At 38.2% G+C, this 143,534-nt stretch overlaps 3 protein-coding genes and 1 long non-coding RNA gene across 12 annotated transcripts; 1 reads left to right on the top strand and 3 right to left on the bottom strand.

Annotated features, from left to right (window-relative positions):
* Positions 1-29,467: 29,467 nt before the first annotated feature.
* YIPF7 (Yip1 domain family member 7) lies at positions 29,468-45,480 on the bottom strand. Of its 3 annotated transcripts, XM_069012179.1 has the most exons (7): positions 45,398-45,462; positions 43,378-43,486; positions 41,773-41,889; positions 40,870-41,036; positions 39,021-39,166; positions 33,953-34,134; positions 29,468-29,928 (listed from the first exon to the last, which is right to left on the bottom strand). In XM_069012179.1, exons 3-7 carry the CDS (start codon positions 41,886-41,888, stop codon positions 29,766-29,768), a joined length of 774 nt encoding a protein of 257 aa, XP_068868280.1. In that variant the 5' UTR covers position 41,889; positions 43,378-43,486; positions 45,398-45,462; the 3' UTR covers positions 29,468-29,765. The 3 variants fall into 3 exon arrangements, with proteins under 3 accessions (XP_068868280.1, XP_068868281.1, XP_068868282.1); XM_069012180.1 differs by lacking the exon at positions 43,378-43,486 and having other exon boundaries at positions 45,398-45,480; XM_069012181.1 differs by lacking the exons at positions 41,773-41,889; positions 43,378-43,486; positions 45,398-45,462 and adding an exon at positions 41,658-41,733.
* A 16,057-nt stretch (positions 45,481-61,537) lies between these two features.
* On the top strand, positions 61,538-82,455 carry GUF1 (GTP binding elongation factor GUF1). 4 transcript variants are annotated; one of them, XM_069014193.1, is made up of 17 exons: positions 61,538-62,050; positions 63,657-63,768; positions 64,650-64,798; positions 65,006-65,086; positions 66,497-66,574; positions 67,371-67,469; positions 67,923-67,987; positions 69,781-69,984; positions 71,503-71,642; positions 72,849-72,972; positions 73,348-73,480; positions 74,903-75,046; positions 75,966-76,099; positions 77,942-78,043; positions 80,033-80,152; positions 81,060-81,096; positions 82,122-82,455. In XM_069014193.1, exons 1-17 carry the CDS (start codon positions 61,913-61,915, stop codon positions 82,257-82,259), a joined length of 1,998 nt encoding a protein of 665 aa, XP_068870294.1. In that variant the 5' UTR covers positions 61,538-61,912; the 3' UTR covers positions 82,260-82,455. The 4 variants fall into 4 exon arrangements, with proteins under 4 accessions (XP_068870294.1, XP_068870296.1, XP_068870297.1 ...); XM_069014195.1 differs by having other exon boundaries at positions 61,539-62,050; positions 67,386-67,469; XM_069014196.1 differs by lacking the exon at positions 61,538-62,050 and adding an exon at positions 62,128-62,373.
* A 3,189-nt stretch (positions 82,456-85,644) lies between these two features.
* GNPDA2 (glucosamine-6-phosphate deaminase 2) lies at positions 85,645-93,131 on the bottom strand. 3 transcript variants are annotated; one of them, XM_069014191.1, is made up of 6 exons: positions 92,988-93,131; positions 91,411-91,574; positions 90,347-90,529; positions 89,851-90,035; positions 89,582-89,756; positions 85,645-86,679 (listed from the first exon to the last, which is right to left on the bottom strand). In XM_069014191.1, the coding sequence occupies exons 2-6, from the start codon at positions 91,532-91,534 to the stop codon at positions 86,621-86,623; spliced, it is 726 nt and encodes a 241-aa protein (XP_068870292.1). In that variant the 5' UTR covers positions 91,535-91,574; positions 92,988-93,131; the 3' UTR covers positions 85,645-86,620. The 3 variants fall into 3 exon arrangements, with proteins under 3 accessions (XP_068870292.1, XP_068870291.1, XP_068870293.1); XM_069014190.1 differs by lacking the exon at positions 92,988-93,131 and adding an exon at positions 92,619-92,945; XM_069014192.1 differs by lacking the exons at positions 91,411-91,574; positions 92,988-93,131 and adding an exon at positions 91,000-91,160.
* Positions 93,132-97,801: 4,670 nt separating this feature from the next.
* On the bottom strand, positions 97,802-113,288 carry LOC138109082 (uncharacterized). Of its 2 annotated transcripts, XR_011150253.1 has the most exons (4): positions 113,086-113,288; positions 112,703-112,912; positions 98,791-98,886; positions 97,802-98,528 (listed from the first exon to the last, which is right to left on the bottom strand). It is a non-coding gene; the product is annotated as an uncharacterized lncRNA (long non-coding RNA). The 2 variants fall into 2 exon arrangements; XR_011150254.1 differs by lacking the exons at positions 97,802-98,528; positions 98,791-98,886 and adding an exon at positions 111,939-112,586.
* Positions 113,289-143,534: the final 30,246 nt, after the last annotated feature.

The following is a 143,534-nucleotide window of genomic DNA, read 5'->3' as shown; positions in this document are numbered from 1 at the left end:
ACAACACAAGACATCTAAAACAACAGGATGTCACTAAGAAGTGGGGATATTTTATACAGGTCCAAAGGCTATTAAATGAAAATAAAGTACTGTACTTCCTGGGGTACTTAACTTCAAAGTCCTAACTGACCCAGGTTTCCTGATCTCCTTTTACAACACCATTTGCAAAAAAATTAAAATAAAAAAGAAGAAAAAGCACACCAAGTCAATCCACAGGTGCTTCTTCAAAGTGGAAGTGCAACACACAAACAGAAAAATTGCCTGTTTCAGTCCAACTTATTTAGCACATCTCATTAAATGAAGAGCTAGAAAATCAGATAGAAAAATACATTATAGGGTCCATCTTCCTTATTCTTGTTATATAAACCAATGTTATGGCGAACTAGGAGGCAAAACTGTCTTCTCTATATTTAGATATTATTGTACTTTCACCACAATTTCCTGCATTTTGGAAGATTTTCAGATATTCCAGGAAAAGGATTTCATAAAAACTAAAACCTGAATTTAATTATTGTCTAGGGAGTTGCCAACAATCATGGACCAGATATTCCAATGGGAGGACTGCTACTGTAGAAGTTTGCAAGAGATTTCCTTTGTTTTGTGTGCATCATAATATTTTGGCATGGGGTTTAATATCTGGTAATAAATCTGTATTTTAGATAAAATTTGTCTTCCAGGTTTGCTGATTAAATCATTTTATGTTTTCTCTTTCTGACCATTTCTTTTCTTTTTTTCATTTTTCCTAGTGTAGAATACCGTTTTCCATAAGCACTTAAAAATTAAAAGTTCAATTATTGTACATGTGTTGTACTGCACAAAAGAGTTGGCAAACCAATTAAAATCCAAATATGTCACCTAAAGATAATAATATGAACTGAATATATTTTGTCCAAAGAGCAGATCCTGCATGCATTCTTAATATATTGATAAAGTAAATATCAATTTTCAATCAAGTTCAAATATAAAATTCATCAATCAAGTGATGAATGAATGGTGTAAGATGCTAAGACAACAGGAGGATGTGTGAAATAATGCGCAAGAAGATTCTTTTTGCGTTTCCTCTGGTATCTCCCTTACCTGTTCTCCCATTCTGCAACTTTGCTGTCACTCTTTGTCTTCCCCCTGTCTTCTCTTCTTTAAGTTTCAGGAACCTCCCACTTTTCTATGGAAGTGTCAGAAGACATTCTTTAGAAGCAGGAGGTGAAAATGCTTTGTCTTGCTTCTTTGCTTAAAAAATCGGAGCAAGTTGTAAGAGAGGCAAATCCTTCCTCTGTTTCCTCATTTCCTTTTGCACCTGCATGGAAAGGACAATTGTCCCAGGAGAAGAAAATAACTTTCTCTTTTCTTAGCACAGACTGATAACTTCATGACATATGCTCAGGAAGTCTGAAAAGCCAAAAGTCTTTTCAGATACCTTTTAATGCTCTTTGGGATTACGTTGTCTGGTATTTCACCAAAGAGTGAGGCATGCAAAATTTCGTGGAAGGAGTGGGGAGTTTCTTCTTGCTTTGTTGCTTGGAGCATTTTGGTCTCTTCTGAGTTCTTTGACTTCAACAGTCAGATGGTTCACCAGTACAAGACAGAAGTCTGGTAGGAATTAATGAAGTGCCATTGCCCACGCTGTCAAACTTTCACGACTTCTTGTAATGTGCTTTTCATGCATTCTGCTCTTGTGCAGCTGCAGAAGAATGTCACATTCAGACAAAATAAGGTAATGTTTGCATGCCAGAGATCTGTTTAAATGAGATTCATATACCTCCAATAACTACAAATCACATCCAAAGGATAGCTTGATCCACATGGATTTTTGGTATGGAGACTTATAGTCAGCATGGTTTTGAAAAATGGACAGCACTAAGATAGTATGTCTAAAGTGCTTATGTTATTTTCCTTCATGTTATATCATAAGGTCATGGCAGTCAACAGCAAAAGTTCAGGCATCTGTCTTTCAGACAATTTAAACCCTTTGCTATAACTGTCACTTTTAGCCTCTCCAATCACAATTTTGTTTTCATTCCAAATCAGAGTTAAGTCTGGGTACTTGTTTTAATTTGTGCAGCTCTCATTAAAGGATAAATTTTTTTCTTGCAGCGTGCTTCCCAGTGTGCTTTTCTTTTTACTACAGTTACTAAGAAAGTAATATTCTAAAACACTTTTTTAATTTCAGTTTTGCCCCATCTTCCTGTTCCTGCAGTACCCCCTGCACATTCTGCATTCCTGGAGCTGCCTCCACTGTTCAATGTGGGACTCCTGGAGCTGAACATGGCTGAAGAACATGTGGGGAAGCACCTCCAGATTCGAGTAGCTCTGATGAACAGCCTGGAAGTGCAAGGGAAACATTTAAATGGAGGAGAACATTATTTACCCTTCTTCCTAGATTTCTGCAATCATATTACATTACAAAAGGGTTCAGGACTCAGGAACAGATGCTGACCTGTGAGAAGGCACAGACTGTATATGCATTTGCAAGTGTGTTGCAAAGGATCAGAGGGTAAAAGCAAGTTTAATCTTTTTCGTTAATTAATCATCTGCAAATCTGTTTTTTATAAGTGTGTAAGGATTCTATTATCTGCTCTCTAGGCATCAGCTTCCTATTGGTATTAATGAGAATTATGTAAACGTAGTTGAGATGACATTAATTTAGTTATAGGAAAACATTGTTCCAAGTAATCTAACTGTAGCTTTCTAGCACATACATGTAACCTTTTTCATCACTAGATATGCTTGTGGTTTATAGAAACACTAGCTAATACAATATAGTACTTATTTCAACATACAACATGGATAATCCTTTTTTCCTTAGTATTTTCATCACGTGGAACAACTTAATTCTGATTATGTGATATACCTGTACCTCATTGAAATGTTCTCATATTGAAAATTTCCTCCTATAGAAAACAGAACTACAGATGCAAAGTGGTTTTCTTCAGTGACTCATCTATTGCTACTGATTTCTAAAACTGTCCATTTGTTATTATCTGGAGTTATAATTCCTTATACCTATAACCACACCTTATACCTATGTTGTCCTAAAGTTCTGCTGATTTAGAATCTTCATTTCTGCTGTAGATTGATAACTGTGCAAAATGTGCAGCAGGCTCAGATAAATTTCTGTTATTACCAGCATAGTAATGGTATAGGAGAACTTGGGATTGCACCAAATCCTAACCATTCAAGTTTTTCTTGCTTATTTAGTGCAGAAAATAACATCCTCATGAAATTCATTCTGTACCCACTGCCAGATGATATTTCTCTGGCCCATGGAGGAAAGTACAGCTCTTATGTTCCCTCTTTTATACAGGCACATGTATGGCAATCTTCCAGCTTGTTCTTCATCAGAGGAAAATTCAGGCAAAAAATTGCAAGACTAATTATCTATTTAATCACTACTGCAGTGATTAAAAGGTGAAGTTATAGTTGACGGTACTTTGTTGGTTTTGAGGAAGGTTGTTACAGCAGCAAAAACACATACACCTATATATCATAGAGCAGTGCCACATCTAGCAAAAAAGGGCTTGATGCTGCCAGTTTCCTGGTAAAAATCCCTTTTAAATCACAATAAAAGACTAAATCCCTAGCATAATACTTTCTGAAAAGAAAAATACAGCCTGCCAGTATCCTGCCTTAGCTGGGAGGTAGGAAAGATTTCATTCACTGTTTATCAGTGTTTACGTCCGTGCCCTTTCTGTACAGATGGAAATGTAGTGAAGCAGAAGTTATTTGGGAAATAGAAGCAGGCTGGCAAAGACTTACAGCAAGATATGAAAATAAAAGGCTCAGTACTATATGTTAGAAATGGCAATGCAAACTAGCTCCATGTCTGGAATGAATGCTTCCCTTTTACAAGTGCTGTTAGCTTGTTGGTTGGTTGTGTTTTTTTCCACAGTTTCTAGTCTTGAATACTTATATTAATAAGTGTTAATCAAATGGCTGGTTTATATTTAAATTAAATAGGAATGGACCAAGGAGGAAGAAAACTAAGGTGCCAAATTACTTTTTCTGAAGGTTTGTTGAACTTTTTAAAAAACTGTTTCATGTGCCACTGTCAGTGCTCTCTTCTAGCATGTATTCTTCTGGCTCCTGTACTAATAAATGAGCTTGAATGTCTCCTGAGGGATTGACACAGTATGACCTTGGACAAGAGGGAATATTTTGTTTTCTATTAAATATAGGATATATCTGCAGTCTTTCAGAAATATCTGTTTCAAAATATTGGAAACAATAATTGAAGTAATTAAATACTCATACCCAAAAATACATAGATACTTTTTCTTGAAAGCTAAACAAACCATGGATCCATAACATAAGGGCAAGAAGAAAACCCTCAGACTCCTCTCTGCAGGTCAAGTCTTGAAGTCAGTGCTTAGAAAAGGCAGCTAAGGTTGACAGGAAAGAAAGAAATGAAATAAAATATATAGACATGCTCCAGTCCCCAAGGTATTAACTTCTCTGCCCTTCCTCCACCTTACCTGTACTGCCTGAAGGCTTACCCTTGAGCACTGCACTATAGTGCTGATCCAGGACTCACACTGCTTTTTTCCAGAGGAAAGCCTACTTAAGAGAGGCTGCCTTTGCCCCTTGCACAGAAACTCTTCTCATCGCTTAGAAAAATTGAAGGGTTAAGCTGAAGTAGTTAAAGCAGTCATCTTAATTTAAAAGAAGATGAAAAGCAAAAATGAACAGAGAGTGAAGCATTTGTTTTAGAATAGATTATCTCTGGAGTCTTTTAAGCCCTTCACACTTAAAACATCATGACAGATTTTAGTATTTTAGGATGTCTCCCTTTCTCTTACTACTTCCAGAAAAACCTTGATGTTCAATATCAGGAAAAGTTTATAGGTAGTCTAGTCTGTCCCATGCCAGAATTAGGTTCACTGGTATTATGCCAGTTTTCTAGCCACCTCCAGAGCAGCAGCTTGTTTTTTCTCTTAGTCAAGGATAGTGTTTTACTGGCAAGAATAGTATGAAAAAAAATACTGCAGTACTTTCTGTGGAGGCCAGCCAGAAAACAAAAACAAAACGAAACAAAAGATTGGATTAAGAGAAAGAAATGGAGAGGAGACACAGTGGAGAAAATAATGAAATAGAAAAGAAGGAAAGAAATACAGCAACAGCACAGGAGAATAAATAAGACGTTAAGAAGCAAACAGAAAATTAGCAGGGACTATAGCAAATATCCAAACCCAAAATTCTTGGTATTTTCTTGCCCTGTACCAATTAAATTTTTTGCCACACCTTTTTTTCCCCCCCTTGAATAACTTATTTTTTTACTTTTTAGCCAAGTATCTTAAGCATTATTTTTCTAGATTATTGGGGCATCCTCTGAATTCTATTTTTTTGCTGTGTTGCATCAACCTTCACTATGCATCGGTGCAGGGTTTTATTCATAATACAATGGCCACAGTTTCTGGCTATCTATTAAGATCATCAGTTTTAATACATCTCTTTTAAGTGATTTCTTCTTCCTGATCAAATATATGGAAAGTAATATCAGAGAATCAAAATACGAAAAATAATTGCAATCTGTATTTCAAATGAAATGGCAAATACTAGTAACACACTTACTTTTGCATATCTGAAACTATAACACAGTTTTCATTAACCTGGGAATATGAGGACAGCCAAGGATGAGCCACGATTCTGAATCAAACCTTTTCTATAAAAGTATTAATTATTTCAGGAGAGAATAGCTTAATCCAACTTTGTCAGTATATACAAAGACATTACTAGGAACAGTAAATATGTGGACCTTTGCCAAGATATTCAAGAGTAAATTTCCAAATCTCATTTCTTTTAGCTATCTTTAAGTACTCTCTGCTTTGTAGAAATATATTTTTATGTGTAATCCTATACACAAGAGTTACACTGAGGCCATGAAAATTTTGGTCATTTTTTTTCTCTCAGAAAACTTTGAAGAAACTAGATTGTATTCAGAAATGTATGTGTACATCTGTACTGTCCTTTACAGTATATGCAGAAACTAAGAATTTGTGTCTTAAAGGCTAAAACAGAAACCAGAGTGTCCCAGAGTCATATAGGGACTTGGAATTTTTCAGGTGAAAATTTCCAGGACATCAATTACAGTTGCTTGCTGGTACAGACAAACACATCACAGCAAGTCTTTTAAAGTCCTCTCATAGATAAATCTTCCACTTCTTTTTCACAACAACAATACATTGTCATCTTATCTGGTGGCATGCAATGAGTTATTTAATATGAAAACAATTACTACTACTCCTCTTTCATTTTCAACAGAAAAGCCCACTGCTTGTATAAGAAATTCTTGCTTTAAGCCACTAAGTTCATGCCCTCACCTTTAATATTGTAAATTTTCAGGCTTGCTTTAGCCTAAGGCCAGGTTTTGAATATGATATTCCAGTACTTCTCTAAACTGAAAATAGCCACATCTGATGTCCCCACATTTTGTGGCAAAAATTGTGGAAGTACTATCAAAGTTGGAATGCAATCAGTATGACTTTTCTAATATAAATGAGATCTACAAATGGGGAAATTTTATTGCTGCTTGCTTAATTGCTGCAGGGTTTTTATTCTCTTCAAAAACAGTGGCAACTGAATTCAACAACAGAAACAGTCACACATCAGGCTGATAGTTCTTTTCAAGGCTTCTTTCAAAAATTTTCCCTGTTTTATTTATCAAAATTGGTAAAACTTCAAGATGGGTCATCCAAATAACTTTCTCACAATATATGGCTTGCTGAAAGTGCTCATTTTTTCCTACATAACCATTTTATGTGAGAAAGCCCAATCTGCCATGGTACTGAGGACCACACTGTCTCAGGTTTTGGTGGGGAATGGGTACAAATAAACAGAAATTCTGAGAAGACTTCCTAGAAACACTGACCTACAGGTGAAAAAATACAGCAAATCTTTGAAATATATAAAGTAATTCAAATAATGTCCTAATCTCTCAAAACTTATTAGCCTTTTTTGAATATCGGAAAAGTAAATCCTGCTAAATCTCACATATGCCTGCAACCACATGCAGAGACTATAATAAAGTATAACACTGATTTTTCTTTTTTTTTTTTTTTTCCTGAGTTATTTTGCTTCTAGTATTATCTTTCTCCTAGCATTTCTTTAGGTTAGCATGCTGGGGTAGTTTCTTTGGTGGTAACAACAAGGAGAGTGCTGTCCCAAGGTGGAAATAGTAGCCATTCAAATAACACACTGCTTACAGCTGCTTAGCACAAACTCAGGTAAGATAACATAGTGGTTAAATTCCCCATAGCTGTTACAACTTGCCTACATTTATGCCCCATTCTAAATACTGAATAGAGTCCTCAGGACAAAGCTGAAATATTCGGTCTGTTGCTTAGATACTACTTTCACAGGCTTCATATGAAAAAGCTGTGTATGCAGGCAAATAAACAGATAAGTTACTAGGCTGAACCCGCAATGGAAAAACATTAATCACTTATTTTGTACTACCTGCTGTACCATATTTGAGATGGGGAGAAACAGGTGTGGAATACATAGAACACGAACACAATGCAAAATGCAATTATCTATGCTTTGCTGGGATGCCTCCTCCATGCATAGATATTTGGGTCCACTCTACCCTAAATGAAACAAGTTACATGAATCTGCATTCATTTCGGTCACTTGATTTATCTTTGTGTATTCTTGTATATAGGATACAGAAATGAATATCCTGTTTGTTTACTTATACAGGAGTCACTTATAATTTGTGACATTGCAACAACAGATCAAAACCAAGATCATATCCTAAAGTTAGGAAATCACCTTGGTCACATACACTCTGGGCTTTATTCCATAACCCAGAGGAGTTAAATTTGCAGTGGTTCAAACATTTTGTTCAGAATGCCCAAATTATATCTAGTGAAAACTGCTTTACTAAAAATAGATGCTGTTCTGCATAAGTATTAGATTGGTTCCTGCTATGCCTTTTTCTCAGTAGAAGAAAAAAACAAAAAGAAAAAGGAAAAAAACAATTTTGGTATGTCTTCTGCTCTGCTAATATTAAAAAATTAATTTGTTAATTATTTTTAGCACCAATAATTTATGAGTTGGAGCAATATGCTCAACAAACTGGGGGTTATGTAAAAGCTGACAGTTCCAACATCACAATACAACAGCATTACCTATTGTGTAGTTACAGTGATACAATATTACTCTTGTGAAACACACCACAAATTATAAAGGATTTTGGAGCAAATCCATTCTGTGCTTCTCAGCAAAACGAAATGGCTACACAAATTACTGTGTTTTGCCTTTTGTTATATTTTTTTGTTAATCCCCTGCAAGACAAGTGTGTACTTTCATAGGCTTTGCATTAAGAAACAATTGTGAAAGCAATAGAAACAGAGCAGAATTCAATACCCAGATTCAATGCCCAGTACCTCTTTGCTGGAGGGGAGAATAGATAGCAAAATCAGTCTGAATTAAAAAACAGTTATTTCTTGCAAACACATTTTCACTCGTTGAACTAGATTTGTTTCTTTCGTTCCACTGTAAGCATTATTTTTTATATCAGTTTGTCATTTAGTTCATATACTTACTGCAAAGATTAAAAAAAAGCAGTCAAGAAATTTAAAATGAAAAGTCAAACTTTCCACATGAAATGTACTTTCTGTCAATTTCCACTACAAAAGAGTATAAACAGTTGCAATGTACCACTTCTCTTGCAAATTCAAGATTAATAATTATGTATATATACCATTTTTTGTATTTCTGAACCTGAATTTTTATCTGGCAGGGACATAGTAACTACTGAGAGAATTAGTGATCTTTAAAATTCTTCTGTAAAGAGCCATTGTAACAATAATGACATTCCTTACATTATATACTGTCTACGAAATTATCCTACTATCCTACAGCAGATTATAATTTTCCAGGCATGGGTTTTGGAGAGAGAGACTGATTTTTAATGATTAGTTTCTATGTTTGCTTTTATGAAATGAGCCATGCTCAAATATTATCAGTATAAATATGCTTATTAAAAAAAAAAGAACTTAATCTTCTCACCAAGAATCATGTCTCAGGAGAGGTGATCAGTTGTTTGGGTCCATTTTTCTTTAAAAGAATATTATTAAATACTGTATTTTTATTAAATACTATGCTTGGTTTTTTTCTCAACTTTTCCCTAAAAAAATGAAGTTTTTACAAGTTTTTTTGTCTACAGAAATCAGTGGTTACTCAACCTATATTGTCCAATAAAAACCAAGGAAAAAAATTGTTTAAATCAAGAAAATAAAGAGACGTAAGCATTTAATCAAATCTTTTAATAATTTACAATTAAAAAAATTGAAGTCATATTATAACTTTCCTTCTGTGAACCAGGTAACATTCTTTAGTTCCTTGCACCTGCATGACACAGTATCTTCCATCCTTTTGCATCCCAGCAGTTCCTTACATTGTGCCAGCTGACAAAGGGATGAAGGAATGTTTGTACAGAAAACCAATTCAACTATTTGATACCTATAGGCTTTCCAGAATAGAGAGGAGTCATTTATGTACCTAAATTCCTTACTGGAAGGGAGCACAGAAATGGGAGGGAAATGTCTAGTCAGCCTTCAGGTCAGATAATGTGCCTGATGAGATGTGCCACTGAGATCCCTGATGGTTTGGGTGAGGTACTTACCAAGGCAATTGGCAGCAGAAATCATGGTATTCAAATGCAGGGAACGTGTCTCATCCTCAGGTCTCATCCTGGCATGGAGTCAGAAATCCTGGAGGTCACCTCTGACAGCAAGAGGGCTGGGCAAGGTTCCCATACCACACAATGCAGCTATAGCCTGAGGCACCTACTTGAGTCTCCCTTCTTCTGAACGTCTCTTTTCAACCACGGGCTGGATCTTGTTACACTATAAAAGCATATATTTCATGATAAAAAGTGATGAGAAGTAAAATAATCCTTATGGAAGTTAATCTGATATTTAGAGTACCACAGCGAGAGGGAGCAAGCTCATTACAGCATGCCCTCCCACTGCAGGAAGAGCCAGCATGGAGAAGAGGCCTTTGCAGAGGAATGCATCATGACTTTATGCCCCTCGATACACTGTTTTAGTGATGGTGTAGAGGTACAGGTGGATAGAGCTTTTGAGTGTTTGAAAGGATTATATCATATATAAGACTATGGTTCACTTTACTGTTAATTAAAGTAGTTTGATGCCTCCGGGCTAGATGGTTCCTTTCTGGTTTTACTATAAATGATGCCATACATAATACTGGAACTACCATAAATACAAGTACTTCAATTCATAACTTATAATCAGAATAACTCTACTTTTATTCATAAAAGTAGCTGTCCTTCAAGAGCTCATGAAATGGCCATGTAGACATAATGAGAGGGACTGTAGATTGTTCTTTTATTTGAAGATTTATTCATTCATCTGTTCATTTACTTATTCCTTCATGATTTTATTCTTATGATTCTTGCACTCATCATGATTAATATAGTTACAGAAAGCTGCAGTTCAGCAGAAGTATGTCAACATTTAAGCATATGAGTTGTCGCTTGGAAGTCACGTACATTATTGGTCAAACCACAAAGTAGTACAAGTGGTCTCAGGAGAGCTTCACCACTGGTAGAGTTTGCTTGAAATGACTGGGTAGATCTTTCAGTCAGCCCTTTTGTTGCAGGACAATAAAAAGCTGGCATGACATGTTTGATATAGTTTCTTTTGGCAAATAATGAAAACTATTTGAAAATTAATTTTTTTCTATTGTCATGAACAATCTGTTCAGAAACTCTCTGTTCTTGAAGACAAGAATCTAAAGAATTCACCATCTGGGCTGAATTACCTGGATTCATGTGGAATAATTCAAACCATTTACATTAGTGATCTGCTACAGAAAAATATGCATGTGCGTATGACAGAGATATATATATATTTTACCAGTGGAGCTAGGCATCAGGACTGCTTCTGAAGGGAATTCCAGAATTCAGGGAATATGTTTTAGGGTGACAGAGTCTCAAGGCTTGAATGAATGCAAGCATAAAATGGTGAGGAGCCATAGCCAGCAGCAGTAATTTCCCAAGGTGAGACAGTTCAATGAGGATGGAGACAGCTGCTAGTATTTTTCTATTATTTATGTTTGTTTGTTTGTTTGTTTATTAAAAACCTAAAAAACAACAACAAAAAAAAAACCAAAACCAAAACAACGGCAACAACAAAAAAAACAAATAAAAACCCCAAAACCATGCCCAAAAAAGAAAGAAACAAAAAAAACCCAAAATACCAACCAACCAACCAAACAAACAAAAACAAAACAAGAAAAAAACACAAGGAAACAAGAAACTCATTATTTGCAACCAAACACAGGTTCTAGCTAATTTTTATTACTTCCCCAAACCAATCTAAGAGATTTTTGGTCATTTTGGAGAAATCTGGAGGAGATTAAGAAACAAAGTCAATGAGCCTTTAAATATGATCTTCTGCTATATATGATTTAGTCCTCTGCCTCCATATGGAAGATCAACTTAATGTTAACTTAATTTCAATGTAACATTCCAACTTGTCATGATATAACCTTCTTGTCTCAATCAGAAGCTTCCTGATAATGTGTGCACTGGCATCTCCTGTCTGTGAGTCGGTATGGAGTAAATATTCCTGGTGTGCTGACCAAGACTGAGAGATAATAACTCTGTTCATGCACTAGGGATTAATCTTGCACTGCAGTAAGGAATGCATCTAAATTGTACAAGATCCATCGTGCAGACCAGCCTAGAACTTGTAAGAGTATGCATGCAGGTGGGCAGCCCTGGCATGCAGGTACACTAACAAAACAACACAAGAAATTATAAGAGTTCTACAAAGAGCAAAAGGGGGGTAATGCATATGTAGACCTCTGATCCTTACAAGGCTCATTAATAAGATACAGAGTAGTAGAAATGAGAACTATAATTGATAACAGAAGGGGGGCACTACCTTAAAGGAATTAAGTAGAAATTACCAGTGTGAACATATCAGAAATGCTGAAGTGGTATAAAAATTAGGGACAGCCGGAAAGAGTAAATACAAAAAGCCTGTTTATTTGGGAATGGATGAGAGTGGTAAAGGGAAAAAAATTGAGAAGCTGAAAAGGGAGAAAAGGGGAATGTAAGCAGAAGTGTGTCTGTGTGTAAGTAGCAGTTTAGCAGTATCTGTTGGGTAGTCGTCTGTTGATCCCATTTGGTGAAGGCAAATAGATCTGTTATTATTCTGATCATATGTGTCTGACTTTTTTCCATGGTGAGTGGAGGTACTTGAGTTTTCTCTAAAACTGGTGAGGGAATACATGAAGGGAATGGACCAATCCTAGTAGCTGTGGTATTGAACTTTTAGCAGAATCAGTATTTAGAGTTAGGCAAGCAATCTCAAAATAAATAGACTTACAAAGGCCAGCAAGGCAAATGATGTGTTTCTAAATGCTGAGAAACACTCAGTCCCTTATACTAAGCTAAATTCAGTATTCAGAATGACTGTTAGCTGCCAAAACTGCTTACTGCTTTTCTCTGTTAGCATGGAAGTAGTGAAGGCACATATTTACCCAATCCTGTAATTGTTATGTGGGACAGGGAGACTCAGATTCAGTTCTGTTCCTTACCTGAATTAGACGCACATCTTCCCCAGCATAGTAAGAAGTTATATCACGTGGCAGTCTCCTGGTCTCTTTTGGGATATTTTCTGCAAAATACTTCTGGATCAGAATTGATGTTTACCAGTCTTCTATTTATGCCTAGAGACTTAGATAGCCTCACCAGGGTTATAAGGAAATCTGGAGTTGATAAGATCTGAATGTGCAAGCGCCATTGTCAAACCTCAAGCACATCTGTGATTTTGTATGTGTTCTAGTTGTAATGTCAAAGACCCCAGATACCTTGTCTTGAGTACAGATAACTTTTGGGTTGGGTTCATTATTTTTTGGAATCTGCAGGAATTTTGCAGTAATTTTATACTTTGCTGATTACAGCTGAATGTCTTACAATCATTTTCTGAAACAGAAGACAATATACAACACAGAATTTGCTGTATAACACAGAAGATCAGCATATGCTGTTTACAGTTTTACATTACCTTCAGTATCATAAGGCTCCAGCAACTGATATGTGCTTTAGAAGCACTGAGAATTTCTACAACTTCATGGTTTTAAGTGGTCTATGATGGTCCTGCTGTGAAATTATAGAAAAAGCATACTATGTAGCTAGTTCTGTTTTAAGTTTTCCCCCTTCCACTTGTAAAAGGAACCAAATAACACTTCATTTATTGTCTACTAAATTAAACAGTTGCAGAATTACTATAATGTTCCCAGTGGCTTCCATGTTGCTGTCTACAAACTGATAAAACTGAAATCTTCTCATAATGTCCTGCTGGGACAGAGGCTTGGGTTTTGTGTTGATCTGAACATTCTCTATATCTGCTATAATTTCTCTCTTGCTTTTTATTCTACCAACAATCTTTTGTGCTGCATGACCACTTCCCATAAGAAAAGCAGACAATCTAATTTTAAGTGTTCACTAAAATGTGGTAATGCTAGACTCATTAAATTAGACTTCTTCAGATATTTCAGTGTACCGTACAGGCCTTGATGTTAAACTCTTATGTCTCAGATATTCGCTTTACTCAAGTAAGTGGCAGTTTTGCCAAAAAAAAAAAAAAATCACAACAAATTGTTGAGAATTATCCTGACGTTAGAAAACAGAAGATGTATTTTTAGGCCTACAGTATATGTATCATGAAGAGAAGTTGAGTCAGCGTAGTCTCACAAAGAGAAGGCTAAGGAGCAACCTAATAGTAGCTTACAGCTTTCTGAAGAACAGATACAAAAACGCAGAGACAATCTCTCCTCAGCTCTGGCAGATGGCACAAGCAGCAATAGCCAGGTTGGACACCGGGAGAATCTTCACAAAGAGCTTGGTGCAACACTGGAACAGGTTGCCCATGGATGATGTGGACATTCTAGGGAGTTTTCAAGACCTGATTAGACAAACTAATGGCTGACATAGCTCAGTGCTGGGGATAGTAATGCTTTGATGGGGAGGCTGCACAACGTGCCCCTCTGATGTTCCTTCCAAACAACATTTCTCTAACTCTGTGATGTAATTCTGTCATTCTCCTTTCTTAATTTAGTGGAAATGCATGTGGAAAATTTTTGTGGATTTTTTTTAAAAAATGGAAGAATATGCTAAAATAGTTTAACATAGCTACATTTTTTTTGTACAGAAAATAAGCACATACACAAAGAGCAACACGGCCTCATAGTACAGTAAAGCTTCAATCAATTCCTTCCTTTTTCCTGTGAAAAACACAGTGATGATGGAAAGTCAGAGACCGTAAATTACCTACATGGAGCCTAGGTTCTACAGGGGATCTGGACTGCAACTCTTAAAGTCTTGGACATTTATGAGAGATGTTTTATTCCCTACCCAACTCTTTTGCTTCTTATCCTTCCATTATTCAAGGAGCATGACTGAATTATTTGCCAACGATTATAATTCCTTTCTTATCTAATACTGAAATCTTTATGCCCGCTATTAAAGAGTGCAGAGAGACAATACCAGTAAAGGAGCATTCAATGATATCCTTTTGTGCACATTCACACCCAATAAAAACTACTGCAGCAGACAGAATACTACCATGCAAATGTCTTCTCCCTCCTTTCTTGCATCCACTTCCTTCAGCCATATAAGGTAATATTTCATTGTTGGCATAGAAGAGCTACCTGCAACAATGCAACCAGGTATCCTAGCACTTAATGGCCAGTCTCTGAGCCCGCATTGATGGCAGCAGTGTATGTTTGCTGCTGTCTGTGTTGTACAGAGGAGGTGTGCATATGATGCATTATTTTTAAGATTCATGTGAAAAATGAAATAAAACCTATGGGAAGAAATCAAGTCTAGCATTTACCAATACGGCAAAAATTATCAGGTTGAATAATTAATTTTTCATTGGACTAAATCTATGTAGTTTGTGCATTAAACATTGCTTGGGAGCATGATTTTACAGGCATGATTTATGGGATCAGTAAACAGAGATGCTTGTCAATCTCTGCATTGCACTGATAGTTTACAAAAATAGCTTTGATAGTAAATAAGGGTACACTTCATGATTCCCTTAAGAATATGTGTGGACTTGCGATAGGGTGAACATCTCTAAGAGACCTTTTAGAGCTTTAGCAAGGAAAAGCTTTTGGATCCCAGCGGAGTTCTTCAGTGCATAAGTCTGCTGTGCTAAATATGCATCTCATGAAGAGAAAGTTAGGTACTGAATAATGAATTCTGCCCAAGCCTCAAGCTTTGCTGGACTTCCCCCTATAAATTTCTGATGAATTGGTAATGCTGCACTAAAGAAATAGATTAGAAACTGACTGATCCCCTTCACAACAGTGACCTCAATTTTGTAGATGCTAAGAATCACAAACTAATCAAACAGTCTCCTCATTTTCATTAGAGACAAGCATTTTATTTTACTTCTAATTCGTATTTATTTTTTTCCAAGGACCTTTTTAGATTCTATCAACATGTAAGACCATTTTCCCTAAGGTATTTCATGATTTCTCAGCTTCTGAAGCAAAAAAGTATAGAGGAGGCTATAGCATGAGTTAATTTATTTACAAGTACCTGCCTCTACGGATTAATATTTGTCTGAACCAGAAGGAATCTGCTTTCAAATTTTGTCATTAAAAATGTGAAAGAAATTCTGCTAATACAAACTTTTCTTTCTCAGCCATGTCACAGCTATTTTACAGTCCACAGAAAGTAGCAAACTGTCTATTTTTCTGTCCTTAAAAGTAACCCCTGCTGTTGACCATCACTATGATGTTGGCCAGACATTTCAGGTCTTCATATTCCTACAATCTGCCCATTGATATTTGCTAATGATCTTACTTCAAGTTTCCTCTGGTGCATCTCAGAGTAAAAGCCTATCATTTTTTTGCAATAGTTTCCTATCCTGAACACTAGAATGATCATCCTTGGATTTGTAGGCAAGAGTAATTTCCCTTACTGCAAGAACTTGTGGACAAAATTGTACATTCTACATCAACTTGGAGGACAGCCTACTTAATCAATGCTCCTCATTACTCTAAAATGTAAAAAAATATTTAATTTCCTTTGCATTCAGCAGAATCTGGTGGTTTCAACTCTAGCATGCCCACCTCCCCATTAGTTTACCAGAAACAATGCCAAGGTGAAGCCAACTTCAGTTTAGATGGTTGAAGATATTCAGTATTGACAGAAAGCTGTGAGGAAGTCTATAGCAGAGTCATAAGGAAAAACAGAAACATAAAAAATCCTGAAGGAAACACAAGGTGTTGGAGGACAGCAGCTGGAGACTGACTGTCCAGAAGTGCCCAGAAGAAACTCATTGAGTGTCTCCTTGATATAGTCCAGCAGCTCGCTGAAGCCCTTAGATACTTCTTATATCTGTTAGACAATAAAGGACTGCTTTATACTTTGAAACTAGATATATTTTGACCACAGCATCTCTTTATGCATGCCTAATTGTGCCTGAACAGTGTGACAGAGTTATGAGAGCATCATGAATCATCACCAGTATAAAAATGCTAAGGACTGGTCCCAGCCTATCTACCAACCAGACTGATTCACAAGTGAGACACAAAAGGAGAGATAAATCTCCCTTTGTCCCTTGTATGCTTTTCTAAAACTTTTAGTAATATCAGGATATGTGCTGATATCTGTTATACTCTATTTGATGTACAATTTGTGAACAGTTGAAATGGTATCCACCATCACTATCAAGAACTTATACATTCTCAGTTTTCATAGCGAACAATAAAAGCTCTACCCTAATGCCAGTGAATCTAGTGAAAGGATTTCTATTGACTTGGATGGGGAATGGAGCAGTATTCAAATGAGACAGAAAATTATTTTCTTTGTTTGTTGTTTATTAGAAATTAATCTGAAGAACAGCTGACTTCAAAAGTAAAAAATGAAAATAGTTCATTCAGTCTAATTGCTCTGATGATATAGAAATATTCATCTAGGATCCAACTAATTAGCATGAAAGAAATATTTTGGACTGACTGAAAATCTTCTTTCCTTCTCCTTACCATTAAATTTCAGTTCACATTCCTTAATAATGTAATGTAACTTTAGAAAATGCCCACTTCATGAGAAAAGGGATAAGTAAAACAATACAAGCACCTCTGAGATTAAGGCACTGACCGAGTTCTCTGTGTATGCATTCAAAAGTATAGAGAATAGTGCAATTTCCTCTTCTCCGTATTTCTAACTAACAGTAAGCTATGCAATGCTCTTTCAGTGATCCAAGTTTACTGAAATCTGAGGCAAAATCAGCTTTGTATTCCTGAAATTGAAAATAGCCCACCCTTGTCATTTGATTCTTTCTGTACATCTTACGTACTTGTGCCTATGCCTTCACCAAATTTTTATTTCTCCAGTTATTTGTTTGTAAATGTGGTCCAGTTAAGCACATCCTAGGACATACTAAGGTAAAACAGCAAAACGATTTTTACTTCTTCAAAAGTTTTATGACTGTTGAGATCTAATTCTCCCTCAAATTTCCAGCACTAGGGTTTTATTGCTGTTCATTCAGATGGAATGGGAATCTGTATTTCTGTTTTGAACAAATATGCAGACTTGTCAAAAAAAACTTATCTCGGATGAAAACCTTACACCAGATCTACAAAAAAATAAATCACTTGTGCATCTATTTGCTAAAATGGAGCATGGCCTATCAAGGACAAAGATACTCTAGATAGTCAGTAATAAACAGAATATCAAGAGGATATGATGGATTGTAAAGAGTTACTGCTGACATGCACATTGTCTTGTCACACTGGACTGCACAATATAGTGTTAGTGGAGTTTACTGCAAAAATATTTCTGGAATGCATTGCACTGCAGTAAGAGATTGACCAACAGAGTTAAAGATATTTCATTATTTAAAATATCACAGGCTACTTATAAATAAAGCCTTTCGTTGAGTTAGCTCACAACTAATGGACTAATACCTTGTTGAGGTCAAATAAGCAATTTACTGAGCTCCATTTAATTTTAATCTAGTTCTGCCAGCCAGGCTGATTCTGCATAGCTGTCCCCCATTGCTGTGGACAGTGATTGTGAATTGAAAAGTCAGAAAACATGCAGAACATACTGATTTTTTTTCAAGAAACAAGGACCCAACACATATTGAGGATACTGAAGGTCTGGGTAAGAATCACTCTGTAGCCCAGACTGGGAGTCTGGATTTCAGCAGTATTGATTTTTGGCAGAGTCCTTTTCCTAACAGTTTTTGTGGGACAGAGGAGCTAGATCTTCCTGAAATTCATCCTATCTGACAGTACACTGGCCAATATACACAGGTGTGAGTGCAGGGTTTAGATCTGGCTCAAGGACCTCTACTGCTCTGAGCTGCCTCACATGGGATGCATCCCTCATGTCAAGAAACAATGTAATTGTTTCCTGGTCCTGCTGTATTTTATGTCTCTCATATTTTAAAACTGACACTCCTAAGCAAGGAATGGGAGTTGTCACATTTGTTCATACCCATCTTGGCCTTAGGACATCTGTGTTTTCCACTCCTCTGGTTGCTCCCTGGAGGTTTTAATGAGGATCATCAAAGGAAGACAGATACTCTGCCTGAGGTCTTTTTTTTGCCCTCCCCACGCTAGGGAGATGTGCTCACTGGGAAGATGTGACATGTTGTACAATGACATGGAAAAGGCAGAGGAGGAGAACATGGCAAGCAGGAGAGCATCTTGCTGGCCGGAGGCTGCCCACGTAGCTCCACCAGATTTTGTCATATTCTATCTTTTGTCATTAGGGCCACTCCATCTGATACAAAGTCCACTGTGTTTAAAAACTGGGGGACATGCATGTGGAGAGTTTGTATCCCAGTGAAAAGAAAACTTGCTAATTTACGAAAGGAGATTTCACCTGACTATTTTGTGAGAATTCACTTTAGGCTCCATCACCTAAGTGCCTGAATTTTTAAGAAAATTTTTAAGAAACCAACCTCTCCTCCGAGCATGCGTATGAAATGGGAAAGTATCATTATCCAAGCTGAGAAGTCTCTGGGCCAGATGCTGAGAGATGCCTGTATCTAAAGGAAATCAGTGGGATATGTCACTAAGCACCTTTAGGATTCAAAGCCCAAATGACTGGCCAGGGTCGGATAGGAAATCCAACATAGTGCCTGAGTTGAACTGATGAGGACTAAGCCTCAACCCAGTGTATTACCACAATTCCATTTTTTAACAGAAAAACTCCTTATCCCCTTAACTCTTTGAACTGCTTGAAAAATTTTGGTAAACATATGTAAACAATTTATGTAACAACTGATGCTGTAGCTTCACATTGTCCAGTTCATTCACATCTGAACACATGACATTGCATACAAACGGATTTGTAGGCACAAAGGATATTATTACTGTTGCCCCGCATTGTATTTGCATTGTGGTTTTCCCTAAATGTGCAGCATTGTTTTGTTAAGCAATCAGAATGCAAATACCACTGGCACAGCTAGAAAACATTCAAGTGCCCAAGTACACAAAGAATGCAAACTGTGCAGTAAAGCACACAAAGCCCAACAAGCTCATTAGTACCATACTGCAGTGATTACAGAGCAAAGTGCCTTCTGAGGTGCAGTAGTCAGGCTGTACAGAGGGAAAGCTTTGCAGTGTTCTAATGCAATGATATTTTTAATGCAATTGTGTGCTGCCACAGTAGTCATATTTCACCAGCATAAGCTGCTCTGGGAAAGAGGCACTATTCTCTGCTTGTTCCTTGCCTAGGTATCATTCTTGATTAGCCATTAGGCACTGCATAATAGTCATGAGATGAGGATAATAATTCTAAGGATAAGAACGATGGTCTTTAGTCAGACCAAATCCCCATCTAGCTCTGCATCTTTTCTGACAGAAATCAGAAATATATTTTAAGCAAAAAACATGAGAAAACAGGCATGTAGAGGGTGACTCTTTCCCTGGTATGGCCTTAGAGTTTCCAGCAATCAGCAGTAAGGATTTGAAAACTGGAGCTAGGCTCCGTGGGGATCCTCTAGTGGTTTGATTTGCATCGTGGTCTCTGTTGTAACTGAACGACTCAAAACCAGATAACCAACTGTCTATTGCCAGGGCACCTGCCTTCACCATCCCTGCCAGTACATACATATACACATACACACAGTCCTGTATGTGCCATGTACCACTAAAAGAAGGTGCAGGTCTTCATTATAGTGATTTGAAACATCTACTGAGAGAAAGGTTAAAGTTTGAAAGGAGAGTCACTGCGTGACTCTCATGGTGCCAGAAACCATGTCAACTCTTCTTTGAGACTGAGGGTGGACTAAATGTCCTCTTAGTGTTCTTTCCTGCACTGATTTCTTTCATGAATCTATGATTATTCAGCTGCTGTAACAGCTAGAAAGTTCAGTTTTAATTAGTCTGAAAGAGGAAAATGTCTTTCATTCTGCTTAAAAATGTAACACACATAATATTTCATCTGGTGGAACCAGAGGGAAACCTGAAAAAGCTGTGGTCATGTAGGGACCATAGCTCTTCAATAAGCCCTACCCATAGCCTAGGAGCTGAACAGCCATACATACATCTTCTGGCCAAGAGCAGTACAGAGAGGTATGATTTATCTTAGCAAAAATGTCTCTACATTATTCAACGAACAAAGGTTGTGGGTCCAGTGGACACTTTTGTGGAGATTCTTTCTGCACTTTGGGGTATTCTTAACAACTGACCTTAGCAACTGATCTGAGCTTCCTCCTTTGCAGCAGGACCCAAGCAATAAATCAGACTGATGTGCTGGAAAGAGAGAATATAAGTATATAGGCAGGGATGGTGGTGAAGCAAACTGCAAAGTGCTCCATTAAACGTATCACCTCAATGTCTGCCCTCAGAAATTGAAGTCTCCAGGGTGATCTTCTCTTTTGAGAAGTGGTCCCTTTTATAAGGCAGGAAGCATTAGATATGCTCATATCTCAGTCAAAGAGTTTCCTACGCAGTGCCAACAGTTATTCAGCAGTACTCATTATGCAGGTGAGCTACATCACAGTGCTGCTACTCTGCAACACTCTGCAGATCTCTATGCACCATGTGCACAATGTCTGAAATATAAGCAAATTTATGCTGCACTCATCCTTTTTGTGGTTATTAGTGTCACTTAGTATCATCTTCCTCCAGCAAATTGACTCACCAAGCAAAATGCACAAGTGCACTTTAAAGTGGATCACATTATCACGCCTACTTCTTCGGGAGAGCCAAGTGTCATTACTACTTTTCACAAGGAATAACTGCCTAAACTGTTCCACATTCTGCAGTGCATCAACAGTGCTCTTCCTCCACTCAGTTTGCAGTTCAGAAGAGTGATGGAACAGTAATGCATGTCCATCTCATCGTTCTACATGGAGAGATAAAATCTAGTGCTCACTTTATGCCTCTTTAAATGTTAGGGTAGTTGTTTCTGGAGTTTTTTCATCAAGATATGCACTAGTATATCACCTCTAAGGCCCTGATCATATTTCAGGTGTCAACAACGTACTTGCATTAAAATTACTATGTTTACCCAAAAAGCATATTAGAGGTTTCTCTCTCAACACTACTGACTAGATGACATATCCTAACTGCACAGTTAATTTCACAGTCGAGTGTAGACAAAAAGGACTAATGATGGCCAAGTGCTGATAGGATTTTACTTCCAAAATATTTTCACATTATTCACTAGCACTCTTTCTTCCTCTGTGTGTATCTTCTAGAAGGTAAATGGAGTATCAAAGAAATACAAGGGTGCATACTGTTAAATGGTAAGATTATGACTAAAACCATGAACTTGGAACCAGAAACCAGGAAATAAAATATCAGAAAGAAGAATTTTGGCTAAGAAACAGAGTGAGAAGAAGTGCCAAGGGTCAGAATTGAGAACAACCAGCAATTTATGAAGCTGAATAACAAAGCCAGAGCCTAGTAAAACTCCATATCATATATTTAGAGCTGAGATGCTGCTAGTGCTTGAGCTAGACAAACTATGGCCACTCAATGTCCAGAGATGAGGGTTAAATAAACTAGAAAATAACCAAAGGAATAAAGTTTTAGCCAGGGATTACATTATGCAACCACACATTGAGAGAGCTTCGTATGCCTGATTGCTAGAGCTGTGTCTACCCAGAATTTTATGTGGGTCACCAGCCTTCTGGGGACACTGCCTGTAGTAGCCTGGTGGCTTTTTGCACTTTGATTGCTCAGGAGTGCTTGTCAAGAGGCTGTCAGGAAAACCACTGAAGTAGACACTTGAGCTCAGATCTCAGTGACTTCTGATGGGACTGACTGACCTTTGTGCTTTTGAAAATCAATCCCTTGTTCTCTGCAAAGTGGTGGCTTCCCATGTGGTCTGTTATGCTTACAACTATGAGTATTTGGTGTTTTGTGACCTCTTTTCACTCATCATCACTTCACTTAATGTCATGGCAAAAGAAGGGTAATGTCTCTTTTTTTTGCAATTGTAACTAAAATGCTACCAGAGCAGAGGGTACGTGTTGGCCAAGGTCTTTTGTTACGCAACTGTATGCAGATCATCGTGAATTGCATCGTCCATCTAGTTCAGTGATGCAGCACCAAGGTCACTGGGCAGTTTTAAGCTAATGATATGGCCATAAGTCTAATAAATGTGCTTGGTAATCACAGCAAGCATATTGTCATTGTTGCAGATGTTATTCTTTCAAAAGAACTTGGCAAACAACTAAAACACAACCCTTGTGTTTGCTTTGACCTCTCCTAAGAACGCACCATCAGGAACATTGAGGAGATGAGATTGTTTTAGAAGACAAGTCATGGCCTACAGCTACAGAATTGGTACTCCTCATAGCACTCCTGCAGTTTGCTTAGAAAAAACAGGCCAGAGGCTAACTGAACATGAATCAGTGAAATTTTGACAGAGAGTAGATTTTGGAAAGGAACATATCCATGAGTGATACCAACACTCATTGTAGAGATCAATTTCTTATTACAATGATCTAGGCAGGTTGACATTAATTATGCAGTTGATTTTCTAGCCATTCTGCTACAGTAACTCATTAGGTGCTGATCCAGTAGCCTTTTGTTATCTTTCAGGAAACACATTAACCAGTAAATGCATTGTGTCACCATAAACTTTGTCATTATGTGCAGTGATTCCCCGCAGGGCTTATCAGCTGCTGCAATTGATGTTTCTTTGGAAGGATATACATCATTTCCTAGGCTAGGTCAACAGATTGTTGATGTTAAGCCCTGAAAAAGTGGCAATCTAGTGTTCAGAACTTGTTGCAGCTCTAGTGTCTTGCAACCTATCATATATATGGATATCTCTATTTTTACATAGGTATATCATATATTCTTATGTACATCATATATTCTTCTCTGTCAGGCATGAAGAAGCCCACAGCAGCCTGACCACTAAATATGCTCTTGACAATAAGGGAGAAAAAGGAAATTTAAAACAGGCACAATGAATTCTTGCTTCATTTATACTCATTATTGATAGGAATAAAGATGAGTAATTCAGCCTTACTGTAAAATTCACTTAAGATCATTCAGTGAACAGAAAATGCCGATATGTGAAGACGGCTGTTTAGCAAGGCACTGGAATAAAGTGGTGGCAAGAGAGGTCTAAGGCAAGACACAGAGCTGTCTTTCCTCATTCTCAAATGACATAAACAGCAGTCATGAAATGAGGTCACTGTTTTGTATATAAGCCCTCTGTGGCTTCTAAGCTAAAAAACTAGAAAAATATTACGCTTTACTAATGGAGCTTTTTCACCATGAAGCACAGCATGTGTCCAGTTCAATGTGTCAGCAGCTTTCTGCCCTCAATTCAGCTTACCAACAGTTAAACCATTCAAGGTCTATATTAAAACCTATTAGGGATGACATGTGACAAGACGATTTTTGATAAAGAGTGGAACTTTGGTGCTACAGAAGTGGCCAGGGAGACGAGGTCTCCGGATATAAACTGACATTTTGTCAGCAGCTGCTAGTCAGATATAAAACCATTTTATTGCCCTTGCACAGCCAGCCACATGCTATAGTTTCACTCAGAATATGTTCACTTCCATACCCTCCTGCATTTAGTTCCAACAAAACAGCAAAATGTTTCTATTACAGAAGAATGCTGCATGTTTGCTTCTGAAGGTGACCTTGAGTATGTGTGGCACACAAGAAGTGCAGTGGAAGGCAGGCAAACACTTTGCCTCCTGTTACAGTGGGGATTACTGTAACACGCATATATCAAAGCAGGAGGCCTGTGGAAAAGAAATATCTATGGACGGATTCTTGGTAGATGTTTCAGAGATGTTTATTTCTCCAGCCGCATGGCCGGGGCTCTGCTGAGGAACTGCTACAGTCACGGGACCCGAGGGTCCTTGCCCACGCAGGGGAACACAAACCAACCAAAGGGGAACGAGGCTGACCAGGGGCAGGGAAACCCCATGTCTCCCCTCAGGGCCCCTCTCCCAGGGCTACATGGCAGGGGGAGGAGACCCCAACATTTCACCCGTTTATTTTTAACAAAAGAGATGTAAAACTTAAGATTGAAAACAACAAGGACAGTTTCAAAACAAAACAAGCCACTCTCCTGAGTCTTTAAATGTCCAAACAAATTCTGGGGAACATCTTAGGGCTGACAGAAGGGAGACAGAACTCTCTGAGCATGCTTTGTGGGGAAACTGAGGCAGGAGAGGGTTTAATTTCTTCCCTCCCACTTTTCATCCCCCACTCGGAATTGGAAAGGGATTTTTGAGGAAACAATTGGCAAAGGTATGGTTTTGTAAGGGAAACCATGGATGAAAAAACGGATTGGGAATACACTGGGGGTAATAGGACATAGGGTAAAAGGGAAAGGTGGGATTAGGAAAGGGAGACTGTAGGGGGGCCTACAATGGAGATATTGTCTAACATGACTACGATTTTTTTTGCATATATACCGCCTTTTACAGGAACACCATCAGGCCCAGTGATCTGCGATGCTCGTAACCCTTTTTTACCTAGTACAATTTTGAATTCCACCACCTCTCCATCTCCCAAGCTTGGGATGCATTTTTCAGGGTTATTCTTTTTAACAGCAGTTCTATGCACGAATATGTCTTGATGGTTGTCACGCCTTGTTATAAAACCATAATTTTGTTTAACATTATACCATTTTACTATTTCTAAAATCTTAGCTGCAATGGTATTTTCCTTTTTCCAAGTGGCTGCTGTTTTCTGTCTTGCTGTGTCTTTGCTCTCTCTTTCGGTTGCTCCCGTGTGGGAATTGCCGGAGCCGCTTGTGCCTGCGCGCTCTTCCCGGGGTCGCATTCGGGGCCGTGTGGGCTGGGCCGGGCCACGCCGCTCCGTTCTCCGTGCGTCGCCTCCTCTGGTCGCAGCTGCGTTGCCACTGCCAGGCGCTGCATCTCGGCCGGGCCCCCGAGTGATGACTCCCCCGTGCCCCGCTCCAGCGCGCGTTTTGGCTGGGCACGGCTCCGCTCCGCCGCCACCGCTGCCAGCTGCTGCCCGCACGCCACCCCTCTTGGTCAGGTGTTCACGGGGCTCGCTCCACCACACACTGCGGGGGGGCCGGGCGGGCACCACTGGGATGCGCCGCTCCCGCCGCTCCCAGCTCCGCCACCGACACTGCGGCTCCGCCCGCACGCGGGAACTGCCTCACTGCTGCTCGCAGAGCGCTCGGTCCACATGGCCAAGGCCGCATGGTCCCTGAGGCATGCTTCCCTTTGCCAGGACACAGCTGACATTGCTCAACAGTCTCGGTAATTAAATAATATTCACGAAAATGTTCTTCCATTGGCATGTATTTTGACTCAAAATTTAACTGTGCCCGAACGGTATTTCAAAAGTCTTTGGTAATAATTAAATCCCAAGAAACATAGAAAAAGTCCTTAAACAACCATGCCAGGAAGTGTTTCAGTTCTTTTTGAGCTTGAATCAAGCTAAAATTTACAAATCGTTGTTCAAGAATCTTTTTAAGTTTAAGATAAATGTCCATACGCGGCTCTGAAAGCCAGGAGTCTTCCCATGGTTCCTCCATAGTTTAGATATGGAATAGCAAAACAAAACCAAGAAGAGGAATCCAAAGTTTCCAGGGTTTACTCACACAAATCAGTCGCTTAGGGATCGGGGATTGTTCTGCCCGCATTCTGCACCATTTGTTACAGCGGGGATTACTGTAACACACATAATCAAACCAGGAGTCCCGTGGAAAAGAAATATATATGTGGACAGATTCTTGCTAGATGTTTCAGAGATGTTTATTTCTCCAGCCGCATGGCCGGAGCTCTGCCGAGGAAGCCTCCTACACCTCTGCCATACTGCCTGTGTCCAACACTTATATCACCCTCTGAATTAAAAGAAAGGAGCTACGTAAGTGCCAATTTGTGTGTGAATGCACGTTCAGAACATTTCATGTGCATGCTATGAAGAACAAGAAACCAAAGACAGCTTAGAAAACGTCACTCCCCAAAATCATAATTATTTTTCCCTTTATGTGCTGAAGCTTATTTGTAAGTCTCATGAATTTTTTTAACTCTTTGGCATGGGAAGCATTAATTAAAAATCACTATGTGACCCATTACTATTTTATAATCCTCTCTTTTGCAAGTTGAAAGTAACAGTTTGCCAGGCTCGTATTTAAACAAGATATGAGGGAGCTCAATATGATGGCCCAGGCAAGAGAAAATACAGGAGAGCTAGATGGTGTCGGAAAGGCTTGTCCAGAGAGTCAGAACAAGAGTTTAATACCAAATACACACATTTTAAACTGATCTTAGATCAAAATAACATTTATTTTTGATGAACTAACAGTTTGTGATAGTGACCATAATATTTTTAGATTTAGAAAGCACACACCAGAATAACATGGTCAAAAGCATCACCATGGCTATCCTGACCTTCAGAAAGGAGAGCTGGGTAATAATGAGGAATCTTGTTTCAAAGAAACAGAAGGACATCTAAGACAGTTAAACCCTCTCAGTCAGCATAGAGAATCCTGAAGAACACCATACTGGGAGCACAGCACCAGCATGTACCACTTACTGGAAATCCCTTGGGAACAGGTAAAAGGAAATCGGGGCAGAAAAACAGTAAATCAAGGGAAGTTACTGGAATTAAGAATTTAGCATTCAAAATGATTAAGATGTCTCTCAGTGAAAAAAAGGAAGAAGTTACAAATTCTAAGATACTAAACATAAAACTATAATTAGACTACCATTTGCTTTGTAAAGGTTGTTGCAAAATTTCCAGGTGTTAATTTTCCCCATAAGTAATTTGACTTGTCTATGACATCAAAAGACGTGATGGCTTGATTCACTACTTCCCCTGCCATTCAGATCATGCAGATCAGGATGAGAATGAGCATAAAGTGCTGCAGAATAGAGCCATTTTATACTTGTTTTAGACAGTATGTATGATAATAGGAAGTGTAGGACAAAAATGGATCTAAATGTTTCTAAACCATCTTTTCTGAACTCTACAACTAGTGCAACCATATGAGTCTGTCCCCATTCCAACATGAGAATGCCATTAATGCCTGGTAAATCAAAGCGCCTGATTTTTACATCCATACCCTGCAGTCACTTGAGATGTTTATCTGTGCCTTATTACTGTCAGATTTACTCCCTGATACAGCAGGGCCAAATCTGTCACCTTTACTATTGCTGATCTTCTAAATTCACACAATTCCCACTTACATGCAACTAGATCCTGCCTAGTTACAGCCACAATTTGCTCCAGGGTCATGCCTCCAACTTGGCCTCTCTGTTCCTGTTTTTGTAGCCTTGCAGTAAAGAAATGGATTTTTTCCATAAATGAGTTGTGATTTTTTAAGAAATTGGCTAAGTATACATTATCCTTTGTTTAATTATCATGACCTCTACTCTGAACTAGTTCCATCAGAATTCAGTAAAATGAATTCCAGAATGGCTTGCATAAGAGTTCTTAAATAAAACCCCCCAAATATGACAGCAATGGAAAATATTTTTACCAAAGGCACTTTCAATTCAGAGAGTCACTAGCCTGAAGACAAACTGATCATCTAATTTACCTCTGACCTGAGAAGGATTAGGAACAGAATTACTTTTGTGTATTCTTGAGCAGTTTGCCATACTAAGCTTCTGCATAAGTGCTTGCAGTATCAGGAACCTCTGTCCCAGAATCACTGGCCCTCTGTCTAGGGACAGAAATACTTTGTAAATAATTCACCAAAGAGTTCAAAACAATCAATAAATTGAGGATTATCAAGATCATAGGAATATGCATCAAGAAGAAAGACTCTCTAAAACACTGAAGAAATAATCTGCTGCTGTTTATTTCCTTCACATTTCCATTTATTTCATCTATTTACTTTTTCTAGCTCTTTCTACAAATATCTTCATTTTCTCTTCCACTTCACACTTAGATTTTTTTCATGTTGTTACTGCACACATCTCCAATTTCTTTTGATGGCTCAATATTTCTAATATTATATTTTAAAATATCATCTTATGTTGGAGAATGGTTCGAGGATCAGGGACATGGATCATTGATAAAGGGTACAAATCAATAACAGAACTGTACAAGCAAAAGCCTGCACAAGAAAATGCCTCCATGAGAAAATGCCTGTGTGAGAAACAGGCCTGAGAACCAAAAGGGAGTTTTAAGGAGGTACAGTGCTGTGCTGATAAGATGTATTGACCATGAGAAGGGAGAAAGATCTTTGATCTCTCAAGTCAAAACATAAATAATAGAAGCTTGCCAAATGTAGTCTTTTATCTAACCCAATTATGTAGAAGAATGCGCTTTCGTAAGTTTAAACTAATTAAAGAACTGATAAGCATGTACTTTCACACTATGTAAGTGCCTCTGTATTGCTAATAAACGAAGCTTGCTTTATCAATCACATTGATTGTCTGCATGTCTTCCCCCGCCGAAAGTCAGCAATCTTATGCATCCTGTGCTTTATCGCCATTATATAAATGTTTTGTTCTCCTAAAACTAAAACCAGCAAACAGATTTTTGAGGGGCAGATAGAATTACGCAGGTTTGTATTTTGCCTGTTCCAATACAGTTCTGCCTTTCAGGAGACATTTTTAGGGGTTGTCTTTACTTTGTATGGTGTTTTCCTGCAGTTACAGCAGGCAGTGGTTTAGTGGCAGTTTTAAAATATAACGTTACTATGCATTAAAAACAGTACAATGGTGTTTTGGACAGCAACGCCTCTTAAAAAAAACCAGAAAAAACAAGAAAAGATGTCTGTGTTCCCTCTGTTGTACCAGCCTGTTCCTGGCCAATTCTTCAATATCCCAAAGCAGGGTCACTCATTCTTCTGTCACAAAAAACCCCCAAACCTAAACATATAAATTCTGGATATTAATTAGTAATTACATAAGATGACAAGCTGTTTTTTAAAAAACATATTCATATACATTTTTCACTTGATTTACTATGTCCATTAAATATTTACATAATTGCATTCCAGTTACTCTCTAGGATATATATAATATTATAAATACTCAGAACAGAATTTTTATTTTAATTACTATTTATTTCCTTTTTTCACTTTTACTACCTTCTCAATACAATTTCTTTTCTTTAAGCTGTAAGACTGTCAAAACACCATTATTTTGAGGCCATCTACCTGTTAGCTTGATTTTTTATTTCATTATCAGCCATTAGGAAAAAGACCAGTAAGTCATAGAATCTAACTTTGTTAATGGAACTTAATGCAACTGTAGGCAATCTGGAAATAAGTAAATAACCCCTTGCCCCTCCAACAACCATGAACAAACTGTAAGAAGACTACCAGAAAATACATCTCAGAAAACTGTTAGAAGTGCAAAAAGTCCATAAAGTAAAGCACATGGGTATGCAATCAGTAGCTGCTGTCCTTCCATAGCCAATGCAGAGGTAAAAATTTTGGAGGCTGACAAACTGCACCATCCAATAATAAATAGAGCTAACACAGTTCCTGGGATCCCCCTAGGAGAAAAAAAAACACAGAAGAAACATGATAGAGTCCACATATTATTAAATGTAGCATCAAATCTTACCAAACTCAAGTTCTTGTCTAGCAGCATGTTGTTGATAAGGTAACAACCACTGGAAGAACCAAGAACTAACTGACATAATGAAAGTCAAGCATGAGAGCAAATTAAAATTGCAACCATAAACAAAAAAGTAATTTGTTCAGCAAGGATAAAGGCTTCATCAGAAGTACTGCTAAAAGGACTATACATTTCCAAATAAATCTTCTGGGCCTCCAGCAGATGCAGCTGCTAAAGTTTAATATTAAATTTAGCCAAGTTCCTATTTAAGCCAAAATCATCTTATAGAAATTTTTAGGTTCAAAAATGACACAACAGACCTACTCTTCCATCAGGAAGCCTGATGATCTGGAGGGGTTGCATTTTTGTAACACCGAGAACAGATTTTAAGTGTGCCTTAGATTCTGAGGAGAGGCTCTGAAAGACTCACACCAGTGGGATGGGCAGAAAGGTCTCCCAGGAAAAAGCTTGACTGGCCTTTTAAGAAAGGAAGCACGCTGAGCACAAAGTAAGGAGTGGGAAAAGAACCACCAAGGAAAAATATTTTGCTCATGTTGGCATCCTTCTCTGCACACTGAAAGGACCATGACTTTCTGCCCTACCTCCTGGTGACTGCTGGGCCCTTTTGAAGTTACATTGTGCCACCTTTCTGGAGCAGGGAGGCCTGGAGAACTGATGATTATGGCACTATGGTTAAAACCCTGCTGAAATACTCCTGCAGATTACAGAGGGCTCACTATTAAACCCTGTGGGAACAAAATCTTGCCAATAAATAATGTTTCACATATGCTTTATTTGCACTCTATTTGCAGCCTGCTTCTGTAAAATGCATGAGATCATGTGAATAATACACTGCTGAAGTACATAATGAGATAGCTGCTTTACACACTTTTGCTGTGTCAGTCTCAAGGACTTTGAGAAAGAATAAACCTCTGCCACTCCTAAAGGCTTTCCTGGTACCCCACACTTCCAAAGCATCAGCATAACAGAACCAGAAGGGAAAAACAGACTGCATATACATAGGTAGGTCCTTTTATCAGAAATCATCTCCACAAATATCATTATTGCAACTAAGCCATGATGAATAAAGCCCTCCTTAGGTAATTTACTTAGTTTACTTAATGCAATCACATTACACAAAATAGTTTATTTCTTAGCAATCCAGTCACCAGGCCAATAAAGTACTTGGTGTTGTCAACTCTTGGGCCGTTGAAGGAGGAAGGAAAGAATCGATTTTATGGTGACTCCACACCTCATTGCAACTTCAACAAGTTAAAAATAAAACATTAAAGACCATGTGATTTCATATCCTCAGTTTAAGTGTTCTTTAAACCTATACAGTGGCATTCAGGGAAATTCCACTGGGCTTTGTAAAGCAAGTTCCTGGCCTCTTCTCCAAGTAGAGATGCTAAGTTACCTAAACAGTGAGCCAGAAATTCAGAGCTGGTATGGATGGCTCTTTGAGCAGGTACCCATGCTGGCAGAGGGATGGGATGCAATAGGAACATACTGTGCAATGACAATTTTCAGCTAGCATAATGACCCTTTAGGGGGCTATCACAATTTAGAGCTGTGGCTGCTCTGCCTTGCACTGAAGTCCAATGGCCTCTCATGGTTTGTTCCAGGACTGGCAGAGAGCAGGATGGAAAAGTGACATAAAAATCATATTGGAATAAAGAGGTAACGCTGTGCATTTACAAATTCAGTCCTCGATCTAACGATGCGTTACTGCCAAAAGGAATGGTTTGGCAGAGAGCTTGTGTCTGGCACATCCATGAGGGCCAAATCATTTAGCATGGGAGAAGAGCAAAAAGCAGATTTCATGCTTACAGTGACCAAGAGGACTGGGGCTGTACTGGTGTGAGATTGAGATGGAGGGACACACGTGAGTGGACCCTTTCCACTACTCTCTCTCTCACATCCTGCAGATGCTGTCACCAAATGGGTCCTTTACATCAGCTGGGTCTAATAATTTCTTTCTCCATTCTTACATTCATTTCCTTCACTGTTTAGTTAGGGAAGTAGCTTTACCACCCTGTTTGGGGATTTGATATTAAAGAATTGTTGTTGCTTTCTGCAGGAAAAAAGTCTATTGATGTTTCTCCCAGAAAGACGGCCTAATAAATTTGGGCTCACATGGGGTAACAGCATAAATGGGCACAAACAAATCTAGTTCCATGCAGGTTTGAGTAAGAAAAGTGGTTTTCTCCTCAGTACTATTTGGTACCCCAAATGTTCCATTTTTTTCTTTATTTAGTTATGAAAATTGAAAATTATTTGATTACTATGTATCTTTGTCATAGTGCATTATCTTATGTATATTTTTGGCGAAAAAAATTCAGATATTTCTTTGAACTTTGAAATAGAAATAATGTTTTTATAAATATTTTTTTTAAATCATGAATGTATTGCTCTTTCTTTTACCATTTAAAATAATTTTTTAAAATTAAAAATAATGAAATGTATGTTGGATTTAAAAGCTGCCACTTAATTTTAATAGCATGTTTGCAACAGTTAACCTTGGTACTTGCTATGTTCAAGCAGTTTCATACAGCAAACGAGAAAGGACTGCAGAATCCTGTCAATAGGTACTTAATGTTATCAATTTATTTTAGAAATAACAGTTTAATTTTTAAAAGGCTATCACACTTTAGTATTTATGGATTTTCAAAAGATGTGCTTTCTGAAAGTTCACAGCATTTTACAAATGTGTGGTGTGTGCTTGGGGATTCCTTGTACAGACAACAGTACCCTGCACAGTTGTAACAGCTGGTTTGGAATTCACCCCATCTGTCTTACAATTATGTATCTGCACATTTTATTAGTCTGGATTATTAAACAGGTTAATCAAGAAAATATGGGAAGTGTAGGAGAACAGAGAATAAACAGCTTCTTCAGTGTCACTATCATCCATCTTATCAGACAGCTCAGAAACACTTTAATACATGGAATATGGTCAGGTTAAGCCAACATAGCTCCACAGAAAAACGCAACAAGAATTGCCAAAACTTAATTCCACCACATAATTTCCTTAAAACAGAAAAAAAATATATACACATATGTAAGAATGCTGCTTTTCCAAAGAAAACAAACAAGGGCATTTTCTTGTTCATATGCTAAGTTCCATATGTTACCGATTGGAGAGTTAAAAATATGAGAGAACAAAAAAGACTAAGGAGGGAAACCATCATTAATAACATGTTAACAATGGGTAAAAGCACTGCTCAAGGCCTTCAGGCAATATCTAGGACTTGCTTGTACTTAGCTGTGTGTGAACAGGGAGATAAACACTGTGTCTCAAAGGGCTTACCAAAAAAAAGGGGAATGAAAGGCTTGCCAAAAAGTTTCCTATTCACAGAATATGACTGAACAACCCCCCACATGTGCACAGATACATACACCGCTACACATTTGGGTTTTCAAAGTATTCAGTTCTTTTCAGGTTTGCAATTGCACCACAACAATACCTCAGAATATACAACTTAAACACTTATTCTAATTCTCCACATATTACTTGGCTATTTCATTCTGTCCCACAGAAGTCAAGAGGAAAGAAAACATAAAGATGGGAGGTCTGATGCTATGAAAAGAAAAAGAAACAGGAGAACCAGCTATATAAACCCAAAGTTCAGCAGTTGCTTTCAAAATTGATACCTGAGTTTGGCCACTGTTGGCTCTGCAAAACAAAATCACATCTGAGGCTGCTGCAAAAATCAACAGCACTCTCAGTCCAAGTGGAAAGCAGTGAAATTAAAGACTCATATCAAAATGAATGTGTACCAGCCCTCTCAAATACAGTCCAGTTTAGTCTGTTTCCACCTATGAATACAAACTAAATGGTCTTAGAGTTTCAGAAGCAAAAATTCACTACATGACCATTTATAAAATGTTTTGCACAACACCAGCCATCTGAGTTACTGTTCTTCATAGGATTCCTGTTGCCACGGACTGGTACTTACTGCAGTGAGAAGACAACTGCAGAAGAGGACAGGATCACCATGGGCAGCAGGCAGTAGCCCAGGACACTTGCAACGCAGCCATGTGAGACTCCCGAGACGCTCATCAGGTTCAGCAGGGCATGCATGGCCAGGCACCCAATGGCGCTCATCCCGTACACGTAGCCAAAATGAACTTTTCCTGCCTGGAATAAATATGAGTAAGCGTGAGGTGTCGGAAGTGAGCAGTGATCACAAAGTGCTAGCAGAAGACAGAATTAGGTTTAGGTTTGTTACTTCTTCTTGTTGATACTGTCTCTCCGCTTCACCTACATCAGTTCAGTTGTGAACCACAGCTGATACTTTTGGGTGATTTTTGCATAAAAATAATTCCAAGGTGCAATTGAGAAAATGTGCTTGTCTCAAAGTTACAAGGCTGATTCTCAGTCTTGCTGTCATTGGGCTCTGAACACAAATGGAATTGGTTGGGAGACTTGGGAAAGTTTAACTGGCAACAAGCTAAGAAAAAATTATGGAAAGCACATTTTAAATTAAAGTCATTAAAAATCAGTTTAGTCTCAGGAAACATCTTTTTAATAAGTTTATATGGGGCTGTGGAAAGTGTCCTCAGTAATATGATGACCCAGGTTATCTGATATGCTTCACATTTTATTACAAACCTTCAGCTTTAAGCAGGTCTGCAAAAAATTAGTAAAATTTTGCTTAATCTATGCTGGTTTTCAGGGTAAATGTGACCATTCTTCCCCTCGACTACCATTAGAAAGGAACGTCTCTGTGCTTAGACCAATACAACATGTTCATTTCAACATAAAACTCAGTAGTAACTGTCAGCTTGTGTTCTTCTTTTGTTCTAATGAATGAAAAAATCCTAGATTTTTTTTCCTTCCAGTTTTTATTCCATTGTTTGAATTTATTGCCTATGAAAGGTACCAGCCTGGAGCCTGGACCTTGATGTTTTCTAATTTATACACAACGCTAGTAAAACAGGCAACTGTGGCCACAGCACCACCAATTCCTTCATCTCCTGCCATCATTTTCCAGGATCACCTCCAGGCATAAGGGCATTGTTCACTCCCCAAAATAAACAGTCACAAAAGACTGTTAAACATTTTTTTCTCTTTCTTCAAGCTGCTACCAAATTAAATACTGAATGTTGGCTATGCTATACTGTCATTTTCACATCTGTACATCAGAAAAAAATTCCTAAATCAGATATCTGTTCTTTTCTTGGAACTTTTTATCCTAATGATAGAATGCACTTGTGAAGGACAAAGTTCAGACCAGGAACTTAACCATTAACTCAGAACCATGGAGTAAATGTCTCAAATGAAGGGCCACTAGGCATTGCCTTCCTGACACATAACAAGGTATATGTACAGACATAAAACACAAGTGTGTTTGTTCATACACACATGCACACACACACATATATATATGTTGCACACACTTGTGGTGGCCGGTGAACCTACGTTACAAGGGATAGAGAGTTCTCTGTAAGACAAGACCCTAGGACGACAAGAACCTCCCCAGGTTAGGGTGACCAGAAACACTTCTCCCAGGATGCTTCTTCTCTTATGGTAACCTACCCCAGTTCTGTGTTCGCGGTTGGCTGTTGGCCCTTGCCCCTCACCACGCCCCCAGAGCTTCCCCATTGGTCCCCATTCCCTAGTCCTGCCTTTTCCCCACCCCCAGATAAAATCCTGAGTCCTCCATTGTTGTCCTTTGCCTCTGAACCTTTCACAGTGTGAAGGCAATAAATTCTCCTGTGGGAACCCATGCAAAGACCCTTCCTGCCTCTTTGCCATCGTCATTATTGCTGAAGCTATCCGTGTGTTTGTGCGTGCACGCGTGTGACTCCACAGAGCCGGAGAGGGACAGTAATACACACTATGTATTAAATATTGCATATGATAAACCATGTTAGACTCAAAACTAATAGATGGTCTCAGTTTCCTAATAATGCTGGGGCTTATGGTTGGATTCTGTTGTGATGGATTAGGTGGAAACATTGTTGAAACTTTTATCATGTTTTGGGATATTTGCTAGTTTATCTCCCATGATGACTAAGGAGGATTGAGAAGACTTCTGACTTTACTTATCCATACATTTTAGTGAAATCTGGGGGAAATAAATTTTGAGGACCCTTCTCTGCCCTCTCTTCCTGTATCCGTGTGTGTGGAAACTGATCACGGGATGCCAGCAGTATTTGAGCTGGACAGATGTGAAGGAACACTGTGGAGAAGGCCTTGCCTAGTGATGACACAGCTTGAAAGTCCTGACGCTGCAGGTTGGTGGCAGCTCACCAGCTCTCATTGGAGAGCAGTGCATGAATGTGAAAGGCAACCTGAGTTAATGAGACCTGACTTTACATCAGCAACACTATCCTGTCTGCAAATTGACCTGGCTCCCTGCAGAGCCCTTCTCTTGTCCCAGTCCTCAATGTTAAGTCAGGTACAGTCAGGTTGCCTATATCCTTCCATCATCCTGGCCTTTTCCCCATTACCGTCTTCCACCTAAGGAATAATCTATTCCTGAAACAACAGCATAAGAAATCTTCCTATTTAGGTACAGACTCCTTTGCTGGCATTTGCATACTAGTGGTATAAAATAATCAGGAAAAATTGCTTGAACAAATAAAATTAATGATAGCGAGAAATAGTGTGGGAAGGCAATAATAGCTCAGATGATTAGCAATTAGAATTTCAGTTATTAAAGATATGTAGTAAGTTTAACACCCACATTGTTTTGGGGCAGCCTTTGCTACAGTCCAACTAAATTTTGCCTCAAAAGAGATGCATCACCTACAAGCTATATTTTAGACTGTTTGTTTCAGTGTATTTAACTATTCTACATGGCACTACATATTAGCTTGGTTTAAGACTAAGAGACTCCTCAGCCAGAGATGAAGGGAGCACTAGCACCAGCAGCTAGTTGAGATCTCCACTTGGTGAAATGTTGGATTTGTGGTGCAAGGATATGAGAGAAGGAAAAAAAAAAGGCATCTGAACATGTTGGTTCCAATTTTAGTCTTACTTAACATATGTAAATATATTGACTCACACACACGGGAATACTCCCAGTTCACAGTGATGTAAGCAAAACCAGAATCAGGCTTGATTAGTCTGACAGGCTTTGATGAATGGAAAGAGCTAAATCTGTCCTGCAGAAGAAGCAAGGTTAGGAGAAAGTCAGACTTTGTGTGCTCGTTTGCATGTGCCTGGAGTGGGTACTACGACCTTTAGCTGAAGCAGATGGGGAAGTATGATTTCGTACAAATGACAGTGTAAAATGCAAAGCAGCTGAGACTTGGGCTTCTGCTAAATTTTGTGCTGCCGTTGTTTCTCTATCTGCAATGGAGCTGCCCAGTTTTACACTAACATGAGGAAGAACAAGTCCTGCTGCCAGACTAGCAGCCTTTTCCTCTTTTTCTCTGAAAGAACTGCTACCCTTTGAAGAATATCTTTGCATAATTTTCCATAGTTAAAAAGCTGAAACTAAAGAAAATGTATACATTATTTTTAGAAACAAGCTCTCAACCAAATTATGTTCCTGGTGCTATCAGAAGATACTTATTTAAGTACAGAAGGATATCATAGTTTACACAGCTGAAGAGACATGTTAATATTCAAATACATCTGAGATAAAATGGTAGCCTGAATTTCTAAGATAAACCCATAGACTTGCTTCTGCGAAGTTATGGAACAAAACCACTGGATTGTATCAGAGGTGTTCTGCTGCCCTGAAACTGGGGCATTGAAAATACTTGGTTTTCTAATGACACCTAAAATGCGTAATAGCCCAGAAAAAGTATGATAATTAAAGTAATTTATTTCAATAATAATAGTTTAATATTCATTATAATTGTTGGCTATTCAGGGAGAAAAGTGAACAGGAAACATTTTTTCCATTCTTTCTTTTAACTTGCTTTCCTTCCATTTTCTTGATGATAACTAATTCAACTTTCTCCTTTTACTACCCTCATACATTTATTTCTCCAGGTGGAAAATAGCCTGTCTTCTCTAGCTTTCCACCTTCTTTTCCTTTTATTCCCTTTCCTCCTGCCTCTTCCACCCTTTTAAAAGATTTTTATTTTTATAGGGACATAAATAATAATAGTCCTTGCCATTTATATTGCAGTTTGCACATTCAAGGTACTGCACTGACATTACAAATTGAGTAAGAACTTTCAAGAATCTTCTGATTCAGCACTATTTATCACAGAGGAAATGGAGAATTAGAGCCCCTTTCCTCTCACCTCCTAGCAGAGCAGTAAAGCCCTTCCCAGAATGGTCCCACCTTATCCCTGTCTGGTGAATTGCTGCCAGCAATCAGAGCTGTACTTCAGCAACACTGGAGAGCCCCTGTTGCCAGTGATATATAGATGAATCTGCAATTCTGTACAACCCTGTTAAACTTTCCTCCTGTAGGAAAGCCATATTCATAAAGAAGAAGGAGGTCAAATACAGGCTACTATAATGTGTTAAGCAGACAATGTAGAACAAAGAGTATAAAATAAGAAAGTACTAGAGAAATTTATAGGAAGGTATTGCAAATTTAAGGGGGAGGGAAGACTGTTTCCATTTCTTTTTTTTTCCCAATTATTCTGGCTGTATAGAGAGTTTTTTGGTTTTTTTTTTTTTTTAATGTATATGTATATCTAAAATAACATTGAAAGAAGATAATTTTAAAATAGCAGCAAGAGTGTTAGAAAAATGGGGCTGGCCTGCTATTCCTTTTTATTCCCTCCTTTAAAACCTGTTCAGAGCCTCTTCAGTTATATATGGCACAGATCTGTCCTTTGTTCCTATTAAATCCCACCCCAAAAATGGTGTGGTCTCTTCTTTCCACTGAAAGTAATACATCACTTTACCTGTGTCACCTTTACACTGCGTTTAAACTTTATGCAGGTACTTTCAAAGTAGGGAGAATTTTTAATATATAATCCCAGAAAAACTGGCAGCAAATGACTCATTTTATGCCAGTACTTCATCTTCTGCAACTTCACACTCATTATCACCTAGGCATTAGCTTGTTAGAAAAGAAATCCCTTAAGATTTCTACCACATCCTACCATCAGCAATGTTGCTCCAAGGGCCAAACAGAAAACCATGGGTCCAGTGAGGTCTGTCTCATTCATAATGCTGCCATCTGCAGGCTTCATTGGATTTAGAACTGTTAATGTTTTTTGCCATATATGCTCAAAATTGATCCCAAGTTCTGCAACAAGAAATTTCAGGATTTTGTTAATTGCTCCCAAGAAAACAACACTTTTACAAAAACCCCATTAGACACCACAAAACTACAAACAAATGCTTCAATGAAGATAATATTGTAGGATGACATATTCTGTAACAGGAACATAATGTCCCTGCTATATATCCAGTATATCTGAGAGTCAGCTTTGATTCTAAATTGGAATATTAATTTATTAAATCCAATTTTAGGCAGTGAAGCAAAAAATGCCCTCAGCACTTTTGAGTTAATATTTGTTTTTTCCTATATTTAAAACACATGTATCTAATGCCACACTAACTTAGATGTTGAAAAATACATTAATTAACAGTAACTGCAGAATTTAAGGTACTCTAGAACACTGAGGATGGAGATATATGCTTTAATTGTGGCAAATCTGACAAGAAATGTGTCTCAAATCCGAACTGCCAAAGGCACTTAAAAATGACATTTTTCCTTTCAAGGCAAGTTAATACTCCTTTGTACAGTGCTTTATGAGCTTGGGGTTTTGTGAGGGTTTTTTTTTTTTGCATTTAAAAAGTAATTAGTGAGACCCCTGGAAACAGAAAAAAATTCTTTCCCATTAAAGTTCATGGGAATTCTGCCATTAACTTTGCTAGGGCAAAGCTTTATCTTATAACTTCTGGAGAAACACTTAAGCTTGCACGAATAATCATCTTCCCTGATTCTCCAGTAAGGGAAAATTCAGGTTCAGATTTGCTGCCAGAGTGACTGACACTGACAATGTGTTAGATCTGTTTGGAAAGCCAAGTCTTTATCTTGTTCCACCTCTCCATCATCTTGAGTTCAGCCAAAACACTGCATATATAAAGCTATTCTGCATTAAAATGTATGCTTTTGGTCAGATTTATGTGGTACACAGATAGGAATATCTCTGAAGCCTTGCAGATCACAAGCAGTTGTATTACAGCATCCTTTTCCCAGGGTGAACTGCATGGGAAGTTAAATGGTCTTAGAGGTAGGGATCTAGCAGTCACCTATAGCAAACAGAGTGATCTTGCTGGCTTTAAGGCAGTAGTAGTCCCTTTTAAGTAGCAAAAACTCCAGTTGCCTTCCAGTATGCCAAACTAGCAGGCTGAATATGCTCCTTTAACATTACACTGAAATAATTACAGACAAATTCTCCATTTTTTTTCTAATGTAGCATAGGTATTTTGCAAGCGACAAAATCAGCCACTAGCATTAGAATGGTCAATCATCATGAAGAAAGACATTGCTCAGATGGTTAAATGATCAACTAATTGAAACTGAAGGCAGCTTTCTCAATTCCTTTCCCACTGAAACAAGCAACTTAGCACCTGCAAATTACTAAATTTATTACTAGGTATGCAGAAAAGATGATTACCCATCTTTATTAATTATAGATTTTCCAATATGTATGCAGGAGAAACACAGTGGGAAAAAATGTTGGAAACGTGAATGCAAAACCTGTTGTATTGCTGCCATCTCGTGGTGGCACAGTATATCTGCTCTGCGCCATAAGGCTGGCTCAATCCACGGCGAATTCCGAGAAAATGTAGCTTTGGGGGCCAGGAGCTGCTGGCTGAAGCTCACATAGTGAGGCTGGGCAGCTCTGCTGCAGTTTCTCTGGTGAGTTCCACTAGCTGGCAAAGAAAAGTTAGAGGCACCCCAGCAATCGCGCACGTCGTCTGTGGGATTATTTTTACCTTCTAGCAAAGGAGGTTCCTCGTCAAATCCGTCAGCGTAATCAAGCTGAGAAAGAGTGTGGGGACTGTGCGTTGGCTGCAAAATATGACCCGTGTAGCCCTGAGGGGACAGAAGCATGTCTGATGGGACAAATGCTCCGGCTGGAGGTTGCTTTTCTGTCTGGCTCCTAAGACAAGAAGCAAAGCACAGCAAAACTCCTAACTACAATGAGAAACATCTTAGAGCTACCCACAACGTCCCACCGACTTTTCACCTATTTTTAGTTTGGGGAAAGCGGAAATTTTCCGGGTACAATCCTCGCTGTGGGCAATGATTGCTGAGCTGCTGACCGTGCCTTTGCTGCCCTTCCCTGTAAATCCCTCTGCACCCAGGCAGAGCTCCTTGCCAGCCTGCCAAGCACCCTGCAGCCCAGCGCACCCACTTCCATGCCCACCCAGCACAGACAGCCACACAGTACAGGAACCCAGGCTGGATGAGGGGGAAAGGGAATTTAGGAGCTGTGAGGGCACCCACTGATTCAGGCACTTCTGATTTTTTTGCCCAGCAGCCTGGTGGGACTCCTCAGATACGTCCATACTGCTAATGAAAGAACCACATATTTAGATTTTTTCCTTGAATCTGAGAAGGATCCTAAAGAATTTCTTGCAATATGCATCCTAAATTTCACATTAATAACATGAAGCTCAAGTTACTCCTATTAGGTAAGCAACCTGTAACACCTATACTAATAAAAGTAGCACGAAATCAAATCCTTTTAAAAAGAAAAGTTCAATTATAATCATTCTACCTTTCAGAAGGTCTAGATGATGTCTTGAACCTCTTTCCTGCTCCTGCAAGCCCCAAAGCTAGCCCTGAAGCCATCATCTGCTGAAGAGGGAAGCTGAAACAACACCCGTACTTACTTTCTGCTTTCACAGAGGTTTTTGTCTGAGCCATAGCTGTTGCAACCTTCTTCCTGGTCGTCTATAGTATAATTAGACTGGTAAAAGTCGAAGTGAAACTGCTCAAAATTTGACATTCTGGTTGGAAAAATGATTGCAAATATCAGTAAATAGCCTTTGCAACAAGCCTAAACCTATGTTTTAAACTGTCCTAAACTTAAGCTAAAATAGCAAACTGTAAAGCCACAAGCTCAAAAGAATCTTTCGGTAGAAGGTCATGATAATTTGCAAGTGAAAAAAAAAAGACCTTTTACTTTCTTTAGCTGTAACACAAGGAGTTAATCAGCTCTTACTGTAAATTACAGTATATTGATTTACAAGTGGTATACAAGACTTCCTTTCTTGTTACTGTTACCAAAATAATTTAATTTTATATATATATATATATATACACACATAAACTATTGTTTTAAACAGTTCATTTTCCTACTTTTAATTAAAAAGAAAAAGTGACCATATCTCAGTGTTTAGAAATTAAGGTTTTAGGAAGTATTTTGGATTTCAAAACCAATTACTATTTACAGTTATTTATGTTTCGCAATATTACATATGACTCTCATAAAACAATAGAAAAAAAAAATTGTTCACAAAATTTGTGATTTCTGTTCAAGGACACAGCTATAGCTGGCACATCATTAGTACCTGAGAAACATTCTCACTGGCTAGCAACATGACTGGTAAAAGACAGCAGACTGGATGATTGAATTGGATTGCTGATTGGATGATTTCTTGGTGAAAGAAAACATTTTAAAGCATATCTTTCCTTCCTACTGCATGTGTTTCACCACTTGGCTAGCACTTAGGTAGTTAAACCCTTAAAACCCACAGAGGAGTTACATAACCTGGCTGATAACCATATCCATATAAAATTTACTTAGATTTTTATGTGAGATATTAATCTCTCCTAACATTTCCCATTTTTTTCACTTTTGTCCTCATTTCCAGCTTTCCAAATGCCATTGGCAAAATATGCTTTGGACCTCACAGTTATTCTCAGAGTTATCTCAATATTTATCAAGCCCACTCTGCTTATGGGAAATATCTTTGCAATTCTCTTTGTAAGATAAAAGTGATAAAGATTAGTATTTCATCAGGGACCTTGAAATGCTGCATATTAGAGTTCCTGATTTTTTTCCCGTTATCAGACTAATCTTTGGGGGCCTATTTCCTTATTTTACCTAGAGTTCAAAGTAGAAATTATTCTTATATTATTTTCTTAACTGCTGATCAATTATGCAGATTTCCCAAATTTAGAAGAGAAATAATTTTTACATGTTAAATATGAAGTAATATAAATTAATTGTACCAAGCTATTTCCTGTGGCTTTGTTTGGAACTGCACACCACTTAGGCATTCGTTCAATGAAGATTTCACATGGAGTATGTTTTAAGAAACTTTAGTTGGTAGCTCTACCTCAATAGTTCAATTCCAGTAAGTATTTAACATCCTTTGCTGTCACTATACAGAATAAAATAATTGCTTAACCAGGTATGGTTAACTCTGTATGACAGAGTTCAGAAGAGATAAATTTCTTTTCTGAAAGAATTTGGAGTTAAGGTTACTTACTTTTTAAGGTATCGGATGAAAACTCCAGTCTGTTGAACTTACATGTTGGAGAAGACCTAAAATACCCTCTTGCTTCAACAGGGATGAGCTTAGTGCTATTTATATGATTCTAAATTTGATATTTGAACAGATGCACATGAAGGAAAAAAAAACTCACAACCTGTCAATATCAGGGCCAGCATTTAACAAGAGCTAACAACAATGGGCAGAGACGGGTAGGAACCTTCGAGGAAAAATGAACAAAATGAACAAATATTGTTCCATATATTACAACTCAGTAATCTAGATTTCTTCTTAAGCAGGTATTTATGAAGATCTTGGTGGAGCTCTCATTATCTGAGCTGTTAGACACTAAAAAGTTTTAACTATGTGTTAACAATACGCGTTGAATTAGTGGGGTGAATACACTTACGTGAGGGTGTGTTTCCAGCACACAGAGCCCTAGAACTGCTGTGGGATGCTCCCTGGGAACACTGCACCAGAGTGAGGGAGGGAGGGAGGGAGGCACTGCTGGGCCAGTTTCCCATTAAGCACTTGGGCAGTTAAAGTTAAGGAATGTGACATTAAATGATATGTATTATCAGGTAATAAATCTATGCCTCAGGTGCATATTCAATCCTGTGATGTTGAAGGCCAAATAATTCCATTTCATTAGCAGAATAATGATGCACTGTTAGCATGTGACCGACAATGCTATGGAACAGTTATAATATAGGCACATTTTCAAATAACTTAAAATGAAGTTTACCAAGTTTTTGCTAAGTAAGTATGTCCAAGAAGGAGTCCAGAAATAAAGAATGGTGAGAAGCAAAAAGTGTAACATTCGATTCTGCAAATTACGGGTAATCTAACTATGGTATTTATCACAGCTATTGTCAAGTCTCCCTCACATCCTGCTATTTCTAGAGTAACAGTTCATGCTGCTACATTCACCAAGGTGAATTTTCATTTTCAACTCTTAGCAAACTGCTAATCTCTGTAATGTCTAATCATTTCAGTTTAGATAATACGGTTTCATCTTGTTTATGCCAAATCAGTGGGGGCAGTGATACAGGATTAACTTCTGTCCCTCAGGAAGGTAATTAAAAAAGTTCTTTTTAGGAACAGAAAGATCCTGATTTGCTAGGGTTTTGCCTGTTTATTTAAATCATAGAAGTGATTTGATTGTTTTTGCTACTTTCTGTTAGAAAAAGTTTTATATATATATATATATACACATATAAAAAATATATATAACATGTATATATAATTACTGCATACAAATATATATACATCTAAACAAAAACTGGGAATAACTATCAGACAAAACACTTCAGAGAAGAAATTTAAATAGAAAAAAATACAATGAATAGTAGTGGAACGTGGTTGAATAATACTTTAATAGTCATTTAATATACTACAGTTAGACAAGAAAGCCACCTGTAAATTAAGAAGAGAAAAAAATGGAACTTAAAATTGAGCCATATATATTTTCCTCCTTATATAAAATTACTGTCTACCTTATGATACATATTATACATAAATTATTCATACATATTACATTAATGTATCCCTGTGTATATACACATATAAATGGACTCATAAAATACAAAAATTAAAAATAGTATTAGTTGTAAATGAGAAGTAGATGATTATGAAATTAAAAGAGGTTAAGTTTAAGTAGTTAATCGGAAAGTGGCTGATAGAAATGAGGACTGCCCAAGTGCATTAAAAGCAGACAAAAGCATACTACTACTGCCATGCTCCTATCAGACATAAAAATATCAATAAAACAAAAAGACGGATGCATTCAATTACAAATGCTAAAATCACCATTTTGAAATTCTGCATCTAAAAGTTTTAGAACAAATGGTTAAAAACTTTCTATGCTGTTGAGTAACAAAACAACAGGAAAGTTTGGGAAGATCAAAACGAAGTAAATATGCTATCTTGTAAAAGGTTAAGTAAGATGCCTCAAGTAATTATTGGCCTGTCCCCATGAGATTGATCCTAGCAAATTATGGGCTCAGATAATAACTACCTGCATTGATGAATCCAATCAACATGGGCTTTTGGAAACTAGCTCATTTCAAACTAATTTATTTCCTAACAAGATTTGTAGGTGGGAAAGGTAACCACCGATGACCCATATTTATACAAGGCCTTTTACTTTATTTTGGTTCAATAAATATATAACCTTCACTGCTTAATGTGACAGTCATTGTACTGATTAAATAAGTGCTATCTGCTGTGTCTGGAATGTAATTGTGAAAGAGGGGGGGATTTCCACTGATGCCTTACAGGGCAGAAGCTTTGCAATCTAGCAGACACTACAGGTACGTTAAAGGCACCTGATGTTCAGTCCATCACTGAGAGACCACCTAGACAAGGCTGTCACAGATGCATGACTTAAAGGAAAAAGAAATTATTTCCCTTGAAGGCTTTAGAACAGAGTTGGAATACAACCTTACTTTCTTTGAATGGCAGGTACAGAGGATGCTAGTGATATATGGGGAAGATAGTTCGGATGAGATCTAATCCTCAGAATGAAAATGAGAATTGAAGCTGGTGAATACAAAAAAGATGAAGACAAGTAATGAAAAATGTGAGAATTTTTACAAGAAATTCAAAACTTTTCCTTGAAGCTAACTCCTAGGCTTGCATTTACCTACTTTTTTCCCATCTTTCCTGAGAAGGAAAATAGATGAGGGAAAAAATGAAATGTCATCAGTTTTCATAAGATTACTTTTTCATTTTCTGCTATTTTTTTGTATTAAATGGGATGATACTTAAACTTTTTGAAACTTTCAGGTGAACATTCTTTTGGAAAAAAAAATAGCACTAAATGAGATTAAATGGGAAAAGATAGAAAAGACTACTGAATATAAAAGAACTGATAGAAAAGAACTCTGGCTTTAGATTCAGCTATGTAACCCTACATTTATTACTCAAACTGACGAGTATGGCAAATCCATTATAATAATTAGTCAGTTATTCTATAGTTTTTTGAAATGTAAAAATTAATCACATTAAGGATTAATTCAGCAAGCTTTAATCTTAACTACTTACATTTACAGGCCCCATTAATAACTTTGTAAGTGGACATTATTAAAATGTGGTCCTAAAGAAGAGAGAAAAATTTAATTGCAAAGAAATATACCATTTACTATGAAATAGGGTTTTTTTTTTTACCAAATTAATTACTTACATTATATAAAGTGGCTGCTAAATGAATTTTATGTCTCAGACACATCTATTGTAAGACCCGAATTCTCTTCTGTAACCGGTCTTCAGAGGGTAGGTGGGTAAGATGCAAATAAAAATGAAAAAAAGAGTGAAATTTAGAGCTTATTAGTGTTTTCTTTTTTATGGTGAATGAGTTTGTTAGACTTGAACAAACAAGTGAGAAGTTATGGCTTCCTGTATGAATGGTTGTACTTATCAGTACTCATTAGAAGTCAAACACACAATTCTGCAGCTACGCATTATTAGGAAAAGACAGTAAAACAGAGAGCATCATTATATCAAACAAAAAACAAACTAAACCAACCAACCAACCAATGAAACCAGAAAAAAACAAACAAAAAACCTCCTTCAGGTGAAGCTTTTTTTGATATATGAATCACAAATAGCTGGTTCTCAGGTTGATTCTTTGGTATCTAATAACCATGAGTGATGTTTTCATTTTTTGCTCAGTGTAGGTACTAACATGATTTCTTACCTCCTAGTAGTTGCCTGTTTTCATGAAATTTGTAGAAACTTAATTAGCATTAACAGCTCTGCTTCTCTGTTCAACATATTCAAAATTACCCAACATATTCAAAATTGTTGTGGAGAATGCCAAAACAGGTAGATAAGGAGCATGGTGCAGCACTATTTTGTATTTAAGAAATAAAGGTTCCTATGTCATAGAAAAGATAGCAATAAATAAACCTTAATTTATTTCTTTTTCTTTTTTTTTCTTGTCTCCTTTTTGTTGTGTCACACAAGTGCAGTTTCTTTCAAATCTTCCTTTTCTTCTGGAGAATCAAAATACAGAGGCATATAAAGTACCATATATATTTACACTCCATGAGACCTCAATTTGAAAAAAATTACAATTAAGGATGAAGAATAGAAAACTTGTTTCTTGAGGTACACTTGTTTGAAGTGTAGGTATCTAATTATATTGGCTTATCCTTGCAGTAAATAAATTTTCAGGAATACTGAACCACTAGTCAATATATAGAAAATGCAATTTTTTAGTTGGTTGTTGTTGTAGGGCTTTTGCTCAATAGAATGTGAAGGGTTTTATGGAGGAAGTAGGTATCATCAGTGGTAAACAACTGAAAAGGGATTTTAGGCAACCTTAATAACTTAACTATTTATTTAAACAATCACAATCAAGATATTCAACATTTGAGAAATGGTTGCATAATGTCTGCTTTTCAAGAGCCTCCTGAAGTAACAAAACTGCAATGCTGTATTCTGCATAAGCATAATGATTATTCCAAAATTGAACTGGGAACAGAGGAGATATGGCAACATCCAAGAAAAAAGTTTTTTCTCTGTGGAAGTCACAAAGCTCCTAGGGGCGACTAATTATTTCTTTAGAATAAGCATATACAAACTGTGTAAGTTATAAAGGTTTCAAAAGTGCAGTTACAGCACTTTGTGTTAATAACCTATGGATCACAAATTGCCTAAAGGGAATGTTAACTCCATAAAGTGAGTTTTACTTTTTTGGAAAAACATATAAATGAATTTGGTGTCCTTAAAGGGCTTCTCAGGCAAAATTTCAGCTTCCTGTCTGTGGCCAGAGTAATTATGTACATAACAATATAGCCAGGTTTGGAGCCAGACGAAGAGCAGAAGAAAGGTGTTGGTGATTTGTAAAATTTGCAGTCAACCTCTGGATATATTTGCTGCTTTGTATGATTTTACATATGTAGTGATCTCATACAACAGAAATTAAGAGAAAACCATAGAGTAAAAGCCTTTGTTGTCTGTTTCTATTTTGCTCTGACAGAAGGAGAGGAAAGGGAAGAGTAAAGAAATCCAAATCTTGGAAATAAACTTAAATCACCAGAGAAACATTTACTATTAGTTAAACTGGGCATCTGGATGAATTTTTATTTAGCTGAATATATTTTGACCTTGCCCAACAGGCAGGTGCCACAGATATCCCACAGGCTAATAGGAAGGAAGGGGATAGAGGTACAGGGTCTATTCGCTTGAGCAGCAAAATCTCTTGTTGCGGGAGGGCCCTTCCTGGGCCCAGCCCAATTTGAACAGGAGAAAGATATATGAGCCACATTTGTTTAAAAGCAAATTCCACACACTCTCAGAATGCTGGATGCCAAAATGGAGCAAAAGGGATCTGTGAACCCAGGATTCATCCCAGCCAAGGTCATCCAGGGTGCAGGCTTGTTATGACACAGAGTGTACACTCAGTTGTAATCCAAGCAATGGATTAGTGCCACAGTCCACACTGTGATTAAAGACCTTATATAAAGACCTTGCTGCTTATAAATTTGCAAAGTCTTAAGTATCTGGGATGAGACTCTCCATATGTTTTATTTTCAAGGTGAACCAAATTCAGTGAAAAAATGCTCACTGTTTTCTAATAACTAAAAAAATATTATTTATAAAATTAAAAGTATTTGATCAAGAATGAAAATTAATGATCAATATAATTCAAATTATATTTGTAAATAGGATCTCACTCCCAATGTTTTTAAATTTTTCAGACTTCATAGACAGCATTTCCTTAGCCCAGGTTTTATGTGTTGTTACTCTATATCACAGCAGCCATTGTAAGATACAGACACAGAAACAAGAAGAAATTTACTGGCTAAAAGCCAACAGCAGACATTCCACCAACAAGGAGCCAAGGTAATATTTTTCCTCTCAACATAGAAAAGATTGTCAGTGAATACATAAAAGAAAGTAGACACTACAACTATAGGTGTAGAAACATGAGAGTCAAAATTTGAAAAGGTGAATTGTTTTTGAAAATGCTTATTAAAATGATTGCTCTCTACTGTTATCTTTATTTTAACATTTTAAGATACATAAAGAGAAAATAAATTAAAAACCAGTTCTGCTGAGATAATTAAGAAAGGAAAAAATGTAAAAGTTGGCTGACAAGATTTACTAGTGTTTGCTGCATTCCAATTTACTCCTTTTAAAACTCCTTTCTGAAAGATAAAAAGGAAAGGTCTCTCATATATTGTACTATTAAGAAATTATTTATTGATACAGAATGAAGAAATACCCAGAAATACATAATGTAATTTTCAAACAGAGACATTAATCTCTTGGGCTGGACAAGTCATAGAATACAGATACTGCTAGCTCGCAGGAAACTTATATAGACCAAAAAGTTAATAAGCACAATGGTTCAGAAGCCGTGTATCCTTCTATTGTCATTGAAAATAAAAAGCAGGAATACAATTATCATTCACAAGATACCGTGTTTTCAAAAACAAATCCTCAAAGCTTTCCTTTTGGAATACCTTTGATACATATGTCCAATATGAGCAATACTGTCTCTTCTGCTGAGAAATATTTTCTTTACTTGCAACTCTTTTCAGGCAATAACCATTAAAAATATTTTAATTGTCCCTTCTCTACAGCTGGATGGATCTAGCTTTCTAACACAGTCAACTTAATGAGAGAGAAAAGCAATTAAAATTGGGATTAATGGCCTTGGCCTGATCTATGTCTGGAGGGAACTGAATCACAGCAATGTACGTGGATTATGTTCCTCCAGACATGGTTCACATGCCTAAATTAATTCTGTTGTCATCCTCAGGACTGTCCCAGTCATTGGGACCTCATTTTTAAACAAAAAAGTGCTAAATTATATTTTCTATTTCCAAAACTAAGATCTTAAGAAGAAATGGCAAGCCAGTGTAGTTAAAGAGGATATAACGAAGGTCAAGAAAAATGATGAAAAGGATGGAGGCTGGAATTCCTCACACTGGAAAAAGGAAAGGAGTGACATGATTGAGGTCAAGGGGAATGCACTGGAGGCCTTGGCCAAGCCTGTATGTTCCCAGTAAGTAGCACCTCCTGCTATGGCTGCTGAAGGAAAAATACTGTTCTGGGCAAAGCATTCATCTCACCCAAAAAGGTATTTCTTATGTTCTTACTGTTTTCAGCTACAGTTGTAAGTTATCCTAAAGTATACATTTAATCAATGGAAAGATAGAGGTTAGTCAGGTCTGACGAGTTTTGCAAGGTCTTTTTCTATTATATGTACATAGAAATTAAAGTGAGGCCACTTTTTTTTATGGATAATGAAATTAGCCTTATTAAGCTGTATATACCCTCTTTGATTTTTTTGACTTTAAGAAAGGCTGGTGTTCCCAACAATCTGCACTTCCTGCTACCCCTGCACAATGTATTGCAAAGCATGCACTGGGCTGCCAGATGTGACCAATGCTTTCTTGAGAGAAAAACCTAGCAGTTCCCAGTCCACTAAAGTCCTGAGAATTATGATATAGTTGTGAGGGCAGCTGAGATGGTGGAAGTTGATGATGAAACATGACTTTTGCCCTATGCAAGCCCATTGACATGGGTTCTGCAAAGGCAGATACACTGCTAAGTACACAGGCCATGCCAGTCACAGGCTGGTAGGTTTCCTTTTTCTAGGAAACTAGAAAATTTAAACTCATTCTTTTAACATTTTGGAAAATTTATTTTCTAAATCTCTTAGTTTATTGTTCCTATACGCTGGAGTTCCTATATTTAGTCAGAAACTTTTTGAAGCTGGCTGCACCAAACCAAACACTAGTTTTCAGAAAATGTTATTTCTTTGGTAAGCTGTCATGGGAAAGTACTGAGTCCCTGAGACATCCTTAACTGAGGGAAGCAGAACAACTGAAGTATCGCATTCCCACAAATATTCCCAGTTAATGCAATTGTTTTATAACTACTAAATGCAAAGAAAGGGTTAACCTCAGGTAGAAGATGGGCAGGAGGATGGAATGGATTTAACCACAGCAGAGGAAAGACCTTAGGGTGAGGAATAATAGGGATGTGACATTATGCCATAGCACATCACGCTTCATGTGGCACACGAGACATTTTGTTACAGCACACAGGGAACTCCTGAAATGGGGACAGCTAGCAGACATCTGCCTTGGAAGGAAGCCCAATGGACTAGATACTGCAGCAGACAGCAACTGACTTATTTACAGCAACAAAAAAAGGAAATACCCATTTCCTTAAAGAGCTTAGAAGCAGGATTTGCTCAGACTTCAAACAAATCAGGCTAAAAGGCCTCAGTCTTAAAGAAAACAAAAAGATGCCAAATGCTCAACAGGCTGGAGCACTTCAGAAATTGTCTTTTGAAGGTGAAGCTGGACCAGGAACATTTCTCAGGATTGCTGTCAATATTAACTCTAAATACACAAGCTCATGGAAACATGGGGAGTAATTCCCCACATGCTTTCAAACCTGAGCTTGGGAATCGCTGCTTTTGACAATGTAGCTGCAACTTCTTATAAGAAGCTGGGATTGTCAAAAACCTTGCTGAAGTTGAAAGTGAGCTGCATCCTTTGTTTCTTTTCTTTTGTATTCATCAGATCAAGTAGCCTGTGAAAAGACAGCTTTCTAACTTGACATAATTCTCTCCATTAATCCATCCCATCTTATTTTTTCTTTTTTTTAATGGACATTCTAAATTAATAGCACTAATATTTTTCTGACTATCAAAGTGAGTGATTACTAGGTCTTCCTCTTCTTGCTGTTAGGCCTGTCCTCTAAGGAGAAGTGCCTGTCTCCTATGACATCTCAAGGACAAATACTACTGCAAATGAGTTATCTTCTCCATAGACTCTCACCCTTCATAACTTTATTCTTTTAGTGCCATGGAAAAGGAGCTTTAAGAATAGGTAAAATGGATTGATCAACACATCACTGAGCAGACCTCTGGCATTCTGAAAATGCATCTCCAGGCCCTGCATATAGTAGACATGCCATACAGCATAATACAGTTCAGCAGCAATCTTTATTCTCACTGAAGCAGAGGTAATTAGAATCATCACATCTACAGAGGCACTTGCAATTTTATATCAAAGGCAAACTTGGGACACACATATCCCACGCCCCTCCTCTCTCCGGATTTAGAATGAAATAAGAAAAAAATGTGGAAATAATGTTCACTTTGATGCTGCAGGTGCTGTACTGCTCAAAACATATATAACTAGTAGGTACTTATTCTCATGTACTGGTGGTTGCTGAAAGATATTGCTGCTTCAGTGACTTATCCTCTCTGTCTGACTGAAGCTGTATTTTTTAACAGAGTTCTTTGTCTTTTCATACGTACAGCATTGTTTTGATTGTTTGCTTAACTAATTTTCTTTTTCGGCTGCTTTCTATTAATCATTGAATCACTTCCAATTCAGGAAGTCTATTGTGATGATATAGATGTAAAATAGGTTTCATACAAAGAACTGAATTTTGTTCAAGTTAGCTCACACTGGCTTAAGTTTTTTGAAAGTTCCCATGAAAAAGCAGAATCAGAGCCACTAATTTGGGAAAAGTCAGGTCAATTGCAAGCAGTCTAAAAAAGTTATACATTTTCTCCACCTTGGTGGACGGTAAGTAAAATATGTGAACTATGAAAAAGATAGAGAGCATTTTTTAATGTTTATGAGCCCCATTCTTAAAAAGGTTTTTATTTTTTTTAAAAGCTCAAGCAGCATATTTATTAAATGGTTAAAAAACCACTTGTGATAGACCAAGGCACATTTTATGTTCTACAAACCAGGTATCCATGCACAGAAAGTCAATCTTTTATAGTAACAAGCCAATCAGTTGCCTTTCCTAACTCTGTTTACTCATGCCTAATTACAGAATGTCTCTTGCAGTATTCCTATTGAACATGAATTCAGATAAATAATGGCTGAACTATAGAAAGAGCACATCATTAACTGAAACAGAACAGATTTTACAAAGGGCAAGAGCAGAAATGGTCCTATACTAAATAAGCTACAAAACTTTGGTCAGTATCACACAGAAGGAAGAAAATACAAGGTAAGTAATATTCAATTAACTGTTTTGTCATTTACCCAGTCAAGACCTCCTAAACCATAACAGTGTCACAATCACTCATGCGCCTGCTAGGATTTGTAACTAGTTTTCTTTCACCATACCTGCCGTTTATGTAACTCATGGCCTTACAGCTATTAATGGCTTTTTAAAAACAAAAAAAGGTGTAGAGACACTGTTTTCATGAGGCATTTTAAGATGTTAATGAAAAGTACTTTGCTGACCTTCATCTACTTACACTCACAGAAGACAGAACTACAAAGTTAATCAAAATAGATCTCCTTCAAACTAGATCAAACTATATATTCTTCAGCATGACTCAATTACGAGTGGTCCACATGGTGAATCTGGGTTCATTAATTCTGTCTCTGTCAATACCACTTATGTTTCACTGGAGGAAAAACAGTAAGGCTTTTGGGGAAACAAAAAGTATTTTTATATCCTTTTGGAAAGGATGGGGAAATGAACAAAAAAAAATGCAGAGTAGCATCCTACAACTGGGATTCCTTGAAGAACGGCTAAGGCTGGGCTGCCTTGACACAGCAATTTCATAAATTTGATTTGTTTTTGAGAGAATAAGACAACTGTTAACATTTTAAAACAAGGCAACTTATAGGGTACTATGCCTTTAACACCTGTTAAAAAGAAAAGAACAAAAGTATGGGCCTAGGATACAGAGCTCTGACTGGAGTCCAGAACACTGGCAATAGCTAGTGCCCAAAGAGCCACAGGGCAGTCAGCAAAGACAGAGGCCACATTGGTTCAACAAACCATTAACCTTAGAAGGGAAGAAGAGAATCAAGAAATGAAAGGTGAAAGGTGGTAATAATTACCGTAAATAAGGAGATGAGAACTACAGATTCTTGGTAAGAGAGTTCTTTAGGAAATTTGAGATGATTCATTGCTGACTCAAATATTTTCAGGGAACAAAATCCATTCCTGAGGAGAAAAATCCTCCAATTGTATTTATGCATTAGTTAATGCACTTTTTAGATTAAAAATAGTATTTGTTACAGAGAACACTTCCTTTCTGTCAAAATCCTATCCAGCAATCTTTATATATGTATGTCACACAATAAGGAGAGTTAAATTTGTTACATTCTAATAGCAGTACCAGAAAATATTGTGAGGTTCGATTTTAAGACAGCTGTATCCAGGTAATTTGCATAGAAAACTTTTAATACTGCTCCCTGACAAGCTCTGTGAACCATTAACATGGCTTTCCAGCAATTCTTGAAACACTGTCAGTTCAAGAACAGTGACAGAGAGGAAATGTGTTTCAGTTTTTAAAGAGGGCAATTATAGACCTGTCAGCTAGATGCCAATCATATGCAAAATAATGGAATGGATGCTATGGGACTATAATTAAAAATTAAAGAAGGATAACATAATTAATGCCAGTCAACTTGGATTTGTGAAAAATATACTGCATCAAAATAATTTGATTTCTTATTTAAAATAAGGTTACAAGTTAAGTTGACAGTGGTGGTAAATAACACACTCAATACAAAATATGTAGATTTCTATTTGGTATGTGACTTTAATAACATGCTATTTTTTATTATAAAATTGCAATAAAACTTTGAACATCAAATGGATTGGTGTACTTGCTAGGTCTCAAAGGTTTGGTGAGAGGAAATGATCATCATGTACTTGTGTGTCTAGTGGAAGTCTAGGAGAGCTTTTCCTTGCTTAAAAACATTTTAACAATTCTGTTTATTATCTCTAAGAAAGTAATTTCTAATACAATTTAAAATAACACAAAGATTGAGGATTATTTAGATAATGAGAAGTACAAGTCACTGATACAAAGCAATCTGAATTGCACTGTAGGGTGGGCATTATCAAACCTGGCATTTGTGATGGGGCTAAATGTAGTTAGCCACCTAGGTACAAAGAAGGTGGTTTCCACTTCTATGGCAGCAGCATCAGCTTCAGAAATTTTGTGGCAACACAATTACCCTTGAACACATAAATAGTTCAATAATGAGAAAGGGAAAGCTATGCTACTAGCCTTTTCTCATTAAAACACCATTAGTGTAGACAATGCAACTGGGATAGGAAAATCGATTAACTGGGAAATAAAGGAAAACAATAAAAGAAATGTAATTCCTTCAATCAAAACCTTAGGGAACTTAGACTGATTTACAAAGAAGAGCTGAAGGGGAGGCTAATAATCAGGCAAGAACTTCTACAAGAGGGAATCTTTCCTGATGATTTTCAGTCCTGGCAACAGGCAATTGAGTAATTTAGAATAGATATCATTCCACTTTTATAAAGATTTAAAACTAGGCAGCTGTTAGAGTAATCATCCAATGTAAAGTATTCTGTATCACTAAGAGCCTTCTAAATCAAGACTCTTTATTTTTTTACTAATAATTGTATTATAGTGCAAAGAAGAATTAAAACCAGAAAGTACTAGAAACTCTTACTATGTGCAGGTGAAACATGAAGGACTTTTTTTTCCTTCTGTCCAGATACACATGATGCTTCTCGAATATTTTGAAATGCCTAGAATCAACTTTGGATGAGTTCAATTTACTTCATTAACTTTATGCTTTTTCTATTCAGAATGCTATAATATATTCCTTATGAAGTATCCTCTAAGATTTAAAACATTCTCAATAAAACTAACTGGTTAATAGAAGGGTGAAAACACATTTTAAAATGCTGCATTTCTATGAAAAAGCTATTTCATTAGAAATAAAAAAAAAACATTTTTCTCAATGTGTAGTTTGTTAAAGTAATGAAATCATAGAATAGTTTGGGTTGGAAGGGACCTTTAGAGGTCATCTACTTGAACCTTCCTACAATGAGCAGTGACATCTACAAGATCTGGTTGCTCAGAGCCTTGTTGAACCTGACCTTGAATGTTTCCAAGGATGGGGCATCTACCATCTCTCTGGCTGAGCTGTTCCAGTATTTCACCACCTTCACTGTCAAAAACTTCTGATCTGTGTTGGCCCTCTTTGAATTTAACATCATTACCCTGATAAAAAGTTTTTCCCCATCTTTGTTTAAGACCCCATTCAAGTACTGAAAGGCCACACTGAGGTCTCCCCAGAGCCTTCTCTTCTCCAAGCTGAACCCCAACTCTCTCAGCCTTTCCTCACAGGAAAGATGCTCCGGCCCTTTGATCATCTTCATGGCCTTTCTCTGGACCAGTTCCAACAGACCTATGTCCTTCCTGTGCTGGGACCCCAGAGCTGGATGCAGCACTGCAGGTGGGGTCTCACCAGAGCAGAGCAGAGGGGCAGAATCCCCTCCCTCCCCTGCTGCCCACGGTGCTCTGGATGCAGCCCAGGACACGTTTGGCTTTCTGGGCTGTGAGTGCACATGGCTGGGTCATGTCCAGCCTCTCACCCACCAGCACTCCCAAGTCCTTCTCAGCAGGGCTGCTCTCAAACTGTTCATCCCCAATCTTGTATCAACACGGATGAACCTATTAAATATGTTCAAACTATTTTGTAAACACAAATCAAGCTAATAGGAACCCATCCAATATTCATTAAGCCTTCCAAGAAAATCTTAAAATAGGCAATTTTCCATTAGACTGGTAAACACATGCAAAGCTCTGTATACTAAGAATATAGGGGATAAGAAGGGGAAGAAACTTTCTTAATCACTGCTTATTAAAAATATGTTCAAATTATGAGCCCAAGGAAGTAAACAGAATATAATTCTAAAATATTGTCTTTCTGGTAAGTAGAATATAGAAGATACATGTCTTAAATTAAAAAAGTTTCCAATAGAAAGAAAAATAACAATTATTCTGTTATGTATTTCACTATATACTCTTCTTCCTTTGTAGGCTATGGCCTAGAAACATGCAGTTTGTCATTATTTATAGAAACGAGGAAAAATTCAAATTTTCTTTTTATTACACATACATCAATAATCTCAGATGCCTTCTTTCACAGACTAAAACTGCTATCTCAGTTTCTGCTGTGACTTTTGAAGATTAGACAGGAAGATGCTAATTACTGTTTCTGCTTTATTATTAAGACAAGAAGTATATATTTGTCTGCTACTTTTGTCAGCTTGGCTACAACAGAAATATCTGGCCATCAGCATCATGAAGTGCCAAAAAACAAAAGTTTTCAAGCACAATTGTATTAGAACTTGATATATTGCAGCAATCTGACAAGTCAGTGTCAAGGAAAGGCTCTAAAATGGAAATTTGTCCTAAGAGGCAAAATATTAACTCCAGTCACTGCTGCCCCTTTGTCCATCATAACTTTGGTTAAGAAAGGTGTAGAGCAGATACAATGGCAAGCGTGTTGCACATCTTGATGACAGAAAAAAAGGGGAGGAGGGGAGGAGGGGAGGAGGGGAGGAAGGGAGGAAGGGAGGAAGGGAGGAAGGAATTCGGAAGGAAGGAATTCGGAAGGAATTCGGAAGGAATTCGGAAGGAATTCGGAAGGAATTCGGAAGGAAGGAAGGAAGGAAGGAAGGAAGGAAGGAAGGAAGGAAGGAAGGAAGGAAGGAAGGAAGGAAGGAAGGAAGGAAGGAAGGAAGGATTTGCTAGTTTTTGTCCTCCCAAGAACAACAAGGGTGTGTCAAACTCAAATAGCCTGAGGAAAACTGAGTGGCTACTCTAGTTCAAAAACAGGCAGACCAGGTTAGTTAATTCAGGTGTCTGTTCAGGCAGCTCACACTGCCATATAGACATTTATTTAGAAGATGTATGTTAGTGATCTGTCTAGTAATGTGTTTAGTTTAGGATTTTAGGTTTTTTTCAGGGTAAACTGTGTCCTTATAATTCAGGTCATTACTGTGTAATATAGTCTTTGAATTTGGCTTGGAGAATGTATTTTACAGATGGAAAAATTTCTGCCAACCTTATCTTTTAGGTAGTAATTCCCTTTTAGCATCTGCTGGCAGCAGAGCTTCCCAGTGACAAGCAAGGCTTTTGTCACAGCTATTTCATTTGCACAGTAACTACTTACAGAGAATAGAAATCTGTTCTGTGATGGAAATCCTCACCAATGAAATAAAGAAATAATACTTTTTTTTTTTTCCTACAGCTATTGAATATTGCTTTGTTCTTATTTCTGCATTTCCACAATCTCACAATGCTACCAAAGATTTTTTGCAGATGAGGTGCACTGATGCTTGAGTAGCAAGTGGTGCACTCTCTGCTGTGTTTCACAGATACCACTGATTACAGAGCTGTTTGGCCTTCTGCACGCATACGTACCTTACGCTACGAAACCCTAGTTGCATTTTATCAGCTCATATTTCACTATCAGGGAAATGCTTCTTTACCTTTTATATTATTCACTGTATTAGGGTGTGCTATTTCACCCTGTGTGACTGTCACATTTAACAGAAATTTAGCAGATGACTCAGATCCCTGACTGGGTGCTTAATTTCACAATCTTTTCACTTTATGGGAAAACACAATTCCTGTTAAAACTCAGTCTATGACATCATGTCAATTAAGGAGCATATTTGTTCCTATTGAACACAACTGCCAGGAAATAACACATAACACTGACTGATTTGCATTTCTGACAATCACATTATGTCTTAAATGATTACTGATAGGACATTCAACACTGCATTCAAGTGTAGCTGAAACAAGATATTTGGGAACCAGACAAGAAATTCATGCTTATATTTTGTTTTCACCTTTTTAGTCATAATCTGTAAATATTTAAATTTACAATTTATATGGCTGGCTTCAGTATTAGTAAATGCAGCTAGTGACAGGTACCTTTAATTTACCCTCATTATGACAAATGGTTTTTGAAATTCAGGAAATGTGTGCATCCATCCATCATATTTTGACATGTAAATGATCACTTGAAAATTAATGTTTCTTGCTTCTGGCTTGCTGTCCCATAAATACTTTAATATTTATTATTCTGCTGAACTGTACATCTTTCTATAATCGTTCCAGTGAATGTGTTCCATTGCACATAGAGCTCAAATCAAATTGACCAAAAAATCTTAATATTTGCTTCATATATTTATCTGAGCTGAAAAGTGAAAATAAAGACAGAGGACTGTAATTTTTACTGTGCTTTGTCCTGGCTTATGATGTATTTCAGCTGGTGGGGGGGTCCGTGGCTCTGACCCAGGAAGAGGTGACTGGTCCGGAGAGATGGTCCCGGAAGGGATCGCCTTCCCGAGGCCCAGTGTCTTCCTCTCAGCTGCTGGCAAAGGAGGGCCCTTGCAGAGGCTATCAGCTCTTTAGTGATTATCAGCTCGTGATTCCAGCTCAGCTCTGCAGGGCATCCTCCAGGCCAAACCAGACCAGAGAGAGACGAGAGGCCCGTGTGGCTGGTTCCGCACAGAGGTAGCTTTATTGTTGGTTCCCTCCGGCGAAGGGGAAAATCCAGGGACGAGCTCTCTCCCCCACCGGCGAAGGGGCTTTCTTTTATAGGGATACAGGGGATCAGCAGGGGACCAATGGGTTACAGAGGGTCTGGGACAGACCAATGGGTTACAGAGGGTCTGGGACGGACCAATGGGTTACAGAGGGTCTGGGACAGACCAATGGGTTACAGAGGGTCTGGGACGGACCAATGGGTTACAGAAAGATCTGCATAGTGTCTCTCAAAGGATTGTGGGTCCACTTTTCCCGCCATGACCCAAGAAGCGGCTGCCCCTTTCAGGGAGTCCTGCTGGGAGATTGCAAAATCTCTTGTCTCAGCAGAGATCCCTCCAGGGCAAGGGCTGGGCATATCCCACAATGATGGACCTCCAATCGGAACTTCTATTTAATATATTTTGTTCATATGATTAGGAGTCATGCTTGAAATGCAGTTCCATTCCTGCTTTTCTTCATTTATCTCAGAACTCTAAAATACATGGACCTGCAAGAGCTTTACATTAAGGACTGCTGTCTCTCTGTGTGGACCAGCACTCACTCCATAGGTGTTCACTCAATGACAATAGGACAAGAACAAGTTCCAGGATGAAGATGCAGCACATGAGCTCATTCAGTTACTCCAGCACAGCTGCTTGAATCCAGCCAGCTTAGTGTGCATGTGGTGCAAACACAAGTCTTTGTTCTCTAAGGTGTAGATATGGAGTGCCAAGTGCAACCTATCTGGTTTGAATTATGCTTTTTCAGGTATTTTTGAGACAACGTGATTTTGCACGTCCCTACGCATGTCCTGGTAGTGTGAACGTGTGGTTGAGCTGTTCTGGAATGGCTGAAATCTGCTATCTATATAAATTGCTCTCTCAGTGCAAGAGTGCACTCTCTTTAATACAGTATGAAAAGCATATTAGCTTAATTCCTGCTAATGGAGCACTTTCTTAGATTTTTTGATATTGATGTACCTTAGGACAATGAAGACAATTATCCCCTTAGGAATGATAGGATTGCTGTGTATTTGTGTTCTCTGCTATTGCACACAGGTAAGCCAATACCTATAAGCGCATCAAACTTAATGTGTGGGTAGCAGGGACAATGTTTGCGTCCAAACAGGGCTGCTATACTCATACACCTGCTCTGAATCATGACTTTGGATTCTTGGTTCCTGTTGCATTCATTCACCATTTAAGCACATACTTCTCCTTTTCCTATACATTTTCATGATTTTGCCAAAGGATTCTCTTTGTACGTTACTACCCAAATTCCATGGGATCAGACCAGCAGTGAACTACATTAGCAAATTCACTACTGTACAATCCCAAGTCATTTTACATGGAACTCGTGCTGGCTGCACTGCCTATCACTTTTATGCAGCCTTTTGAGACCAAATCCTTGTAACTTAAAAAGGAATATGAACTTTATACTGACATCCTGAAATTAAACCTCCTATAAATGATTTTACCCTCAAAATATAGTGTCTTGCTTTGTTTGGCACATCTCTAGATTGTGAATCTGATTAAGTATTTGCAGTTTTCTTAGCTAAGTGGTCTGCTGGCATTTCTGAAATATTTCACATAGCTACAGCTGAAATCTTAATTTGAGGAAGAGAAAGGAGAAGCCAATACATGTAAACAGAGCAGGGACCCTCGCCTGCACGTTTTCCCATGTCTATGAAATCCTTACGCAAAAATTTCAAGAAAAAAACAGAGGAACACACGGTCACTAAAAAAAGCTGAACTAGGAGACATAAGCTAGAAAAATATCTGGAAAACCCGTGAACACCGTGATGAAGAGTTACACGCGGAAACCGGATCTGAGAATACGGCAACAATCTTCCGCTTCCAGAATTTAACAAATGTTCCGGTTTGGCCAGTCACCGCAGGACAACAAAGCACAGCCTTGACGGCCACAACAGCCACATGCCAGCAGAGCGGCAGGCCCGCCAGGCAGCGGTGCGTCTGCAATGCCGGTGCTGCAGTATCTCGCGGCAGCGCCGTCCCACGCTCCGAGCGCCGTCCCGGCTGCACTTCCGCCGCGTCACAGCGCGGCCGCCGCCGCCTCCTTCCCGGAGCGCTGTGCTCGCTCTGCGGCGCGCCGGGCGCGGCCTGAGGGCAGTGGCGCATGGCGGGTTGAGCTGAGGGGAGCGGAGCTGAGCCGAGCGGAGCGGAGCGGCTGCCCAGCGCCATGGCCCTCGCCGGCAGGGCGGTGCTGCGCTGGGGGGCGCGGCTGCCGAGCCCCCGCGGCGCCGCTGGCGCCCCGCTCTGCCGTGCTGCGGCCTGGCTGCCCGCGTGGGGCGGGCGGCGGTACAGCTGCCGCGGCGAGGTGAGTCTCAGCGCCGCCGGTGCACCTGCCCGAGCCTGACCGGCTGCCGGCCCGCGTGGGGCAGGCGGCCTTTCCAGGCAGGCCACGTTGGCGTCCAGGTGGAAGAAGGACGCGTCACTTGTTGGTAGAATTGCCGTGCTTGACCTGTTTTAGTGATCTCAGTTCTAGGGGCAGGTTAACAAAGCTTGGAGAGAGGGGTGTACTGCTGGTAGCGGACACTAGGAATGCAGAATTCACGGGCCAGGAGGACACTGGCCAGAACTCCCAGGATAACAAAGCCAACTCAGCACCTGTGCTGAAATCGGCTCTGCCTGAGTAAAAAGGTAATTCTGGTAGGGGGAGATCATGACCACTGGCCAAAGAAACCCACTGACTCAAAAGAAGGAGACTATGCCGGCTAACTAGCATAAAAAGCGAGGGAATCATGTAACCGATAGGAATACTGATTAATAAGACAACGGTGCAACTTGTAGGCAGTGAACATTAATGTCTTTGTTTGCTGAAATGTATAAATAGTATGAAGTTCTGATAGTTGTTGGGTGGCTTTGTGGATTTTCCACCCAGTGCCCCTTTCTGCACAGAAGTGTAAATAAATCAAATACAGTGGCTTTGTGGATTTTCCACCCAGTGCCCCTTTCTGCACAGAAGTGTAAATAAATCAAATACTTTGACTTTGTGTGTGGATCGGCCTCTTGCACACTGTGTGCAAGAATCTGTGTTGGAACAGCAGTAGGAATTTCCTGCTGCAGGGGCCTTGTGTCCCTGTGGCAATAGCAGACCTTGCCTTTTCAAGCCAAGACACCTGTGAGAGACATGGCAGAAAACGCTGCTGAATGCTGTGTACTGATGCTAGCAAACAACACCACGCTCACTACTTCCCTGCTGGCCCAGAGCTGTGTGCAGAGCCTGAATTAGAGAGATGAGCTCTGTGTGTCGCTAAAATTGGCAGCCAGAGTTTTTCAGTGAAGTTTTGCTGATTGCTCTCAGGGGTCTCCTGGTTTCTGAATCTCAAAGCTTTGAAAATCAAGGAAGCCGCTTTTCTTCAAAATGTGTTGTTACTAGGAATGAGCATGAATAACACAAAAGTTAATGTTGGACCTTTCTATGTCAGGGTGGTTTTCTGCATTTTTTAAAATTTAGCCAAGATAAGTGTTAACCATGGCATCCTTTTCTGCAGCCTGCTTGCTCCTTATGATAAGGTCGCCACTCCCCGAGTCTCTAGGTAATGGCTCTATATTGATATCATGCTTGTGAGGAATGATGTCCTTAATGGCCCCCTGAATCCAGTTTTCTTAATCCTTAAGTTTAGTAGTTTCACAAACTTAAAACTGTAAACCAAAGTTTTCCAGCTCCCTATGTACATAAGAACCTTTCACACACTTTCCAGCATATTTCATGATTATTTAGTGATTAAAAAAGTATACATCTGTATGCCTAAGTGAAATGCCAGCATTATAAACAATGGTGACAGTTTAAGTTTTTGTATCTCTGTTCAACCTGTGCTTCTTCTAGAGAACAATTAAAGAATTGAGTTTTTTAAAGGCTAGGTCATATTGTATATAGAGACTGTAACCTTGATTTATGAAAAGAAATTTCTGTTTTTCAGGAAAAATTAGATATGTCGTCGTATCCTGTTGAAAGCATTAGAAACTTCAGTATTATAGCTCATGTAGATCATGGCAAAAGTACACTAGCAGACAGATTGCTGGAAATTACAGGTAAATATTCTCATTTTATACTACCTTTTTTGACATGGAAAGTGGCATCTTAAGTTTCTGTACCTTTGGTTATTATTAAAATTTCTAATATTTTTGCTCTTCTAGTGTTGCTTTTGTGCTTTTAGGCTCTCAGTTGTGTAGTGTTACAGATATATGGACTTTGTGGTTGAGATCTGCCTACATGTAGGCGTAAGGAAAAGAAATACATATTTTGGAAAGAGACTGAAAAGGAGTTTACTTCCTTGTTCAAGATGTTATTTCTGTCATTCCAACCAGTCATCCATTAGATCAGTACATGGCAAATTTTGTGATGTTTACTGCCAGTGGTTGGGGTGGACAGAAGGGGTGGGATTGTCAAGACCTGGGAATTCTGGACTTTCATTTAAGGGTGAACGAAACAAAACCAGGAAGAGAAATTTTTGATCAAAGTTATTTTTTATGATTGCCTCCCATGTATCACTGTGAGCATTTTTGTTTGATGCCTGTGATAGAATGGGATTTTGAATTCAGGTCTGTCACTGTAGGCTAATGATCATCTTGCACTCGAGGTTGGTCTTGGACCTGTGGGCCACTCCTCTCCGGTGACAGGAGGTGAAGTTTCCCTAAATATCAAAATCATTTACAATTCAAAGAAATTTTTGCTTCTTCTTAATTTCTTAGATGATGTTTTATATTTTGCTTATTCAGGATATTATTGTATATAACTTTATGCGTAAACTTTATTTGACAGATGTAAAGAGTTGATGTACAGTTTTGTTTTGGATTGGAAATCTTAGTCATATGGGAAAGCTTCGTTTGCTTTGGTTAACTCTTGGTTAATGGCATTTTCAAGAATTATGTAGTAAATTAGGTAATAAAGGTTTTTCTTTTCTTATTTGTAGGAGCAATTTCTAAAACTGACCGTAATAAGCAAGTGCTGGATAAACTGCAAGTGGAACGTGAAAGAGGAATTACGGTTAAAGCCCAATCTGCATCTCTCTTTTACAATCATGAAGGCATAAACTACCTCTTAAATCTTATTGATACGCCAGTAAGTTAAATATAAGCAGTGTTGAAATCACACAAATCTAAATGTCTTTATATTTGAAAGCAGGAGATTTCTGGCTTCTTGTGTTTGTTCAATTCTTCTTTTATAAGAATGTGAACATATATATACAAATGAAAACAACATAGTACAGAAATCTTTGCAAAAGACTCTAGAAGTACCTAAAATTGTGAATTTTTGTCTTCTCCACAGGGGCACGTAGATTTCAGCTATGAAGTATCGCGGTCACTATCTGCCTGTCAAGGTGTCATACTTGTAGTGGATGCAAATGAGGTGTAGTTCTTAATTCTTGTTTTCTGTTTAGTATTTCAGTATTTCCCTAAAGTAGAGGTAAACTAGGTGGTGGGTTTTTTTAGTTTTTCTGCTAGTGTTTTTGCCCCTAGACTGTCTCCATGAAAGTATTAGGTTGCAGAAAAAGAGTAATGGGAGTTTAAAAATTACCTAGAGACTTGTATTGACAGATACCACAGTTCCATGACATAGCAAAAAGAGCACAGAATCAATTAGTGAAGAATCAGATCCTATTTTTTAGAGTATGAATTTTGCAAATGGCAGTCTAGAGAACTTCTAGCTATTGTACTAACACCCATTTGAATACCTTCAGTTAACAGACTAGAATATGAGAATTATGAAATCATGATGTTAAATATGGGCACATTATCATCAAAATACTTTGTGAGAATTTCTTCTATCGTATATTTATGATTGTATTGTACAAGGGTCAAATGAATGCTACTGTTTCCCTTGTTATATCTAAAAACCCCAAACCCAGCTCACTTTCAGTGATTATGAACACGTGCTCCTTCTTACCTTGATGGGCAAGTGGCCTTCTTAAGCAAGCTTCAGTAATAAATATGCTCCCTAACTGATGTTTTTATATTTAATTGGTTTTTTATGTCACTTCTAAATATTATGTGATTACTTAGTATTCTGTATTCATCTTTCAGTCAGAATACTTACAAACTCAACTTTTTCATTATAATTTTTTTAATAAGTATTCTTTGTTGTTTCTTTATATTGCCTAAAATGTTAGGCTGATATCCCTTATAGTGGATAACCCCATATAAGTAATCTTCCACTGGATCTGTTCTGAGCAAAGAAAAGACAACAAGTAGCTTCTGTTTTCCCACTTCTCTTGCTCCCCATGTCCGCTTCTGTGCTCTCTGATCCAGCTGTGATATTGTTGCTTTATAGTCTCGTTCATTAGCATGGTCAGCTGAAGGTACGTTCCTGCTCTGTGGAGTAACTATAGTCTTACCACCATCATAAACATCTCTTTTTCTTTGTCAGAGGCCATTTGTAAATAGTTTGTTGAGAACTAAAAAGTCTATTCTTTGAGGTACCTGTTACTTATTTCTGAGTAGCCAACATCCTAGCATGCAGAAAAATCTGTACTTGGCACATAATGTTACCTATAAATAATTCCATGGAAGTGGTCAGAGATACAATATTATTGGTTTGTTTCTTTATATTCAGATTACAAGAAATTATAATTAGGAAAGTTGTTTTCTTTCTCAGCAGTTGCATATTATCAAACACCTTTTAGTTATCCATCTCCTAAATGAAGGAGTTGATAGAATAGCAAAGTAATTTTAAACTGTATGGTATGCCTAGAAGTACTCCCCAAAACCACACCAAAACTGAGGAGGTTTCTGTGTTAAACCTTATAATGTTATTTTCTAGGGTGTTCAGGCTCAGACAGTGGCAAACTTCTATCTTGCCTTTGAAGCACAGCTTTCAATAATTCCTGTCATAAATAAGGTAATAAAGTTTCTAGTGTTTTCTATTAAATAGTTGGGTTGTTTAAATGTGTATAAGACTGATCAGAAATGTAACCTCAAATAGAAGTATATAACAAAAAGTATTATTTATTATAATATTTATTGGATTTATATATAACATTGCTAGAATGTAAAAAGAATTTTCTGTATTTGCTGTCTCGGAAATTTTACAGTAACTGCTATGAAATTTTTAATTTCATGAAATACTTGTAGGTATTTAAAACACATAGCACTTAAGGACATGACTTAGTGGCAGACTTTGCAGTGCTGGGTTTACAGTTGGAATTGGTGGTGTTAAAAGTTCATTGATACTGAGGAAATGACAAGAGTAGGAGCTCAATATTTAAAAAACCTAGTCTTGGTTTTAAATGAAATTCAAGTGTTATTTTCTGTGCAATTTTGAGGGTTGTGTTATTGGAATCACAAGATTAGTTACTGCTCATCTTATGTTAATTGCTTTTTGTAGATTTATATTGTATTTAATGTTTGAACATATAAACAGTGTAGGTAGCACTTAATGATTTCAAATTACTTTGTTAACTAAAGATTTTTGCCAACTTTGGGCAAAGGTGTTTTCCCTAATGAAACAAGCCGAAACTAGACTAGTTACAGATGGAATCCTGCCTGAAATCAAGGAAGGAAGACTTTATGAGATGAATACTGATCTTTTCCTAAAGACAAGACAGTATTTCCTCATAAATACAAAAAGGCTCTTTGTTGTTCTTTTGAAAACTACAGTACTGGATGATGTGGGAGACATGATTAATATTTAGCAGTTTGTTGTTTTGCAGATTGACTTAAAAAATGCAGACCCTGAAAGAGTTGAAAAACAAATTGAGAAGCTGTTTGATATCCCTACAGATGAATGTATAAGGGTAAGAGCTGTAAGTTTTATAACATGGCTGATAATATATCTACTTTGTAACTAATGAATGACATGTGCATGTAGTAAATTGAGAGGGTGCTATCTGTCTGCCTGTTTTTGTCTGACATATGAATTTCTTTAAAGTTTGTCTTCTGTAAGAGTGGAGAAAATACCTTTCGGCTAAAAATTCTAGTATTTTTTGAGGAATGGCATCAGGGATTTTAAATTACTTCTCTGACAGTCCATAAATAGTTTTTGTTTCTATCATAATTGCCATTGACAAAAGAAAAAAACACTATAATTTGCATCAAAGAAACATTTCTTAGCAATAGCATTCTAGAGTGTCCTTTTGAGTGCTTTTGTGGGTAGTACTATCTGTGGCCACCAAAACTGTCTAAGTAAACATGATCATATTAATAAGTGTAAGATGTGTCTTATAAAATTGTTGCTGAATTTGTTTTAGATTTCTGCTAAACAAGGAACAAATGTTGAAAAAGTTCTTCAAAAGGTCATTGAGAAGATCCCACCGTAAGTCTGTATTTAACTGTGTATCTAATTAACCTTTTAAGGTAATCATGAGTTGCATTTTTACAGTATTGGCAGTAGTTTTACACTTAATATGCATCAGATCTAAAGAAAGTACTTTATAGAGAGATGTCAGAGAAGGAGAATAGTGACTTGTGCTTAAACAGGAGATGTGAATTAGTTACCAGTGAGGCTGAAAAGCAGAGGTACATTTTCTTCACCTCTGTTGTTACCAGCACTGTTGGGCTTTAGGCCTGGGGAGCAAAAATGCAGGTTTATGGACAGACCCACTGTCAGCAAAGAAAGAGTTGGTATGTGAACTGTTACAGGAGCCTGGCCCCTACACATCAATGAGCCCTGACAGTATCCACCTGAGGATTGCAGGAGAGCTGGCTGTGTCATTGCAAAGCTGCTCTTCATAATCTTTGAGAAGTCATGGAGATGAGGGGACATCCCAGAAGACTGGAAGAATGCTAATGTCCCATCTACAGGAGGAGCTTAAAGGAGGATCCAGGAATTTATAGGCCTGTAGTCTTACTGCAGTTCCTGGGAATGGTATGGAACAAATCCTCCTGGGGGTATCACAAGTCAGATGAAGTGTGTGATTGGGAAAAGCGAGCAGGGATGCGCCAAGGGCAAATTGTGTTTGACAAACCTGATCACATTGTACAGCAAAGGAACCTGCTATTGGTGCAAGTGTTGGACACTGTCTACCTGGATTTCTTTCTACCTGGATCTTTAAGGCTTTTGGTAAGGTTTCTCAGAGACTCCTGGAGAAACCACTGTGTTACAGTGTAGAGTGGTCTGTGTGGTGGGTAGGGAGCGGTCTGACAGGCTGCACCCGGAGGGTGGTGGTAGATATCTCCTTTTCAGACTGGCCACAAATAGGATTTGCTGGAGATCAGAATTGTGCTCAATGCTGCTTCATGTCATCCTAAGTGATCTGGAAGTTGGGATGTGTACCCTAGTGAAGTTTGCCAGTGATACCAAACTGAGAGGGGAAGTAGACACTTCAAAAAGGGAGAGCCACTTTGCAGGAAGACCTAGATACAGGCTGGAAGAGTAGGCTAGCAAGAACCATATGAAATTGGAACCAACAGAGGGAGGCAAAGGTCATGCACCTGGGAATACATAATTCAGGAGTACAGCCCATGCTAGAATCTACCTAGCTGGGGAGCATCTCTGTGGAAATGGACCCGGGGGGTCCTTATGGGCAACAAAGTCAGTATGAGTGAACAGTGTGCTGCTGCAGCAAAGAAAGACAACAGCATGCTGGGTTGCCTCAACAAGGACATCACTAGCAGAGATGAAGAAGTCGTTATCCCGCGTGGTTAGTCCACACCTGGAATACTGCGTTCAGTTTTGGTCTCTGCTATGCAGAAAATGTGGACAGGCTGAAGAAGGGCCACAGAGGTGACCAAAAGACTGGGTAGCTTGCCCTGTGAGGAAAGGCTGAGAAAAGTGGGCTTGTTCAGCCTTGAGAGAAGAAGGTTTAAGGGAGACCTTTTGCCATGGTCTGGTATTTAAACAGTAGCTACAAAGAGCCACTGGAATAATGTCTCCAGGAAAGTGGTGGATTCCCCAATGTTGGACACTCTCTGATTTGTTTGGGCAGGGTGCTAGGCTGTCTTGTTAAGACTGTGTTTTTGCCAAGAAAAGTTAGATCAGGTGATCCTTGAAATCCCTTCCAACCTGGTATGATTCTATGAGAGTGTTTGGGGTGGGTGTACTTGCTCATTCAATATTGAATGGAAACACACTGCATAATATATTAATATTCTTTTTTTTGGTGACAGACCCCAATGTAATACTGCTGATCCATTGAAAGCCTTAGTATTTGACTCTACCTTTGACCACTACCGAGGTGTTGTAGCTAATATTGCCCTCTTTGGTGGGGAGATTGCAAAAGGGCATAAAATTGTGTCAGCACATACAAAGAAAAGATACGAAGTTAATGAAGTTGGAATTCTGACTCCAGATGAACAGCCAACACAGAAGCTGTAAGTAAAAACTTCTTACAGTGGAACAAATCATGTATTGGGGTAAGCTACAAGAGCCTGCATTTCTGTTTGGTTTTTGCTTTGAGAGGTAAAAATGTCTAGGGAGAGGTCTAGGTTTTTGTTCTTGTTCTTTGGTGGTGGGGTTTTTTATAATTATTATTTGCAATTTAATGCTCTGTGGTAATTTTTTTTTTGGGCACACTGAGGCAGAAGGTTTTGGGGAGTGCTTTTTGGGCACTGCTGTGGGAGCAATCCGTTATCTGCTATAGTACATGGAACATATGGACAGCTAGGTGTTTAAAGGCTAGTGTTGGATATTCTTACTCAGCTGTCCAATTTATTTCTAGGAACTGCCTTGTTTGAGAGTGGAAGGGAATGGGGCTTCATCTTAGTTATTGCTGCAGCATATTTTGAGGGTGGAAAACTTAAAATCCATGAATACAACAGCTTCCAGAAACTGGCTTCTCATGACAGCAGTGGGAAGAAAATCAGGTACTTAGAATTAGTGCAGAAGTTTTACCAGTTTGAATCCAAATATATGTTAATGACTTTATTGGGGGGGTTCTCAGATTACATTACTGTGTCTGGTGGGTTGAACCCAGCCAGCAACCCCACCAGCCCCTTGCTCACTCCCCCAACCCAAGCAGGATGAGGATCAGAATTGAGGAGGTACTTGTGGATTGAGATAAAGACAGTTTAATAAATGGAGGAAATAAAAAAAGATAAAAGTAAGTGATGGAAAGACAGTCCATTATTCACCACCTCCCACAAGCAGACTGATGTCCTGCTAGTCTACAAGTAACAGCTACCTTGGAAAGATGACACTTCTGTTTTATTGCTAAACATGATGTTCTGTGGTATGGAATGCCCTTTTGGCCAGTTTGGGTCTGCTGTTCTGGCTGTGTCACCTCCCAGTCTCTTGCCCACCCCCAGTCTGTTTGCTTGCAGGGGCACAGAATGAGAAACTGAGAGGGCCTGTTCAGCAATACCTAAACATTGGTATGTTATCAACACTTGTTTTAGTCACAATTCCAAAACATAGCTTCATACAGGGCTGCTTTGAAGAAAGTTACTCCATCCCAGACAAAACCAGTACACTGTGTTTTACTCAATATTTACCATGTGTTCTCCTCCTGTTAGCATAACGTGCTGATAGAAAGTGCTTGTCTAGTTTAATCCTATTGGTATATGAAACTTGCTGTGCTGGCAGCTGGGAACTGTTCTGGCTTCTTTGTCTTAGAAGGAGCTTCTCAAGGGTCTAGCTTCAGCTTTTAAACTGGGAGTAACATAGTATTCAAAATCCAGGATCATAAATATACTGTTCAGCTGTAAGAGAAACAGAACTAGTTGAGACAGTTCACAACTCGGAGGTGACACAAATCTCACTTCTGGACTTTGGATACAGGCTTTTAGGGGGGTGATTGATTTGAATTACTGGCTGGGCTAAATCAAGTAGGAAAATAGTAGCAATACTGCTAATGCCAAGAATCATGTCCATATAATAACAATTTTATTTAGCTATGCAGGACAGGTGGGGTACCTGATTGCTGGAATGAAAGAAGTAGCGGAAGCCCAAATAGGAGACACACTGTTTTTGTATAAACAGCCAGTGGAGCCTTTGCCTGGCTTTAAGTCAGCGAAGCCAATGGTTTTTGCAGGTGAGGAGTAAATCAATATAAAGTGGAGTTACTTTTTTCAATAACAAGAGTAAGAGCTGTTAGAGCTTTTAAAAGAAGATGTGTATATTAAGAGTCGGGAGGATTAGAATTTTAGCCGAGGTGCATCATTTATGTAGCTTTGTGTGTTTTCCCTGTGACTTAACAGGATTAGTATTAATTGCTGACTGGTTTTATATGAATACAAAACAAATGTATTTTTGCCCATGATTATTTTTTCTAATGCCAGTAAACTCTAAATATCTGGAAAAGAAGGGTTGAAATTAAAAAAAAAAAAATTGAGGGAATTCTTTGTCTTGCTAATCAGGTTTCTGTTATTACTGTGTTGGTTTTTCTTCTTTTAAAACTTCGCAGCTATTTCATTTTCATTAAACATGGTAAACTTCCAGAGCTAATACTCAGAATGATCCTGTAAAATATTTGACTTTTTGACCTTGAATAGTTCTATTGAGCTGTTGCCACTAGCTTCAGTAACTACTGCAAATGCTGCAGAAGGTAGCTTTAGAAGGAAATTCTGTAAATAATTTTCTAGATTTGTTGTGGAGCAGTGTGTCAAAACTCACTTGGACTGTCTCATGGAGACTAGGTGGTCTCTCAGTGAGTGTCAAAAAGTGTAATTTTGTAAATAATGTTTTTGTGTGCATGTGTGTTGCTTCTTGATGTAATCTACATTTTCTGAACATACAAGGATGGGAAAAGTGAGACAGTAGTATCTATTTCAGGCAGTAGTTATACAAACAGCTGTTTTTATTAATTTCAAAAACATAGAGAAATATTTGCAACTTTGAAATGATACTTTTTATTTTTCACTCACTCTTAGCTTGGAGGGAACATCTCAGTGAAGTCTGTCTGCTTATTCATGCGTGCCTAAGCTATATACATTTACACTGCAAAACAGTGGTTAAACAACTGTGAATCTTCCACAAAAGTGAAGGATTAGATGAGTACAGTGATCCTACCATTATGGTTTAGATGTTAATTCTGAGGTAATCTAAAACTTTTTTACATTTTGACTAATTTTTTTTGAGGAAAAAAGAATCCTCATGTTGTTTTTCACATTTAAAAGCAGATGGAGCAAAAAGTAAACTATTCCTGATTTTATTACTCTGTAAGTGGCATATCTGAAGGCTAAGTACACAGCAGCTAAAGCTCTCTGTCACATCACTTCTGTCTAATATATCTTGACAGGAATGTATCCTATAGATCAAACAGAATACAATAATCTGAAAAGTGCTTTGGAAAGGCTGACATTGAATGACTCCAGTGTGACTGTTCATCGTGACAGTAGCCTTGCCTTAGGAGCTGGATGGAGGTGAGGTTTTTGTGCTGCTTTCACTTTTGGAACTGTTCATAAATTGAGAATGCATGTTTAAGTAAACTGAAGGTAGAATTAAACTTAATTCAAAATTAGGAGCTGTAATTCTCATTAATCATAGATAAAGATCAAAAGCATTTGATTTTCTTACATTCTCTGTTTGCCCAGAGAATGAAATTTTTTGTGATTAATAGTTTTTGTTCTCCAAGACTCATATTACTCAACTGTAGGATTATTTGGTCCCTTGGAGGTTGTTTGCTCTGCCTGATACTGCCATACTAGCACTGTAAAAATGCTGGAGGGTGAAAAAGACCACTGTGAAATTCCAGGGGATACACAAATACTTTTACCAACAGGACATTTGTTTTCCAGATTGGGTTTCCTTGGTCTTCTACATATGGAAGTCTTTAATCAACGTTTAGAGCAAGAGTATAACATGTCTGTTATTTTGACTGCACCTACAGTTCCATATAAAGCTGTTCTTTCCTCAGCAAAGTTGATAAAGGTATGTAAAATTCATTATAAAATTATGTAAATAGCAGTTTAAAAGCCTCCTATAATAAACATCTAGAGTCTCTTTTTAAATGTAGGCTAGTACTGTATTTTATAGTAAGCATCAGAAACACCAGTATATTACTTAAATAGTTTGTATTTTTTTTTAAGGATGTTCTTTCCCCTTTCACTTCAAGCACTCTCTTTTTATGTCTTATACTTTTCCTTGAAAATGGGAGTATAGGACACATATCTTGCTGTATTCTTTTAAGTTCTTCCTGACTGGACTGTGTTAAAAGCAGGTGAAATAATCTTCCAGGCTATATCCATCAGAAAACATGAATGTTTCTAGGAATAGCTTGTAATGCTACTGTGGATTGGCAGGGGCTGGTGAAAGAAAGTGAGATTTTTTGATCATAGTTAAACAGGCACATGCTGACTTCATTAAACCGGGTGCAAATAGAATTACTGTGTTTGAGTTTGATAGAGAAAAAGAGGTCACTTCAGAGCACCTGCTGACAGGGGAGGCTGCAAGTTGACTGGCTGATTATTCTGTAAATTACTAAAAACTTGTGTAAGAAAGGTTGCTGTACTTGCAAGGTGTGAGGCATAGACCTTTTCTCTCTCTGGTTGTTTTGGTTTCTTAGGCAGTATAGCAGCTATATGAAGTAGTTGACACCTTTGGTGTGTAAGCGATTCTGGACTGTTGATGTGAGATTCTTTTCAAGCAATGCTGGAAGCTGGGTCCCTGTCAGTGGAAATGATGTAATCACTTGCTTTGGTGTGTGGAGGAGAGGGAAGTTGCATCTTTGGCGTGTGAAGCAGAGGGAAGTTGCACTTACACAATAAGCAGCATAACCTCCTTTTAACCTTGGAAGGGTAACTCCAGCCCTTATTGGGATGGTGGACTGGAAAAAGAAGGTAATAAAAGCACTTACACAGAAAGTTCCATTTCTAAATCCACTTCAGCATGTGAGGGAGCCTGAACCCAAAGTTCTACTTAGAGAAGAAAGTCCCTACCACTGAACTCTAAAGTATTCAGAGCAGGTCTTCTGTTGAAGCTGTCTCTTAGTAACTTAGAGGATCAGGATGAAGAAAGAAGGAAGATCCTAAATTCACAGGGGAAAGAGAGACCTGGAAAGATGGATAGAAAAGCTTTTTGTATTTCTGTCATATCGCAAGTGAAAACTTAGTCCTGTATAATTTCTGTATAATTTAAGATACGCTGCTAAGGGACTTCTATATGTGATTTCTATAGAAATCTCCTCTAAAATCATCCTTATTTTAAACTTGGGTTGCATAATGCACCAGTGTTTTCAGGCAATTGAAACATTTTTAGCATTTTTTCAATGGTGTATTTGTCTCCTTTGCTGTTCATTTTACTTACTTCTAAAATTACAATATCTGGTTTGTTTGTTTGTTTGTTTGTTTTCAGGAGTATGGAAAAGACCAGATTACTATTATCAACCCTGCTCAGTTTCCTGATAAACTTTCAGTATCAGAATATTTGGAGCCAACTGTTCTTGGTACTATTGTAACACCTCATGAATATATCGGGAAAATAATTACGTTGTGCCAGGTTGGTGTATAGTTTTAATTTTGTCTTTTGCATTTTTACTTAAAGTGAAGACACTAGATAGTATAATAGGTACTAATTAGTACTTAAATATCTTTGAAGTAATTATTGAATACTTTTGAAAGAAAAAATAATTAACTTTTTATTTGTAAAATTATGAACTACAGAATCCATTGAAAGTTAGTAATAAAGCTCAGTGACAACAAAGCGCTTGGTCTGTACCAGACTAATTCATAGCTAGTTCTGTTCTCCTGAAAGAATGGAGTCTGTAGCAGGGGAATAAGATGTATTGGTTTTTTTAGAAGTACATTGATGGAAATACAGCTTCTGGCAACACTTGAGTGTGTTCATGTATTTTTTTCAGTACTTCACTGAAAGTAAATTTAGGATAGCGATGGCCAAACACATTTGCCTACCTGTATTTGAAATACTTGTAATTGAAAATGCTTTAACTGCCATGCATATTGTGTTTATATTATTTCTTCACAATATTTTTCTTATCTTTTAACATTTCAAAATGCGTAATACAAAGCAGTACAGTACTTGTATGTCAATACAGTGAAGAATAAAATCTTCTAAAAAGAATTCCTAAAATAACTTTAAGAACACCCTCCTGGGAGGAAAGAGGATGACCCTGCAAGTCCTCCTGTGGCAGCAATAAGCAGAAGCTGCTAAGCATTTCAGAAATGCAGCATTTAGAGAGGAAAGGCTTGAATTGTATGTCTAGTTAAGTTATAACCACTTCATTTGTTACAGTGCTGCAATTTGTCCTGGGACTTCAGCAAACTACCAATAAGAAATTTACTTCAGGGCTTAAGTACAGGAATTCTCTTGTGTCGCTTGATTGCTGTTCATTTTAATTTGCTTTGTATTTTTTTGTAGAAAATTTCAAGGGAAACTGAAACAATTTGTATTTGTCTAGGATCGTAGGGCAGTCCAGAAGGATATGTTGTACATTGATGAAAACAGGGTTATGCTAAAATACCTCTTTCCACTGAATGAAATTGTGGTGGATTTTTATGATGCTCTTAAGTCTCTGTCTTCTGGCTATGCAAGGTAATTACCCACCCTGTTCCCCCTTCTTCTCCCCCCACCCTGGACCCTGAAGGAGTGGGCATGGTGAAAAAAGGCCTGAGGAACAGCTGTGGAAGGGCACAAATGAATATTCCTTTATGATGGTGCTGCAAATCTCTTCAGCTTGAATGGATTAGATTTACGTGAAAATGGATGGAAATAAGTCTGAAAAACATGAAAAGTGCATCACTACCTAAGAATCATTGTCTTTGGCAATGCGTGTATTTTTCAAGGGCACCCTCTGGAGTGGCACTGGTTCATCTCTATGAGTAAGACCTAGATGGTCTGTCCTTGTCTGAAGGGACACTGGGCAATTTTTGTCAAAAGGAATCACTGCAACTGTACTTACTGTATTAACTGTCTCTTGGTGGAAAGAAGAAAATAACCACATTGATTATTTAAAGCTAGTAAAAACAACGTGGTATTTAAAACAAACAATACTTACTTTGCATACATGCTTTATTCTGTGAAAACAAAATCATCTGTATTTTGAGACAAAATTTTCTGTTGTGGGCAGCTACTATGAATTCAGTCTAGTACAGTGCTCAGATGTTTGTGAAGAGCCTTTGTGAGTTTAATGGAAGGGAAAATGTTGCATGGCAGATGAGCTTGTGCCCCAGGAGGCTCAATAGCTCTCACAAACCTGGTATTTGGAGATCTTGTTAGTGAGATACATTATATAACAGGAACTCGTATACCTAAATTACATTATTTATTTTATTAACATAAAAATTAATTTTATTGAAAGACTAATTTGCTTTGTGTTTTCTTTAAATATGTCTTATAAATGTAAGTAAGACATATTTTACCCGTGTGTATATATATATATATATATATATATATGCAGTAAAAGCATAAGCAAAAGTGGAGAGGCAAGGTAGAAGAAACAGAGGGATGGCAATTTTGAATTTTCTCTCTGGATCTAGCTCCCCCACTACATAAAATCTAACCTGTTTATCAAGAACCTATCTTATTAGCAGAATTATGCTGGGTTTCCTTTGATTTAGGGGTGATTGCCAATGATGTTGCATTATCTTATTTATTTATGTGTTTTTATTTCCTAACTGACTCCTTAATACAGTTTGTGTATGTAGTGCTCTCAGTAATCATGTTTCTGTTATGTGGATCTATTTACACGTCTATGGTTTATTAAGCCAACTAAGATAGAAGTACTTTGAAATAATCTCAAAGGATTTTTTCCCCTCTGTTCTGATATTTTATGTTTGACCCAATTACAGTGATATTGATGATCCTCCACATTTATACTTACATACAAGATCGATCGATCGATCACATCCATCACCTCTGCATCTCTTGCATTTTAACAGTTTTTGCAAACTAACACACAGACAGGAAGGCTCACACCTACCAAAGAAGAATTCTGGTTTGGAAACTGTGTGAAAAACTTAGTTGTCAGAGACAGTGATAATAGGGGTCACATAAAAAGTTTGTCAAATGAGAGGATGCAAAGAAGATGGTCCTGGGTTAGTGCTTGATTTCTGTGACATTCAGGACATTGACTGTTCAAAAGCTGTGTTGAAGGGTTCTTAAAGATTGCATTAAGCATGTAGATTCCTAATAGCTCTGTAGATTGGAAAGAGATCCTCAAAGTCAAGATGACATGTTTCTGCATTGGAGGGGGCATTATGTGCAGTACATTTCTAGCCTGAAGATGTACTGAGAGACTTAAAAACTGTCCTCCCATCTTATTAAAAAGTTCAAGTGTTTTATTAAGAAATTTTCTCTAAAATTTATGGTACAAAGAATGCAGATTATAATTTATACAATATCATCACTAATTTTTTCTTTTTTTCTTTTTTTTAGTTTTGATTATGAAGATGCAGGTTACCAATCAGCAGACCTAATCAAAATGGATATTCTCCTAAATGGAAATCCAGTCGAAGAACTGGCAACTATCATACACAAGTAGGTTGACTGGATTCCTTATTCTAAAGAAATAAGACTTCCTATTAGACAATGAAAACATTGTCTATTAATAGGACTTTGATGATCTTAAGGTCTTTTCTGACCTACATGGTTATATGATTCTAAATGACTCTAGCTGTATGTATTACTCTTAATATGTCAAATGTGTATGAGCACTGAAGATTTTGCCATATGACCACCTTCATCACCACTGAAAAAGAGAAGCATTTTGTTAAAGAAAAATTAGGAAATACATACCATAATTAATAGCAATTTTTTACTTCCCCTCCTCAGCTTTAGTACTGGATATCATATTTTTGTGGAAAATGTAGGGCAGAGAGAAAGAAATGCAAAATACCAATCTTCTGGAGGCCTGGAAAAATTTAAGTACAGACCAATCTAGGAGATGCCAGATGATTCATTTATGGTACTTAATACTGACAAAAAATGATTTTGTTCTCCCAGTCATTCCTATTCCATAGAAGTTTGTTGTTAACTTATTTCCAGACAGGTACCAGGAGAATGTAAATATTTACTGGATGCAATTACCTCAGAATTTTTTTGCTAAAATGATTCAGTTTCTATGAGTATCTGAGGCATTAGAGATGAGAATAATGTCTTTCCTGTTTCCAGCCCCTCCCCTTCTCAAAGTTTTTACAATGCTCCCTTCTGTAACTCCAGCATACCTTTTCAGTAATCCCTAGATAAACTTTTGTGGGTTGTTTGGTTTTCCTTCTTAAAATACTAATTTTTAGTTGCTAAATATTAGTATATTTTCATATTTTTTACATAACTGCAATATTGAAATCCTTGGAACTCTGTAATTCCAGAAGGCTGACATAGGAAAATAAACCCCTTGCCTTGTTCAGAAGGATCATGGGGCTGAAGGGGAGTAACTCTCTTGCATTCAATTGCTATGTGTTTCTCATAAGCATGCAGTGTTTAGCAATCTACCTGCATCTCTTACTCTGAAAAGGTGCAAAATGGAGTGGGCCACCTTGCAAAAGTTAGTTACTGCTTTATCATGTATTTCTTGGTCACTTTACCTTGTACCCTGAACTGTTTAACTCACTAAAATTGATAACCTTTTAGCTTTAAATTGTTGTCTTTTTAAACTTGCAGTTGCATTCATTCTGCTCTTGCTGCAGTATTCTCAGTCTTCCCTCTGTAAAATCTGTATCTGTAAGAATTATGCTGAATTATATTTATAGAGAAAGTGCTACAGAGATTACTGTAAGCTCAGTATGAAGATACTTATTTATTCTTACTATACAAGTAAATATATGTACCTCTTAAAATTGGAACTCTCAATGAATGTCACTTGATTACTTCATGTTTAAACAGTTTGCTCTATACAGGTAGCAAGGAGTCACATTGTTGCTACCTGAAAACATTTATGTTGGTAAAAAATGTCTGCTAAATATGGATATTTTTGAAGAGAATAGACCCATTTCTTTCTAATGCCTTATGAAAGTATCTGTTAGTAGCTTCTTTAGATCTTTTGTTGTTTTCTCTTTCCAAAACCTGAAGCATATGCAGATGCTAAATATAGTTGGGTAATTTTTATTAGCAGATGACAAGAGTATGTTAATTAATTTTTTTCTTGTGATATAAAACCAGACTTTTAAAGCATTCTGTAATATGTATATTTTGACTTCTTGGGCCTACAATTAATGAAAATTCTTCTTGACCTTGTTTAAAATTTCATTTGAAGCTGAGCTGTGACAATATTCAGAATGTCTTCAGTGTGATGGATAATCAGGGTATTTTTTATAAACACTTTATATGATGTTATATACTGAGGTTAATACAGTCTTATCACCTGTTAGTATGAAACGGGTGACATACAGAGACCACTTATTAGATGTAAAATTATGATGTCATCAGCTCATCTTCTGAGTTAAGAAGAGGAAAACCTCTACTAAAACCCTTCAACCAAACAGTTTGGTCTGTGAATATATTTTTAATGTTGCTGACTTTCTTTTTAAGTGATAAGGCACGTGCTGCTGGCAAACTCCTGTGTGAACGTTTAAAAGAGACTATTCCTAGACAGCTGTTTGAAATAGCTATCCAGGCTGCCATTGGCAAGAAAATCATTGCAAGAGAAACGTAAGTGAAGCCCTTCTATTCCCCTTCTTTTTTTTCTGTCCATATTTTAAGATGTGTAAAATACAGACTTGTGAAGTCTTACCGAGTTTTATACATTACAGGACTTTGATTTTGCTATATATTTGTATTTTTCTTGTATATGCTACTTGAAAAAGAAAACCACATTTTAGCAGTGAAATATGAATTTATATTGAATAAATATTTTGAATTAAATTTATACATAGAAAATGTGTTTTTATTTTAGATTACTTGTGATCAGCATTGCACTTAGTGGATAAAGTATAACTTGCAACACCCATGAGTCCACTTCCTCTTTGGCAGTGGAAAAACTTTCTAACCACTGAAAAAAACCAGGTAGTTGTGGAACAGTTTGCTGTGAGTCAGCAAAAAAATAACTGATTTGTGCTGTTCAAAAGGAAGTATCTTGCAGCTGAACACACAACTTTTTCCTAGCACACACTTCTTTAAAGCAAACCATTTCCTCAATACTGTGTTTCTCATCACATTTTTCTGTTGCTGTTTAAATAGAATTTAAATTGTGGTAAAATAATTAAAGGTCAGAATTCAAGCAGAGGTGCTGTAAGAGTTTGTTTGTATGTGTATATACACATGGATGTAACACTTCCTGTGAGTCATAGAAACTCTAGATAAAAAGGTAAGATTGTGATTTCTTTATGTACGTATTATACACCCTAAGGGATATTTCTAGAACTGAGAACTGTGATTTACATCTTCTGTTTAAAACTTCATCTTTCATATACAAAACCTGGAAATGTGGTGATGCCAAAGCATCTTACAAAACTAGTAGAAAAACAAGTAACATTGTAACATTTTGTCAACTCAAGTACTTCGCTTCACATACAGATGTTCTAATATGTTAAGGTGTATGTGTTATTTTATTTTGCAGGCTGAAAGCTTACAGAAAAAATGTTGTGGCAAAATGTGTAGGTATTTTTTTTCTCTTTTCTTCATGTTTCTGACATTTGCAAACCTTAGAGTCATGCTAAGATGGTAGGCCCATCTTTTCCTAGAAACCTAGCAAAGACATGTTCTGCTTGTGCTCTTAAGTGTCAGTGGCATTGTAACAGATACTTTAAAGCTTTTATTTTAAAATCCAACTCTTGCAACCTCTTGCTGCAGTTTGATGAGTGGATTAGATAAAGTGATGGCTTTTTAAGTGACAGACTTGTGAGTGTGTCTGTTCATTCCTGTTGCCTCATAATTTTCTAATAGTTGTAGACATAGAGTAAATGTGTGTGTATGTACACAGGCATATAGGTTACTTCATGTTTCCTGAATTGGTTTTCAGGTGATAGAAGGAAGTATAAATGTGCTTCTCTAGCAACTTGATTGTGATTAGATTTCTACTTAAGTTTGCAGTAATACAATGTAATAAAGCTTTAAATATGCAATAGTTGACTGTGCACAAGACAACAAAGCTATTGGAAAACTGTGATGCCTCTTATTTAGCTTGTATTTAACTCTCTGAAGGAAACATATTGGAAAATATTAAACAAGTGTCCTTTTCCCACAACTGCAACAGAATTCTTCTGCTAGGCACAGCTGTGGGATGGTGTCTGTTAAACATTGTACATGGGTTTAAGTTCATTTTTGTAGATGTAGGCATCTAATGCTAATCAAGATGCCTCAGTATATCTGAGCTGGCATCCTGCTGCTGTTCCAAGGGGATTTGGATCTGATGTGTTGCCTAGTGTCAGCCAGGCTTACAGGAATGTATATATTCAGGTAACAGAGTTCAACCCTCAGTTGTCCAAATTAATGTGCTTATTGCTTCCTTGTTCTTTTTAACTAGTTGCCTTTAGGCCAAACTATTTGGAGTATAAAATCGTCTTTTTCTCAAATATTACCAGCCTTTCTGACTATTTTTAAGCCCTTGAGTTTAGTGTTGCTGGAATGTACTGTAGCTGCAGTTGCAGTTTAAGCTTGGTAAATTTTTTTCTTTTCACAGTACGGTGGAGACATTACAAGAAGAATGAAGCTTTTAAAGAGGCAAGCAGAAGGCAAGAGGTTGATGAGAAAAATTGGCAATGTGGAGGTTCCAAGAGATGCCTTTATACGTGTTCTAAAGAGAGAAACTGACAAATAGAGATCAGTGACATCTGATCATTTGCTCAGCTTTTTACAGACAGTAGCAAAGTGAGCTAATATGTGATGTATCACTGTGAGGGAACATACTTGACTTTAAATAGTATGAATTGAATATGTGTGGAAAGATGAATTGAAAGGACTTAAAATGTACATATACTTGTAGATTATTATGAAATTAAAGTTACTTGACTGCATCTAAAAGCTTGCATTATATTGTTCTTCATTGCATTTCACTGTTTTCATGCTTTTAATACTTACAATTAACATAATTATGGGGGTTTTTTGCATTGGTCTCTATGAGACTAAACATGGCAAAAAGGTTATAAAAATAACTGAAAAGTATGAATAGACAAACAATGCTGGTGATGGTTTGGTGTTTTTCTTTTGAAGTTTTAACTGTTGGCACAAGAGCATCAAGCTGCTTCCTGTTTTACTTTTTCTAAAGTTGCTGTTGTTGGAAAATTGTGATGCTGGGAAACTGTTGGAACCCTGGATTCTGAGAGTTTCAGCCTTTCAGTGCTGAGAGGCAGTGATCCTCAGAAACACTGTATTCAATCCAAAACCCTGGGAAAAGTTTCCTAAATGGTGTGATAACACTGAGATTGTTGCTGTGTAATTAAAAGTTATGTGACTGTGTGAAATATGTAGAAATGTAGAAAATTAGGTTTAGAACATATAGGTAAGAATAGGTTACAACATGGAAGATTTTGGGTGTGGATTTTTGTCTTCTTCCTTCTGCTTCTTCACAAACCTGAATGTTCTGCCATTGGGTCAAAAGTTCCGCACTGCAGAACATGAAAAGTTAATAATTGGATTGTAAGTAAAAACATATCTCATTATTGGTTAAAAAGCTTGGAAAAGTAACTTACAGCCATTTTCCACCCTTCCAACAAAGAGGCACTCTGTTTTACTGATAAAATACAGTAAACAATAATAAACTAAGTCCAGACAAGAATACTCGAACTCCTGCGTCTCAATTCAAACTCTGAATAAAAAGAACTTAAGAGGAAACCACATCAGATGAAAAAATCGAAACTTTTTGAATGTCCCACACTGTTTAAACTTGTTGAAGTGTGTAAGTTTACCATTATTTCAGCTTTTAAGCTGCATTTATTTTTTGATCTTCAGGGACTAGTTTAGCTCTTCACAATCTTCATTTCTTGTTTAAATATATTTTAGAGAACAAATTGCTAGTCATACCTGCTAAAGTACTCAATCACCAGGAAAGTCTGCCCTTAAATTTAGGCTTGTTACCTACACTTTAATCATAAGCTAGTTGTTTTATTTCGGCCTACGTACAAGGATGAATTGGGAAAATCTTTGGAGGGATGGAATTGAACAGGACACGTTCAGGACATGTTCCCTTTCAACCTGTATTAGTTTCAGAATACAGAAAAAGACAAGAGGGAATTCTGTTACTTCAGTGGTTTGTTGGGGCTTTTTTCTGTTTGTGGTTGGTTGGTTTTTTTTTATTTGAAGCTGTTTCAGGTGCACTGAAAAGCCAAAGAGCTGGATGTGAACAAGGTATTTGCACCTCTAATAAAGGTACCTAAGCTGCTGCTACTGACCCTGAAGAATGGAAGGCTGCTGTGCATAAAGGCGTTCTAACATACTATTCCTCCCCTGTAAAAGCTAGCATTTAAGGAACTACAGATGCAGGCATACATGCAAGGAGCAAAGGAGCTAAAGCAAGCTCCCCACCCTTTGAACTAGACCTAAAAGAAAGCACTGGTTCTGTACTGAGGAATAAGGCAGAAGCTAAAGGTAAGTTAGAGATTATCCAAACAGTAAATAATATACTTGCTGTGTGACACATCAAGTGTATGTTACCTAACTAAATGAGTTACATAGATGGATAAAGCTGCCTTGAGAATCTGTTTTAGCCTTACTATAGTCACCTGAGGCAGAAAAAAATAAAATTTTAGTCTTAATTCTGAGAGGACTTGCACATACATCAGTTTTGAGAACAAGGACTTTAAAATAACTGGTTAGTACTCTTACAGTACAGTACATGAAGTATTAGAATCAGGTACTTTGTGTCTAACACTAGTCACTTTTTCTTTTCCCCCTTTCCTTTGAAAATACATTAAAATCTTACTGAGAAAAAGAATAAAATAGTAATGTTGATGTGCTAGGCTAACTTAGAATTTACTCTTAAGACCTACTGAACTTGAAAATGCTTGCTTTGCCATTACTGCAGAGTAACAGGTTGAACTTCATGCAACTTAAAGGATTTACTTGCTCTTAGTAGTTAAAAGTTTGGAAGGTACTCTCCTGAAGAACTGGTATTTCATAAAATGATTCGAAGTATCTTCAAGAGTGGAATAATGGAAACAGTGTGGTAGTACTTAAAAAAATTACATCCTATAGCACTCCTAATTTAAAAAAAATAGTTTAACAAGAGAAACAAGCTGGAGAACAGCCAAAAACTGTTCATGAAAGAGGCAGAAACAGTCCCAGATCCACTCAAGATGGATACTCAAGTATTTTAATTGGCCTGTCTTTCACAGAAGGTCCAGTAGTTTAAAAGGGAGAAAAGACACTAATTCTGTGGACTCGCATGTCTTGAGAGCACAAAGGGCTTTAGTAGGTAAGGTTGCCAAGCAAGGCATGACTGGAAGGTGTGGTGGAATAAAGAACAAGAATATTGCTTCCTCAATAGAATTCTCCATTTTGCCACAAGAAGGATGATGATCATTAAGATAAAAACATGATTCAATTCCTTTAATAGTAACCTAAATTCATGACTACTTTTAGTTTCATGCTTTTTGTAATAGAATTGTTTATAAACTTGCTTAGCTGTAAAGGGTAAGAATGGCAAACCTAACACTGCATTTTGAGTCATACACTACCTCTAACTGCATTCTGCTGCAAGGCAAGTCTTTTCAACTTTTTTCCCCCACAGTGTTGCATTATGCTTCAAAAATACAGGTGCATAAACTGAGCCTTAAAGCTGAAAGCCTGTTTTAAGTGTGTGGATGTTCACTGTACTATTGAGAATTGAAACACCAGGCCTGGCTTCCTACACTGCTATAGACAGACTCTTCCATGCTTTTGTACTCTCACAGAAGCAGAGAACAGTCCCAATTTGAAAGGACCCTGTAAGACCATTTATGAGAAAGGTGAGCCTAGATGCGACTCTGCCACATCCCTGAGAAGATAATGTGATTTGTAAAAAAAGACTACATGCCTGTCATTTAGGTGAAAAGCTAAATTGTTGAAGTTACACTTGGCTGTACTTTCTTGCAGTGAGTATTTTACACAAGGGCTTTCCCAAAAAAAAGTCTTCATCAGTAAACTCTCACCTTCCTCTTTTGGTGCCTACTCACTCCCTGAAATTCTGACGTATTTACTCTTGACAATTTTTATTAGAAATGAAACAATTTTGAAATTAAAAGATTTATATTTAAGTTTTACTTATACTCAAAGTAGGAAATAACATTCCTTGTAACAGCTCAATGTTTATAATGATACAATGAAAAAGTGATTAACAGTTAGCTTTAAATGATCATTTGCAGACATGATAGTCCTGTAAATTAACCTCTTTTCAGGCATTTAATTGTAATATCAGTTATATAATTGAATAGGTACCTCCAGGAAGGAACATTGACATTTTTCCATATGTATAAAGCTTGATTACCAAAAATATAAAAGTCCTAAAGTAATTTGAAATACATGAGAGGAAAAAGTGCTATGGTAGAAGTTTAGTATTTTTATCCATGGAGTAAGTTGTAACTTTCAAGAATTTGGTGCATTTTTAGGCACTGTTTTTGCGTTTTCATTTGCCTGGACTATACAGCAGGACTTGAGATGCCCAAAAACTGCTTAAGACAAATTTAAGGCAACCAAGTGCAAAAGCTCAGTGTACATTAGATATATGTAAACAGAACATTTCACAGTAGAAATTGTACAACTATTACAAGTCCATAGTATTAACAAAGGCCAAAACCATTCTGCCTAGAGACACAAATGCAAAATGTAGTTACACTAACCAAGCCAAAAATTAAAAATTCTGGGAAATGAAGTGTCATCATCTCTAACACGAGGCAGATGCATTACATTGCTGTGCTAGAGTAAGTGCTCTGCTTTTCCCCTCTCTACATAACATGCAGTCTCTCCCAAGTTGTTCTGTTCCATTTAGTGATGTACCAGCCAACAGCAGAGCTCCAAATGCTAAAGCAAAATGCACAACACAGCAAACAGATGGAATGTGAATGTACAGATATTGGACCTTTTTAAAAATACAGTACCTAGGATTTCCCATTTTAAACAGTTTTCAGCATATTGCATAGCAGTGAACTCATCTGCTACCTAAAACTGTTGCTGCTGACCCACATGGAGTTCCTCTTCAATCTTCTTTCAGTTTTCTTTCATACTGTACAGTGGGTCCACAAGCTTATTGTGCACATGCATTAAACCTTGGGGGGAAAGCAACAATGCCAGCTTTACATTAGTTATACTTTGTTAACATGTCCTTCTATCCATAATTTTATTTGGAGTTTATTTCAAAGTATACATTTTAAATAGTTCACTGAAGAGAACAACAATGGCTATTTAAAGTAGTTCAAAATCAGAGACAGCAGATATATTCCTGTATCACTTGCATACTAATGACATATTCAGTATCAGCTGAGGAGGGACAAGACAGTTCTCTGATAACAGACCCAAAAAGCACATCTGGAATACTTCCAAATGAACTGAATACATCTATTTTTGTGTATTTAAAACTGCGTAACAGCAACATAATTCCCTCACACCACAATTTGCTGTAAGAATCAGATGCACACATAGTGAGACTTCCACAGCTTGAGTTCTTTTGCAATGTTCTAGCATTCTGGTAATACTGTCATTGTAATAATCATGTACTTGAGGTCCTAGACAGCAAAATCAAATTAAATTATCCAGATTCTTAATGCAGACCCAATTTCAGCAGTTCAACTGTTTTCTGTTCTAGCTGGACATTTTTTTTGTCATATACAAGTCCTCCATAGCTATGATTAAGGGGGTTATTTTTTTTCCTCTTCAACTCCTTTAATTCTGGAAAATGCTGAAGTGCAATGAATAAAAAAGATACTTCCCTCTTAACTTTGCTATAACTTAGTAAAAATGTTACCTACATCTAGGTATGTATGACATTGGATCACAGGCAGGTTTTTAACCTCATTTCACCTTAAGGACTAGTAACATTAATGATCAGTGTTCACAATCTGCAAAGTAAAAGTCCACTTTAGCATTGAACTAAAGATTCAACTTCTAAAATTAAAATATGTAACATTAATTTTCTTAAAAACCAAGAAAGAAATCTCGCAGTACTGCATATTTTAGTGATTATCAGTAGCAAAGAATCAAATACCTTTGCTACATGATGCAGCTGGTGGCAACCTTAGTGTCACGGCAGCAATGTGAAATTTGAGTAACTATACAATCTAAGGTCATTGCTGTAGGTGACCACAAAAAAAGGCATCTTATACAGCATCTATTAATAATCACTATGTGATTATTTAATATAAAATACAGATGTTAGATCAAGTCTAATACTTTTCAGTTTAACAGTGACAAAAACTTAAGTATAAGTGAGAAACAAATTATTTTTTTAAAGGAATGCACCAGACTTCATAGATGCCAAACCAATTATTTCAAAGGAAAGTCCCACTGTATATTCAAGTATGCTGTGAATAAACAGATTTCTGCATACAGTTTTAAGAGGAGCATGCATATGGAAAAAAAACTATCCTGAACTAACTTATCCACAGACAAATTAGTAAATTCAAAATTCATTTTCTGTTTCATTCTTCAAGAAAGGTATTTTCACTTTTACAGTAAGACCATAAGTACACTTGATAATTTTAATCTATAATAAATAGGTTTTCAGAAAGTAAGAAAAAAATTGAATAGGTTGATCTATTTACCAGCTAGTGTGGTACTTGATCATAAAACAAAAATATTGCAGTTTCATATTGAAATTTTTAAGTGGTGAAAAATCCCTGTAAATCATTACCACAAACAGCAGTATTAAGAACTACCTAGCTTCCCTAAGAAGTCTAACCTGAAGATCAAGATTCAGAAAAAATTCCAAATTTGACCCACACTGATTTCTTCTCCATCTTACCAGGGGAAAAAATATCACTGATTTGAGAGTAGGTAAAACTAAGCAAGTTTAAAGTAAATCATCTTTTAAAAAATTCTATTGCTGTGTATTACAGTGACACAATAGCACACATTCATAAATTGTAGCCCTTGATGTTTTTAAAGCAATGTTCAGTGTCATTCATTCCTAGTGATTCTACATTAGGTTTGTATTTACCAAGCAAAGCCTCTGCTTATATAAAATACAGGATAATGTTTAAAACTTATCCAAGCAGTCAGAGAAGTTTATCTTTGAAAACAACAGTAAGTATTCTCGAGCAGTGTGATACATGCAAAAATTTACCCTCCCTCCTATCCCACAAATACATAGCAGAGAACAGCATACTGAAAAATCCAAAATTACCAAATTGGCCACAAGAGGTATCAGGGTAAAAACCACAGAAATGTCCAAAGTGTAATCTAATACATGTGTGAGCACTGGTGATATAATGCTCCAAAAAAGAATTTAATAAATTACAATCTTGATCTCTGATACCTCAACTACTACAGGTACCCAGGCTAGTGAGAAAGACGACTGAGTCACACAATTGCATGTGCTGTGCTAATACAGTCAGGAGAAAACTACTTTTCTCAGCTTCTACGCTCAGTGAAGCAGATTCAGTGTAGGAAGTCTCAATTACTATCAAACATCCTGACTTACTTTAAGTTTGCCCCAATATATCTACTATAAATACGAAAAACACAGTAAAAGGGTGAAATGTTTTCAAAGTCAGTATAGATTGTTATGCTAATTGCACCTGAAAAATGTCCTCAGGTGGCTTCAAAGTCTGTATCACAGTTTACTAGACATCACATTACATCACATAGCAAACGCAGCATGGAAATGTATCAGGATTAATAAATGTATTGAGTTTTCTTTAAGTGAAACTTTCTAGTATAGTTAAGAACTGCAATCTGGAACACCAGATTGCTGCTGTTTGAAATTAAAGATTACCAAACTATTGTTTAAAACTAGAAGCAAAGGAAATACTCTTCCCAAGTAGATTTGTCTGGAATGTAGGTAGCACAAATTATGCCTCCTGGCAATTTTCCAAACACAAGAAATAAGTTAATATTTAATATTTTGGCTATATAACATACATTAGTGACTGCAGAAGGCTCAGACTTAAATCAATGTAATTTCAAAGCTGTTGGTTTTGCGTAAACACATGTAACCTCTGATTCAGTGCTCACCTTTAAAGTACTTCACAGTTTTAACTCTTAGTTCTAAAGTAGCATCTTCATCACACACAAAGATAGTGCGAGGGTGTTGCTGGAAAGCAGAAACTGTCCACATATGATTGACTCCTTCTTCAATTGCTTTGTACAGCGCAAAAGCCTTATGCGCACCTGTTATAAGAATCATCACCTGCAAAACAAAGGTCTCTTTAACTTTCAATCCCAGTAGCAATACTAAGTAATCTTGAAAACACACATGCAACTAGAACTAAATGAGTTCTTACTTCTCTAGCATCCATCACTGTACCCACACCAACTGTTAGCGCCATAGTTGGTACTTTAGATAAGTCTCCATCAAAGTATTTAGCATTTGCCAAAATGGTGTCCATTGCTAAAGTCTTTAATCTTGTTCTTGAAGACAGACTTGATCCGGGTTCATTGAATGCAATGTGGCCATCTGGACCAATGCCTTTTCAAAGTTAAAAAAAAGAAATCATTCCAGGCCTGAGAATCAACACATATCCTCAAACATTATAAATGAATAAAAAAGGACTCATCCTTTCCTTTTAGTTCCCCATTTTCAATAAAAACTTACTTAAGTCATTAGAAACTTGGACACCAACCATTCTGTTTTGGTATTTTTACTGATTCTTTGTTAGTTACAGAACTTTGTTACACAATAATTGAAAAATCTGGGTTTTAGTCAAGTTATGAAAATGGTGATTAAAGAACTGGTTTACATGCTTGAATTGTTACTAACCATAGAGCATTTCCTCATACCTCCAACAAACAGATCAATCCCCCCTGCTTCTTCTATTTTCTTTTCAAATGCATCACATTCCGCCTGCAAGTCTGGTGCGTTCCCATCAAGGATATGGGCATTATTCGGATCTATGTCAATATGCTTAAAGAAGTTATTCCACATATAGGAGTGATAGCTCTCTGGATGATTTCTGGGAAGCCCTGAAATCATTTAGAGTGAAATTACCACATGACAAGATTTAACCAAACAGCCTTAATTCTAGTCTGTATGTAACTGGTGTAAGGCATGCAAGGCAAACCTGAGTCAAATAAAGCGAGATTTGAAACTACGTGGAGAACGAAGGTTTCCTGTTGGCATGTACAAGGTAATTGGTTTACATTCCCTTCACATACACCTTATCACAGAGTGTAAAGCCTTCCACAGAAATGCAGTCACAATATTACATGACAATATAATGTCTACAGAAGTATTGTGAAACACTGAATTTAGACCAGTGTTTATTTTTGCATTTTTGCAGATAAAGAAATAGAGAAAAACACTTGGACAGCAGTCTAATATAAAAGTATAAACATACTAGACTAACCTGGTGCTTTGACAAAGTATTCAACAGTTTTTATAAGGAGAAAAAAAGAAAAAGTACAGTGTGTTCTCAAATAATAGCATATCTTACCTACATACTCATCCATGTTGAAAGTCTTTACATATTTGAAAGAGAGATCTCCATTTTTGTGATATTCTATCAGCTTTTTGTAGCATCCCAAAGGTGTACTCCCTGTTAAATAAAGTTTTTCTACTGTTCTGTGTATCTGCACAACATTTTCAGTGTATTTAAATGCATTCACAGTCAAATTTTGCTACAATGCTTTTCAACATACAAGCAATCTGTTGTTTCTTATTTAGTATTTATCAGTTTCTCAAACTATCACAACTTTTCACAGAAATCAAATCCTTATTTAAAAATAAAAAATTTAGAACATTACCAAAAATAATACTTATGTTTTTTTAAATACTGTATCTGCTAGCAATCATACAAACATTGTTCTAGGCTTATTTATTTACAAAGACTTTGAATAAAACTTGCCTGTTGGTAGACCAAGCGTGAAATATCTTCCTTGACTCGGCTTGAACTGGATAATACGATTACAGATGTATTTGGCTGCCCATTCACTAGCCTGATCATAATCTTCAAGAATTACTAGCCTCATTGTGGCAGTGAGGAACTTGTATGATAAAATAAACTTAAACCTGGAGAAAATGTTGAAGTTTTAAAAATAAGCACCACAAGAGTAGTTGTAAAACTCTTAGATTACAGAGGAGATAAAAAAATCATCTTTCATACTGATGACTTGCATTAGCATACCACACTCTCGCAGTTCAAGTTGGACAATCGAAAGAAAAGCCACAGAATCCAAATGATAGATTACAGTCAAAATATTTATTAAAATCCACAAACTAATTTAAAGCAATTTATAAGAAAAAGCTAAAACAAGATGAGAACAAGCCATTTTAAACTTCAATATTTTGGTCAAGTGTTACCATTATAAAAGAGGAAATATTCAAATACCAAGATTAATTCCTGTTTCTTATGACCAGCTGAATGCCTAAAACTTCCAAAGCAAGACCCAGAGTAATCCCATGTTTCTATAGTCAAAATACCTAACTGGGACTAAATAATTAAGACTCTTTTCACTCCCATTCTAGCTCCTTAACAATGCTTCAGTAACTTTATTAATCGGCAAAAAAAAATGTTAAAGTATTAGAGATATTTGAAATGTTTGCAATTCACAGAAAAAAATACTCACGAGGTCACGTTTTTTCTTTGTCACAGAACTTTAAACAGAAATTTAAAGGACTTTATTTTGAGTGCAATTGTATCAACTTTTAAGATGAATATCCAGAAAACAAGATTGGTTGCTAGAAGTATAAAAGCATCTCCTGCATATAAGTGAAACTCATTTTTCCACGAGCTTCTGTTTAACAAAGTCAGGTAATTACCCGAAAGACTGAGGCTCTTTCACCAGTTTGTGATGTGTTACTCTTCTGTTCCCAGGTCTGGGTGTGCTCGGCATTAGCCACAACACAACAGCTCCCAGAAGCCTAGGGCCAACTATGTCACAAACCACACTACTCTTAGCTGACCCAAAGTGATTTTAAAACAAATGTGAATTAAAATACTTTAAGAGGGTACCATGTTTGTCCCACTAAACAAGGAAGAAAGTGATCATCACCGTGTGCTGCCTTTGCCGCTTCCTCTCCCTGGACAGCTGAGCCGTGAAAAGTCACACTCACCTTTGCCGAGGAAACGCTATTCCACAGACACCCAAAGGAGTTAACACACATCCCCGAGGAGGAAAAGCAGGCCAGCAGGAATAGACTCCGCGGCTTTAGGGCGGCCTCTCAAAATCCCAGCAATTTTACGCTGGGAACACGGGGAGCAGGGACCCGCGGACAGCACCAGAACCACTGCGGATTTGGGCTAAGGCCACTTATTTTTTGGTTTTGTTTGGCGATAGGGAAGATAAAGCTACACTGGTAGAGGATGAGACCTGCAGCCGAAACGCCGCCGGCACAGCAGCCCCGGGCCCTGCGGCCTCCCCTTCCCCCGCCCGCGGGCACCCGCACGGCCGAAGACGGCGCGCCCTGCCCGGCCCCGCTCACCCGGCACAGCCCGCGGCGGCCACGAGCGGCACCAGGACGAGGAGGAGGAAGATGAAGAGGAAGAGGACGGGGACCGCCGCCCGTCCCGCAGCTCCCGCCCCGCCGCCTCCAGCGGAACCCGGCGCGCGACCCGGAAGCGGCAGGCGAGGACGGGAAATGGGCTCCTCTTCCCGCTCCATTTCCGGGCGCCTGCGCGGGCGGGAGCGAGGGAGCGCTCGTCCCATTCCAGCCGAGGAGTCCGGGAGCTGCCGGGGGCTCGGGGCGCTCCAGCCTGGAGCACGGCTGTGCACGAACCCTCTTCTTGGAGCCCCCCTGCTGCGGAACACACTGAGATCTTAATGGGAAAAGGTTCCCCTATAACTTAAATATTGACGTGATGCAGCTACAAAAGAAGCTGTGCGTAGTTGCTGGAAAAAATTAATGAGGTGAAGCATCAACGTCTTGGTGAATCGCAAGCTGACCATAAACCGGCAGTGCCCTTGCGGGCAGGAGGGCCAGTGGAAGCCAGGGGATGCATGGGGAACAGTGTGGCCAGCAGGTCGAGGGAGGTGATCCTGCCCCTCTGCTGAGCCCTGGTGAGGCCGCTTCTGGAGTGCTGTGTCCAGCTCTGGGCTCCTCAGTGCAAGAAAGGCAAGGAGCTACTGGAGAGGGTCCAGCAGAGGCCACAAAGGATGAGGGGTTTGGAGCATCTCTCTTATGAAGAGAGACTGCAGCAGCTGGGCCTGTTTAGTCTGTGGAAGAGAAGACTGGGAGTGGGTCTCATTAATGCATATAAATATCTCAAAGGCAGGTGTCAGAGGATGGTGCCAGACCCTTTTTGGTGGTGCCCAGCAGAAGGACAAAGGAGTAACAGCCATCAGCTAAAACAAATTCCACCTTGACCTAAAGAACTTTACCTTGAGGGTGACAGAGCACTGGAGCAGGCTGCCCAGGGAGGTCATGAAGTTTCCCCTCTCTGGAGACCAAAAACCCACCTGGACACATTTCTGTGTCACCTGCTCAAGGTGACCCTTGCCTCAGCAGGAGGGTTGGACAAGGTGATCTCCAGAGGTCCCTTCCAACCCTAACAATTCTGTAGCTTTGTGATTCTCTTTTTGCTTTAAAAGCAGTCAAGTAATTCCATAGCCTTAGCTAAGCTATAATTAAACAGATATGTAATAGAAGACCAGGATCAATCTGTTTACTGGGCAGAAGCGTAATTGTCTGAGGAAAAACATGATTGAAGGGTAGAAGAAGGGAAGCTAATAAAGTGGACTGTATTTAAAAAAAAAGAAAAAAAAAGAGAAGAGATCTGGGGTCCTAAATGAGCATAATGATACATTTTTTTGGCAAGACTGAGATTCGCTCAGTTTATTAGAGCATGATGCTAATAATGCCACTGTTTTAATGTGGATTTGATCCCCATACAGTTCATTCACTTAAGATCCATCCTTGCGGGTCCCTTCCAACTCAGTATACGCTGTGATTCTGCAAGCCTGTCTAGCAAGCTTTAGAAAGATTGAGAAATACTTTGCCAAGGGCATGAAAGGTGTGTTTGCAAGCTTGAGAGGAAAAATATGTCCTTCTGAGTTCTCTGGGGCTTAGCAGGCAACTGATAAAAATACCTTTTGTTTCAAAACCCACCTTTCATTTGAATTTAACTTTCTAATGTAAAAAACTTAATTTTAATTCATGCATGTTCTTCTGATAAAGTCTTTATCTCAGAAATTTTACCAGGTTCTAAAGAATAGTGTTTTGCACAATTTCTTGAGTCATGCTCTGAGCCTCTGCTGCTCTCATGTTTCAGAGTATACTTGCAGTGGAAGTGATTTTCAGATTCTATGTAACAATCTAAGTTTTACCTCTAGATTTCAATTCTGGTTTTTTTCCTACCTCTGTGGATCATGTGTAACACCTCAGTGGTAAACTACTTCTGCATACAGCAGACTAGTTAACACATTTCTTTGGTATTACTATACACCTGGGTACCTACAGGCCTGAAATCACACCCTTCCCCCAAAAGCTCTGTTGGTTTCCACGACTTGAAAATTCTTTTTTTTTTCATCACTACATAAAAACTCTTAAAATTCAGGTAACAGGCTCCCCCTTGTTGCATATTCTCCTGGAGGTCTGAGAATATGTGATGTACTGTTCTACACCCAGTGGAACTTGTTCTTTTTCCTACTGCCTCTAAATTTGAAATAGCAGTTTGTCTGTTGCCTTTTAGCAAACTTGACAATGTTATCAGCTGCTTTTATTAGATAGACAAATTTCCTGTCTTTCGTAAACACATTCAATTCTTATTCCCATTGTTAGTATGCTAATATCTAGGGTGTGATTTTCCAAGTCATTCTTCAGATTTTCCTTTCTAAAGAGTAGCAGATGAAAAATGCTCTATATGCACTGAATGTTGTTGCTAACGATTGCTAATTAAGATGCTGCTAAAAAAAAAACCAACTTAGTTCCTTATTACATTTCATTGAGTAGCATAAATAGAGATTTCAAACTCTCACAGTTATAATATTTATTATAAGTATCTGTTGCTTTTGGAAACAGTCTTTCCGTAATATTTTTTTTCTTTTGTTGTCTAAATGGCCCTTTCTTTTAAGTATTAATTAATTTACTCATGGTGATCTGATTGTAGACATCTACTATGATCAGATGGCTTTTGTGCTGCTTTTTTTAAACCTGTGTTTAAGTGACTGAATTTAAACTGGATGTACTTCAATAGTACCCAAACTACATAGAGTTATCTGAGGAGGACCACCTCAATTTCAGGTGAATCCAGACTTTTAGCAAGGTAGCTGTTCCTTTAGATTCCCTCTGATTTAGTTGGAAGAACAAAGGATCCTGGACAAAGCTGGGACCTTTCCTATGAAGGAAAATTACTCAAATGGGTGTTGACATGCAAGAAAGACTCTGAGAACAAAACAAAAAGGTTGCAATGAAAATACTTGCCAAGGCTTTAAATGTAGAGATTGAGAAACAAGGAATTGATGAAAAGACTTTAAAAAAAAGACTCATGCGTATTACCTTGCTGAATTAAACACTTTTATTGAGTCTGGCTGAGGTGGGGTAATTTTCCCATAGCATCTCTCACAGTGCTATGCTTTGCATTGGTGGCTAGAAAGGTGTCAATAACAAACACTCCAGTGTTATAGCTGCTGCTGAGTAGCCCTCCACAGCATCAAGGCTGTCTCTCCAACATTCCCCCTGGCCAGGAGGCTGGGAGTGGGCAAGATCTTGGGAGGGGACACAGCCAGGACAGCTGACCCACTGACCAAAGGATATTCTGTAAGATACCTGCTCAGATACAACATCTAAGAGAAGGTTGGAGAGGGAAGGGGGTGGGGCAGAGAGAGCCAGGCATTTGTTATCACGGTGTTTGTCTTCCAAAGCAACTGGTACACACACTGAAGCCCTGCTTCCTAGGAAATAGCTGGACATTGCCTGCTGATGGGAAGTACAGAATAAATCTTGTGTTTTCATTCACTTCCATGTCCTGCCTTTTCTTCATCAAACCGCCTTTATCTTGATCCATGAGGATTTTTTGTCCGTCTTATTTTTTTCCCACACTCTCCTCCTGAGAAGGGGAGTGATAGAATGGCTTGGTCAGCACCTGGTGTCCAGCCAGGGTTGACCACCACAGTTCTGCTGTGTAACACCTGTGCAGTCAAGAATAAGGATACAAAATAACATAGCAGCTGAAGCCTTTTAGAGGGTGATAACTGTGGGGAGACTGGGAAAAATTGCTGTGAAGATTTTTTTTTTTTCCTAATTTTCAGAACTCTGAAAGAATGTGAAAACAGTGGTTGTTAAGCCTGGTACTTCATTTAATGCCACAGGGTCAATAGCCTGCTGTTTTCCTGCCATTAAGGCAGACTGAATTTCTGGTAACTTCATTTGTCTTCTGGACATAAGCCTGAGGGGACCAAATCCACTTGGCAGCTTTGCTTATTTCTCACAAAGACTGAAGATAGTTTCACATGTGCATTGCATCCCTGTACTTGTCACAGCTTTCTTCAAAACTTCCCTGGTTAGATCTCACAATGTTTCTATGAGCTGGGGGGTATATGGCATGTGATGTCTTTTGGGTTTATTGTTTGCAACAATCCCAGTGGAACCATTTTTCAGTGAAATAGGAAACATTAGATTCTGTGATGCCAGGACTGTGTCACCAGAGACACAAGTGAAGCATCTGTCTAATATTTAGCACCATCTTAATTTTCATAGGCGAGGCTTTGAGTCAGTTTGTGAAGCTCTATGCAGTAACAGATAAGTACCCTATGCTTTTGTTTTCCATTTTTATTCTTGAAAAGTGTCAGTGCTACCTACATGGATTCTGGTGGAGTCTGTACCAAAGCAGTCACTCAGTACCAGCTGCTTATGAACATAACAGTTGGTCACTACAGAGTAAACAATAAAGGTGATGAGGAGAGTATTTATCATCACCCTGTTACCTTTTTGCTGGTGAACTCTTCTTTGGAGTAGGGGTTCAGCGTGGGAGTTTGCTACTTGCTACTACTTCATTTTGCCATGTAGAGAGATCTGATGCTGATTTTCCTGTGCTCCTGAAGTTCCAGGATATTTCTCCACAAGTCTCTCTTCCAGAAAAAGCAGGCAGGGGTGCCTGCTACACTCCCTCCAGATCAGATCTTTCCCTTTTACTGATGTGTCAGCTGCCTCATAGGTATGGGTGCATGAATGGGTTGGCTGTGCCCCTGCAGTATGGAACATTCTTGATGTATGCAGGGGTGTTGAGAGAAATTGCTGATAGTGCTCTCAGCTGCTGTTAAAGCCTGCTCCTTTCAGAGTACATAGTTTAGACTGGGCACAGAAATATACAGGATGTGTTAAACACTCCATGCTATTCCAGCCACCCAGATGGAAAATAGGTTCCCTGGTTTTGCAGCCAGGCCATTCTATGCCAGTCAGCTGAGTGCTTAGGCGTGTTTCTGGGTGTATGTTATTTATGAGTATCAAGAAACTTTGTGAGTCCTTAGTGCTCATGAAAATACTCTCATTTGACTGTGTTTGTGCAAAAGTAAAGTAGGATTTAAAGTTTCATTCTAGGTATTCGAAGATGATGGGAGCTAACCAGAGAAGTCATGGTAAATGTTTTTTTTTATTAATACTTGAATAGAAAATCATGTTGCATCCCATTTAAGATTGTTGCTTTTTTTGTCCAATGGACTTTGCCTTTTGAATTACGGTTTTTTGTTTTTTGGTTTTTTTTTATTTAGAAAAGCTTGGAGAGATCAGAATTATAAAGCATATTCAAGAAATGTAATTTGGACCTATTATCAGTGTATTGAGTAAACGTTTCAAGCAGCAGCTCTGGGTGTTTTTTTGGCCTTTTTTACTGCCCAGGTGCCTCTTTTTGGGCAGGGTGAGCGCTGGGGCTGCGCCGGGCGGGGCGGTGGCGCGGCGCGGCCGCCAGGTGCCAGCAGCGGCCCGCGCAGCGCCCGGAGAGCCCCGCAATTCCTCGTGTTCCTCGGTCTGACCGCCGCCTCTCTGCCTTCCAACAGCTGGCATCGAACACAAAGAATCACCTTCAGACTCCTTGAAACATAAATAAATTAGTATCCATAGCTATATCAAAGACTCCAGTAAAGTGGGATTTATATATTGGTTTTTTACAGCTAATTTCTTTCAATACATAGACATATATTTTTTGAAGTTCTGCTGGTGTCCTCTGCCTTGGGGGCCATGCTCTCTGTCTAGGCTGAGACATGGCTTGAGCAGATCAGATGGGTGTTTATCTGGCCTCACTTGGTATTTTCTGTGTTACTGTTTTAACTAGAGACTTTTTCAGTCTACTCACACTTATCTGCAGGAGGCCACTATCAAGCCGAGCTTAGAAGACGGTTATTGTGCAGTGCAGCTGCTGAAGTGTGCGTTCTGCCTGGGTCACTGTTTCCTGAAACGGAAGATAATGGTTCTTGCCCAACCTGGGGGCGTTACAAAAGAGCTGAGAAAACAGAGAAGGCTTAAACAAATTCTTCTCCCTGGAGAATTCCTTTTTTTGTAAACTCTACAAACAAGAGCAGCTGCCTGTCACCAGAGGGTGGGCTGTTCTCTGCTGACAATTTGAGGTTGTGCATGCACCTGTTTCGGAGACAAAACAGCTGATCTCCAGGTGACTCCCACTACAAACTCTTTTTCTCTCTTAGTATATAAATGACTGCTTTTTTGGTGGGATTTTTGTGCTCATATGATGACTTAGGAATCTCCTATAGAAATGCAGGTGTGTTGCTGCTCCCACCCATTCTACCTCTATCCTGGGACCAATCAAAACTTCCCTCATACTTTGTCACTGGAAAGCACTCATCGTTCTCATAAACTTGTTAGTATAATTTTGAACTTTGAGAGAGATAAATTGTAACAAAGTTAAATATTCCCTTTAGAAATTGATTTATATGTCTTAAAACTACTTTGGCTTTTGACAGTCATGATAAAACATGGGATGAGAGACTATTTGGACATGATAAAGCCTCCAGAAAGTATATTTTATTGTACCAAACTAATGGTTTGGCATATATATCATATATATACATATGTGTGTGTGTGTGTAAAATAGTTTGTTATTTTATTTGACTTGCCAGATCTCTGTTGCCAACTCTCAAGCCAGGAGGGTGGTGATCAGCAGCAGAGGAGGTGAAAGACCTGAGATTTGTCCCTGTCTCTCCAACACTGTATCCTGTATTTCTTTAACAAAGTCCTTGTAGTTTCAGGCTTTCCAAATATGTATTTATTTTTTTAGATCTAAAAATATACAAAATGCAACCCATTTACTTCAAAACCTGTAAAATCTATTCATACTCTAAAGGTGGGATAATACTAGCACAGATTTTGAAAAAATGTACATGTCTTAATTCACCTCAAAGTTAGTGCAGTTTGTGAAAGAAAATACATTTGTGGTTGACATTCCCTTTGGGTTTAAATGTTTTTAGCAGGCACTTGGGCAACCTTGAAACTGTGCCAGGATCTGACTTAGGTAGGCAGAGCAGGCAGAAAGTATCCACCACGCCAGCATCTCCTGCATTTTCCAGGAGCACAGGGGGACAAATCAAATAGTCACCAAGTAGAAAAAGCTACGGACAAATATTTAGGATGGCTGCTGTTTGCTGAGCTTTCCTGACACTTGGAGTTGCAGCTGCAGACAATTCAACAAAAAGAGTAACCTCTCTCCCTGTGGGCATGGATGTCAGTGTGGCACAGGCGATACACCTAACCAGAGCAGGGAGTTAGGGTGCCACTGCTCTTTGGCTAAGGGTTTGCACACAAGGCTTTATGAGTTTGCCTCTCCATGGTCAGTGTGCCATCCTTAAAGATCACACTCTTTCCACCTTCCTCTCATAGTCCTTCCCTGCTGAGGCTTTACAGTGCTTGATGTCCTTCTCTGGCAGGAAGGATAGGGCCTCTCCTAGACTTGGTTTGAACAATGCAGACAGAAGCTAAAGACAGTTTTCAGTTAATTTGTGTGTTATCAGTGATATGAATGTTTTGGCTGTTAGTGGAAAACATGTACTTTGTGCTGAACTCCTTTCAGAAGTTTCAGGTTGGTTGCTGCCTGTGTGTAGTGGGACAACAGCCAGTATGTGGGGAGCTGTTTTCTTCATGCTGCCCTAGCACTCCCCCAGGATATTTAGATAATGCAGAAAACAGCCTACATATCACCTCCTGTGGCTTTCCCTAGGGGAGAAGGGGTACTTTGAGAGAGTACAGAATATACTTTGGGAGCTGGGACGACCAGTGTGTTTGTAAAGTGTTTGAAGAACTTGTAGACCCAGGCCTGACTTGTGCTACAGTGTAAGCTGTGGTAAAGCTAACTCTGCTATGTTGATCCTGCTCCCACCTTAGAGGTTTTTACCTTGGAAGGACAGAGGACTCTGCTTGTGGCCATAAGACTGAATAGAAAACAAAGTGGGGCAGGCTCAGGGAAGACGTTGACATGAGGCAGACAGGACTCTACTGATTATTTGGATAAGCATATTTGTCATTTTCAAAATGTTTTCCTCTTTTCACCTATGCAGAACAGAGACATGAATTATAAAGGGTGCACATGTGTGAGTGGCAATAACAAAACCTTTCAGAAACATTTCTTTGCATTTGCTTTAAAATTTGATAATTTTTTAAAAAAGGCTTCCAGTACAATTAATCTCTAAATTTTATTAGCCTTATTCCTAGAGTGACTGTCCTCCTGCAATGGCAATGAGCCTGTGTTTCTAATTGCTTGTTGTCTCATCTCCACCTATCTACTTTTTATACCTCTGGTAAGGTTAGAAAGCCTTAATAGGAAATCGAAAAGCATTTTAATACTGCAATATGTTTGTGATTCCATGAGGCAGATGAAAGTAGAGCTTGCTCTGAATCTGAATTATGGTTGCAAATTGTGATTTTTAGGTAGTGGTCTGATTTGTGGCTGGACCTGTTGGAGCTTGCACATGGTACCTTGGGCTGCTGCACTCTGAAATTCAGTCTCATGCCTGTGTTGCTACAACTGACATCTGTTTCAGTAACCTGCAGCCAATGTTCCCCATGAGCTCCTGTAATTGCTGTTGGCAACTGACACAGCCAGATTATGTCTAGGAGTAGATGCTCCTGCTGATTTCAATTTAGGCAAGGCATGAATCCACAAACAAGAAGCCGCAAACGGTTGGAAGGAGTCAGCTCGTAACTGATTCACTGATGTATGGTAGGGGTGTACTGAGAACAAATCACATGGATGGCTTTTTGCATACAGATGGCTGCTTGCTTAAAGGAGACCTTCTCTGTTCATTCTGGAGATATGTCAAATGCTCTTTGACTAAGAATAAGGGACAGTTGCCTCCATCCTTTTAGCTGCTTCTAATTCAAAAACAAGGAGCAACCACAATGCTAAATTCCTCTTCCCGTTGTAGAACATACTAGGCTAGATGGACCTTTGCTTTGATCCATTACAGCTGTTCTTTTATTCTTGTAAAATATTTAACTGTAAAATTAAAATCTAATTATAAATAACATTGTATAAATATTATATTTTATTATATAGAATTATTATTATTATATAAAGTTAAAATTTAATCAGAAAATTAAATTTTTCTTGCTTTCAAATTTATCTGCAGATGGGGAATATTCCTGACACAGAAGAAGCCAGCTGAGAATAACATATTGCTGGTCAATGCCATGGAAAACCAGTGTAAGCTGGAAATACAAAGAAATCTGAGAGAACCTAGGAGAAAATTGAAGATGGGCTTGTGGGAGAGAACCACTAGAGAGATACAGAGATGGTGATACAGAGAAAAAGTATGGTTCTACTGCCTCCAAACAGAGAACCCATCCTGCATGAGTTCGATGTCATTTCTGTGCACAGGGGTGTCCAAAAAATTTTTATGTCAGTGTTTGAGTTACATGGTGGCTCCTTACAGGTTTTCAGTCATGCACATGCATTGAATTTGCAAAGCCTTTTACTTGGCTTGGAAATTCCTCTGATGATCCTCCAGTGCATAGAATCCCAAAGATATGTTATGTTGTGCTATTTAAGCATGTAAGTTTAATTTGGACAGTAATTGTGAAGTAAAATTCTGATTCAGAGAAAGGATTGTCAAATCATTCATAATTTATATTTTCTACCCTACATTTTGAATGTATCCTTATTGTTTTATATGGAAATAAGCAGAAAAAAAAAAACCCTAAACAGGGTATTGTTGCTGGGTTTTACCTTTTTTTTTTCCTTTCAGCCTAATTATTGTTATGTGGGAAAAATTTGCATTTTTCTCTGTAGTGAAGAGAGAAATTGTTTGTGTGTCTTATTTTTCTGATTTCTTAATTCTGGCACTTGATGACCTGAAATATGTTCCATGAAAGACCATTTTATCTCATAGACTCATAGGATCATTAAGGTTGGAAAAGACCTCTAAGATCATCAAGTCCAACTATTAGCCTGACATTGTCAAGTCCACAATGAAACCATGTCTCTAAGTACCACATCTATGTGTTTTCTGAACACTTTCAGGGATGGTGATTTCACCACTTTCCTGACAAGTGCTTGGAAACCCTTTCAGTGAAGAAAATTTTCCTGATACCTAATCTGAACCTGCCCTGGCACAACTTGAGCCTGTATTCTCTTGTCTTACTGCTTTTTACCTGGGAGTAACCTCCTTTCAGGTAGTTGTAGAAAGTGATGAGGTCCCATCTGAGCCTCCTTTTCTCCAAGCTAAACAACCCCTGCTCCCTCAGCAGCTCCTTGTAAGACTTATGTTCCAGAATGTTCATCAGGTCCATTGCCCTTCTCTGGATATGCTCCAGCACCTCAATGTCCTTCTTGTAGTGAGGGGCCCAGGACTAAACACAGGGTTCTAGGGGTGGCCTCACCAGTGTCAGGGGCGATTACTGCCCTTGTCCTGCTGGCCACACTATTGCTGATACAGGCCAGGATGCCATTGGCCTTTTTGGCTACCTGGGCACACACTGGCTCATTTTAAGCCAGCTGTCGACCAGTGTCTCCAGGTCCTTTTCTGCTGAGCAGCTTTCCAGCCACTCTTCCCCAGGTCAGTAGTGCTGCAGAGGGCTGTGACCCAAATGCAGGACTGGGAACTTCACTTTGATAAACCTCATACAGTTGGCTTCAGCCCATCAATCCAGCCTGTCCATATCCCTCCATAGACCCTTCCTACCTTCCAGCAGATCAACACTCACACCCAACTGGGTTGGTGTCATCTGCAAACTGACTCAGGGTGCCCTTGAGGCCCCCATCCAGATCATCAGTAGAGATATTGAACAGGACTGGTGCCAGTACTGAGCCTTGGGGAACACCACTCATGATTGGCTGCCAGCTGGATGTAACTTCATTCACCACCATCTCTGGGCCCAGCCATCCAGACAGTTTTTACCTGGTGAGCAGTGCACCTGTCCAAGCCATGAGCAGTTTCTGCAGGCAAATGCTGTGGGAAATGGTGTCAGAGGGTTTATTAAAGTCCAGGTAGACAGCATCTACAGCCTTTTCCTCATCCATTGAGCGTGTCACCTTGTCACAGAAGATCAGGTCAGTCAAGCAGAACCTGCCTTTCATGAACTCATGCTGGCTGGACCTGATCCCCTGGTTCTCCTGTATGTGCTGTGTGATCTCCTGTAGCCTCTTACAGCAGTCAGCTGCTGTGTCCTGACAGTTGCATGGAAGGAACTTTTTGAAAACTTCTCAAAATATGTCTTTTTCTTTCCCTCTTCTTTTCTGTCTAGCTCTTCAGCTAGTAAGGTGCTATATCATGTAATGTCTGTCACACCAAAAACATTTTATTGATCATCTGAGGGTGCATGGTGTTTTTTGCAACTGAAACACCTCCATCATTTCTTTAGGAGTTTGAAGGCTTCAGGGAGCACATGTTTTTGCATACATGAGCAGAACTTTCTTTGGCATCAGATGTGCAATGTACTACACTGTCAAGAACTAGGATTAAAAGGTTTGCCCTACCATCTGTCAGACTGTCATTTTCAATAAATGTTATGTCACTGTGATATTATTATGGCAGAGATGCTGGCTAAAAGTGGAATGCACACATCATCCTAGGAGGATATTTCTGAAGTAAAGTGTGGCAATAAAAAAAAGAGTGGTTTTTTTTTGGTTGGTTGGTTGGCTTGGTTTTTTCACAGCTGTTAGAGAAAAATGGCCAGAACTTAAGAATTTCTGTGGAAGCCAAATACTGGACAGTGAGGAAAAAACTTTCTTCTTGACCCAGTTACATATCATATACAATATGTTACAGTCATTTAAGACCATCACATATGACATAATTGACCCAAGCGTTGGCCTTTTTTTTGTGTTTACCTGTGCTCCTAGCTGGGAAGGCCACAGCCCAGTGAAAACAGTCACGTAATCACACACCACTGCAGGTAGGAAGGCAAAAGCATTCCAGACACTTGCTGGAGGGTTATTTCACATGGGAACTTACTCAGACTCCTTGAAGGTACAGGCAAGTTCATATTGGTGTTTTTTGTCTGTGTTGGAGATAAGCAGAAATTCTAGGATAAGATTTTTAATTGATAAAGTAATTTTTTTCCCTTGGGAAATGTCACAAAGGAAATTACAGAGGCTGCTGGGGGCAGTTCTTCTCAAACTGTCAAGTGATCTGTGCAAGGCAGTTCAGGATTTTCACCAAGACTTGACCTGCTGTCCCCACATTTCTCTGGCTCCCAGTTATGTTTTCTGGGATGATCTCTCTGAAATATCCTATGCTCCCTTCTACAGCTGGGTAAAATTGTAGCACCTTTATCACAGATAACCACTTTGTCATGTGTCTCAAAAGCTAGGTAGGCTTTTCTGTGTGTTAATGCTGGTCTAGAGTCCCTCAGTAATGCAAAATGCAGACAGATATGTACTGAGAAAACTGGGCACTTAGGAGATACAGCTTCTGAATGCTGACTTTCTGGCTCCAGCCAGAAAATGCGCACCAAGACATTAGAAGGCTGTGCTTGGCAGTTTCTGAGAATCAAGGCAAGAATTCCAGAGATTTGCATGTAGTTCTTGTGAATATAGAGGATTTTTTCTCCTAAAATGCTTTTTCTACCTACAAATTTTTGTGCAATCTCAGTACAGGAAAGCTGTGCATTTTTCTTTCAGAGTTTTTTTTTAGTCCAGTTTTCTGCTGCCAGTGCTGGCTTATGTAACATGCAGCATGATAAGGATCTCTTCACAGAAAACAGCAACCCAGCCATGAAATCAAAATCTTTTGATCATGTTTAAAGGAAGAGCTTGTTTTTCTTCTTTTGCCATTGTATTGGGCTGTCCTTTCTCTTCTGGTGTCGTTGAAGTTAGGCAATCATAAGTACAGTTGCATGATATATGAGATGAAACACTTGTATAGTCATTAATAAAAAGACTAAATTGTTGACAGTTCTGCTGCTGTCTCTGCCAATTACCTCATTTCCATTCTAGGAACAAATGTGGACCACTTTGGGCTAAACGAGACATTCTGGAAAACATGGTGGTAGGTCTCTGTGCCAGAAGAACACAGCAGACTGTGAAACACTGCAGGGTTACAGGCGAGTAGCAAGAGGAAGGGTACTTGCTGGTACCGCCAGATTCAAAACATGGATCAAGGTTTCCCACTTACGTTTTGGTCAGGAGAAAAAATTTCAGTATCTGTTGTTTTATTCTAAAATACAGATTAATCACTTCTGGGTGTTTAGTTTTATTTCCAGGGAATATTCAGGGCATGAATAGGCCATAAGTCTATAGGGAATCACCAAGTCATTAAAAAGCACTGGTTTTTAAGAGAGCGTTTAGTCCATTACTCAGCTTCAGTTGCAGCCATATCTTTCCAGGCAGTTTCTTGTCTAGACTGTTTCTTAAAACCTTCACTGGTGGTTATTTCATAGTCTCCTCCAGTGCTCAATTATCCTTGCTATTGTAATGTCTGTTCTGATGTCTAACCTAAATTTCCAGCTTGTGTAATTTGATGCAATTACATTTGCTTCTTACGCAAAGGTCGTGGCATCAAGGATTCCTTTTGTCATTGTAGAAGCCTTTCTTCTCTTTGGAGACCACTCTGATGTTTCCTCTCAGTTCTCCCATCCCTAGACAAAACAGTCCAGTCTTTCAGTCTTGATAGATTTTTTTTCTCCTTGCTTCTGTGTAAGAGAAGAAAACAGCTTGCTTCTCCCATTTTTCTGGCTAACTGCATGTTCAGAATATTAATCATGTTTCACCTTTTCTGTTCAAAAACCATTTGGTATAATTTTCTGAGTGGGTCAGAAACGCACCTAACAAAGGCAGGATAGAGGCAGAGACTGCTCAAAAGTCATAATAAAAGAAACTAGGACACAAGCTTTGGATGTAGGGTTTAGTTTAACATCTAAGAAGGATTTGTGTGTGAAATGAAAAGAAGTGCATGGGATATCTCAGAGGGAGGTAACTACAGCCTCAGCACTAAAATGGTTCTCTTACCCATCCCTTTCCTGTCTTCTGTGGGAACTATTCTGGTTCTTGGCAACATTTCTGCAAGAGAGTTATGGTTAAACTACAGAAAGTTTCAGTCAGAACAAGTTAATTGCAAATCTGTTATAAAGAATAGGAGAAATATAGTGCTTTTGACCTTGTGATGAAAAACCACAATGTTTTTTCTTCCTCTCCAACTGTTGAAGAGTTAATAAGTGTATGTCAGAAAGACAACAAAGCCAGAGGGGGAGAAGCAAGGAAAAGAAAATTTAGTGCCACTTCATGACACAAAGAATTTTCTGTGAGTGCCAAATAGATAGGAGAGTTCTTTTTCTAAGCTCTGTAACAGCAAGTATGAGTGCAAGTGTGTTTAAGTTTGATCCTTCAAAGTATTTCCATTTCTCTAATTTTGGTGAAAGCACAGAATAGAAGGAAATTATTCAGGATAGCTACAAAGCTAGGGAAAGTAATGGGTGATACTCAGATAAGATGAAATCACTCTTTCGCACCATCAGAAAAGCATTTCCCGGTATTTCCACTTCACTAGCAGTGAAAATGATCATGATTGAGTACTGAAAGATGGAACAAATGTTTTATTTCTACACAGATATATCAAAGAGTGCCTTTTCATCAACTGTGTTGTTCTGAAGGGCAGAGCTGAGGTTTCTGATGGAAGCCTTTGTCATTTAGTTAAGTCCTTTGCTAACAACACTGCATTGAACTGAGTTTAAGATCTATTTAGAAATAAGCAAATGATGGTATTTCTAGTATATTGATAGAAATGAATCATCCTTGAAAACTTAAAAAGTGAATTATGCGTACATATTGGAGAAATGGTCAGGGATTTGTTCTAAAATAAAAAATTGGTAGACCACTGACAATTGCAAAAAAAAAGAAAGTAATAGATGCCAGGTTTTCCTAAAAATCTACTAATCCTTTAGACTCAGCTTGCAGATCTAAGTAAAGAAGTTGAAGGATTAACTCTTCTGTGCTCTAGAAATGATGAATGCATGCAAGCTGCAATGGATGAAACTTCTGTTCCTTCTGATGTATGTACTTCAACTTGTAGTGGAGTCTTTTCTGTTTAAAAACAATCCAAAAATTCAATATTTAAAGTAAGAGTAGAGTACTAAACAGTTGGCAGTGTGTCAATGAGGGTGCATTAGGCAGTGGAATGACCTGTGTTCAGTTATGTGAGAATTGTTTTGATCTGAGGACTTTATGTTCTCCTTGCACATTTTTCAACAGTGGAGTGTGTGCCAGCAGCTGCCCTGGGTGCACACCATGTGTTTCCACGTAGCAAGCAATGCAAAGCAGTCATCTGTGTGCCTTGCTCAGAGGCAGTCAGCCTCTGACTCATGTCTCTCTAGCCAGAGCTTGTTTTCCTTTCTGGTGTATTCTGCAGTCTGTTCAGTCTCTTGAGCATTAGGAAAACTCACCTTTGCTGTCTTCCTCACTTTGATCTTACTATGTAGATATTTAATTGCTCCCATGTGCTCAGGACAGTGCTGTGATTAGAGAGTTCAAGGATCCAATTGATCCTAATCCTCGAGACTCAGAACTCTTTTATAGGAAGACTGGCAAGAGTTTTTAATCAAGTGTCATGAATAATATTATGGCTTTATGCAAACTTATGTCTTGGATCAAAGACTCCATATGGTTTGACTATATGGCCATACAGCTTGCTTAATCTCATGTGAACAGCAAAATCTGGGCCAAATCTTCCAGTCTGTACGATGCTTAGGGCAGGAGGTGGGGAGCACCAGCTCCAGAACTCAGAATTTGAGGGCAATACATGTTGTCATCAGGACAGTCTGCTTCATGGCAGCACCTGCATGTCCACTTCCATGCTGGATAATGAGGCTATATTTGGACAGTGGCTGACTGTTGACAACAATTTGACAGTGTCTCTTCATCATGATGCTGCAAGGTGCAGCACAGACTTCTCAAGCTATCAGCAGCAGGAAGCTATAATTGAGATGCCAGTCATTGAAAAGCCAATGAACAGGGACTTTTGGCAAGGGTTTGTAGTGATACAACAAGGGGTAATGGTTTTAAAATGAAAGAGAGCAGGTTTAGATTAGCTATTAGGAAGAAATTCTTTATTGTGAGGGTGGTGAGGCACTGGAACAGGTTGCCCCAAGAAGCTGTGAATGCCCCATCCCTGGAAGTGTTCAGGGCCAGGTTGGATAGGTCCCTGAGCAGCCTGGTCTAGTGGAAGGTGTGCTGGCCCATGTCAGGGAGGCTGGAATGAGACTTTTAAGGTCTCTTCTATCCCAAGCCATTCTGTGATTCAGTTTTGTTTTATAAGGTCAATGAGCTCCTATCTGGTCATGAAAAAGGATGAGACATTTTACCATTCTCTTTGTCATAAGTCAAAGCCATTAAACAAGTAACTGGACAATACTAGAGCCTGAAATAGAAGCCAGAAATATTTATTAAGGCACTATTTATACTACATTTCTACCAGGAAAATGCCCTGTATTCTGAAAGAAACAAAGAAAACAAAGTAAATTGAAAGCTCCTGAGGTCAGTGGAAGATTCATCACTGGTGTGTAATCACCTCTAGATACGGGGGTCATACTGATGTGTGAAACAGAGATTTGCTCAGGAACAGCCACACTGTGGTAGTGATTCAGTGCCAGCCCTGGATCTGGCTGGAGGAAATCCAATCTGAGTGTAACATTGCTGTGCAAAGGCATAATTATTTGGCTGCTAACATCGACATAGTTGTGTGTGGGAAGAATCCCACGGCATGGTGTATCACTAATGCAGATACCAAGGTAATCCAGGGTAAGCCAGCAAGGCTGACCTACCTTGAGTCCTACTCTGTGGATATTTCTGGTGCCTAGGGGCTTAGTAATTTACACTTTTCAGCATTTTAAATGCTAATTTTTGTTTTTGAAAGTTTAAATAAGAACCAAACAATGACAGTGTATGCCAGCAGCTTTACTCATAGCCTCTAATGAAATCCAGTTCTGACCTTACAACAGGAATTGAGAGCACTGCACTAAATCCACTTCTAGTTCAATATGCATCTATCCTACCATTATGCTAATGAAGGTCCAGGAATGGAGAAAAATATATTACAAAGCACTACAGAAGCATTAATTTTTAGAAACATTAGAGATGAAGATATCCCATCAGGGAGAGGGCCAAACTGAAGAACAGAATAATACATAATGTGGGTGGAGGTAAAGCAGGAAAGAAAGCAAAGAAACAAATGGGACCAAGAATGTAGGGAACAACTTTCAAGGTCCAGTCCCAGTGCAGCACCTACATAGCAACAGCATTTTAGAAGGATTGAAAGGGTAGCAAGATAAGACCTCAGAACATTTTTGAGAAAGAGAATGAAATGAGCAAGTAAGGAAATAAAACTGAAGACTCTTTTTACTTACAGGGACTGCATACAATTGAGAATCTAAGAAAAATACTGTATAGCTGCTGTTACACTTTCCCATTCTGTCTGTCAGCTATGCCAGTCCTAAATTATAGTTTATTAGCATTGAGAAGCACTGTACACACTCACACTCTCCAGAATTATTCAAGTTACATCTTAACTTCAGGCCTAACTCTCCCCTGCTGGAGAGATCATGCCATAGACCCCATTGCATATTACTTGGTTTGGGATTTCAGTACAAAGTGATTCATGCAGTTACTGGGTTTCTTCCTCGCTAGACTTCATGGACTTTCTGGCACTTGAACAAAGTGTGTTTCTAAGCCAGACACCTGAGTTCAACTCACAAGCATTTCTACGCTGTTTCATCACACACTGATGAAGAAAACTGCGTAGAAATATTTTGTATTACAAAAGATCTTTAGAGAGCAGCTTGCTGTGTCATGTGGTCTTTTAGGGTTATTGCTGTGTAAAGCTCATGCTTTTACAGCACAGGGTGAGCAGTGTTGTGCTGCATCCAGAACTGGGCTTTCTGACCTCTTAGGTATCCAGGTTGTGATCTGGGCTCACCTGAAAATAATGGCTTGTAAACAGTAATGTCATGAATGAAGATGGCTGGGAACTATTAATCACATACATACATGTTCATGCACAACATACATGTTCTCTGGGTGAAGGAGAGGATTGTGAAATATGATCATAAAGAATCTCCATTTCCAGGTATGTGTCCTAAGAGGGCAGCCGTAATGTGAGGGAAAGGATGTTCAAACCAGCTCTAGCTGCCTAAGGTAGGCAGCTGTATGCTTGCCACTTGGGGTCTGCAGAGGGGCAATTCCACACCAATATATACTGATAACACTTCATTTTAGCAGGAAATAAGAGCATTTTAGTGTTTTTATGGGATTGTTCAGGTTAATCCCATGGTATACACAGCAGAATAAACAGAAGACGTTTTCAGACTTCTGGGAGAAGATGTCATTCTGCTACAAGAATATGCACATTTAAATCTCAAAATAGTGTTCAGTTTGCTTTTTTGCAGCTCTCAGCCACAGAAATCTAACACATTATCTTTGCATGTAGAGGTGGATAATATTACAGTTAAAAAGTAGTGATTTCTTTAGTAATAGCTTCCTTACTTGCTTCACTTAATGCCATCTGTAAGCTGTGCTACTAGTTCCCCTTAGAGAGCCTATTTGCACGCCCAACTACTTTTTGAAATGTAATTTATAGGGATCACTGAGTGACTGACACACATCTACAAAGACATAATAAAACCCTATGAATATAAATTACTGCTTTATCCATAATTTTTGTCTGAGGCACTATTTCATTCTGTATTACAGAAGCATTAAAGAAACTGCAGGTCCATGTTACAACTCTTTCGGTGACCAACCTATTTTAAGAGGTTCCAAAGCCTTTTTCATCATCACTTCTGAGATGATATCAGTTCCCTCAGTTGGGCTGATTCAACTCTATGATTGCATCCAGATTGCTAAATAATCAATTTAGAAAGTTAAAAAAAACCATTACTCCTTCCTGTCTCACCCAACCTGTTTTATTTGGCTCTTTTAACAGGTTTCATTAACAGTACTGCCAGAGAATCCATCCCATAAAAATGATAAATCTACTGTGTAAGTCAGGAATGAGTGATGGGGATGAAAGGTCTTACCCTGTGTCTAGTGCTAAGAAAATAATAACATGGAGCTTGAGTTTCTGTGTGGAAATTGTCCTTAAAAGGCAAGACTTTAGGTATATGTTTGTTGGGTCTTTGCTTCAGAAAACAGCCCTGGTACTCTGCAGATTCACATTGTATCAGTAAAGACAACAGACCTTCAATACTTGAAAAAATTATCCCAAGTGGGTCACTAGAAATGTAATTTCCTGTCAAGGAAAGACAAGCTGATCACACAACAGGTGAAGCCCCTTAGAAGTGAGAGGAATATGGATTTGTTTGCAGGCAATGGGAGATCCTTTTCAGCAGAAATATCAGTTATAATTTGAATAACTTTAGTAAGTAAATTCCACTGCAATAAAACCACACTGTAATTGCATGATGGTTTTAACTTCTTAAACATCTAAACATTGAGATGAATGATCTCTAGCGTAAAATGATTGGTACAGAAAGCTCTTATCCCTTTTTCTATTTTCTCGGTCTGAGAAAGGTGCATATTCTTATCAGCACTTTAACACTAATCCAGCCATAGAAACAGTGGAACCTCTTCTTCCTAAAGGAATTTGACATCGTCTTTTGAATTCATCTTTTGAACTTCATATTTTCAAGCGCCTTGAGCTGGCCGTCCTCCCCACACTGAAGACACACAGGATTTCATAACATCACTTGTCTGCCACATACTGGCCTCATGTTCCCTGGCTTAATTTCATCCCCCACTTTCCAAGTTTATTCAGGAGAAGATTTACACTCACCTTTCTCACTTCCCAGCAATTTCTCTTTTGTTGGTACACACGGAATCCCCACTACTGTAATAAGGGCTGTTAAGTGGTGCACATCAGAGTCCCTTCATCTACTGCTCTTCCTCTCCCTAGCTCTAGAGAGGTGTCCCAGCTCTCTCTGAATGCAAGACACAATGATAATTGATTGTGGTATTTCTTGGTCTCCAAGACGGGACACAAAGACTGTAAACCAAACAAAGGTGTGGAAAGTTATTTTTAAAACAGTTTGTGGAAAGATTAACTAAGTATCTTTGAAAAACAATAGGGAAGGACTTTGGCATATTAGGAGCGGAACTCTTTCTTAGAATCTGAATTATGAAAAGAAAAGAAATATAAAGAGTTAGCATAGCTGTTACCCTCTGCAGGAATACTGGGTTGTGGTCAGCCTTATCTGCTTCTTTTCAAAGATCCTTTATTACTAAACTGCTTTGACTTAGAGTTACAATTTTCAACTTAAACTATTATCCTGACTCTTAGCATCTATTGTTAAGGTAAAGCCTGTATTTCAAGTTTTAAGGCATGCCAAAGAGGTACTTAAAAGCAAACTAATCTGTGGTAAACTTGCAATTGCTCTTACAATATAACAAGTGATTTGAGTTGGCACAGCTGTCTTTCATTGCAAGCCAAACTAATTCAAAGCACCTGCCCCTTGAAATATCCTAGGAGGAGGGAGTAGCTGCATGCATATATGGACATTCAGTTGCCAAGGCAATTGAGGAGAATTACAGGAGGGTGGTGTACAGTGTGTGATGGAATTAAGAAAAAAAAAAATATTTTTTTAAACATCTTTTGAAATAATAATGTTCTTGTGGGTATTTGTTTCAGAGTATAGTCAAAGGGTTTGAGACATCCAGTACTTAAGATTGCACTGCCTGAAATAAATGGCTTAATTTTGTATTCATTTTTACTACTGAATATTGAATTTTCATTTTCTCTGCAAGACTAAATTTTAAAGTAGTTCTTAAAGTTAATGACATTGAAGATGCAAGACTATACCTTTAAAAATGTGGTAGCTCAATGTATGTAATAGAGTAGCATATCAAAACTGAATCATTAAAAAGTGGTTCTTCACTTCTGCAGCAAAAGTGATTTTTTTAAAACATTCTTTGTTTACCACAGTTAAAGATGTAAGTAACAATAAAGTAACAGTGTCCTGGGGAGAGGTTTCTTAAGGGTTTTGTGATTCAGTATGTCAGATAGTCCTCCCAAGTAATGATATTTGCAACTGATGGGAAGAGACTGAGTCAATCCTTCAGAAAACAAGCAAACAGACAACAAAATCCAAACAAAATATATCTTGATTCTATAGACTAGAGAGATGAAGATGCTAAAGGTACTGAAATAATAGATTATTCTAACACCACAGCTACTGTGGATGAAAAGGGAATGTTCTTTGTGGAAATACTAATAAAAAGTTTCAAATCTTTGTAAACTAACTTGACTGCTGGGAAGGAGCTCCAGGGAAAGGTAGGTGTGAAGTAGTTGGATTTGCTTGTAATGTTCTGTGCTGCTTTGAAATCAGAGCCCTAAATAACATTGTTTAAGGCTAGGTTAAAACAGGTGGGATTAGAACAGTTTGAAATTATGCCGGAGAGGTAGTGTAGCCCAACAAATTGTGTCAGGGCAGATACACAGACACCCAGAGCCAGAAACAGTACTCTGGCCTACTAAATGTCATACAGTTTGCTTTATAACTTTGCTGTGGGCCACCTCCCACAAGAGACAGAACTGTTTTTCCTTGGTGCGAAGACAAGTTCTGCTTTTGTTCTGGTGCCTGAAGAAGAGCAGCTGTATTCCTGCTGCTAGTGCAAACCTCATGCACCTGTGTACTACATAACATTGAAGATGGATCTTTTTTCCTGTGCATGTCTTGGTGCAATATAATTTGCCTCACTGAACAAAGTGAAAGAAAGGTGTCTTTATGCAAAAAAACACCTACCCCAAAACCCACTTTCTTTTTTTGTCAGTCTCCCATTTCTAGTGGGAACTTCAGCATGCTTTCCTGTTTGGCTCAGTCTAGTGATCAGTTTCCCTCTCACCGCTTCCAGAATGACAATTTCTCAGTCTAGCTTCTACCACTGCTCCCATGAGCACTACAGCCTATGTACTTGTAGTAGTAATTTTAGGAAGTCATTTGACATCAGTTTCTTACGCTTTGTGGGCAGGGCTTAGAACAGAACCACAGATTTGGAAGAAAATCACAGATACTGTGAATAAGATTTTTCATGTGCTTATGAGCAAAGAAGAGTACATGCTATTTTGCTAAGCAAGGATCACCCTTTGGTAAAGCTGCTGCCACAGCTGCAATAGTGGAGAAATGTGTGTAGGTCCTTTTCTCCAGGTGTGCGTGACTGGCACAGTAGGTGTGGTGACATCCCAGTGCAGGGGTGTGATATGTAGGCATAGACATGCGTCCAGGCATGACTGGGAGCTCAGAGCATTTGCAGCACTGTGATCCTGACAGTCCTTTTCTCTCTACTGTTGAGCACTGAGAAAAGCAGGGCTGATGTGGAGCCTCCCTGCCTGCTGTCTTGGGGCCAGTTTGGACAGCATCTGCTTGGCCATCTCCCATCCAGTCCCTGCAATGGGGGCAGGAGAGGGAACTTGGCAGTGGCCACAGCTGAGAGGGGCAGCAGCTGCTTAAATGGAGGGCAGGTACGTGTAGAAGATGAAGCTCAGGGCCAGTGTCCTCAGCTGCCAGGCTCAGATAATCTTAAAGGAAGAAGTAGAACTTCTAAAGCAGTAGGGTCATAAATAAGAGGGAAAAATTGAGAATTATGAATGTGTGGAGTAGAGGAGTGTTCACAAATTCAGAGTTGACAAATCAGTTTAGTTATTCTCAGAGTATCTGCCTAGGAGTTCTATTTAAGGTCACATATCAGAATATAATGACTATGTAACATGGAGAGGCAAAACCATTAATTTTGAAGCACTTACCTTTGAATTAGGAATTGTACAAGGAGACAGGTGTGGCACACAGTTTAATAAATGTGCACAGAAAAATCTCTGCCTTATTCTAAGACAAGCAAAATTGTTATTGCCTGGTACTTTATGCAATGATGCAATCTCATTTTAGGAACTCTAACTGCAAAAGTGCTTTGGCATCTAGAAGAGAATTTTTTTTTCTTATTTTCTATCAATCAAATGATCCACAGGAACTGTATAATCCTAAATTTGTTAGGCTTCTTCATTTTAGGCCTAAAAATGCATTAAGCTGTGGCTGGCCTGAGTAGCTAAGCTCCTAGGTCCTGCTGAAACTGTTGTCAGATTTGCCTGTGGGGCTATGTGGTACAAATGCCCACAAACATCTCATTTAGGGATTATGATCAGAAAATGACTAATTAAACTGATACATGCTTCTTTAGTTTTAACAGTAGCCAGACAGACAGTGATTGTAGAGATTCCATTTTTCCTGTCTGCTGTTGTACCTTCTGCAGTACCCACTCACTCATTTTGGAAACAGAAAACCTCTGTAATAAATGGGGCCCAAATCATATTCCCAAGGTTACTTCTCTGGGTTTCCCTCAGTGGCTGTGTTGGCTGAGTACATTCAATATAAATAGAAATTTAAAGTCTCCCATCTGCTACTTGAGTGAAATCCTAAAAATGGTACTCTCCCACTAGTATTTTGAGTATCACACATGTATGGCCCTGCTTTCTCTGTCACAAGTATTATGTGACACCTGAGGCTTTTCTTATTCACAGTATTGCAGGCTAGCATTTTTTTTAGTTCTCTAGACTTCTAGAAATAGTGTCACTACTCAAGAATTCCTCAAGAATTCCAGATGAAGTGAGAAGAATTCCCACCCAACATTAAATTTGTTTACATACTTTTCTTCTGATAGCATTAGCATTAAAAAACATGAGGTATGGCAACAAAAATCTATGGGTTTTTTAAATGGTTTGTTAGAAAATAGTAAGCTGCTGAATCCTGACCAGTGCACAGTAAGGTCACATATACTTTTTTATGTCAGCAGAATCAGGAGATTCCAATTTGTGCTGTCCCCGTTACAGCCTTGTGTGAATCTTGTAACAGCACTCTGCTGTTGCAAAACCACAGAATGGGTCAGGTTGGAAGGAACCCCTGTGGGTCATCTGGTCCATCCTCCATGCTCAAGCAGGGTCATCCCAGAACACATTGCACAGGATTGTGTCCAGATGGTTCTTGACTATCTCCAGTGAGGGAGACTCCACAGCCTCTCTGGACAATCTGTTCCAGTGCTCAGTCACCTACACAGTAAAGAAGTTCTTTCCCATATTCAGGTGGAACTTTCTGTGCATCTGTTTCTACCCATTGCCTCTCTCCTATTGCTTGACACCACTGAGACGACCCTGGATCTGTTGTCTGACACCCTTCCTGCAGATACTTCTGTATATTGATGAGGTCCTCTCTCAGTCTTTTCCAGACTGAACAGGCCCAGCTACCTCAACCTTTCCTTGTAAAAGAGATGCTTGAGTTAAAGTAAACACCTTCAAGACAGAGCCACACTTGTATCTGAACTGCAGTTTGGAAAATGAGATAGTTCACATCCCTCTAGTTCTTTGCAATTCAAGATTGAAAAAATGTGACATACAAAGGGAGAGTGGAATATCTGATTTATTAAGCAATGTAATTCTAAGTATTGAGATATTACCAATGTAAACTTTTGAGGTAATATATGTATTGATAAAGCTAGGATGGAATAGTTTTAGAATATTTGTGGATATGTATATGTGTGCAAAACATATGTGTTTCTGATTTTATCACCTTTATATTTTTATACAAGTACTGATTCTGTAGATGACTTTAATCCTGATTTTAGTTTTCTTTTTCTTTAACAATGTAATACATCTTTTAGAACTGAGCAGGCATGTTGTTATGACAGTTGGCAGGGAAAGAAATCAGATCACTTAAAAAATCATGCCAAATCTGTGAAGGAAGAGTCATCAAAGAAATCATAAAACATAGGTTAATCCCTTCATGAGTGAGCATGAAGAAGCACTTTTGAGAACTTGGAGCTGATTTGAACAATGGGAATCCAACCTGCACCACCAAGACAAGAAAGCTCCAGGAGGGAATGGGCCCCTCCTGCCTTGCATTGTGTCACTTCCAAAATTTCTTGGAGTCAAGCATTGATTTATGCTTTTGATTTGGAGCATAGGTTAATGGTCTTTCAGCTTAGTTTTAGAATGAACTTGACTAAGCAATCTGTAGGTGTACCTGTAGGTAGCCCTGGACATCTGGTAGCTGCTCGCTCTAATGACTTGCATGGGCTGTCTCTAGCACTGGTAAGCATGTGAATGATCAGCTTATTATTAATCACCACAGAGAAATGGTTTAGAAATTTATATCCTTTAATAATGTTTTGTTTTAAAACCAAAACTGGTTTCTTTTTTCCTTAAGTTCATACAAGATATACACTCCTGCATAGATTGGTTGTATATGAACAATCCAGAATATCAATTCAGTTGTTTAGAGCAAGAGTTCCGATTCTGTCTAGAAGAAGACAATATGACTTTCCTTCATCTTTCAGTGCCAATATTTTTATTGTCATTCATAGTCCAGCAATATGTGCTTTTAATTTAGCTGGTAAATCTGCTACAGCCTGTGAAATAAGAAATTACTATGCCCATTAGAGGCTTTGAAAAATTAAGCTTTTCCTTTGGGAACCATTACATTTCAATGCCACTGATTAACTTCCTGGGTTTTCAGCTTAACAGATTTGATTTGTCGAGACAGAACTATGATTTTTAAATTTTTTTTTTTTTATGTGATGGCTTGAATAAATGATGTGACATGACATGATTCACCTACTAATGGCAACAGTTAAGCAAAGCTGATGCTGTCTCATATGCAGTGCTTGGAGCAGATGCACATGGTGTCTGTTTCTGACTGTTGGCTAGACAAAATGAGACAGTAGTTGCTTGGCAGCACTTAGAAATTGTTTGACAGATAATGGATTGTAAGAGCTTGATCTCTGTCGAGCAAGAGGGCTTGGAGGTTATCCCTGCCATCAAATTACTGCAGGTTTAAAAAAATCTCGCTACAGCAAATAATTTAGCCTTTTCACACAACAAAAAAAGGGATGGTTGAAGCACTAGAAGGAGATTTACTTGAACTAAATCTGATCCTATTAAGATGTATTTAGATTTCTAAATTCTCAAGATTTTTTGTAAAGGACAAACCATTCCAAAAGATTTCACACTCTTCCTGTGTTTGAAAGCATTACATTTTAAATTTTGTAGGTTCTACTGCTTTTTCCTAAATCACAGATGAAAATAATGGACAGCTTTGTGCCCAGCATTCTTTGCTCTGTTCTATTAGAGTACATAAATTGAGATTTGCTTGAGTGACTGTGTTAATTTTTTTAAAAAACAAACAAAAAACCAGACCCTGAAGCTCCTGTTTCTATGTGGATAATTACATGCTTTGGGTTAAATTAAAAGCTGAAGCTTTCTGGGATTGTAAAGGGGCAGTTTGCCCCGGATCATTAGTGTTAGAAGACCCATATAGAAATTGTCATGGGATCACATACCAGTATTTATCTATTTCAGCTGTTACTGGGCTTGTGTATGGGCCTGGCAGTCCTGGGCTTTTTGTCTAGTCGGCCAGCATAGGAAAACCAACAGTCTGGAAAAAGGGGGGATGAGCAGGATGTGTCACTGAGAACTTGGTAAGGCAGACTGTAATCCCTGCTGGCATTCCAGTCTTGACCAGCACTCTCAAGGTGTGGAGGGAACATTTTCCTCTCCAGTCACATGATAATATACTGTATGCTGAAAAACCAACAGAAACCAGAAATCCTTTGTGATTAAGGTTGGTTTTGTAGTGCATAAATATTTTTCAACTAGCATTGCAGCTGAGCTTGGGAGTCTGAATGTCTCAGCCTTGAAGGATGACTGCTGTAGGACTGAAAATGTGTGAGCTCAGGGTCATCCTAACCTGGTTTTACTGCACATGGGTGTACCCTCAATTGTGCTGTCAAGGGCAGAGCATTCACAAGTCTCTCTCACAGCCACATCCAACAGGATAACTTATTATCTCGCCTGAGTATGTGAGTGAATGGGGGCAATGTGGATAATGTAGCTCTGCCCTTGAAAAACCAGCCTGCAGTCTGGTGTCCAGAGGTGATTTGGACCTTCAGAACCTTGCTACAGACTAGTTAGTACCAGCTTTCTGCATTGTAATTGTCTTCTTGCAAACAGGTAAAAAAACCCCAAAATACCACTGCATACAGTGATGACACTGCTAATTCTTTTCTACAGAAAAGTTTAGAGAAACACTAACCAATCATGGCTTAACCAGCTCAGAAGGTAGCACATAAAACTGTACACAAAGGCACAGTTCTGATTATGAAAGAGACAGGTCAGTGTCTGGAAGAGAGAATGACCTTGCTTGTTTAGGAACTTATAACATACCTCAACTCCTTGAGACCTTTTCTGCAACCAAGGACAGCTCACAGTGCTGACACATTTCTTTTAGTACTAGAGAATTAACTGCACAATTATACTTGTTCTCAGAAATGGTAAATGTTCTGGAGGAGCCAAATGGACACTTGATAAAAATCTGGGTTTTTTTCTGAAAGTGAATGCCATCTTTAGTCTGTAGAGCACCTTTGGTCTTAGTGTTGCCCGCAATAAACGGAAGAAACAATGCTCATCTGAAAATTCTGATGCTTCGGAGAAGATCACCTAGACAAATACTCTCTTCCTCACTGTATGGCAAGAGATTGCAGCATATGGAAATATATCATCAGACAACTACTTCAAATGCCAACGTCCTTCTTTCCTCCTTCATAAGGCTTCAGTTCCAAATAACTAACAGAATTGTCCTGGAAACTGTGAAGTGTGAAACTACCTGGATGAACCCCCTCATTGATCTCTGACACATGATCAGTGTGCTTACAATGAGGACAAAAGGATTTATGCCATTTCTGCAAAACTTGGATGATGCATGGAGCTCGTTGCTAGACTGATCACTGCCTTTTGAAATATAGGTTATCCATCATATTCTCTCCATATGCCCAGACAGCCTTCTGTCAGGGAGGCTGATGTCAGCAAATTCAAAAAAGGGGCTGTTACGTAGCATAGCTTTGAGGGTGGCATTAGTAAGAAAGTGGGCAAAAGATTTTGCTCTGATTCTGCAGTTGTGTCCTAAACACTCATACTGATTCCTTACCAATAAAGAAGAGGTCAAGTTTATCCTTTACACACTTGCCTTAATATTATAGTCACTGTATTTTTCACTGCTCGGTTAAACACCCATGAAGAGAAATATTACAAGACCTTTTACACTGTGATTTCATAAGGCTTCAAAAGGAGGATTTGACTAAAGAGAGTCAAATTCATCTAAGATAAAACCCATATTTTCTTATGTTTCTAACTTCATGGCATTAAAAATCCCTTTCCTACGCTTGTAGTGATATGTTTTACTGTTCTCGGTGCAGAGTTACCCAGGCATTCCTCATGCACCCAGAAGATGTTGTTGTTAATGCAGCTGAGCACAACCCTTCTCAGCCACAGTGGTTCCTGTGCAGCTAAGGAAGCAGCAAGAGAAAGTCTAGCTGTAAAGGAAAAGTTTTATTTTCTTCCATTGTTTATCCAATCAGTAAATTACAAGGCTCTCCAGGTCTGGATGTTGGTAGTGCACCCACGTACAAGGTAAAAGTCATATTTCACATGACAACTATTATGACACCTTGTTTATCTGCACTTAGAAACTGGAAGGCTCAGAGCAGCGTATGTTATGCTATCTAAACATTTATTTTGCAGACATGGGAGTTCTGATAGTTATAAGAGCTGCCTGACCTCCTCCTAAAACATACCAACCCCCTCCCAGTAACTGGAAGGTGACTTTAGATACAGATATTAGCAGGTGAATTTATTGGAGAGCACTGCACACTTTAAGAGGCAAACAGTGAGAAAAGGTAACTCAACAAAGCTCAGTAAACCTCGTGTAACTATTAGAAATTTTTGTACTTGGATAAATAAGATGTAAGGCTAACACTGACCTCACTCCTAATCAATGTGTCATCTTCTCCTCCACAGATGTGCTTGCACACAGTAAATAGGTCCTTTTTCCTCATTTTGGGGCTGAGAAAAAGCCCTCAGCTCAGACCCAGGCAGCAGCAGGCCTTGGCAGAGTTGTGAAGCTGTTAAACACCCACCAGCCCTGGGCACTGCTGCAGCTGGTCAAGCACCGAAGCCATGGCAGGGATTGCAGTGTTCAGTGTGGTGGCAGACTGTTTCTGTCCTTGCTGAAAGGCAGCCTTCTGTACCAGCTCTGGAGTGAACAACAAATGGTGGCAAAGGGGAGAGGGAATGGATGGGGAGGGTGGGCTTTCTGATCTGCTGGCCAAAGCAACTGCCCTCTTATCAGAAGCAAGTCCTGCTCTTTTTTTGAGGCCAGTCTGTTCTCAGGTGACAGAGTACACAGCCAACAGAAGTTATTATTAGTATTACTCTGAAGAAATGACTTGTCAATGAGGTGACAATGAGGTGATTGATATTTGAATAGGGAGTATCTGGATTATTTCGTTCAAGCTCTCTCAGACTGAGAGAGAAATTAATAACAAGGCAGGTATTGAAGTCAAATATATTATAGTCAGTTGATGTCTGTTTTGACAGGGTCACATTCTAAACTTGGTCTTCTAATACACTTTGAAATGTCAGAACAGTTGGAGAATAATTACAATTTTAAGCAGAAAATACCATTCCCTGTGCTAGAGTCAATTCAGTTAAAGTAAAATTTAATTAAAGGCATGTGAGTTAGAATGATCAAACACTCAGGTTGGAAGAGACCTCAAAAAATCATCCATTCCAACATTTGTGGGCAAGAGAGTCTAGATGAGATTATCTAGCACCCTGTCCAGTTGAAAATCTCTGTTGATGAAGACTCCACCACATCCCTGGGGAGGTTTTTCTAGAGAATAGTTGTTCTAACTGTAAAAAATCTCTTTATTTTACCAAAATGAAACTTCTGAGGTTGAGTGTAGATATATGAACAATAAGAAGAAAGGCTGAATATTGCTATTGTGAGTAACAACAATCCTTAGTTTGGGGGTTGGGGTTTTTTTAAGTTAACTTAGGGTCTACTGAGTTCTTCACAGTGACACTCACAGCAAGGCATTTGTACCTCAAAAGCCATCTGTGCAGGTGAAATTGCTTCTTTCTCTGCACACCCCCGTGAAATTTTACACAGTGATAATCTGCTGGTATATTATCTAATTGGCTGTCTTTGTTAGGTCTTTCTGAAGTTTACTCCATTTCTCTGCTGACTGGTTTGTATCACCTCTCTGCTTGGTCCCCCTTTCCAGGGTGTGAACAAAAAAGTCATTCAGGCTTATGAGGAAAAACCTGCTCTATGCAGGCCCATGCTGTTGCTGTTGGTTTAGCAGTTGTACTGCTTTGTGTTTCCAGATTAATTTCCTTATCATTTGGTCTGTTGTTTTTGCCAGTACTGATGTCAAACTAAGCAATAATGTTCTAGACTTTGCCTCTTTATTACAGAGTGATACCATATATGCACTCTGGGTTGTTTTGTTTCTAATTAATTTTAGGTAAGTATGTGTTAAAGGTATCTTTGCTTGTCTGGCAGTTGTAAAAAAACTACCAGAGATGTGACCTTGCTGCCTTGTGATACATCAGCTTGAGTAGAGGAAAGGCATATGGGTATGAGGGGTAAGCAATCCCTTTCAGGGGATGCTGGCTCCTCAGCACATGTCAGCTAACATCCTTGGATGCAATCCTTTCTCCCTTTATTTTAGAAATATAGACATAAAATCCTTTCACCTCAGAACATGATGGCCACATCCAAACTGAAATCTGGATGCTGGCAAGGCGCCGAAGTCCTTTGCCATATGCCATGCTCCTGAAATGCACATTTTCTATATTTTGTTTTACTTAAAACATAGTGTCCCAGGGGGCACCTAGGGGCTCAGTCTGGACTTTGTGTAGTATGTGCTCCAGCCTGCAGTTATATTGCCAGTAGTCAGCAACTTGCATTCATAATGGGAAAGATGTGGAAGAAACAAGCAAATGCTTCAGAGTATGCAAATTCACTACCAGCTGGCAAAATGATGGAAGGAAAATCCATCTTAAAGTGAAGCTTCTTATATCTGCTTTTGTGTATTAGCAATCTTCTGAAAGTATATCCTCAAAGATATTAAACTCAACACAAGATGAAAATCACAGTTACCATCAGCAACAAATAAAGCAGATGACATGTCTTGAAAACTTCGAGAGCATTAAAAAAATCTTAAGAAACTACTTAGCATCTGTGTTTCACTCCTTAATAATTTGTGCATTGAACAAATATTGTGCTTTACAGTGGTGATTGTATTTTATCTGAGAATTGAGCTGTCAGATTAAATCTCAATTCCAAACTGATAGCATTTTCCTTCTTTCTAATTGCTGCCATGAAACATTAACTCTTTTCTTTTTCTCACCTTTGTTTTATATTTATAGCTTCGACATCTCCCTCCCCCTGGAATTTTCTTTCTCATTTATTTTCGCCATGTTTCAGCATTATTCCCCTTCTGTGTCACATTGCTCCTTCATTCCAGGTACTTTGTGTCAAAACATAGTGATGTCTCCCAGTAGAAAACTGCATTAAGCTGAAGAGTTTGTGCTGCTTTATGATAACTCAGATAAATATCTGAAAGAATTAATAATTGTATCCAACCCAGAATACTGTTTATCTGTCTTCCTCAGGCACAGTTAAACTATAGTGCGTAAAGATATTGCACATAGATTAGAATTAGGGCTGTATTTTGTAAGGCTTCACTGAATTTCATCTTTTGATACCTGGAAAAAAATTGTTCGATCGGTTGCATTTTGTTTTATGGGACATTCGTATATTTGTGAAGTTAATTTATTTCCTCACAGGTGTGACTGGTGGTAACAGCAAGAAGGAAGTTTACTGGATTTGAGTCCTTATCACCTCTGGAATAAATGCCTGACTACTGCTCACCCTAGAGTCTTTCTGGTCCAGAGGAAGAAGGCAAGTGGGCATTTGAACTAATACTGTTCTTTAAGGGCCAGAAAATATTATTTAGAGAAGAACCACATATTCACTAATAGAAAAGAAGAAATAACCCTCCTGTTTTTTAGTGTTGCTGGACTTAACAGTGCAGAGGGATATTAATAAAGTATTGAAAAACATGCTGTAGAATTCCTCATATTTTAGTTTTTTGATCAGAGCTTACTGACTTTTTATAGCCTATTTAAATCATAAAGTACTAGTGACAGAATGGTACAATGCATCCATGTATACCTACAGACCTTTTACCCAGTCAAAAGAAAAGCTGCAGTGAACTTGAGCAATATCAAGGGAGATGAACGCCTTCATAGAAGACATACAGTGAACTGGCTATCATTGAAACACGTACCTATTAGATAAGGATATTTTGTTTGGAATGCATGTCTTTGAAACTCATTAGACTACAAAACAGAATATGAAAAGCAAAAGAAACAAAAACGAGCCACAGTGAGCTGGAATTCTGAGTCATCTTATTGGTTGCTTTAAATTGTAAATACCTCAGGTGGTTATCCATTGTTTCTTTTTTGAAGAACATCTGTACAGCACTACTACCAATATTTAACATCTTCACAAGAATATTGTATGCCAGAAGTTGTGGCTTCTGCACTAAGCCAAGATGTTTCACCTTGGTGTGAAAGTTAGTGGGTTGGACACAGGTCAAGAAGAAAGTGTCAGCTGAAAAGTGCATGTCCACTGTTTCTATCACAAGCATATACCTGGTTTGATCTATTGCTTACAATGTTCCAGGTCTTGAAATTAAGGTTAAGGCAGGCCATCAGCTAGGTATTATAACATGATTGATACATGCACTGCATTTCAACTCTATGGTATCAAAATTACAATTTTTAATTTGGCTGTTGTCCAAGCCTTTCCAATATGCCTTCCATTTCCTTTACCTCCTACCAGTTAGATAGGCCATCTGTTCTCCCAGGGAAAGTTAAAGAGCCAATATATGAAAAGCACAAGCTCCTTTTAAAATAACTTTCCCACTGTTTTGTATCCATGTAATTTCATAATGATGAGACTCTGTTTCTTGTTGCTCTTCCTTAGTGCAGGCGAGATTTGTTAGCTATCGAGGGTGTTGTTGTTAAGTAAATGTTGTTTGAGGTTTTCCCTTCAAGCGCAGCTCTCTGAGAAGACATCAGTTGGAACAATCTGGTCTTCTTTCATGAAGATTTTTCTCTCTGGTTTGAAAGTGACATATGTGTAGGATGAAAATTACATATTCCTTCAAGAGTATGTGCTATTTTTGGCTATAGTGATCTGTACATTCTGTTCATGTTCCATAAAAGATGAATGTAAAAGGCTTTTCTTTCTTTTTTGAAGTTCTTGGAGAAAGTCTGCACATTTGCTCTATATCACAGAAAGAAATTCTGTCCCATAAATGTATTAAAAAGTAACATGGAACAGATTCAGTTGTGCAAGAGATAGATAGATACATCCCAGCTGGGTTCTTGTACTCTCTTAATTTTCCTTTACTTTCATCCGATCAATTCTTTGCAGTTCTGTCTGGTAGCTGATATAGTACATCAGGGAAATTACAGCTGATTTCTAAAACCTATTTCACGGGAAGCATTGAATGAAACTAAAGACTCAGCACAGAGGTGACAGAAAGAGATAGCTTTCCTGCTCCCTCATCTCTAAGGGCTGTACTGCAAACCACTATAAATGCTTCCTTCCTTAATTACTGAAATGCTGGGGATATTGCTTAAATAATCATATTGAAAGCAGGGGATTAAGAAAGGATTTTTCTCAAGTTTTTGATATCACCAGCAAACCTTAAAAATTCCCAAACTCATAAAAAATAAATGAAATACCTTTTAAGGCTCTTGTATCAGAACTTGTGCCCAACGGTACAATTACTCTTATAAAGATGTTGATGGTAGTTTCACTTTCCCTTCATATACATATAGAAAGGCACATTATGAGGGGTTAGTTAATCTATAGAGAGATGTGTGGTGCTAATCTCTATACCATCTGTGAGAAATTAAAAGAAATTAGTCTGAAAAATGCATTCTCATTCCATCACTGACTTCTGAATTGTAAGTTAACCACTCCCCTAGGTTTTATATTTTATGAGGACAAGAATAAGCACTTAATTTTAGTAAAATAGATGACACTGCTTATGAAAGAGATGGAAAATTCAGATAATCAAAAGATCCCACTTCTCAGTTTTTCTTATATTTCACACTTTCCCTAGTAAATCAAACCAAGAATTTGGAATAAGGTTTCTCCAGTGATAGTTAATCAGTTTCAAAATGGCAGTTGTACAGAAATTTTTATGGTTGCTGTTCCTTATAGCAGTAGGTGTTAATATGGTATCCTAAATAGCGTGATTTGACTTACTATAGGAAACAGAGAACACACGAATAATTAAACATTAATTTAATGCCAGAAAAAATGTTAATAATACTATCTATTACATAAAGTGATTTTTGCCTCTGTTTTCCAGCTTAGACCAGTATTCATGCAATGGAAAAAAAAAAATTCATGATTGAATGAAATTAACCAAACTCATGGCAGGTTTTTTAAAATATGGAATCATAAGCCTAATGGATGAAGTGAACAAAATAAAACTGCTTTCCATGGAGAGCTAGAGGACCTTCCTCAAACCTCAGGGAACAGCAGGCTGTGATGCTGTTTCTCAATACCATCTGTTCTTTGGGTTTGAAATGATTTATGGGAATTGTTCATGTTTTCCTGTTGACAGTTCAGCAGTATGTTCTCAGGCAACAATGAAAGTCTAAGCAAATATATACTACCACTGAAGTTTACTCTCCTGAAAAAATTATAAAATATGTTGAATATAGAAGCCTAAATCAATAAAATGTTATTCACTTCAGTATATAAATACATTCAAAAGAAGATACTAGTCCTCCTTGCTTCCATCTCATCAGGCACTTTGGATAGATATTCAAAGATGCACATAAATTGTTTTAATATAACTGAAAAAATTACATCAATCTTTATGGGAATAAGATTGAGCCAAAACTGAGTACTTGTTAATATCTCTGCTCCTTCTCATGTTTCTTGAAATTCTTGTATATAAAAAAAATTGCCACACATCATTCAATTATATGATACTGGGCTCTGCAGTATTATTTAAATATGCTTTTTATGCTGTTTGAGGATGCTTTCGCATTCAGAACAACTACTGTTTTCACTCTTGGATGTTATTTTCTTAGCTCAGGTTTGAAGTATACCATTTCATTTTCATGTATTCCATGCCACTGGCATATAGGCAGGGCTCTCCTGAGATGTTGGTAGCAACAGGGCTTTGTAGGATAGAGTGAATTAGTTGAGGATTATAGTATTCAGTTTCCCATCCTGAATCTGTGCCCATCAGGGAAGAAGTGCTGAACAGCTGGATCTGGCCAGAAGATGGCAATTCCAGTTAGGATCAACTTGTGAAGTTTCAGACTTCACACTTTTTTTGTGACAGATCAAAAGGCTCACAATAACTCACCAAGCTCAACACACCTGTCCTTTGGAAATAAAACTGCAGCTTCTTGGGTCCTGAGCCTCAAATCAGCTTCCAGAAGTGTTTGCTCCACCTTCAGCCTGGTGACCAGTATTGATTCCTTGCTGTAATGCATTCATAATGCTTCCATCTCAGTTCTCTCCAATTGAGGCAGTGAACAAATCTCAGCATGAGCTTCCCATACTGTCGACAGATTCTCAGTCACCTGGCTAAAGGATTCGTAGGTTAGTGTTCTGGTGGGCCCTGTGTTTGTGGTGATTTCTGGTGAAACTCCTACATCTACTTGAAATAACAAAGATTGCAGTTGAATTTGATTAACAAAACACATTAATAAAAGCTCAGTTTTGTACTAACTCAAGGGAAATCTTACTCAAATCAGTAAAAATTTTATGAGAATAAAGGCCATAGCAAAAAAACCACTGATTTGTTGTCCCATGGAAACTGTAGAAGATAGTTTCTCAGTGAAACCGGGAGATGAAAAGCCTGCATTTGTCTTTCAGGCTCCTCAGAGAGCCAGGAGGATGCAGCTAACGACATGGCAACAGCATGCTGCAGTCCTTAGGAAGAGGCTGATCGTTATCCACCATTTCAGCCTTTCCATCCAAACTTGCCAAGATCTTTTTACAATTAAGATCTTATTTTTCTAGCAAGTCCAACATGTGATTGGTGTACCTTTCTCTCCTATGTCAGTAACTTAATGAAAAGGACTATGTTCCACTTAATATTTTATTAGTGTCGCAGAGATTTTTTGCCTTTCCCATTGTCTCCATAAGTTGGATCAATGCCAGCCTCACCCGCCTCCTTTACAAAGATTTAGATTGTGCTTTAGTCCCTCACTTCCATCACCCACTGTTCATGGTTTCTCCATTTCTGCATCTTTTGCATCATATCTTTTCTTCTTTCATCCATTTGGGTTTTTTACTCGGATATTCTGAAAATAACACCCGGGGGGAAAAAATGAAAGCATTTAGAAAATTGAACAAAATAAATAATAGGTCAATTACCAAAACACGTTCTGATACGTATATAACCATTATTACATAATCTAAACATAACCAGAATAGCTACCTAAATCATGTAGCCATTTATGAGAGAAACCACAAGATATATAGGAAACTATTTACCAGTTTCCATCAATATTCGAAGTATGTCCAATTCTGTAAGACATTAAGTTTAAAACCCTTCTGTCTAGAGTAAGAACTTGATGCATAGAAAGACTGTGGAATCATACCCCTGGTAAAACACAACTGTAAAATGCTTAGAAAGTATGAAGTATATTTGTAAGCATAATTAGTTTGCAAGAAGTAGTAATCTCCTGGAATAGATTGATGGGATTTCACTGCCTGTGTTGAAAGAAATCCATCCTTCAGTGAAAATCACAGATTCAAATTCTGCTTAACTTCAGTGATAGAGATTATTTAACGTGTTCCTACTTTACTTCACTATGAACTTCCTACCAATAACAGGTAACTTTTAGTCATGCTAGGTATTTTTTTCTCAGACTTCAAATCTTTTGTGTTTATTCAGGACACACAGCCTGAGGAGAGCACATCTTTTCATAACAGTTTTTTTATGCAGTGACAGATGATACTCATATTTCCAAAGCACCAAATGTAACAGCTTGGTTCTATTTAATCATCTGGCTTTTTTTTTGTTTCATTTCACACTGAGTTGTAATTGCACATTAAAAAAAATTCTAAAAATCTGATCTAATATCCTAGTAAAAAATTATTTACTGAAGAAACACAAAACTTAATATTTGACAGGCACAAAAATGCATTAATCATATGAAACATCATTTGTGTTGTTCAGCAACTGCCCCATAGTCTGTATCATCAGTTCACAAGGGGCTGGCTTAGCAGCCTAGGAGCTGAGCAGCAACATGTCTTTTTGCCTTCCCCAGTATTTGGCAAAAGTATTGCATTACTGTCTACTGGTTCTTTCTGGGTAACTGCATTAATCATATTTCTTCTTTCCTGGTTGAAACAGCAAGAACTATTGTGAGGTGAGATGAAATAAATAGGAAAATGTGAAACGCATTTCTCAGTGTGGGAAGATTCCAGTGCAAGTAGTTACTGAAATATAACCTGTAAGATCTTCAAATGTCTGATACCAACCTTAGGCAATTGAAGAATGCAGAAGGAAATCTGTTTAAGTAACCATCCAACATACAGTAAAGCTTTAAAAATAAAAAGGCATCCAGTCTAATTCTGATTTCAGTCTGAATTTAGCAAGGCTCAACTCCTTAAATTTCTCAGCACACTTCAATTTAACAGGAAACACCTGTATCACTGCTCCTCACCATGTTGCAGTCTAATTCAAGTAGAAATCACATAATAAGTTTAGTACTCAGAACACCTGCTACTTTAAAACATATTCCTTTGAGACACTTTTACACTAAGCTTTCCTACATCTTCAAAAGACTGTGAATAAAGCCATGGCTCTTTCAAGAGCTTTAATATTCCCTGAGATAAAAGTGGAAAATGCATAAATTGTTCTTTGTGAAAACAGGATGATAAATTTCACAATTTACCGCCTAAATCAGTTCTGTTTGGATGTGGAACTCAGTTGTACATCCTGCAAAAAGAACAAATACATTTTCCACAGATTTTGTTACGTGATGTTGGACAAAACCAGAGTGCCTGGTCTAAAAAATAATGAATCCTGATTTTACTGCCGTTCTTTTAATAGTTCAAAACTGTCCCAAATTCAGCAAAGTATTTACATTCCTAAGTCCTACCCTGTGGACAAAGACCATGGTAATGGATATTTCAGTGGTGACTTTCAATGCTTTTTTCTTCTCTCAGTGATAATGGGATAACTTTGTGTAGGAGATCCACCAAGGCAGTGGTCTCATTAGTTTTCCATTTGGCTGGATTCAACTGACTAGGAAATAATTTCGCAAGTGAATTGCACCTCTTAGCACCATCAAGGTTTTTGGCAGAACAAGACATCAATGACCCCTTTCAGCAATTCAGAAAATGCTGGACTGTAGGAACACGCTAGAGGAGACAGTCCCTAGAATCAAAGAATAGCACAGAGCCAGGCAAAGGGTGGAAGAATTGGGATCTAATGCCAGCAGTTGTAATAAATCAGAGCTTAGAGTTAGAGGCAATGGGACTTTCAAGCTTTCTGTCCAGAGGACATGGCTGGAACACGAGTTCCTGGATGTGAACTGCCTGGATAGGAACAAGTCCTGTGCTCAACTACCCATAGGCATTGCAGCACTTCCCAGGGGACAATTGTGCAGACAGCAACCCTTGTACCTGGTCTGCAATTCAGCCTTCATATAAGCAGCTGTTTTTTCACAATCCTACCTTTTAAAGGCAAAATGACAGTATTCCATTCATCATTTTAAAACACAACTATAAATGCAGAGCAGTGCTGCTTCTCTTTTGGGGAAAAACAAAAAAAACCAACCACCCAAGCCCAAAATACCCCACACAAACAGAATGTTTCATAATATCGGCTAGCATACTAAATACACAAGGGTAAAATGCAGTCCAGAAGATGACAGAGATAGAGGGTAGAACTCATTTTGCATCCTACCCTTTTTGTGTGTGTAGTCAGACTGCAATACACACGAAACTTCTTGGTTAGAAGCATGTATTGAAATGAAATAACAAACAGAGAATGTGTATAAACAGTTAAGCTCTTTAATTAATGAAAATAAGGTATGGGAACTGGAGAAGAATTAGTTTCTTGGGTGGCTTAGTATCTATTCTTTATATTATCTAATTAAATTTTTAGAATATATCCAGCGCTTCTGTTGCTTCTTTGGCTTTTCATTTTGCCATTAATAAATAATTTAGACATGGTACAACATGTCAGCTTTACTGATCCTTAGAGATGTTTTGTGCATCTGAAAGTGTTTGGGTGTGTATTGGGACTGTATCCCATGAACGAGAGCCCATGGCTTATCTCTGTGTGGTTGCATTTATTACATGCTGCACTAATCACAGAGCATCATTCACCTGATAGTCATATACCTTCATTCTCCAAACACGGGCTAGTCATTTGGAAACTAACACCGCAGATTAATGTGATTCTGCATAGCAAGGAAGAGCTTTTGTGTCTTCTGGCTCTTTGCTTTTTTTGCCCCGTTGGGGCTCCCACACCGACTGCCAGAATCCACCCTTCCAGCAGTTACTCATTTCAGCTGCTCACTATCTTCTGTCTTCTCTCCTCCTTTCCAATGCATGGAACTTGTTTCCTGAATGTTGTTTTTTGGAAATTTTGAATGAATTTCCATAGTTCATATACGTTTCTCATAGTGTTGAAATATAGATTTAGAGGAAACATAAAGATTTTAGTCATAGACTTGGGACTTCAATAGTAAGTTTAGGCCCAGTAAGGGTTAATCAAAAATAGTTAGGAGAGCAGGACCTGAAATAGAGTTTTAGATGCTAAGTAACTGATTACAAAATAACTGATGATATAGAATTTTAAATGTTAGTAACTGATTACCAAATAACTGATGATCTGTCATTTGCATGTTTGTTCAGCTGTGCTTAGAATAATGAGCAGAAACATTGATAAGTTGGTGTATAGAATAAAGACAATTACCAATTTCCTCCCTTTGTGGGAGCCCATCCAAAAGTCACGCAAGAAGAAACTTAAAGGTCACTAAAGTAATTAGGATTGTTAAAACTCAGAAAGGCAAAAAGGTCAAAATGAGGAAGATGAGTTACTTCATCTTTTTTTGGGACCACTGACCCAATTCAAGACCACCGACTCAATTCAGGACTCACACTATGCATGCTTAATGACATGTAAGCTCATTTCTATACGAAGCGGAGAATGGGAGGTGTCAACACTATGAATATGCATTTTGTATTTTGGATATTCATAATATTTGGAAATAAAAGGTATCGTGTTTGTTTGTATCAGGCCCTGCATCTTAGGGAGCTGTCCCACGCAGTGCCTGGTGCCAAATAAAACATGCACTTTCTAACTCTAAACTGTTAGAGAGTTTTTGTCCGTCTCAGTTGGATATCGATATTAGATCAATATTCAGGTTTTTGGTAAATCAGTGTCTGTTGCTTATGTTTTTCCTCAGGAGATAAAGACTGCACTTTAGAGCTGTGTAAGTTCTCTGTGTCAGGCTGTTTGCTGCAGACAGTGACAGAGAGCCTGAGAACTGGACAGAAGACAGTGACGCAGATATATGTTTCACATGATGTGTGTCTGTCCAGACCCTATGCACGCTGTCCAAGTCAAAAGGATCAGCTTAGAGTTGTAAGAATTTCTAGACAAAAATATTTTTAGACCCTGGCATAAAATAGTACACTTAAAAAAAAATATATTTCTTTTGTGTGGAAATATTGAAATCAGATAACCAAATATGCCATCAAGATTGGTTGTAAATGTTAGATAACGCTCCATGACTAATTCTCTCTGGATGTTTCTCAAGGTTTTAATTTCTTTTCAGTCATATTTCTGTATATCTTAGGGACCCAACTGCTAAACTGTTTCAGCAAAATGTTTATCACTTAGCAAAGTGATAGTGGCTATGAGAGATGTGGAAAAGAAAAATAATGCTGTGTTAATTAACAGAAGAAAGAAAAATAAAAGTTTGAGCATAACCACTGTCTTCTGTTAAGAGAAAAACATGCCGTGTGATACAGCACAGCTTTGAAGCATTGAACCAAGTCAATCAAAATCTTCATTAGAAAGAACAAGTAAGCTAGTAAAAATCAGTATTTCACCATCTTTCTTGGCTTCCCCTGCTCCGCAAAACTCTAAGACAAACCTGCTTGCCTAGAGTGGTAGCAGAGATAGATAGTAGCACTAAGATTAGAAAAAACAGAGTTTCAGTTTCTAGAATATATTTATTTGTTTTCTTAGTATTTTGTGGTAATCTATTTTACTCTGTTCACCAGACCTGAGGGTCTGAGGAACCAGTAAATTCAGAAACAAGGTGTGAGAGTAGGGCTTCAAAGTGATGTGAATTATGCTGCTTTTTCACTGCTTTAGCTATTTCAGTTTTCAGCAAAGTGCCATCTGTTATTTGAAATCAGATGCAGTATACTGCAATGGAAAATTCAGAGGCTTTCCATCCACTGTGTCAGAGTAGCTGCCTTTGGAACCTTAAAAACTACAACAATGAAAGTTTGAGTTTTACTTCCTTCTAGGATTGTGCCTTTTCTAAATGTGAGGTGATTTTGGATTTCCTGACTTTTGTTTGAAAATACTTTAATTTGCCCTACTTATTCTGCCTCTAACACCTGCTAAGCTATGTTGAACTGTTACAAGTATATTTCCTTTGCTAAAGAAACACATGGAAGTCTATAGTTGTCCCTTAAAATATTTTTTACTGTACTGAATAAAATAGAATAATGAGAGGCAAAAATATATTACATTGGCCACTAGTACTAAAGATACTGAATAAGATTGAATAGTTTCACATTATCTTGATTAATTTACATAATAAAAGAAATATTATTAGAATTATTATTGCATCAACTCCATTAATGCCATAGATTTTCTATTGCTTATATCACATACTTGTAATCAGGAATCTGAGAATATTTATTATTTACTTGGTTGGAGTCCTGTCATGGTTGTGGCTTGGTGAATGCTGCCTCACTCATTTGCAAGTCTAACTGCTGTCATAAATTTTTGCTATTAGTTTTTATTTCACAAAGCCAAATGGATTTTGTCCCCCTTCCCCTCTTAGTTTTATTCCTATAGAAAATTCCTTATGGCTTTAGAAAAACTGACATTTCAGAGCTTTTAATGCACTTTTCACAATCTGATGTTCCTGGTAATTTACATATTAAAAACATGATTTATAAAGCAAATATATATGCTATTCTTATCCACAGGGAGAACATGGTATAATTAATTTTTACTATCTTTTTTTGCCTTGACAACCTAAACTTGATTGCTTAGTATAAATTCTAATTGCTGGCGAAAGATGACAGATTCAGAATGGAGAAGAGAAAGAAGCCAAAAGCAAAAGGCTATTCCCAGGATAAAGGAGCCATCAAAATGCTAATAAGCCCTGTTCCAAAAGGGTATTATTGTTTCTTTTTTCAGCTTTATTTATAAACATAAACATCTGAAGCAATGGTTCCATCTGCCCAGACTAAAAGGGTCTGTGTCCAAAAATGCACATTACTTCAGAACCTGCAGAGAATAAAAAGCCCTGCTCAGTTACTCAGCTTTCAGAAAATAACACTGGACTGAAAATTAATAAAAGTCTCTATAAATAAAAAGTTTAGGTAGAAAACCTGCTTTGTACAGAAACTGTTCTGAACCTACTAGAAAGGAGAGAAATAGTTCTCTGCCTGATCTTTAATTAGTAACCTAACATGAGCCTTTATGAGTTCTCAGAAGGAAGGAGAATTATCTGATTTACTTGATTATTTGACCAACAGGTTGGGTTGCATTTTGGGAGAAGAGAATGGAATCTCTGCAAGTTCTTGATGTATCATCACAGCACTTCTTAAAAATTGTAAGGGAAACAGGAAAAAATAATGGATAAAGCAAAAGGGGGCACAGAAGAAAGAAAAACAAAGCCATAAATAACCCAAACTCAAGGAAAATCCGGAAAGGATAACTCTCAGGTGAATACAGGACTGAGTTAAAAGAGCGCTTCTAACTCTTGCCTCAAGGAACATTCCTTTAACTTTGGTAGCAGAGCTAAAAAAGCAGCAAGATAGTCTCACTATTTGTCACAGTGGCAAGCTCACAGCAGCAGCAGAACCAACAGTCTGAGTCTTATTGGTTCATTACAGAGGTCAGTGTAACACATAATTATCAACACAAATCTTTAAAATAAGGTAAAAAATAATGAATATTTTGAGACATGGCTTAATGAAAAAAAAAATCCACATTTGTATAGGAAAACAGGACAAATTCAACACTCTTCTTGAAGACTTTTTCTTTTGAAGAATGTTTTCCTTGAAGTGCCAATAGAGAGAGTTTATTTATTTATTTATTTATTTTATCATTTAACAGAATAAATAAAACTGGTGCTTGAGAATAGGGAGATCTGAGCAGGTTTACATGTATGTTATTTTGTTTTTAGGTAAGTCACTTAAGCAGACTTTGTGTCTTCTTGGAAAGGGACAGAGACATTTGGCTGAAGCAAACCAAGCATGCACCATTCTTTGAGGTATATCATATAGACATGGTATACCTCAAAGAATAATTAGCATGGGTATATGCATGGATAGATTATAGATAACCTGCTTATAAGCAGTCCTGCCTTGTGTTTGTGGTGGGCAGGGATGACAAGTGTCACTGCCTAAGCAGCAGTATGGAAATGTTTCAAGAGCTTGATCTTAGTCTAAGGCAAAGAAAAAATAATAACAGAATTTTCACTTTATTAAAATAGTGAGTCTATGATAATGAAAAACAATTTCTGCAATACAGTTGATTTGCAATGTATTTGTTACAGTGAGCAAAAGCAAATTTCCCCTGAAGTTGTCAATATCCATAGAATTGATGTAAATAAATTTAGTTTTAGTATTTTAGGGCATAATTCCTTAACAAAAAAACCCGAACAAAACAACTAGAAACCATATCATAATGAATGCATCCAAAAATTAAATTTCCTCTTTGATTAAGTTTGGCATAGCTCTTTTAAAGAAAGTATTTATTTTTATTTCTTGCTATCTTGTTTTACCTCTGTATTTTTTGATCTATGTATGTACAGATATGTGTATTTAGCTATTTATTCTGCTATTTATGTTCCCACAACCTCCACCATTGCTGTTGCTCTCTGGTAACTGCATGTCATTTGAAACTGGGCAAGACATTGAAGCAGAAGGGCTTTGACAACATGGGTTTTATTTTGATTTTGCATGTGTCTCTTTCTTTTTACTTTCAAAATATCAGCCAGTGACATTTTTCATTTGTTGATTTAAAGGATGAGTTGTCACAGTAGGAAAAAGATGTATGGAGCTTACAGTTGGCAATGGCACAGTTGAGAGCCTCTGGATAAGAATCAAGAGACAGACAACGTGGGTGTCATCGTGGCAGTCTGCTGTAGACCTCCTAGCCAGGATGATGATGCTGATAAATTATTCTTGGAGGAACTAAGGGAGGTTTCCAAGTCAACTGCTCTTGTCCTTATGGGGGACTTCAGCTTGCCAGAAATTAACTGGGACCATCATACAAGTGGTAGAGCCCAGGCCAGAAGATTCATAAAAACTTGAATGACGACTCCCCTTTAGGGAGCCGACTCGGAAGGATGCCCTCCTTGATCTGCTGCTTGTCAGCAGAGAGGATCTTGTGAGCAAAGTGAAGATTGGCGGACGTCTCGGCCACAGTGATTAAGAAGTGATTGAGTTTAAAATCTCTGTTGACAGGAGGAGAAGTGCCAGCAAAACCTCAACTCTAGAAATAAGGAGAACAGACTGGAGGATGCTCAGGGAATTAGGGAGTAAGGTCTTCTGGGAAAAAATTTTTGCATGTGTTGGGGTCCATCAGTTCTGGTCACTTTATAAATATCCCCTCCTAAGGGCACAGGAGCAGGCAATTCCTGAATGTTGGAAGTCAAGACAAGGCAGAAGGTTGGCTTCGACAAACAGGGATCTTCCCTTAAAAATAAGGCTAAAAAGGAAGGTCTATGCTCAGTGGAAGCAAGGGCAGGTGATGTGGTAAGAATACCGAGAATCTGCTTGCCACTGTAGGGAGAAAATTCGTGTGGCCAAAACTCAGCTAGAGTTGAAGCTGATCAGAAATATGTGGGACAATAAAAAGAGTCTTTTGAAATCTATCAATGACAAAAAGCAGTGTAAAAATAACATCGTCCAGTTACAGGATGAAAATGGTCACCTCACAAACAGAGACAGGGACAAAGCAGAGATGTTTAAGACATTCTTAACCTGTCTTCAACACAGATGACAGACCAAGGGGGTCTCAGTGCCGAGCTGGAGCACCATGACTACGAGAACAATCAACTCCCAGTCAACCCTGAAACTGGGGGAGATCTGCTGATCCAGCTGGATCCCTCCAAATCTGTGGGGCCTGATGGGATTGCAAAACCTCTCTTGTAAGCTTTGAGTGGTTTTAGGACTCTCCAAACACTTTGTGATTACCAGTACCAGCTGAACTACAGGACTGGGCTGTGAAAAGAGGCTGTGTATGTTACAGGGAAGAATGTATTCACAGGCCAAAACTGACGACAGTGTTTGTATGGTCCCAGAGCCATCAGGTTTGGAAGCATGTAAGACCTATAATTTGTATTTAACGTAGCTAATTGACTGTCCTTGCATGGACCTTTGCAGGAACTTAGCACCCTCATTTAAATAAACTGAAAAATAAAGTATATATTACCTAGTTTAAAAAACAGGGTGGGGACTGACACCCCTCTAAAGATTTTTGCCTCTCAGGAGAGCTGTCAGCTTTTCTTCTGAAGGAATTACTACACATAATAAATTCTGGATGAATTCTTTTCAGATGAAAACACCTGTGTTCTCTGCTCACTTTAGAAACTCCCAAGGCAAAGTATGTTCCAGCCAGTCCATCCAATGGAACACGGCAGTGTGTCACATCACATTGTGATAAAGTGCATATCCTTTGAAATGAAATGGTTATTTTCTTCTTTGTTTTACTCATTCCTGCTTAACCAAGCATTCCTGGGAGAGCTAGCAAACAGTGAAGAAACTTTAAAACCTTCATTTAAAGCCAAACTGTGTTGTGTGCAGCCTACTTAGATTTTATATGGGGATTTCAAAAGCAGAAGAATTGGAGTTTTATTGCAGGAAAAGGTTTCTATCCTATTTAGGCTGCAGACCTGTAGTGGAGCTATCACCATGCTTTGAGAGTTCCTTACCTCTCATGGCATTTTTTTTCAGTGCATGTCTATAATTTTGCCATGCATCTACATATTCAAGTCCTGTATATCCCATTCTGATCCTATTTTGGAGGATGAAATGTCCTCAGTATCACCCTATCTGTCCTGCGACTGAATTTAATGCAGTTAGAGCAAGACGATCTTCATATACTTCATTTCCATTTACTAAACTCATCTTACAAGAGAGACCACAGACCTCTTTAAGTTTCCTGTCTTCCATCTGAATGCATCTTTGTCACTCAGTATGTTTAAGTAGTGGTTTTACTGCAATAGCCCCAAAGTACAAGGAATAAAAAATAGCACTGTGAGGTGCTTACTTAGATATTGAGACAATGGAGATCAATATGAGACAGCTGCCTGGTGCACTCATTCCTGCTGAGCAGACCCTTTTTGTCTGAGGTTCCAGAGAAATTGCAGATTGCTCAGCCAGTGACTGATGTTCCTGAAGAAGTGAATTATTTACTAGAGAATATATGACACTGATATTTTTAGTCTCTTGCTATTAATTGTGGAGAGAAAAAGAGTGATTTTCCTTCCTTAAAATAAAATAAAAGAAGGGCTTCTCTACAACAGCAGCTGATTTATAACAAAGATTATGTTTTATGCCCAATAGGATGATATAGGAGCAGACAAATCTGTCAGGCCTCTTCCTTCCTTCCCAGTAAGGATGCTAATAGGAAACATTTTTGCAAGTGCTGCTATAGCCTTTGTAAGATACAATGTAGGAGACAAACATTTGCAAGGTTTGTCTTGCTTCAAAGTGCTTTCCAATGTCTGTATTAAGAGTAGCTTCAAATCATTTGATGAAGCAGTGTTTGAGATCTAGTCTCCAAGAGCAGACTTACTCCTGGCAGGGTTGAGTCTTGTTGCAGACCCTTGTCCCTTAAAGTGGAATCCCAAATTGCCACATGACTCCTCAGGAAGCTCCCTCTTTTGCTCTCCTCTCCATTACCTGGAGAGAACTTTTTCCGATGTCATACTCTAGGTGCAGTTAGAAAGATCATAGAATTATATAATGGTCAGGATTGGAAGGGACCTTGAAGATCACCTAGTTCTAACCCCCCACTGCCATGGGCAGGGACACTCTTCCGTGGACCAGATTGCTCAGAGCCCCATCCAACCTGGTTTTGGATACTTCCAGGAATGAGCATTCACCACTTTTTCAGGCAGCCTGTTCCAGTGCCTCACCAAAGAAAAGAGGTGTCAGCCTTCCTGGCTGCTGTCCTTCATGAAGACATTTGTAGGGCAAGGTTTTGCTCAGATTGCCAGTCAGAAGACATCCTTCTGCTGATAAAAGGAAGAGGGATATCTTGTCTAGGTGTAGGCAATCCTGAAACTGCTCAGCATTATGAAGACTGCTATGCAACTGGAAAAATTCTGGAAAGCTAGAAGATAAATGGACTGAAATGCTTAGAGAAGAAAAAGTCCCTTACAGCCAGACAGCAGCTGAGCATGGAAGGTTGCAAAGTCCATGAAAGACTAATTTCAAATTCCCAGCTGCAGTTCCATTTTGTGTCTGGTCCTTGGAGTCTAATATTTTCTTGCCTTTTAAAGGATGTAGATCAAACAGTAGAAGTTAAAAAAGCTGAATTTTACTCTATGCTGTTGCCTTTTATATTTTTCAGAATTATTTAGACTTTTTAACAGTATTTTCATAAAGTGTTGGTATCAGTGACATCTGTACTGAGATAGATCCCTATGCTTTTATTCTTCTAGATTCATATTAAAACTTTTATGTATTAGCTCAAAAATATTTACAAATTTTCCTTTGGCCTACTTAGTCTCTGTTTAGTAACTGCTCAGTGCCCTGCAGCTTTAATAACATACTTTCACCTACACCGAATATATATGAGCAAAACAATTATATTAGCATATTAATGCATCAGTGATTTGAACCTTAACTCAATCTCCCTGTCTCTCTTCACTGTCTAATGGGAGTAATTTTTTGTATGTATATATTTGAATGATTTCTTTGTTACTGAAGTTGTATTTTTCATTCTAAGTAGTTTTCCTGATTATTATACCTTTTGGAATGTGTTGTTAACAGAAAAATCAGCACATTCAACAGGATGAGTAGTGACAGGAAATAGAAAGACCGATAACAGGGTAACTATTCTTTGCTTCTGTCACCATCTGCAAAATCTGCAAAATAGTATTTCCCTACCTTTCAATTGTGCACCCAAACAATGTAAGGGTTAGGAGACGCTCCGATGTTATGGTGATTGTCAGTAAAGTGAGCTGTACAAACAGTATGTGTGATGTCACAAAACCAAATAACTTATTGCAGAAAATTACTGCATACATCTATTACCTGCATTTTAAACAATGCATTTTTAATGCACACAATTTTTGAAGGCAACAATTCAAATTCAAACCAAATTAAGTGGGAGAGGTTGGGCCATGTTTACAGGGAGTTTTTGTTTGATTTTTTTTTCCACGCTGCTGATTGCTTTTGATATATATATGTGCCTTTTAATGAAGAATTATACTACTTTAAAAAAATCCTTCACATACTCATTTTGTGTCTTAAGAGTGCTTGCTTTGTGTAAAAGTGACAAGCTCCTAGGAAGAAATGATCTGTGACACTGTTATATAAATTCAGCTAACCTGCTGAGGCATTTTATTCTCATAAGACACCAGAAAACTCCACTTTTGCTATTACCTTTGACAATGATTCTTTGAGCAATCTAAAACACTCCTTTGTGAAAAATTGGCATAGCCAGCAGGATCCTAAATCAGGATTCACAAAATGGTATGGTAAATTATTTTATAATGTAAGAATGTTAAAAAGAGAATCAAGTTCTAACAACTGAAATATTTAAAATAACAAGTAACTCACCAGAAGAAGAAAACATATTTCTTCTAGATTTAACATTTGAGTTTCTGCACTAACAAGATTAAAAAAGTATTCTTAATCCTGTGTGATCCATAAGAACTGACATATTTTTATATGTTGCAGAAATTAACCTTAGGTAGTGATGTGCAAAGAAAAAGTTTTCTTACCGCTTAGTCTGACAATTTTTGTCCACATCAGAATTCACAGCTGCTACAAGTACTTCAGTTTTTCAGATTATATGTCTGATCATGGAAATTCAGCATAATCCAAATATGTATCCGTCATGCAAGCAGATTGTTCTTTATTAAGATTCACTCTAAAGAACTGTGACTAGGAGTAGCATGATGAACAGAAGGTTATCAAGACTGAATGGTTTTTTTTCAGAACATTACTGAGAAAACTGGAAGAACTCCAAGCTAAATCTTTGTTTCCCTAAATGGTAGATATTAGGATAGTTGCTCTTACACAGCACGAGAGGGGAAGGGAAGTTCCTTGATAGACAGATGGTGCCATTCCAAACTGAACATGAAAAATAACTGGCAAGAAAAGAATTGGCAAAAGTAGGAACCAGAGAACAGATTAGCACTTAGCACAGAAGAAGAAAAGGGAGGACCTATATACAGCTAGCAGCAAAATTAAAGGGTAAAGAAAATAATTCAAATTTCTATCCAAGACTGTTTGGGGCACATTTCCTATTTCCTACCAGAGCAGGATTCTTGTGTATCCATCTGTTAGAATGCCAGGAAATCGTGAAAGCAATTTTCCTGCTTTGTTGTATTATTAATCTGGATTCAGATTAACCATGCTCAGCTAGGAGATTGTCTCCTATCAACCTAGTGTCTCATCCAAGCTTGTAGTGATTTTGACTTGCTCCAGACCAGCTTTGTTTCCTATCACTCATTGACTGTCTTCTCATCAGTGAATTGCAATGAAACCAACTCAGATGCCTTTAAGGCATGGTTGGAGATGTGAATAGTGTGAAACTACATATACTCATTACTGTGTGGGTTGTGTTTTTCGTCCTCTGCCACCACCACCATAAATGGTGGATAATGGTGTGATTAAGCCAACTGAGCCTTGGCCTGGTTTCCTGACTCCGAGGTGTCACAGGTCTCTTTGCTCCTGTCTTTCACTCTGCAGGAATCATCCATTTTTCTCCTTCTCTTATAGCCATAAAAACTGTTTCTCTAGCATTTTCTCTCCTTTTCCTCTTTTTTTTGGTTAATGATTTTTCATGCTGGATCTGTGATGATAGAAGCTGACCTTGAATGAACTTTCAACTCATTATTTACAGGAGCACCAGCTGCTTTTCTCTATCAGAATAATTTTGTCCAAACTAAGGCTCTTCAATCCATGTGTGGAAGTATTTTTCTGTCTTTCAGGAAGAGTACTTCTAGCTGTTCCTCCATTGACGTCCATTAGTGTCTTTGAGACATATATTTACACACATATGCAAAGAAAGCAAGCAAATATCCTCTATCTGATTGAGGAGAAAATTTGATTGGCAACTGGAAATGCGTAGGTATTTCCACTATGCATTTGTGTGGCCAGCATCCTCCTTTGGCAGGGAGAAACCAGTTATTCTTAAGATCTCCTCCACTTCTCATTGTCCTAAAGGTCAAAGCAGCAAAAGAGTGAGATTAAACCAAAAATATGGGC

The sequence above is a fragment of the Aphelocoma coerulescens genome, chromosome 4 (assembly GCF_041296385.1).
Source record: "Aphelocoma coerulescens isolate FSJ_1873_10779 chromosome 4, UR_Acoe_1.0, whole genome shotgun sequence".
NCBI classification, from domain to species: Eukaryota; Metazoa; Chordata; class Aves; order Passeriformes; family Corvidae; genus Aphelocoma; species Aphelocoma coerulescens.
Note: the sequence above shows the minus strand (reverse complement) of the source record. Positions and strands in the feature narration are given on the sequence as shown.

What these genes read in the sequence shown, in the direction of transcription:
- GUF1 (XM_069014193.1), top strand. Translation starts at nt 61,913, where the DNA reads ATGGCCCTCGCCGGCAGGGCGGTGCTGCGCTGGGGGGCGCGGCTGCCG. An exon ending in TAAATCTTATTGATACGCCA is followed by an intron (nt 64,799 to 65,005) that starts GTAAGTTAAATA and finishes TCTTCTCCACAG; the next exon opens with GGGCACGTAGATTTCAGCTA. An exon ending in CCTCAGCAAAGTTGATAAAG is followed by an intron (nt 73,481 to 74,902) that starts GTATGTAAAATT and finishes GTTTGTTTTCAG; the next exon opens with GAGTATGGAAAAGACCAGAT.
- GNPDA2 (XM_069014191.1), bottom strand. Translation starts at nt 91,534, where the DNA reads ATGAGGCTAGTAATTCTTGAAGATTATGATCAGGCTAGTGAATGGGCA. An exon ending in CACGCTTGGTCTACCAACAG is followed by an intron (nt 90,530 to 91,410) that starts GCAAGTTTTATT and finishes AAATGATTTCAG; the next exon opens with GGCTTCCCAGAAATCATCCA. An exon ending in AACTGTGAAGTACTTTAAAG is followed by an intron (nt 86,680 to 89,581) that starts GTGAGCACTGAA and finishes TTTCCCCCCAAG; the next exon opens with GTTTAATGCATGTGCACAAT.
- YIPF7 (XM_069012180.1), bottom strand. Translation starts at nt 41,888, where the DNA reads ATGTCAAATTTTGAGCAGTTTCACTTCGACTTTTACCAGTCTAATTAT. An exon ending in GGAACCTCCTTTGCTAGAAG is followed by an intron (nt 39,167 to 40,869) that starts GTAAAAATAATC and finishes TTCTTGTTGCAG; the next exon opens with AACTTGGGATCAATTTTGAG. An exon ending in TTGGAGCAACATTGCTGATG is followed by an intron (nt 34,135 to 39,020) that starts GTAGGATGTGGT and finishes TATTTATTCCAG; the next exon opens with GCAGGAAAAGTTCATTTTGG.